General features: G+C 40.0%; 3 protein-coding genes across 20 annotated transcripts in view; 2 read left to right on the top strand and 1 right to left on the bottom strand.

Moving 5' to 3' along the window:
* Positions 1 to 50,280: 50,280 nt before the first annotated feature.
* Positions 50,281 to 111,077, top strand: PPM1B (protein phosphatase, Mg2+/Mn2+ dependent 1B). 3 transcript variants are annotated; one of them, XM_032102838.1, is made up of 7 exons: positions 50,281 to 50,381; positions 75,354 to 75,497; positions 89,336 to 90,199; positions 92,089 to 92,206; positions 98,027 to 98,138; positions 101,332 to 101,389; positions 107,389 to 108,429. In XM_032102838.1, exons 3-7 carry the CDS (start codon positions 89,354 to 89,356, stop codon positions 107,647 to 107,649), a joined length of 1,395 nt encoding a protein of 464 aa, XP_031958729.1. In that variant the 5' UTR covers positions 50,281 to 50,381; positions 75,354 to 75,497; positions 89,336 to 89,353; the 3' UTR covers positions 107,650 to 108,429. The 3 variants fall into 3 exon arrangements, with proteins under 3 accessions (XP_031958729.1, XP_031958731.1, XP_031958730.1); XM_032102840.1 differs by lacking the exon at positions 107,389 to 108,429 and adding an exon at positions 109,230 to 111,077 and having other exon boundaries at positions 50,283 to 50,381; XM_032102839.1 differs by lacking the exon at positions 50,281 to 50,381 and adding an exon at positions 64,977 to 65,090.
* An 8,261-nt stretch (positions 111,078 to 119,338) lies between these two features.
* SLC3A1 (solute carrier family 3 member 1) lies at positions 119,339 to 134,556 on the top strand. Of its 9 annotated transcripts, none has more exons than XM_032102833.1 (13): positions 119,340 to 119,711; positions 120,643 to 120,684; positions 121,013 to 121,090; positions 121,628 to 122,098; positions 122,837 to 123,016; positions 124,009 to 124,163; positions 125,167 to 125,292; positions 127,495 to 127,614; positions 128,335 to 128,459; positions 129,654 to 129,852; positions 130,587 to 130,733; positions 132,766 to 132,882; positions 133,701 to 134,556. In XM_032102833.1, the coding sequence occupies exons 3-13, from the start codon at positions 121,063 to 121,065 to the stop codon at positions 134,139 to 134,141; spliced, it is 2,109 nt and encodes a 702-aa protein (XP_031958724.1). In that variant the 5' UTR covers positions 119,340 to 119,711; positions 120,643 to 120,684; positions 121,013 to 121,062; the 3' UTR covers positions 134,142 to 134,556. The 9 variants fall into 9 exon arrangements, with proteins under 9 accessions (XP_031958721.1, XP_031958720.1, XP_031958724.1 ...); XM_032102832.1 differs by having other exon boundaries at positions 119,340 to 119,857; XM_032102830.1 differs by having other exon boundaries at positions 119,339 to 119,711; positions 120,643 to 121,090.
* The window catches only part of PREPL (prolyl endopeptidase like), an 18,621-nt gene continuing 8,837 nt past the window's right edge, over positions 134,396 to 144,179 (bottom strand). For 5 of the 8 annotated variants that reach the window (XM_032102823.1, XM_032102826.1, XM_032102821.1 and 2 more), the window contains 9 exons: positions 144,172 to 144,179; positions 143,417 to 143,602; positions 141,776 to 141,979; positions 140,864 to 141,039; positions 139,269 to 139,485; positions 138,930 to 139,079; positions 137,583 to 137,709; positions 136,599 to 136,705; positions 134,455 to 135,760 (listed from right to left, as the gene is read on the bottom strand). The exon at positions 144,172 to 144,179 is cut by the window's right edge and continues 209 nt beyond it. In XM_032102823.1, coding sequence (XP_031958714.1) covers positions 135,680 to 135,760; positions 136,599 to 136,705; positions 137,583 to 137,709; positions 138,930 to 139,079; positions 139,269 to 139,485; positions 140,864 to 141,039; positions 141,776 to 141,979; positions 143,417 to 143,602; positions 144,172 to 144,179 — 1,256 coding nt within the window. In that variant the 3' untranslated portion in view covers positions 134,455 to 135,679. Of the gene's footprint in view, positions 135,761 to 136,598; positions 136,706 to 137,582; positions 137,710 to 138,929; positions 139,080 to 139,268; positions 139,486 to 140,863; positions 141,040 to 141,775; positions 141,980 to 143,416; positions 143,603 to 144,171 lie in introns of all 8 variants that reach the window. The other 3 variants (XM_032102827.1, XM_032102828.1, XM_032102825.1) reach the window with 2 other exon arrangements.

The following is a 144,179-nucleotide window of genomic DNA, read 5'->3' as shown; positions in this document are numbered from 1 at the left end:
AACATATACTGCCTTTTCCATGTATAGTTCTTAGAAGTTCTTAAGAATGAAAATACTGCTTTTGATGCCATCAGCACAGTGTGCAGGCACCTGAGTTTCTCTGTACTTCTCTCCATCACTGAGCTGTGGAAAAAGCATTTCACTTAGCTACTGGGAATAGAAACTTTCCTGAAGTCCTTGTCTCACTGAAGTATTTTTAGCTGTTCTTTACCTTAGTTTTATGTGAAAATGCATGCATGTCTATGGTATTTCTGCCTTATCCTTTTCCACTGTAGGTGGTCTGGACACAGTCCTGATGCTGCATAGCTGGTATCCAAGTAAGACCTCTGCTCTTCTGTTATGGATCTTCTCTACTCAGCTGGGATTATTATCGGAGTATGATCTCCCCAGTGAGATCCTGGGTTCAGATGTTTCTTTTTGCTGAAGGGCTGGAAACAGGGCACAAAGCATGGCTGTCTGTCAGAAGATGGGAGTCCTGACCTGGCAAATGCAGGCATTGATCAGAGTGCAGAAATATTTTTTGCACTCTGGTACCTCTTGGTACCAAGGTTTGCTCTAAATGTTTTAAAATAATTAGGCATCAATTACATCTAAATTTCTGCTTTTCCACCTCTGTAATTTAAATAATTTTAGCTGCATTATTAATGGTTTACATCAACCAAAGTGAGAAGGAAATCAAAGCATAGAAATCTTAGGATGTGAAAAAAAACCTTCTTTTACATGAGTAACAAATGCATTGATTTTAGTAGTTCAGCATCCTAATTTTTAGAAGCACTGAAATATCTCCCAGCTGGATAAAAAAATGCAGGAAAGCCAGCCCTGTCTAGCTGACACAATGCCAAAAACCTAATAAAGCGACTGCAGCATTGGAAAGTACAAAAGTCAACATGTCAACATAAATCAACTTTGTCAGAATGAAACAGATGTGTCCATTTGTTGGTAGATCAGATTAACGTAAATCAAGGCAGTATAAAGGTTACACATTATAGGGATTTGTGACTGGTAAACTTTCATAGTGGGATCAGAGATAGTAATCATCTGGCAGTGGGAATAAAAAGTCGAAGTGAAGCTTAAATGCTGAATCAAAAATCAGTCCTGTTAATGTCTAACACACTCGGGTCAAAAATTCATAAGAGTCCAGCTGTGAAAATAAGATGGGAGCTGTATTCGTTTTCTCCAGTCTGTATCTCACATTTAAGTGTTGTCAGTTGATGAGGGTTTGTCCCTTTGGAATTGTCGTGGGGTACTTTAGTCCATGTAAAGTGAAAATTTTGCATCACATAGAGGATCTTGTGAAATTCTGTAAAGCATGAGGACAACATGCTGAGATTCATAATGGCGAGGAAGGAACAGTAGAAACAGTAATCTGCCACATGCCCTTATCTAAAAGTGGTTCTTGACAAAGAAGGCAGCATGTTTGTAGTGCAGAAGCCAACAGCATCTGTGACACATTTTAACAGTCAGTGGTTATTAATGGATAAAAACTGGTAACTTTAGATGGATGTTGACATAGAGAACTGTTTAAAATAAATAGAAATCCCAATGGACCCATTCTTTTCACGCCTTTCAATACTATTTCTGTTTGTGGCACTGTGTGAAGTTTCATTACTGGGTCGAAAGTTTGATGTAAACAAGCAATAAGCTCTCTAGCGGGATTTATATACTGAGAAAATGTGAAATATAAAAACAAATCACAGGCAGCTTCTTTAAGGCACATGGTGCATAGTGTCAATGCAAAAATTTTACAAAGCTTTTTGTACTTTGTCCATTTCCCCCCTTTGTTTTCAAATTATAGGTTCATAATTCATTGTTTATAACTCCATAAATTTCTATATTTATGTAACATTTTAATATCATGGTTGTACTGCTTACTCAAGAGAAATCAAACAAAGAATAAACTTTAAAAGAAATTGATGCAGTCCGGCTTTTTTCCTAAAAATTATTTGCAATCCATGGCAAATTGTTTAACCCCTGTGATCCAAATTCAGGCCTACTTCAGAAGCACTTTGCTCTGTATTTGGCTCCACTCTCTTACTTTTAGTCAGTGATGCGTTCCAAAGAGCAAGATGCTAATGAGCACATGAATACATCACATCTATCTGTGAGGGATGTATCATGTCTTTACACAGAATTGTTTATTTAAGGTATAACGCACTGTATGTTGTATGCAAAGAATTTTCCAGTGTGTATTTGTCTAGTATATTTAGCCTCATTTTCTAGATGGGGCACCGAGTGACATAAAAGCTGTGGGCAGATGATGCCACTACCTAACTTTTCTTGTGATGGTCTAAATGTAACCAAAGAAAGGTTGTGAAGATGCTGGCTGACGCTGATGTGCCCCTGAGTCTGTTTGTTTCCCCAACTTTATGACTACCCATTTGTGAGTAATTGAAGCTCTAAAACAGGGAAGTCACAGTCTTAAATGATGATTTGTTCAAGATGACAGTGACAACTGTGGCAAAATCATGATCATATTACCCAAATAACCCAATTCTCATTTTACCACCCTGGTTATGAGATCATGTTACTTCCTGGCCTATAACTATAGTGAAAACAACATTTCAACAATAAAAATAAACTTCTCATGCATCTATTTATCCTCTGAAAATACAGGCTGAGAATAATGTCTGTAACTGGTGTAAGGTCATGGTATCAGAAGCACAGGTTCTATGACTCTTATTTAAATATATTTAAATATATTTTATTCAATATTCCCATGACTCCATGTAGAAGACAGTAATACCTTTTGTGAATAAAGCTGGTATATGTTTTCCAAAATATCAACAATGGCTTTAAGTTTTAAGTAAAGGCCAACTGACTTGTCCACTACATTACAGGGAACACACTGAGTAGCACAAGTTTCCTTAACAAGTCATGAGTTTGACTTACTGTTCCTGTCTTACACTTCTCATTTGGGGGAAAATAACTAAAATCTTACAAGATAATAAGACAAACTCATTAGTGATGACGAGGTGGAAAGGTCATAACCAGGATCACAAAATGCAGAGATTAATATACAGAATGGTACAGAAAGACAATGAGTGACATAAAGACAGATGACATCACTTTATATGTTCTTATCTTGTGGTGACTTTACTGACCGTAGATTGTGTTGGGACAGTGCCCTTATCTAATAAAACATGAAGCTGGTTAAACAACTACTAACAATAAGAAGATCTATAGTTAAACTAATAGCTAAAGTAATTTACTTCCATTCAGAAGGGTCCTAATTTAATTTAACAACTACTTATGTCGAAATTATTTTATTTCCCACATAAATCTACCCAAAGTAGAAATGGACAGAAAGCTTTTAGCTGTTCAGAGCAACAGAACACAGAGTAACAGAAGTTAATGGCATAAAATGAGAAATAAAGTATGCTACTGTAATAAGGGTGTGTATAGTAAACGCAGTGAAATGCCAATCTCCTGTGAGGGAGGCAGTCATCGATAATTGGAACCTGATCCTGTGGCATTACTGTGGTAGACCTAGAGAAGAAGGAAGTCTGAGCTAGGAGCTCTCAGTGACCCTTATCCATGAAGGGAAAAATACAGTTTTGGCAGAAAGATCTGCAGACAGGCAGTGAAGGCAACCATATACTTGTAGGGCAGCTGAAAAATGGAAGATCCCACTGAAGTAATTGTTGTTGTTTTAGAGTGCACTCAAGCTGAGTTTCACTTCAGACATGAAGTCTGTCAACACTGAAGATAAATCACCAGTGTTGGTTCAGTGATGTCAGGTACTGACTGAGACTGAAAAATACAGCATGGGTGGAAAAGTACTCCTTCCTGCAAACATTTGAGTTTTCTTGGATGTTTCCTGTCTGAACTGACCTGGCCTGACCCTATTTAGTTTGTGAGATCTGATGAGATCAGAGCCTGAGGTTATGGCACTAAACTAAGAAAAGTGATAACAAAACAAAAATGGCATGATTGACAGGGTAGTAGGCTGAACACAATAAACCTAAGGAGAACTATGTGTATGTATTCCACTTCTTAATATCCTCTTTGTAGATAAGAAAAATAAGCCTCACCCTGGAGCTAAAATAGTAATGGGATGAGGGCTGCCTGCCTTACTTGAGGCCATAAACAATAAGTATATTATACAAAGATGGATTACTGAAATGGAAAGTGGGTACTCATGAGATGCTACCTTGAGGCAGGACTGAACCAGGAGCTACCCTGGCCCCCTGCACTGTCTACTGTTATCTCCTTTTGGTGGCCCCACGTTTCCCAGTAAGCTGTGATACGACCCCGTGTAGTCCAGCTTTAGTGCTTTTCACTGTCAGGTTCATTGAGGCTATAGAAGACTATTTTGCTTGCAGAAAAAAACCAGATATGTGAACTAGTGACTGAAAGCATTTACGGATAAAAGAAGAAGCCAGCAGAAAGCTGTCTAAAGAGGTTTCTTTTGTAGTGCACCAAGGAAAAGAAGCTCCTTACAACAATAGAAAAAATGGCAATAGAAGAGTTACATAAGAAAGCTCAGGTTTATTTTTTGTGCCCGTATTTTTCACTAATCTTGAAAATTATTGAGACACATGCTATTAAGGTTGTGATGTAATGATATTGAACTCATTTAACAGAACTCTAATGACCGATTTTTCCCTCTGTAATGAGTACTGGAAGTAACTTCAGAAATTAGGCCAAGTTCTGATGTTACTTTGTAGTGTAATAAATAGAATCTCGATTAATATCAAAGGAATTCTTTTAGATTGTTACCAAATACTGATATCTGGTCAATGCTCAGAGCCTCTGTATTACAGTTTCTCAGAAAACTAGCATGTTTTCTAAACATCTTTAATTTCTACAGACTCTTTTATATGCAAGCTGAAGGCTCATATAGATCTTCTCTTTGCTTGGAACAAGCTAGGACAGATCAAATGTCCCCAAGGCTTTCTCCTCTCATATTCCAGTTCAAGATAGAAATGCAAATACATTTAATGACAAATTACTCAGAAGGCTTCCTATTTTAGAGACTCAGAACTGGTTTGTGATTTCTGGATGTGAATTAGAGCTGGTGGGAATTTCTCTGCTGAAATAATGAATGGAGAATTGGATTTCTGAAGAAGCACAAAATTCCACAGAAGAAAGAATTAATAGTTTTAAAATTATAAATAAGTAGAAATTACAGATTTAATGGATTTTAGACTACTTCTGGTAAGAATCTCATAGATCTTCTGGACCTGTTAAATTGAATATAAAGGCCACAAATGTTTGGGTTATAATTTTTAGTGAAACCTGGAATTTACCTCTTTACTAAAAAATCTAAAGTTATTGGGTTTTGTGCTTTCAGAGGATATGAATTAGCTTGGAGAGCAAGAGATCATTTTCATGGTGACTCTTCCAAGCACAATTTTTATTTTCTTGTGAGGCATACTTGTGAGTGTTATTGTTTTACATTCTGTGTAAAAGTCAAATGCAATAAAATATATAAAATTATTTCAGTACTGTCATTTCAGTTACTGCAAAGAGCAGTCTTCAGACAAATTTGTAGGCATAGTTTTGCAAGTACGCCGAAGTTACTTGCTCCCTGAGAATAAAATCACTAGGTCAGGGACACCTAAAATCTAGAATACAAATGATTTTATAAAGGTGAAGTGATCCAACCTGAAGTCTTTGTTACTAAACTCATGCATATGTTTTTTAGGTATCTGAGGCTACTTCTTGGGAAAGACAGTATTCGACAAATCCATGGTTAGAGCTTTTGTAATGTTAACCATCCCTACTGCCTGGAATTGTTTACAGACATTTGGTGAAAGTCAATTTGAATGGTAAGTCACTAAGTCATATTCTCGTTTTCACACACCATTCAGATTCCTACTGTCCTTCTGCTCATTCTTTTCTCTTTTCTCACAGCAGTATGCACAGCATGTCCCCACCATTGTTCTGCACAGTTTAAGATGGCATTTAGATAGAAAGATTGATGTAAACACAAGGAGGAAGTTGCCAGTGAAATGTCTAGGCTTCTCCAATGCACACAGAGCAGCAGCTTCCTAATGTCCCCTGAAGAAAATGGAGAAATTAGCACTATTTTACTAATGAGGCAAACTAATTGTTGTAGGAGGTTGAAGCACAGTTCTGCAAGTCACTGGGCATTCTTATTATACCAGTGAGGTTAAGGGAACAGAGTATATTCAGCAGCTGTATCTCTTAAATTTGACCACTTAACCAAAGAAACTCAGTTTCCTGCTGTGTAGAATACTTGGGGTTGAAAACCAACCTGAAGATTAGAATCGAGCCAAAACAGTACCTAGACCTCAACTCTAAAGCTACATCAAATTTATCTTTCTAACAATTTCCATGTATGAACATGGTGAAGCATGAACTTTGCCAAATTGTGATATGTCTTGATATGCTTTTTACCAAGAGAAGCATCATAGGAAGGCGCAAATCTAAACTGATCTTCATCCACTACTTCAAATTCAATGGTTTTCTCTTTCTTTTGGGGCTCTTACTGCCATACAACATCACAACTGGCTTCTCATACTGATGTTTATGTCACTCAGATGCCCAACACTGGGGTTATTTGATTTTGTTTGAAATGATTGGCTGAACTGCATGACAGCACTTAAACATAGCTACCCATAGCCACAGTTCTAACAGCTTTGAGGTCTTTTTGTGACAGTAAAGCTGTGTGCTGAGAGCTGGGAAAAACACCGGTAGTTGACAGTGCAGAACTAATCAGAGGTATCTAGCCAGAGTCTGAAACTGCAAAGTGTATTTCTCAGTACTTGTGAGGAACATCAGTATGGCACAATGCAGCTCTGAGACAAGTATGAGCTGCTAAAATGGCAGTATGATAGCACAGAGCTTTTCTCTGACTTAAGGGCCCATGTTTCTTGTAGAATCAGTGTTTGGCCATGTAAGCTACCTGCCACAGTTTAAAAAACACCAGTACAGGCACAAAAATACAAGGTGGTAGGATGCAGCAAGACACGGGGCAAGGCAGGAACATGGAAGTTTCATCTCAGAACACCTTGGGCTAATTAATATGAAACTGCTCTCAGGCCAACAGCTGCTTTTCGGAGCTGAAAACCTCATTGACAACTTCACTGTGCAGGCATGATAATCCCATAGGTCTGCTCATGCTCTCACCGCATCCACCATTAGTATTTCGGCTGAATTAAGGCTGGGCAGTTCTATCACAAAGTCTGGGAGCAGAGGCATTGTGAGAATCTCCAAAACACCTCAGAGAAGTGATATCTTCAGAAACTGTATCTCTGCAAGAGGTGAAAATGCAGAGATTTTACAAACTGCATGTCAGTGATCTATACAGATAAGGTGGAAGGACCCTCTGGTTTGTGTTCTTATACAACACCGAAGAGAATTTCCCCAGTTATCTGGGGTTTATTGCATACATCAAACAGTCAATGCGTAGAATGAGAGGAAGACTTACACATAATCTACTTCCTATGTGATGCCCAGCAAAGGCCAGATTTTCCCAGTAAGTGGGACTCTGTATTTGCTGTCTTTTACAAGCATATTCAAAAGGTCTGAACAATCACTTCCATCAAATGAACCTACCTTTTACAAATGTATTCCAGTCTTGGAAAGGTTTTTACATCTGCTTTGTGGTCTGGAGGGTGCACATCATAATTTCTTCACTGCTTCTGTGTCAGGCAGTGTTCTCTAGCATTCCTTTTTTACAGTAAATAATTCTGTGCATAAATAAAATGCTAAAAATCATTTGCCTTTGATAAATATTTTAGTGAATATTCCTGCTTGCACAGGGCTCTCTTCAGTTCCCCTGAAGCCAGATCTGGCCCACATACAGTGAAAATGAGGCTGTCTGCTCAACATGCAAAACTCCTTATGTTCTAGCTAACAGTGAGCATCAAGTAAAAGGAAAAGGGACTTTTTCTTCCTTTGTCTTCCAGCAATGTTATCTTAGACAGCCACCAGCACATGATCATTTACATAAGGAGGGAACCGCAGAGCCGCTGCCAACTGCCCATAGTGCCTGCCAAAAACAGATGTTAGATGTTACTGTTAGAATAATGTCTTCTTCAGCTTGACATGTGAGTGCTGCAATCTTTATTTAAAAGGAAGAGGAAAAAATATGGTTGAATTAATGAAATGGAGCACACAACATACGGTCTGAAAAAATTATATCTAAGGGAAAGTGCTAGTTGTCCAATTGCCTAAGACTGCTAAACTCAGCTGGGTGAATTTGTCACAGAGAACTGTTTTGGTCTGGCACATAGATGGATTTGGTGACCTAACAGATATGTTGTATTTTTATATTTTTATTCCCATGCCTTCACATGAATTTTTATATAGCTTCCAAGAGGCAGCAAGTAAAATTTACTGTAAAACTCAATATAATTGCATAGCTTATATTGACTAGCATGGTGCTAAATCCAGCATTCTTTTTTCCCAAAAATCCTCATGTTAAGTAGGAGGTAGCATTACCACAAAAGCTGTGATTTACACATGGATTTTGCTATAATTTTGCATGAATCCTGGGGTCTCTATAAAAACACAATTGAGAGAAAGCCTTTGTATTTTATCTGTGAGGCATTTTATTCATACATCTTTTGACCAAGAAAGAACATGTCTGCAAAGATGCAAAATATAATTTTTTACTTTGCTGTCCTGTTTTCCTTTAAGCAGGCAACTAAACTGCTTGGTCTATAGAGCTGAAAAGCTGACTTACATTGCAGTTAGCCTTATATAGTCAGCCTCTATCAAGTCTTATACTCATTATGGTTCTGTGGGGTCAGTAGAACCAATAAATCCTTGATTTTACACTTGTATGTTGAGGTTGAGCTTTCATGTGGCCTCACCCAGAAAATTAGTTCTCTCCAGCCCTTCCTTTAGTAAATAGCCACACTGTCTCTTCCTGCTAGCCAGAGGAACTTAAGATCCCTGAGACCTCTGCCCCTTGTCCACATGTCATTGGAAGTGATTAAAAAACTACTAAGAAATACAGATAGATGTACAGGCACACAAACTGCGTGATGTCACCAGCATTGTTCTGCCAGAACAGGCTAAAACAGGTTTGGATTCCCTGCTTTTATGTGCTGGCTTCATTGCTGGTCCTGTAGTTAAATTAATCTGCACCTGCAAGGTGTCTGTCCTCAGATGAGTAGGAGACAAGGCAAAGTATATTTCTCTCCCACTGCAAGAGAGTTTCAATACACACTTCCTCACAGGGTATGTTCCTGAAGCTTTTAGGACTCCAACTTCAAGCTGTTGTGTGGAAAAAGCAGCTGCCTAATTACACAGCTGCCTGCTCTGTGAGGGTGTGCAAAGTGCTGCCATCTGCTTCTGAAGATAGATGGGACAAGAAAGCATGTGAGTGCTTTTTGTCCTCCCTGCCCTCCTTTTCTTTCTCTTTTGCTGAGAAATGAGGTTGTCTGTGGGTGTTAGACTCTGCTGGAAAGGTCTGGAGGAGGTGAGCTCTGTGGACAGGCCATGGCTGGCAGTAGGGGAAACCCTTGTCCCCTTCTCCTCACACTGGCCATGTCTGTGGCAAACTTTGGTGCTCCTTTGCTCCTGTAGTAGGCTGTTTTAACTGATTGTTATGGGTTTTAGGTGGGTTTTGAAAATTTTATGGTTTTGGTGGATGGAGTTCTGAGTCAGCTCAGTAAGTAGCTTCCTCCAAAGAAGAGAAAGAGGGAACAGGATTGCACACTTTGGTAGCACTGCTGTACTGTATATAGGGTTGGCTCAGCCATCTTGCTTAAAAACACCAAAAGACTGTGTTGAGATGTTATCACCACAGGAGGGTTACGCAGATGTTACACTTTGTGATATGCTTTCAAAACTGCAATAATCTTGGCTTTTGGTCCTTCTGGTTCTTTCAGCATTGTCAATCCCTTTCCTCTTTCAAATTACAGACTCTTTCTCCAGCCATTTGCAAAGGGACTGGGGGAGGACACAATAGAGGAACGTGTGTTGTTGCAGCTCCCTGTGTTTGGCAGTTAAGCCCTTTTTCTTTGCATCCTCCTATCCAAAGAAGTATTTACATGAAATGTCAGTCACCCTGGGGAATTATATGAGAATTAATTATCTGTGGAGAATGATTTTGTCCTATTAATTATGGGTCTCACGTAAGAAAAAGAATGGGCTTAATGTGTCATACGGTTTTTTCAGCCTGTGAACTAGGAACTCATTGGCATCAAATATCAATAATGGTTTTGTTGAATACAGATTGATGACCTCTGACAGAAATTATAGGACAAACTTGTATCATTTTGTCTTATTATAGCTTACTAAGACCTTAGTCAAGATCGGGGTCTTATTTTCTTAGGCTGTCATGCAAGGGGTTAAAGCTGATGTTTATCAGATTATTGTTTGCAACCAGTCATGAATGAATAAGGCTTTAATGTACGTAGAGTCAGAAATAACTGATGTTAAAATGCAATCGCAAATCAAATACAGTATTTCATGGAGACAGTTAAAACATTATGTCTAATTAAGTCTTCATTTAAACATGCGTGTAATTTTGTTGTTCAGAATTATGTACAGCCATATAGACTGTTCCCTGCAGTGAACCATAGTGCCTGTTTGTATCTTGCTATTTGGTAAAAGAAATCTTGAATTTTAAGTGTTGCAGATATAGTCAGATATAAACAAAATTCTAGGGATTTTTCTGAATTATTCAAAATCTTTGTATTTCACTAAGAAAAACTGAGTTTTTTATCATACTGTATTTTTAAAATACACTCTCAGTATTTTATTGCTCATAAGTTTTCTCCCTTCCTTCTCCCATTGTTCAGCAACTTTTCTGAACTGGCACAGTAAATTTGCTGGAATAGGATCCTTTCTAGGGGAAATAGCTTCTTCACTGAAAGTCATACTTAAACAAGAACAAAATAACTATCACCACCACATATATATAGCATAAATATATGAGTAAGATGAAATGATAATCTGTTGCGGGTTGGGGTTTTTTCAGGGACTTGGAGAGTCCTGCTAGTTAAAATAAAATTTGAAAGAAGGCTGGGATTTGTTCTTCTCATGGGCCATGCCTCAAGTTCTACAGGAAACCTGTAGAAGAGTGCAAACCTTCACATTCAGTAGGATAGATCCATCAAGAAAAGTTTTTCCTACATTTACTCACTACTGCAGAACAATTTTCCCAGGAATACAGTGCAAGCTTAATTTTTGTTCAGCTGTTTTACTGATGCAATAATACAATTCCTGTGCTTGAAACAGTAAACCTGTGAACAGAATTTGCTTTTGGGAAACAGTGCTCTAATACGAGCAACTAACACGGTGAAGCAGATGGTTCTCAGTTTTCAGGCAGAGATGTTGGACTGTAGGTCAGGGAAACACATTGGCACTTTCATCCTTCACCCCACTCCTTTGAGGGTAAACATTTAAAATTAAAAATAAATGGCAAGAGAAGCATCAAGGGAACTGCCGGCAACTGGGACTTTGTGTTCTATACTTTGGAAAAATCATTTCATTTACTAACTTGGATGGTGAGGTTAAGAAATATAGTTAAATGAAACTGCCAAATGGAAAATCAGTTATTTGGAAGCAGAACAGAAAGAAAATTCTAAAGAAAACTAAGATGACATAAATACTTTGTAGGTATCAATGCTGTAGCAGTCTGTTTGGATAGCATATAATGGGAAGTGTGGTGAGGAATACCCATAAAAACACTTAAGGGAAGAAAAGCTCCTTCTTTTTTCTGTGTATTTTTCTTAAAAGAATTTTTGTTGCATTCAGTGCAATCTCCACTGTCCAAGCTTTTTTTTTTTTTTTTTTTGGTGGTAATTTGTATGGAAAGGTTAAGTAAAAAATGTAAATTTTCACATATTTTCAAGACAGCCTTCCCTTAAGTTTCCTCCTTTCATGTGTATGTGAGTATGTATATACTTAAACCTTCTTCACCAGGGCAGGATTAGGTAGAGTTTTTAGTTATGATGAGGACCAGGTGAAAAAGTAACATTACATCATAACTTGAGTAATTGTTTATCTGCATCCTGTATTGATGGAAATGATTTTTAATTCCACAGGAAAAAAAAAAGAGTCAAGCATTACTTCAAACCTAGCAAAAATGTTATTACCTATTCATTCCATAATGATTGGATACATCTATGCAATCATCACATACCAAGGTATTTTTCACTGTCCTTTTCACAGTGAGGAAAATTAGATTTATTAATAAATTCAGAAAATAGGGAAAATATTTCTCAATGAATAATTTACTTATTTCTAATAAGCACTAGCATTTTTATTTCTTTCATTAAATTTCAGTTTCACACTGTTTTAGTAATATTGATTTGAAAATTTCAGACACTAGAATGACTAACAATAAGGTATAAAAGACAATGAAGCCAGAAGACAGGCCCTCACCTTCGTAATTGGCTGTAGTTCAGAGGCTACCAATTTGATTTCATTCCTAAGAATCTGACTCAGGGTGAAGAGCACAAAGGATGAAAGACATGAGAAAGAAGCAAAAGAAAAAAAAAAAGAAGGAAGGCATGTACTGATACCCTGGGCCTGCAAAGTCAATCTATAGTTCCCATTTAAGCAAAAATACATATTTTCTGCATATCTTTCAAGCAAATGTATTCTTCTTCAGCACTTTTTCAGGAATTGAATCAAGGAGATTTATGAAAAATTGTTTTCTCTGTCTTTGTTATTTTTCAGCTGATTAACAGTTTGCTTGCAGAATCACAGAATCATTTCAATTGGAAAAGACCTCTAAGATCACTGAATCCAACCTTTGACCAATCACCACCATGTCAACTAGACCATAGCACTAAGTACCATGTCCAGTCATTTCTTGAGCACCTCCAGGGATGGTGACTCCACCACTGCCCGCCTTGGGCAGTCCATTACAATGCTTAATGACCCTTTCCGTGAAAAAATTCCTCCTGATGTCCAACCTATCCTCCTCTGGCACAGCTTAAGACTGTGTCCTCTTGTCCTTCACTAATTGCCTGGCAGAAAAGGATGGCTCCCACAACCTCCTTTCAGGAGAGAGTGACAAGGTCACCCCTGAGCTTCCTTTTCTCCAGGCTAAACAACTCCAGTTTCTTCAGCCACTCTTCACAGGACTTGTGCTCCAGACCCTTCTCTGGTATTGCTCCAGCACCTCCATGTACTGGGGAGGCCCAAAACTGAACACAGGATTCGAGGTGTGGCCTCACCAGTGCCGAGTACAGAGGGACAATCACTGCTCTGGTCTGGCTGGCCATGCTATTCAACGTCAGTATTTTACATGCTTAACATGAGAATGTGGATAAAGCATCATTGCATTTGGTATCATACAGGGACTGAGTACTCTGCCAACTCTGAAGAATTACTAGATACCAAAAAGTCACACCATGGTGTCTTAGCAGAACAATATGATGACATTTACCACAATTGTTATTCTTTATTGAAAGAGCCTCTTTTGTGAAATGAGTATCACACTAGTATACCAGGAAATCAGATTGCTCTGAAGTCATCTACACTTACATTCAAGGGGACGTTCACTTCTCCTTTTAATTTTCCTTGAAGAGAAGCTTGTCTTCTTTCCCTCTGCCTTCCTGCATCTTCCAACAACAGTCTTGGACTTGTCAGAGCTTCCTAAAGTCATCAAATGCCTGTAATACTCAGCAATAAATTAATGTGCTTGGGTCTTGTGAAGAGGTGACTTGAATTTCTGTGTTTAATTCCACCCGGAGGTCCCAGAGGAATTGTGTGTGGCTGTAAGATCACATACTGCATGCATTCACACTGGAGTGATGGTGATATTTACAGGAGCATCAAACTTCACAGCTGTCCATCCTTTCATAGATAATCAATAAATCATACATCATCTCTGGTCCTTGTGCATGTCAAGTAACAAGTCATCAGCATCTAAGCAGATTTTTGTGGTGGAAATCTGCTCTCGCTAAAAGAAGGAAATAGGACTGGGGGGGGAGAAGTTGCATCATTTGCTGCCATTTCTGACTCTGGTCAGGAAATGCAAAAATGTTTATGCATAAGAACAGAGCCCTCACAAGTAAAAGCAAAAGAAAAATCTGCATGATCTCTAAACTGCCCTACTTGTCACCATCTGACAGATATGAAAAGTGAAAACCACTTTTGACATTTACTGATTTTATGCTACCAGATGGTGCATGGCACTTCCAGACCAATGTGACGGGGAAGATAGGAATGGATGGAAAACAAAGCAGATCGTAATTGTAAGCATCCTCTTTTATAATTCTGACCATTTGCCACTTCATAAATTAAACAATCTGATTTCCGATGTATGGTTATAATTCTACTGAAAGTCAGACTAGAATAAACAGATTGTGATCTGCATCCCACATGAAAATAAAAACTAAAAAAAATAAACAGAATGCTGTGAGACTCTGGCATCAACTCTTTCCTTGCACTAGTTACCTTCTGACACAAAGGTATTTATGGTCTAAATTAGTGTTAGAGTTTTGCAGGGCTTTATTCATATTACTAAGTGGGGTTTTCTGGTTTTGGTTTGGTTTGGTTTGGTTTGGTTTTTTTATTACTACTTTGCAATAAACAGCTAAAAGTGGAAAACATTACAATTCTATTTCCCAGACTGTAATTTTCTGCAGCAATAGAAATGCATTAGTCCTGGCTTTGACTTCTCTTCTGCTGACAAGGGCATGTTTTAATGCATGCCTGAATCTACTGTACGTCATCCTTCTGGGGTGGTTCATTGACTTATTTCCAACTAATAAAACACAGGCAAATGCTGATGATCTGTGATCTGGAATTATACATAACATCGAGGAGCTTCCCTCAAGATGGCACTACTGAACTGCTTCACACACCTCTGAACCCTTATGTAATCTTGTTTATACAGCATCGGGGTCATTTTAAAGCTAAGATCACACTATGCTGATTTGGCCAATGATTTTCATTTTCATTTTGGCAAAATGCCTTCTTTATGTCTAAGCACAGATATTTAAAGGCAGTATTTTTTGCATGCTCTGTCAATAGACTTGTAGTCAGGAAATACTTGTTAAAAAATAGCCAGAATTATACTTTTTGATCTGCCTTAGAAACCATGGACCACTCTGAAATCTGCTACACAAGTTTGTGTACATGAAATTTACAGGCCTCTTTTCCTGTTGGTGGAGGCTCTGGATCTTTGCCTTAACACGTGAATTGAGAAGGTTGGTACAAAGTAAGGGTGAAATTGGGAAGGATTTCTTTTTCCAGAAGTTACAGATAGAGGGAGTCTGCACACAGTTATCCATCTCCACCCTTAAGGAGGAAAACTTGCCTTTCCATCACCCTACTAGAGTCTCTTGAAAGTGTAGAAGTCAGAGGTCATACAGCATCTAGAGGTGAAAGGCATGGACCAATGTCATTGCTTCTCCTCTGATCATAAACTTTGCAAGAAATACACCCCAAACCTTCACCATGCTGTCCTGACCCTTGCATATGCACATAAACTTCCAGACTGGAAACTTCCTTTCAAACAAATTCTGGACTACAATCAGCAGAGGCAGTTCACAGAAAACAGATGCCTTTCTTGGTGTTTCCTCATCTGGCTTTCCACAGTTGTCCTCAAAATCCTTCTCTCTGAGAGGACAGCTTTTCTTGATAATGTTGTATAGAAATACTTTTCTGTAGGGAGTTCTCCAGAGAATTTCTTCATGGTTTGGGAGAAGACATCAAGGAACACTTCCCTGATATATATCAATGAACCATAGAAAGAAACTGAGAATATCAATGAACTGTAGGAAGAAACTGAGATAATACTATTAGCATTAACAATCACTTTATAAACCACAGGAAAGAATCTGGTTATACTTCATTCAAGTGTTGTAGGAGATTAAATGAAATTATCCTCATTGCAGGACCAAAGAACCTTGCTATGCTATGCCAAAACTGTGCTCTGCCTTGAGTAATTGATTCATCATAGCTAAACCTCATCTATGTACCTATGAATAATGTGAAACAACCTGAGTAACACAGAACTAAGAAAAAGGTTCTACGCTGTGAAAGATGGGTAGCATCATAAACACATACTCAGTTCAAAATACCTTGTGTTTTGTAACTCGTAAATGTCTCCTCCATGTAGATGAAATCTAGATTTTTATGCTTAAAAAGATTATTAGTTTTTTTTTTTAAGCTGTAGCAATCTGCAAGAAATCTACAGATTTGTGTGTGCCCTCCCTGTTATGTGGCACTGACATAGCTTAGTCCATGCTTAGCACAAAATTTATTCTATCCATGTGAGACTGGAATCAGACCCTGTGGGACCACAACCTGGTCTGCTTGATTTGATAAGATATATTACCTCTCCCTCAAAAATGTTGCCTTCCTGTAGGTGCAATTGCAGAGACCTCAAATTACTGTGAAAGGAGCTTCATGTCTGCATGTGACGTTGCAGCAAGAGATGGCCAAAACTCTTCACTGCACATGAACAAGGGCCAATTTTGCCTAGCATACCCTGAGCAGAAAAGACCAATTTAAATAAATGTTCCTTAGACAACCCTGGATATTTTTGCAAATGGTGTCATGCTGTTAAATAATAATTTAGCATGAGCTGTGACGGAACAGTTGAAGGACGTAATACAAGACAGCATGTGGGACCTCTGCCTTGAACAATGATCCCTGAGGGAATCCATGAGAAGGGATTGCCACCCAGGATGCTGGTGGGTTAAGTTCTGTACTCACTGAGAACCACTGAGCATTACTACAAATCCCCAAATTAATACCATGGGTTTCACTCTCCACGTAATAGAAAATGGTATTTTCAGAACCTGATTTGTGAACAAGTGGGTATTATCCATTGTATGTTTAATGGAAAGTTTGATTGATTGGTACACATACCCAGCTTTTGGAAGATGGAGGAAGAAATGCATATTGAACTGCACTTGCTTTGTAACAAAAGCCCAGACTCCAATCACAATGTTAAAAATATACATTATAATTCCTGGGGGTTTTTTGTAAAGGAAATTGCCTGAATAAATCCTTTTGTCTTCCTCCTTCTGTGAAAAATTTCCGTTGCTTACTGGGCCTTAATCCCAAAAGCCCATATACATGTGCTGCACTTCACAACTTGGACCTTCTGACTGATTTATGTAAGACAACTTTGTGGAAATGCTTTCAGAATTAAGATTCTACATCTACTGTGGATGAGCTGCCGGATATACTTTGCTGCTCAGTAGTAGAATTATTATTGATTACTTATGTTACTGGTGTGCTTACAGTGTCCTAAATGCTGTTCTTAGAAGGCACAGCACCTCCTACAAAGTGTAATGGTTGGAAAAAGTATGAAACAAGGGATGAAGGGTAGGGGAGGAAGGGGGATAAAATGAGAAATTAAAGCCTAACACACTTCCAGTCTTCCAATACCTGCTGTCCCTTTTGCTTTGGCAAACAGGGAAAGAACTGCAGAATGTTACTGACTGTATGAAAGAATAACACTTTCTAGGTATGCAAAAAGAAACTCAGAACATCATCTTAAAAAATTACTTTCTGAAGGCATCATTACTATATTAGAATGGCAAAATTTTCACGCCCACTGATCTGTACCTATTTTACTTGTCTCCATTTCTTTCAGGTTTTCTACACTTTCTCTTCCCACTCCTCAGACTTCATTGCATGACTATGATTTAATAGCTTACTGAAGGGTTCCTCTACTATCCATACATTTGGTAAATATTACTTAAAATTATTCCCAGGTTTAAGGATAACAAAAAGTAAAAAAGCAGAGGGGAAAAAAGTAAAAAAGCAGAGAAAAAAAAAGGTCTAAGTAAATCTTTGCATCTCAGCCAACTCAGCCTCTAAAAATGACACACACAATATATTGAACAGTTCCCTTTGCTTAGAATATAATAGATGCCAGTGAAAGGTGCAAGAAAGTAAACTTCTAACTGCTAAATCTGTCATATCCAGTCATGTATGGAATGCCTTGACTTTCATACTCTGCAGCAGTGCAACGTGAAGTAACATGGTAGGAATTTCTGGTGAATGAATGGACTTGCAAGAATGGATGTGGGCAACTAGTAGATGTACGGTATGTCAGTTTGATTCCGATGAGAAAGCAATATTCTCATGTCCAAGCAGAAGTAAGAAAGGCACTACTAAGCTAGGCTTTCTCAGAGAAGCAGCTCCACTACTAGATGGAATCTAATCATTGCAAGCCTGCTTACAGGGAGGTTGGCATCAAAACACAACAGCTGAAGTGTAGCAGATGGCTAGATCTGAAGGAGATGTAAACAGAGGCTGAATAACTAGGCATTGCATTCTGCAGATGTCAAAGTTTCCAGGCTGTAAAAAGTTTAGTCTAAGTGCTCTCCTGAAAGCTCTTTTTGGTTTTGGCTACCTAAGTCCTGAACTCTACCCACGCTCTCTCCATGTGATATCTTAGAGGCATCTGAATTGTCTGGTTTTCCAGCATGTGGTTGATGAGAAGTTGTCCCTGGAAGGCTATAAAATGCAGAGATTATCATTCCCTGCTTCTTGTACATGGTTCCAGCCAGCTCTGGGTGCTCTGGGGACTTCATTCTCAGTAGCAAAGAAATATTGTAAGGGTGAGGAGAACACTGATATCGATATGGATATCTTGACTGCAAGGATAGAGAAGTACAAAGATGGAGTGGTTAATTCCAATTTCCTGCAGATTAGGGAAGTAACAAAATACCATTTTCCTTCCCCTCACATTCCCAGCTTGTTCTATAGGGCTTGTGTATGAGGAAGGAGGTTTATGCCTACAGAATGGCAGAAAACCAAAAAGGAAGGCTGTGTGTAGCAATTGTCCGTGAGGCAAGTAGATTTCTAGTAGTCCTCCAAAGAAATACACAGACTTGAAAGCTGTATGAGTCAGTCCTGATCTGTTCCATGCATTTTCTGCTGCCTACTTCTTTTGTCATCTTCTCCCACTTGTGACTTGCACTTCTTTTCATATCACACTTCTCCTGAGAACAGGCTGCTACTTTGCAGATTATAAGGACCGTTCATCTCTTTCAATCTTCCCTTAAAACACTCTGCCATTGAGAAGAAAAATTGTGAGATCTCTTCACCAACAATAACTGGCCTGTGCATCATATTCTGCAAGTGAGATAGTGAGTTGTTCATGCTCAATGTGCTCTCCAAATGGTGTACTTGATGCTGTATACACAGCAGTATCTTCCAAAGTCGGGTAATTCAAACTGCTAGGGCAGGTGTTTTGACTAATCTTCAAGGAAAGGACAGCAAATGGCAGTGCTGAGGGGAATAACAGCTCACAGGCCCAGCCACTACCTGGAAGCGGATACTAAGAAAGGTCTGTGAAAACATTGTTTTCTGGCTTATGAGCAGTGGAGAATGAAGTTCAATAGAAAAAAAAAAAAAACCTGTGAGAAAATTTACTAAAATTTAAAAGAATAAAGAATTAAAAAGAGTATCTCTAGTCTCTTGCTCTCATCTTTGGTTAATTGCAATTGTTCTTAAAGGGTAAGTATATCATAAAGGATTTTTTGTCTCATTTCTACCTTGCTTTTTGGGAATTCCAACTTTATGCCCTCTTAACTTTGGGCTGCTGCCAGCAATGCAGCTTAATTAGTGTAATATGCCTGTGTCCAATCATCAGCAATGCAATTCTATGCCTTCTACTGCTGACTTTGTGAAAGGTCACCAAACAACACTGTACAGTTGTCCCTCCAGTTCCTGCTCAGCAGGAATCCTTCTCACCTCTGAAAAAAGGATTTTTAGGTCATTCTTTAGACTCTTTTGGCTGTCTCTGTGGCATAAAGACAAAGGGTATTAAAATTAGAATTGGATGCCCCCTGACACTGACTGAATAAAGGCTAATTTCAATAGTGACTTCAGCTGATTCAGATAATCTCAAACCATGCAAAGGATATTTATGGTACTGAAAGAGATGGACTTTACAGGAAGGACAAAAAATGACTGCTTCAGCAAGCATTCAGCTTGCAGTATTACCTAAGAGTGGGGCTTTTTTGCTTTGTCAACAAAGCTAGAGGTAATAAACTTCAATCTGAGAGAGAATGTCATGGTAGAAAGTAACCATGAATGACATTGGTCAGTGTGATGATTTTGGTGGTGAAATTACTGTTAAAGCTGGCAATTCAGTTCTGGCATGTGGAAAACATTTTGCTGTAGTCTGGGCCACAGGCCACGTGGGGAAATGAAAGTCTACATCTCTCTGGAAGTGTAATTACATGGTGTATACATAGACTATGGGTTCATGTCAGCTTTGGCGTTAAATTCAGGTGCATGGGAACATTCCCAACTGTAAAAGACTTTCTTCCAGATAAGTATTTTTAAATGCTAAAGTGATCAGATGTAAAATTCACATCCAAACTGAAATGAACACTTTTCAGTAAAATATATCTTCAAAATTAGGTGCAAGTTCACATTCACCTGTAGCTAAATGCCTTCTTTTCCCGAAAGGAGGAAGATAGTGAATTATATAATTAAAGAATTAATAGAGTTAAACAGAGACAGCCAATGACTGTGATTATCTTTGAAGTTCTGTCTGTTTTCACACAAGGTGCCTGAATGCTCTGGTCACTGTCAAACCCAGTGCTTTATCCTGAGCAACCCATTTCACCTCCCTTTCCCCAAACATACCATGTCACAGAGACCTTGTCAGTACCCAGAAGGCCCAGGCGCTGCACTGATGGACATCAGCAGATTTGAGAGATCAGTTTCTCAGACAACTCCAGGCTTAGTTTTGTCCTTTTGGACTCAACAATTCCTTGCTTCTCTCGCTGCATCTTCCACTGGATGCCTTTCATTGCAGACTTTCTGTGTCTTTTGGCTATGAATGAACACTTCAGTCTTCTGGTGCAAATTCAGTCCTTCTCAACTCCAAGGCACTTACTTAGGAGTGATGCTCTCTGGAGTGCTGTGCACTCTCAGCTGAGACCTGACGCAGGGGAGATGCTGTGCATGGGAGCTACCAATGGGAACCCTGTTTCTGTAGGAGTTTGTCAAAATTCCCCTTCCTTCTGCTGCTATGGGAGGAATTCAGCATCAGTCAATTGCTGTTTTTCCTTAGGAATCTCGTGCACTATTGCAGACAATGCTTTCTGTAGATATATATTTATGTACATATTGATATATATATATATTTATATATGTAGTTATATATTTATGTGCATACACATCTGTATGTGTATGTAGAATTATATGTTCCAGCTTGTTCAGATTCTTTTGGAGTAAATGCTGCTAGCATACTGTTTTCTAAGCTTCAAATGTGGCTATTTGCCATATGCAAGGCAAATGTTATGACTTTGTTTAATAAAACAAGGAAGAATTTCCAAGCTGGTCCAAAATAATCTAGGATCTGATCCTGGCCAATATCAGATGCTTCAGAGAAAAATTTAAAGGATGCTGCAGTATGTATTTCTGGAACAAACTTGTTAATTATATAGAATAAACCAAACTCAGCTGCCACAGTTACTCAGTGAATATTAACCATCCATTGTAGGAAGACAAAACATTTTTGTCTTGAGTGGAGTCAGCTGTTACCACCCCAAGTGATGTATGGAGTGTGAGGAGGTCAACACAGTCTCCAGCTCACTCCAGACTTTCTACTTCTCACACAAACATCGTTTGCCTCAGTATGGCAGCAGGGACTGCACATCCTTGTCACTAATTAAACTGTGGGGTTGTTTGTCTCAGATGTTTACAACTGAAGCATTCATATATATTCTCATAAATCTTGTTCGACTGGTTGCTTACCCAATTCTTCTCTGTGGTGTTTCTCAAACACACCAGTTATAGCCTTTGCTTTCAGTTTCTGACGCTCTGCAGCAGGGGAGTTTCTATACACTGACAGTCAGATACCAGTATGTACAGTGTATAAAGAACTCCAAAACATCGGTGAACTTAGCCTCTGCTTGACAGCTTTCTTTGAATATCCTTTAAAGGAAAATTACTTGTGTGGGGTTCAGCTCAGAAAATGGGATTTCTTTCCCAGAGGATCAGAAATACCTTGGAGTCATATCCTTTCCCTGGTGTTTCATGCGAGTCTTTGGGACTTTCTGTGAGCCTACAGTTTCCCAACAGTGAGTCGGTTGTGCGAATCAAGCTTCAGTCTCTGCTTGTCAGATGTGCCACTGGACCTGACTGCCACCTAAAAGTGAATTGGCACAGTTCTGTCAGGGATCCACTCATCATGGCTGCTGACTTGTCCACAGTTATATCTCATTGTAACACAACTATATCATCAACTACTCAGAAAGGCAGCTCAAACACCAAGTGTGGGGTCACTGAAAAGGGTGGTGAGACTTGACTGCAAACATGCTTTGCTGGACCGTTCCCACTTCCCACACCTCCTGCACTATCAGGGAGGGAAGGATAGAGAGAAGATAACACAGATGTGTGCCTTTGATTTCCCTCTGGCCTGAAGTCACTTTCCTGATGAGTAGCTCCCGACACATGCCCTGAAGAGACAATACCTCCACGGCCATTGTGTTTGGGGTTGTATAATGCTGAGTTGCACAGCTTTTGCTGTGCGTGTTTCTGCTGGGGGCTGCCAGAACCAATGGCTCTGCATGTTGCTCCTCAAACATCTATGTTGCTAAACACACACCATGCTAGAAGAGCATTCTTTAGAATTAATATTTTGAATGAGTAACTGTGAATATTAATTTAATTTTGCTGAAGAAATTAAAAAAGCCAAATTAAAAGCGTGTGCCTCATTTAGAAAACAAAACCCGACAAAACCTCAAAAGCATCTTTGTGAGGTCTATTTAAATGTTTGGAGGCAATTCTGAGACAAGCATCTAAATATAGTCGAGTGATTCAAGAGTTACATTAGCCTACAAGATACCGGCACTAACTTCTGGCAGACAGCCAAAGCTGCAGAGCCAGATTGAGAGCTGCTGGAAGGAAGACTTACTTGTCTTAAGGAAAGCAATGCCTGTTGCTTTTATTCTTTTACATGTATATTATATGACTAAAATATGTAGAGAAAGAACATAGGATGTAACTAACACCAAATGGTCTTAGTTTCTGACTCACTGACATTCAAGTATTTTAAATGTTCTGCAAAAACCAATGTGTTTAGTAAAAAACTTCGCATAGTGCAAGTAGGATGCTTGCACAAATAAGTACTTGTCATAGGTTAGCAAGCATAGTCCCGGAAGGGACGTCCTTGCTAAGGGGTGCTTACAGTTTCCTCTGGGAACTGATAGAACCTATCAGCTGGCCAGTTTGAATATGGACAATTCTCTAAGCCACTTAAAGTTGTGATCACCTCTGTGATCCACATTTAAGAATAGGCAAACTCCCCCTCCAAGCTCTCTCTCGTTTCCGGCGCTGGGACAGGTGGCTGCAGGCCCCGTGTGGGGGCCAGCGGGCCCGGCCAGGCCCTGCTTGGGCCAGGCCGGGCCGGGCCACGGCCATCCTGAAGCCATGGACCTGTTCCAGCCGTGGAACCCCCCCCACTGCCTTGCCGTGGGCAGCCGGAGCGGCTCGGCTCTCCCCCCTCTCCACTGCGATAAGAAAAATTCAACATTCCAGCTGTAAAGCTGCAAGGCCGAGGTGAGACTAACCCTTTTATTGCTGTGAAGAGCTGAAAACCTGAGGGAAGAGAGAGAGGAGATGCTTAAAGCTGAAAGTCTGTTGTGAAGCTATGATATATCAGAGTATCCTGTTGTAATTTCATGAAGATATGGGGGGTGGAGTGTTCAACTCGTAAGCAAAAGCACCTGCGCTGAGATAGGCAGATGCTGACGCAGCTGTAATTTCATGAGAAGTTTGGACAGGGAGAGATGAACCAGATGAGGACTTTTGCTCCAAACGGGAAAGGAGAAAACCTCAGTCCGTAGAGATGAACCAGATGAGGACTTTTGCTCCAAACGGGAAAGGAGAAAACCTCAGTTCCTAGAGATGCTCTCAGAGATAGTCCTAAAGATGAAGATGATGAAGACCCTTTGCTCCCAGGGAAGGAGAAGGGCCTCTGTTTTTGTTTCTGAACGGCTCAACCTTAAAATTGTACCCCAAAAAACTTCAAGAGTGGACCCTCGAAAGCAGCTGCGGAAAAAGCTGCAAGTCGGGGGGAAAGGACTCACACGCAGGCAGAGAGACTCCTCTTCCTAAATGGACTGAACAATATTTGGAAGTGGGCGGCTGTCTCGTTGTGATAATGTTTTCATAGCATGAGCAAGAAGAGACTTCTCTTTCTAAATGGACTGAACAAGGTTATTATGGAAGTGGTAAACAGACTGAACATCTTAAGGGTTGTCTTTGAACATTGTCAGTGGGAGAAGGGAGGAAGGTGGGGGGAGGAGGAGAGTTCTGAAGGTGGTATAATTTTTTTTTTCTTCTTTTAGGTCTGTTAATAAACTTCTTTATATTCTTTCAAGTTTGGTGCCTGTTTTGCATTTCTCCTAATTCTTATCTCACAGCAGATAAACAGTAATGAGTATTTTGGACCAAACCACTACAGTACTCTAGAGCACAGCAAAATTTCTCAGTACTGCAGGACCTCTCCTATGAAGACAGGCTGAGAGAGCTGGAGCTGTTCAGCCTGGAGAAGGCTCCAGGAAGACATTATAGCACCTTCCAGTACCTAAAGGGGGCTACAAGAGATGTGGAGAGGGCCTTTTTACATGGGCAGGTAGTGATAGGACAAGAGACAATGGCTCTAAACTGACAGAGGCAAGGTTGAGATTTGATATTTGGAAGAAATTCTTTACTGTGAGGATGGTAAGGCACTGGAACACCCTGCATAGAGAAGCTGTGGATGCCCCATTCCTGGAAGTGTTTAAGGTTGGATGGGACCTTGAGCAGCCTGGTCTAATATGTGTCCCTGCCCATGGCAGGGGGATTAGAAAAAGGTGATCTTTAAGGTCCCTTCCAACCCAAACTGTTGTATGCTTCTGTGATGCTATGAATAAGTGAATGTATTTTTTATGAAATAGTGGAAGGGTATTCTGAGATCTTCAGTTTATTAGAAGCAAAGATCTCTCCAGAAATGTTTACTCACAACAGAAACTTCCTAAGTGACAATTCATTTAGGCCTTCCTTCTGACTTATTCTTCCTCCTTATAAGTTACTATCCTCTATGGAATTGTGGATGGCTGAAATAGATCTTTCTGATCAACAAAACATTCCTCACAACTGCAAGGCGTTTTGAAATCTTTCTCCATTTCATCTCAGCTGTAATCAGATTTTTCAGCCTTTCTGAGACACTGGGAGTCTCAGCTCAAATGTTAGGTCTAGTCTTGAATCACTAAATCCTGCCAACAGCAAAAGATTTCCCTTATCTCAACCTTACTCTTTTTGGTAAGATACATCACTGGGAAATGGCTGCAGCAGTCCTACTTCTGGCACGTCTGTAAAAGTGTTGGCAGTGCTGGGAAGACCTGGGCATGAGGTAGAGCTGGCTCCCAGGCTCTGAAGTGACTCAAGTGCAGGGTAGGCTCTGTGGCAGGCCACTGCGCCCAGTGTTACACCCAGCCAGTTATCTGTGAGACAAGCCCTTAACACTTCTAATCCTGGGACACTTTATCTGAATGCTAGGCACCTTGCCTTACTACATTCTTAATTCCTGTCCCAGCTTTGGACACTTTCACATACCAGACTACACTGTTTTGTAATTGCTTTAATAAAAGTGCAGATGAAAATCAGTCAGAGCTGCACTACTGGCAGCAAATGAATTTCACTTAGAAGCTATTACAGCTACCAACCCCAAATTACCCTCATCCCAGCTGGAGTGGTGCCTCAGTCAGCAATTCACCTTTTTAAATGTTCTTTGTGTGAATAAGAGAAAAAAAGAACCTAATTGTCCTTTATTGTAATTTTTATTGGTGCATTTCCAGTGGATCTTTTTGCTTAACGTTACAACAGAGTAACTCGGCAGCTTTGTGTGAATCAAAGTAACCATTTGGATTAACATCACTACCATGGAAAATGGAGGCAAATCCTCAGGGTGGAGATTCAGCTCTTGGCTCATGCAGAATCTGACACAAGCACCAAGAAAAGGTGGTGTCTTTCCTAAAATTTTGACGGGTTTTCAGCTTAAACTAGGTCAGTTATGGCCACATCTCTGGTGTGGGATTCTGGATGCTGTGGTCCAGAAAAGCACCGGCAAGTGCTGTGAGACACCCTGAGCATGTGAACAGCAGTCCCAGAAGCACGTCATCCTCCTCACTCTGACAGAATGTTTTCCTCATTGCTGCACAATCCCTGTTCTGAGCTGGTCATGGAGGCTTTTGGTACAGGGAAAGCAATTTGGGTCTGAGGAAGCGCAGCAATGCCTTCCCCAGCCACCAGCAGTGTGGAAGGCAGTTCCATTCCTCCCTCTTCCCCATGGGTACAGTGAGGCATGGATCTCAGTTCCCTATGGTGCTCACTGGTGCTGGCTGTAGAAATGCAGAGGGGCTTCAATTTCCAGTGAGTGCTCAGGATGTTCAGCACTTTAGGAGTTGTTAGAAACTTGAAGGTTTGGTTGCTAATACAGGACTTTTCAGTCCTTCTTTCGCTTGTAGAGGTGAGAATCACTTAAAGAGCAAGAAGAGGGAGAAGGCTGAGACTCAGGGACACCAACATCAGACTGAAAGGCTTCAGAGGTGCTTGGGGGTTGCAGGGTCTGTGTCACACTGAGATAGGGAATAGGAACAGGAAACAGGACATCACATTTTGTTGACTGCATGACTTCAGTGCAAGATACCTCATTCACAGAACAGGAGAGTTTTTTGAAGATGGGCAAAAATAGTAGCAAAAAGGCCCACTAGGTTGCACTTAACTAAGGAACCAACTAGTAAGCTTGCTTCTTTGGAAGGAACTGTGTATTCCTGCAAGACTTTCCACACGCAGGGTGAATGAAGCAGGTCATCAGTACCTCTGCTCTGTGCAGCAGTGACAGAAGAGGGGCTGGCAATGTAGAAGTTCAACTATCTTAAATGTCCAGGAAAAATCAGGGAGATTTAGCTTATTAGAGTCTGAACAAAGAGAGTTTGGGAGCAGATTCTAATTTCCCTGGAATGTAGTCATTTCACTGTAATTTTACTTCTTAAAGCTGTTATGTTCTTTTCAGCAGCTCCTTGTGTTTTTCAGTTTAGATCAGCTCTTACAGTGGGGTTATTCTCAAAATGATGGTGTTACAGGACCCATGGCTACTAATTTCCATATCTAATTATTCAGTTTGCAACTAAATAAATAGGCTTGCTTTCTGCATAGTCTTATAAATTTAATTATAATCAGCATTCTTGGCCTGTCTAATCTTTGGAACCCTTTGAGCTACAACAGTTAAAATGTATCAACTTCTGTCACACCAGAGAGCCACGTGGCTAACATCTAATTTATCTGCTTTTAACTCTTCAGCCCAACAGCATGCTTACAGTTTTGAGAGGAGACACTCTTTTGGAACAATCTCAGTCATCCTTGTAACATACTAGCAACCCATTCTAACCACTCCACTACTGTACTCCTATGTTTTCCTGTTATCACTTAGCTTAATGTGGCATTTTAAAACCATACCCTTCTTATATACCAACACCTTCTTTGTGAAATATTATTTTGGAAAATGTCCCATTGTTGGCAAGAGCTTGAAACTGAGATGCTTGTTTAGGATCTCAGCCTAAGGTATTGGCATTTGTCGTAGTACACAAAACTTTTGATGCTCTGTTTTACAGCTATTACCTGCATTTTTCTGTCACCTGTGACAGGACTGCATGTTACCCTGCCTAAATATGGGTATCAGGAGAAAGACTTTAGGAAGTGCATCTTCTTAGGTGCACTGACTCAGTCACTGGTGGCTAACCCTATGCAGACTTGAGGGTTACTGCTTACCCTTCTGATCAACTCAAACATTTGCCTACATCCAGGTGAGATGAATCGAGACCTAGGATATTATTCAGTTATGAAACATCCAAACTTAGCCCAGATTTCAAACTCAACACCTTTTCCACTCTTGTCCTGACAACAAAGTGGCAACAGAGACTGTCAAATCAGTCTTCAGCTGTGCCTGTCCACGGGTGGTTTTGGTCTTTGGTGAGACTCCACTGAGTCTACTGGCTAAATAAGGCTTCAGAAGCATAACTCTATCTATCTATCTATCTATCTATCTATCTGTCTGTCTGTCTGTCTTGGGGTGACTTTATGATGTGTATCCCACATCGCTGCCCTATGCCCAGAAATTAATTCTTGTGCCTTTCTATGCCTTTAAACTGAGCCTGAGAGGAGGAAGGAAAAACTGAGCAAAACTTTTTCAAAGCAGTTTGCAGCCTGTTCAAGGTCACACAGAGATAGTCCTAGAGATAAAGATGAGAAGGACCCTTTGCTCCCAGGGAAGGAGGAGGGCATCTGCACCCAGAGATGGGTGCAGAGAACTTTTGTTTCTGAACGGCTCAACCTTAAAATTGTACCCCAGTAATTCAAGAGTGGACCTTCAAAAGCAGTTGTGGGAAAAGCTGCCAAGTCGTGGGAGGGACTCACATGCAAGCAGAGAACTAACCCGGGCGGCTGTCTCGTTGTGATAATGTTTTCATAGCATGGGCAAGAGAGACTCCTCTTCCTAAATGGACTGAACAAGGTTATTATGGAAGTGGTAAACAGACTGAACATCTCAAGGGTTGTCTTTTTACATTGTCAGTGGGAGAAGGGAGAAAGGTGGGAGGAGGGAGGAGAAGAGTTCTGAAGGTGTGGTATGATTTTTTTTTCTTTTTCCCTCTTTTAGGTCTGTTAATAAACTTCTTTATATTCTTTCAAGTTTGGTGCCTGCTTTGCATTTCTCCTAGTTCTTATCTCTCAGAAGGTAAACACTAATGAGTATTTTGGACCAAACCAAAACACTAAATTGGTGTTTCTGCCCGGTTACAAACCGAACCCGCTACACTATCTATCTATCATATATATACATATATATTAGTTATGCCCAGTATAAGTAATAGATACATAATAATAATCCCCTTGGTGATACATGAGACGAAGCAGAACCCAATTAATTTCTCTTCTATTCTTGGCAGTTTTGCAGAGGTGCTTAAAAAGTAACAGGTGGTAACTTCTGTAATGAAGTTACATGTTTGTGATATAGAAGACACAAATGAACAGGTCTGTTCCCAAAAGTGGTCACAGTCTTACAAAACAGTTTCGTGACAGGGTTACCCTTTGTTAGTCCAGTAGAAAATATTTTTTTTCAACACACTCTTCCTCTTAGGTTTCTGAAGCCAGCTGAGTTGCTTTGTCCTTGCCATTATCTCAAAGAGGATGAACACAGTTAAATGTCATGGAATGAGAATAAAATTTGTTGTGTTTCCTTCTGATGTGCTAGTATTTGTATGAAAGTCTCCTAGTTCAGTGTTCAGTATAGTTCCACAATCTCTACATCTGTATTTGAAAGAATAACCAGAATGATGACATCCTGTTGTACTAAAATAGACCGGACTACCAAGGGGAGGTGCCATGAAACGACATTTGATAAAAATTACTCACTCTTCCACAATCCTGCTCCGTGCCGTGTTCATGTCCGTTATTGATCAGATCTTCACTGGATGCAGAAAGTCTCTCTTGAAGCCCATACTTTAACTGCAATAATAAAGTAGGTCATTGATTAACTGGAAGTATGACAGGCAGCTCCTCCAGTCAGGTCGTGACGTACTCTAAGTCTTGAGGGAGGAGAGCAAGCGATGAATCAGTAATGTGAAAAGAAATAAAGCCCACAGGTTTTAGTCTTTTGGGAGGACTTCTCTCAGCAGCATAGTTAGTAGCATTACCCTCAGCAACTTGACGGCTATGCAAATTTAGCAGAGAGGCTTTTCAGGTTTCCAAAAAAAGAAAAGAAGAAACAAACATCTAAGATGAAATTCTCTTACCCAACTGCAGTACCTAGGGAATTTTTTACTTTGCTGGCAACCAACTCATATGGGCTACTCCTACTCATTGTTCTCTACATTTAGATATAATATATATAATTAAGCACTGTATAATTAAGCAGTTTTACATGCATTGGTTTCCACTGCACTGTCTTCTGGCAGCAATTCCTTTAGAGTCCTTGTCCCCAGCTCTGCTCCATGGCTGCCCACCCTCTCCTGGCTTTCAAGCTCTCAGTGGGAGATCCTTTGCATTGCCATATTCAGGGGAAGGCTCAGGGTTGCTCAGCTCCAGCAGCGCAGTGCAGGACAGTCCTGCAAGCAGTTCTGCCACCCTGTGCACCTCATTGTGCCAATCTGACCATTGCCACAAACCCCACAGATATCCTCCCACTGTTTCCCATGCCCTTGCACTTTCCAAGCAAAAACTGCAGCACATGCTGCTCCTTCATTAGCTGGCTTGCACCATTAGTAAGGTGCAAGTAAGGAAAGGATGGTGCTTACACGATAGAGCAATTCCCTATCAGACTCTCAGTGGGAGAAGAACAGAGATATGCCTTTGACTGAGCCAGAGCCTTAACCTGACCATGCTGAGTAGCCAGTATTCCCTCTTCCCCTGCTCCTACTGGATTTTTTTTTTGCTCCAAAATTGCTCACCATGTTCCATGACTGACATTGCTAGATGTCAAATCTGCTCATCAGTCAGTTCAGAAATGAGAACAATATTGCCTCAGCACTATGCACTGTGTCACCCAGCAGCTTTTACACACACATTTGATGTGATGTTTTTCCAAAGCATGGAAAATCCACAATTTCTACTGCTGCCTCCTCACTGCCTCCCACTTTCCTGCCCAATAAAAGCTAGCTCAGCCACTTGCAAACATTTCTTTCAGATAGTAGCACTGCCCACAGTCAGTCTATATATTGCAGAAAGAGAAAATGAAACAACTGGCATTTATTTGGCTATTTTTGACTTGCAGACCTGCAGGCCTCATCATCTCCCACGCACTTCTGTCTCATGTCCAAATCTCCGGTGCCCTGACAACTCCAGCCCTCCACACTCTCTGCCTGTAGATGCAATAGCCTGAGCTAAGCAGTAGCTACTTCCATAGGTTTAAGGGGGAAAGTTATACATACAAATGAAGTCAAGTAGCATTGACTGGTTTTAATTCAAATCAATGGTCCTTATTTTAATCACAATTACATAAATACATAATATATCGATAGAAATAAATATTACATAAATATGCATATAGTCAACAAATTATTTAGAGAGCTATAAGAGAGTCAGATTCTCAATATATTTGTGCAAAAAACTTGAAGTAGCATTAAGCATTGCTAGACTATGTGGGTCACTGTCAATGAACAAACATAATTTGATTCTGTCATACTTCAGTTTTATTTTTAGATATTTTATTTTTTTTAAATCAACAAAGTGGGAAAATTAAAGAATACTTAAATGATAAATAAGAGAAAGAATAAAGAATAAAGAAACATAATAAAGAATGATAAATAATGTAACATATTTCTGTGTTTGTTAAAAGTCATTATACGTAACAAATTAATTAAATGAAAAACTTTGGTCCAGTCATTTTCTCTGGAGCTTACTTGCTTCTTTCCTTTCTTTTCTTCTTCCATTCATTCTCTCTTTCTTTCTTTTTTATTTGGAATATCAGCATTTGTGCCTGATCTTGACATTCAATTTATCAAAGGTAGCAGTAGGTCTGCATGGCACAGCTTACTGTTTGATGCTATCAGCAACTCTTAGCTAATGATTACCTAAATGCTACAGCCATGAAAAAGATGCCCTAAACTATAATAAATGAAGCAGCATATACTGGAAAATGACCAAGATTACTCAGCAGTTTCATTTTAGGAAATCTGCCTGTTGCTAGAATAGGGAAAGCCTCTGCTAGTCCCTTTCCAGCAAGAAAACAGAATACAAGGATACACAACAACCACGTATTTCCTTAGCTGAATTAATCCACTGTCTATTTAGACAGAGAGTGACATCAGAAGCGCATTCATGAGTTACTTAATATGAAAAACATTACACAGGCTATAAAGAATTTTAAGAAAAAGCATCCCAACCCTTTGGAGTAGGCCCTCTTGAACACTTCCACTGTCATCCTGCTACTCAGTCACGGCAGCTGGAATTTCCCTGTTCAGAGTCCTGTGTGTGGTCTTGAGGGGACTGAGGTACTGAGATGCTTTTTCAGGTCAGGTACATTCAGTGGCTATGGAGCTGAAGTGAGGAGCAGCCCTTACCCCAAGATATACCAAAAACCAGGACAGGAAGCCATCCCAGCCTTCCGGGCAGCCTAAATGGGAGTGAGCAGAGACTGCCAGAGCACTTGGGAGTTTCCACTGCCCAGGCAGGTGAGATGCTGAGCTGGGACAGTGGCTCTTCCATGTGCATCAAGGATTTGCTCTTAAATGCACTAAAAAGTGTTTAAGGGCCGAAAGGAGATAAATAAACCTGTGGTTTTCCCTCTTGTAGGCCTCCTCACTGGATTACTCACTCACAAGGTCTCTATCTCTGGAGGTCGGACTGGAATTTTTTTTGGTGCGAGTCTGAACTCGAGTTTTGATGTTCCTCCTGGAAGAGCTTGTGGTGAAAGAAAAAGAAATTCCATGTACCTCCTCTAGGTTCTGGTGGCCTGTGCTGGCAGAGAGATCCTTTTTCAAAGGTGACTCAAGAACTATTGTTTGTTATGTCATCTGCTGCAGTCAAGTATTAAATAATCTTTGAAAAATCCTTTGTTCTGAACCAGTTGTATGGTTACCAAAGTGGATTTCTCCTACTCATAGCAAGTTTGGAAATAAACTCCCCCAAAAGTACAGAAAATTTCAATAGCTGATAGAAAGCATAAGGAAATGAGGATTTTGCCTCGTTTTTGATAATTTAATCTAGTGTTCATCAACCCACTTTAACTGTAAGGAAAACTGAAGAAAGAGCAATCTATCAGAAGACTGAGTGTTGCTTCCAGCAACATTTGATAATGAGTTTACTAAAATAGACACTACTTTACGTTTTTGTATAAAATACAGAATAAAATATACGAAGCATATTGAATATTGACTCTCTGTGGAAAGAGTACATGCTGAGAATATATTCTAAAAAGATACGTATATGCACGTGCATAAGGTTATATTGCATATACATATATATGCACTACATATATATACGTGTACAATAATGAGTTTTATGGGAGAAAATGTTTTCCACTCTCCTGTGTTTACAGTTAAAAAGCAGGAATGTCTTGCACAATTTGATTTTGAGTAAAATGTGTGCAGTAAAGCTATTGCTGAATAGTATTTTTGAATGACCATGCTTGAAGAAAAATATTTCTGATTTTCTTTGTGTGCTTTTTTGCGACATGCTAAACATTATTAACAGATATGTTACTAAATGATCTCATTTACAGCCTGGGTTAAGTGCTGAAATCTTTGGGCTGTGTGTGGGTACTTGGCAACCCTGCCTGCCCAGTGAGTAAACAGCACTGATGTTTGGTAAATGTGACTTTGAGTTTGTCCTTGTGATTGTACTTAAAGCCTGGAAGGCCAAGTCCAGCCTTATGGTGTCTTTGACACTCAAAAACCACTCTGCCCTCAGAGCTCCTTGCAAAATCTTCAAGGGGCCTGCATTCTTTCATGTGAGAAATGAGACAACTCTTAGTTAAATAAAAAATTAAAATAATTTATTGAAAACAGAAAAATTGAAAAATTACAGAAATTAGAAAAATATAAAAATTTGGGATCCTATGGCTCGATAGATGGTATGCCCCAGGAGCGCAGGGATCTGAGATGTTCTGGCTGAGACAGCACTGGACCTCAGGTAGAGAAAAAGGACTTGCAGTGCTGAGCTGGCTTTCGGCTGGTCCAAAAGTAAAAAAAGTTACTTAAGGCTCCTTAATAGGAGTAAGGCTTTTAATGCCCAGCACTGACGTCCACCACAGCCAACCTGCAGGGGACACGCCACCCACCCACCCACCGACCGACCGACCGTCTCTCAACTTTTTGAGACCTGTCTCATTGTTTTATAGTGCCTTTGCTCCGCCCACAGCCCGCCCACAGCCCGCCCCTTCAGTTTAAAGTGATTGGTGCTTTCCCTTTGACAGATCATCTCCGTCCACCAATAGCTCGTCGTTGTCAGAGGGGTGGTATCAGTTGAGATAAGGGTGCTAAAATGCCTTCATTAAAATTCAGGTTGCCACGGAGCTTGCCTGCAGGGTAACGGCGATGGGGCTAAAAATAGCTGCTGGCTGTTAGAACTGGGGTTTTGGAGTTAATCCTTGGACTAAAGTGCAAGTAAAAACACCTAAAAAAATATTAAAATACATCTAACACATCTTAAAACACTTGTAAAAGTATACAGTAAGCACAGGAAAGATAACTCTTATGGTGTACAGGTGGTTTGAAGTTTGAAAAGAGAGCATAAGTTGGGGTTTTTTAACTGGGGAATTTTTAACTGGGAAGGGTGCAACTCTCTTAATAAACTACTTTGAACAATTGAAAACACTGATAATGGAACTTGATTTTTGTACCTGGGCTGATGGGTTAATTTTAACATTTAAAATATTTAACTCAGAATTAATTAATTAAAGCACTTAATATGCAAAGACCAAGCACAATTAGGGATTTCATGTATGACATTTTGCAAGGTGGGCCTAAAGGTTACCTGTTCTAATGACACTCACGTTCACTCCTCCATTCAGCATGGCCCAAGCCAGTAGAGAAGTTCCAGCTATGGCTAAAGCCTTATAAAAACAGGCAGAGTCAGCAGCACTGCCAAGGGAACCCTCCTTTGTGCAGTGTATAGGAATTAATACATAATTCACAGAATTAAAAAAACCCCAAGTTTTTACTAGGCCTACAAGGACATAGCAATAGCAAATGAAGAGCAGCACTAATTGCCTGAAATACTAAGTACACGATACAGAGATGACTATAACCTTGGAAAGGAGTTAGTTAGTGAACCAAAACATAACAGGAATAAATCCAGGAAACATCCTTCACTTAAGAATAATGAAAGAACAAATTCAGAATGCATTTACCATGCTGTTGGGAGAGCGGGAAACAAGAGTCTGCAGCCTAAACTAAGAGGTTAAGCCATTTCTATTTACACAGATTTTAACATATCTGATAGAACCAGAGTCTCTGTTTTGTAACGAGATTAGCTGATGTGAATCTGGCTGCATCTGTGTGGCATCACTGCAATAAGTGGGATCCAAGTGGATGACTAATCGTGGCAGTGGATTGGATTTCCAGACTGGGCCATGAGGTGGTCAGGCAGCCAAATAGCTGTGTATAGATATGCCCATGAGCAATTCTAGTCCATTCACTACATCCTAAGTGCAGACGTATGACTGGTGAAATTTCCCTAATCTTTTGCAAAATTAATGAAAATCTATATATTAAAGCTCCAAAAATTAATACGACAAGGAGTGAAATGTGCTTTTCCTGTATTGCTGTACAAGTTGGGGTATTTTGGGTAATTATATATCCTATACAAAATGACAGGCTGGAAGAAAATGAAATCTGTTTCAGAGGAAAATGAAATACAGAGTATACAATTTAACTTTTCCCTGGAAATTAAGAAAAGTAGAAGGGAAGAAAACAGCGATAGTTTCAGCATTACAAATGCTCATCTGGTTTGCATTTAGAGTCTTTCAGTAAGATGCCACAATTAAAAACTCCTTTGGAACAAAATTGACACGATTTTCCTTATTACACAGATGGTGATGTCAGCTACATAACTTCATTTGTCATAGCATCTTATTACCCACTTGAAATTTTGAGTGATGGAAACAATTAAAATTGGAAGAGTGAAAAAAACCTCCTCATGTTTCAATCAAGTAATGAGAAATCCACTGATAAGCAGATGTTGCTTGGTTGTTTGTCAGTGTAATGCAACTACCTAAATGATTTTATTTACAACCTGAGGCTTTCCTACTAGCTTATCATATTTGTGTTAGCTTTGCTTAATGAAAATAGCAAAACAGAGGGATTTTTTTTCTAACCCCACATGTTGAGCTGAGAACTCCTACAATATTTTAGGAAAGTCGGGGCTGTCATTGTTGTCATCTAGACAAAAAGCAGGAGGATGGCATTATTTTGTTACTGTGACATGTTTCTAAATGTACCTTGTGGATTCATATAACCATAGGATGGTATGTCTGCTGATGACTCATGCTGACTCATCCACTGAGCCAGAATTTACTGAGCCTTCTTCTGTGCCCACACACAGTGATATGATTTCCAGTCTGAGTGAATTCTTTAAAATTTAATTTAGTAGGCTTTAACTACAGAGACAGATACGCTTCTTCAGTAGTTGCCTTAATTTGTTTTTATGTCTTATTAAATGTGTGTTCAGATTATGTTTTGCAGAATCCTTTGAAATCAATTTTGAAAATAATGTGGATAAGTGCAACTGTGCTTTCCAAAGATGAAGGTCTGTCTGAAAGCACTGGAGGTAGAAGCATTGATAATCTACTGATGCCACGGACCCAAGGGCCTAATACATAATCACTGCCTCTCTGCTATGGCTTTAGCAGCAGTGCTTGTGGGCCTCAGCTATGGTAAGTCCCTAGGCTAAGGCAATGAATAATGAATAAAAAAAAGACAAATTGACCTGATTCTGTTTTTATTTTTAAGACTTAAAACCATATATTTCCCCACTGCAGTCAAAAGTATTAAATGGTATAAAACTAGGTGTGAAAGCAATTCTTTAAATGCAGATATCTTCAGAGTGATTTTACTTTTTCTGAAATAAATAGAAATTACGTGGAAAATTTTAATGGAAACATGATCAGTCCAATTATTTGTCTTTCTCCAAGTTCTGGTCAAAATCTGGTATGGTATAGCAGCCTGAAAAGTAATTCCTGTTGTTACAGTATGAGCTGTAGTGACTGAGGAGAAAACTGCCCTACTGAGATTCTCTCTTAGAACCAAATAAAAGCTTCTCTTCAATCTTGTACTCTTTGATGAAGACTCATATGTTTTGTTAAATCAGGATTTACTATAGTCTCATCCTGACTCCAGGATTCTTTACCCACCACACAGGCTAAGGGAGAGAAAAAAATATTTTGCTTGGGCTGCTTCTGCATGATTTGCTTTTTAAACTCTTCTGACAAATGACTAATGAATGTTCAAACAACAGAAAATGAGATGTATGTATCTTTCCCCCCGCAAAAAAAGAGATCAAATTCTTCAGTAAGCTGATTGAGGTCTCTAGACTTTTCTCCACCTTTCCAATATTCTGAAAGAACAGTTGATGCCCCCAAGCCACATACCCTTCCCTCTTTCTGTGGGATTTTATGTCACTTCTCAAAAGTATGTCAGCTTTGACAGTGTTTTGGGGCTGTGTGTTTTACTTCTCTTGCTCCTGCAGTCAGTCAGGCATGATTCCTAATCTGCAAGAATTCGTCCATGATTCTGTCTTCTCATCTCTGGGATTTACTAAATTGCCCTGTCCTCTAAATCTGGAAGTGCTGGATGCGTGGACACTTCATCCCCAGTGGTTTCTGCTTCGTTGACTTCCTTGTACTTTGAGTATACAGTCCTTTGTTTCGCTTTTCGAGAACAAAACCGCCAGACTTTAAGTCTTTAGTCACACCTTCCTGCCCACATCATTGTTCACACAGGGCTTTCTTGTAATTCTGTCACTAGAATTCAGAAGTTGTTGGGTTTGTCCTTTGAGTTAAATGTGTTTGAAAACAGAATATAACTACTTCTTTTTGTTACTTCAACCCTCAGTGATCATTAAGATTCTGTATGTAATGGAGCATGATACAAGGAGAACCACACAGCTGTATGACAAGGTTTGAATAGAAGTTGAAATATGTGTTTCTCCCTGAGTCCCCACATGTTCTGCTCATTAACATTCCTTCTCTCGCTGTTGCACTGCCACTCACAGCCTCATTTGGTCTGAGACCATCTATGATTTCTATCAAACAAGCACAAAGTTCAGCTCTGCTGAACTCCTATGAGAGGGATGCTCTGTAGCAGAGCTGCCCACTTTTGACATGCTACAATTTTCTCTAAAGAAAGGAGAGGCCCATATACTGTACTCCATCCTTTCCTGCAGGACACAGCAATTTCCTGAAAGTGCCATAATTACTGAATATATCCAACAGGTTGCTTGCAGCAAGTTTCCCACACTGAAGAGATGAGTGCCCAAGAAATACAGCAGATGAAAGTAGATTAGTATCACCAAGTAATTCAGACAGCTCACTGTTGGTCTTCTGCTTTCCAAGCATTGCTACAGACCTGTGAGGAGAAAAGAGTGATTATTGGATTAATTGTTCTGACAGTAGCTCATTTCTAAAATCCCTCTTTCTCAAGGGGCTCTGGTCCTTCCTGTGTTTTATTGCTGAGAGGGAAAGGGCCTCTAGAAAGAATGGTGTAAGAAATAGGCTATTGCTAGTACCAGAGCAAGTCATCTTGCCTACAGCCTATTCCAGAGAGCCTCAGACTAAATAAATAAACCTAGAGGTCATAGCCACTGGATGCCCCAGCTCTATTTGATGTCTCTGCAAACACTGTATCTTCCTTTCTTCTACTCCTGATTTGCAAAAAATATAATGACAATGTGAAAGTGATGTGCTGGTAATTGAAAGAAAGCAACACTTTTTCCAAGGAGTGAAAATTCCCAAGCCCCCTCTAGCAATGCAAAAAAGCAGTTTATGGTGTTTAAGCTAATACTGGCCTATCTTAGGTAAACATACATGATCGCAAAGCCTGTATCCAAAGGTCCCTCTCTAGCTGAATAAACTGGCACTGAGGTTTTCTGTACCTCTGTAGCTTATTCATTGCTAGCATCCAATTTTAAGTACCATACTGTGATATGTCAGTGCCAGCAGTGTGTTTGGCAGTGTCCACTATGTACTTACCTCTGTGCTTATTGCGTTTCAGCTGTGGAACCTCTCTTAATTATTTTTATTTCGAACACTTTATGAAAAAATTGACCTTATTACCATGTCAGTTTTGTGCAGTAGTGGTCTCCAGTTATTATATTGTTATTCTTTCTTTTCCACCTTTCAGAATTTTGCTGTTCTTACACCCTTTTGAAATGGACTGTAATATTTACATTTCTTGAATCTTTTTAGAGATGTAAGATACTCACTTAAGTTCTCCTGACAGTCATACACTCTGCAGTTCCCTGTGGCACTCTCACTTGACTGTCTTGGAGTTCCACCTGTTCTTCTGCCTCGCCCCTCCTTCCCTGTGATTTGTTGCATCCACAGCAGAGCTAAAGCACTGTGTAACCTCTAAAAGATTTAATCTCAGTTGGGCACCTGCAATTGTGCAATCTCATGTGTTCAATAAACACCCCACTGGAAAGACTTCTCCCATAGTGTAACGCTGACTCTTGCTATTTGTTAAGAAATGCCTTGATTTTTCAAATTTCTCCAAGGTTATGGGTATCCTAAAGGTTTGTGTGCCAAGTCATTTATTTGGACATGATGCTTCTTTAGAAATAACATTCCTTTTGCTTGCCTCTGTTACTTGAAATCACTGTTATAAAAAAGTAAAGCTAAAAAAGGGGAAAAAAATTATCCTAGTAAAGCAAAGGATTAAAACATGGAAACAAACACACAAACAAAAAGCATAGAAACAAGAAAATCCAATTTCAAAACATAAATTGTTCTGGCAGTTGCTCACAGCTTGCCTCCAGGAATCAAGGAGCCAGTACAACAACACTTCAGGATCTATTTCTCAGCTGGGTTTTTGCCTGCCTCCGCCCAAAGCATGAGGGACTTCCCAACTGCAAGAGAGGCTAAACCTCAAAACATTTCTTTGGACCATCTCCCTTCCCTTCCTTCCTCCAATTTAGAGGCAATTCTAATGTATGGTATGGTAGTTTTGACCAATCAGAGCTGTTTAGGTGAATGCAAATGAAATCTTGTTTTCTCTTGCCTCAAATGGAATAATCTCTGATATCCTTTGACACACTGATTTCCAAACTTAGATTTACCTTCCTGCTTAGAAAGTCAGTTGAATTATAACTTGATTTGGATCTCCATTTCCCAGACAGTGTAACTTCTTTTATGAACTTTTTTTTCATGCCTTTTTAAGATCTCATAAATTACATATAATAAAACTATCAGCTGTGCCTCAGACCCTAACCTCACAGCTTGTGAATAATGGATTGCTTTATTCATAAGGTTCAGACATGAGATGCCACTAATAATGATGCTCAGTTTAGAGTCTGAAGCATTTTCTCAAATAATTTCATTCCTCTTACTTCCCTACTTTATCATATCAGAACTATCACAGTAATTTCTAACTCTAATTCCCTTAGCCATTGTTAATTATAGATATCCCGGCAGTTGCAGAGTTATTTAGTCCAGAGTTTCTTGATCATGAGTGGGCTAATCAGAGGTTTTCTGGGGGCCCTTTCACTTTCAGAAATACTGCTTTTAAAATGTCAAGTCCTATCATCAAGGCTTTTTTGTTTTTTTAAATTTTTGTAGTGCAGAGTATGAAATTCATGAAACGGCTCATTTCTGCAAAGTGGAACATTCACATTTAAAATCCAATGTCCCCTTGTCACTAGCTTTCTATTATCTTTGAAATTAGAAAATATTGTCTAATAATTTGAAATACACTTATTGAGTCGGGTGATAGTTAGCCTGTCAAAAAGGTGTGCTTCACACATTTTGCTGACTTAGTAGTTCTGTAGTTGGCAAAAAAGATGTTCCCAACATGCATATTTTAACTGACAGTCCTTTGGTGGAGTGTGGAAACAGAGTTTGTAACATTCATTATGCAGAGAGATAACAAGGTTGTTCTTATTTGATATTTTCTCTCAGATAACTGTGACTACTGATTTATTTTTGTGTTTCAAAAACACCATGACATTTTATTTTTCCTTTGAGGGGAATCAATCCTCTCCTTCTTACCTGGCTTGTATTCCTACCAAGACTGGTGGCCCTCTGCTCAGCTTGAGCAGAGCTGACCCCAAAGACTGTGATCATGATGCTGGTTTGTCTTTGCTGTAACAGGAGGGAGTCGGAGAGCTCAGTACCTCAAAGGAAATATACAGCACACTTCATGTTGACACTGTTATTATGGCTGGCATATTTTGATCATCTCATTTTCTCTTTGATACTGATGTACAGTAAAGTGTAAGCATTATCTTTAAGCTGCAATCTGATCTTAGTGAGCTTTAAATGCAGTGAAGGGCAGTGGATTTTCTCTTCAGAAGCAACAGGAACAGCAGGAGCTCTGGAAATTGTAGTGGCAACAGCAGCTTCTGTTGTGACAGTTCTTTCGTAGGTCACCATGGTGAGAATGCATCTGAGTGTTGGGTTTTTTTCCTGTCCAGACACTAATATAATTTCTAGAATCCAGAATAGCTTGTATAAATTATTATCCTTGTCATGAATTATCTTCATGCACATATGCTAGCAAGAAATACACACATTTTCTTTTTTAGAAGGGATTTAATAACTAGACAAAGGATTTGACAATACTTTTAAAATCTCAAAACAGTTGTTTTGTTGGTATATAGTTGGAAAAAACCTCCAATCACCATTAATTGAAAAAAAACCCCATTAATAAGCAACAACATGGAACTTGGCCTACATTGTTTTGCTTTTCTTTGTGAAGATTCATTATATGCTTATATGTTTTAAAATTAAAATTGTCAATTTTTGAACTGTGGATACTGCAAGACAACACAGGGAATGTACCTGGATTTTGCATGCAGAAGGCAAAGCTCTTTGCTCAGAGCTTAAAACTGAAATAGCTGTAATGTGACAGTCCGACATGGGCAGCTTTGATGGTCAGGGACAGCACCCATCACACTACCCTACAAAAATACAGAAAAAGAATAATTAACTCTTTTTTCTTGCATGAGGGGCTCTATTTGGAGTCACTGTTATCCTTCCAGTCAATCATGCTCATTATCTTTACCTCCCAAATTGGTGCGCAGCCTGTCAATCTTACTGGAAGGGTTGGCTGTTGGCAACTCTTTGACTGAGTCACCACCAAGTGTTTCCAGTAGCAAGTTCACAACAGTCCCATCTGCAGCTCTGGCCTGCTGGGCCACTTCTGGGGTTGTGTACCCCTGGCATGGATACCAACAGCACTGCTTAGACATTATGAGATTTAAGAGAAAAAGGCCCTTCCCTTGCCATGAGCTTAATTTTTGTAGTTTGATTGATTTCTTGCCACTACTCCTTTCTACTTAAACTGGTATTCATCAGTTGCATGCATGTACAAATTACTCAACAGCCCCTGCTGCAGTTCAGCTCTTTAGGAAAGGGTTCAGTGACCTACTGGACGTGCATGAAGTTTCTGTCAGAAGACATTTTTCCCCCCTTAGTCTTAAAAAAAAAAAAAAAAAAGGCTTCTCAGGACCTGCTTTGTTCATTGTAAAAGTTTCAAATGTATATTAGGGCTCCCCTTCACACTGCACACTTTGGTTGCTGGTGTTTTTCCCCTCAGAAGGATGGTGAGTCACATCTATTCCAGTTTAACAGCTCCTCTGATCTTAACAGAATGCCCTCACCAGAAACATCCTTGAATAATACAGACCACTCACATAGATCAGATTGCTTCTGCCTGATGTGTTGCCCCATTCCAAGCAGCTTCACTTACCCATGAGAACAGTGTGTGCTACAAGCCCCTGCTCTCACAGGGGTTCTCAAGCTGTTACTCTTCCTCAGCAATGGGGATAAAGAGAGATGACAGTGAATGGAAATGTGGGAAGGTATTTTTAAAGTGCCACTGATTTTATGTGGGAAGGTATTTTTAAAATGTCAGTGATTTTATGAAGCAACTTTTGCCACTCTCCCAGGTAATTACTTCTCATAGTTATGGCAAGGAAGGGTAAAATAATGAATTAACAGTAATAATAATTCCAAATGAATTAAGAAAATACTACAAAGATTAAATAGGAAGCTGTTAACTTATCATTAGATTACTATTAGAGACTATGGTTAGGAAAGAAGTATAAGTGGCCAGCAAAAAGTAGCAATAGAATTGCATTGACAGTAAGAGATCTCAGTTAATAGCTGCAAATTTCAATGATAAACTCTTCAGGCTTATTTTTATTTTTACTCTCATGCCTACTTTTAAATTTTCATTCGAATGGTCTCAGCTATAAAACATTGTGTCTATGTAGCATTTGAAAGATGTTTGAAAATTGAGAGGATATTGTTACCAGAAGTCATCTATTTTATGGAGCTTAAAAGCAAGCTTGTTAGGCAAACTTGATTGACTTCTTCAATAAAATAAGCTTAAAAGATGATAAGAACATAAATATTTTACAGTTGACATGCATAAGCTTTTGGACTATCTTACAACACACTAAGCTCTCTTAAAATACTTCAGTCAAAGGTAGAAAAGACAATCTAAAGTCTGGATAGTGAGTGAAGAACAAACCAGGGCAGTAATAAAGATGAAGACACATTAGGGATGGTGGACAAGAGTAGTCTAAGCAAAAAGTGATATTCTAACATCAAAGCAAAATGTTTAGCAATATTTTAGACTGGAACAGGAGACATCTCAGCAAGAAGTTAACGAAACTAACACTTCTGATCTGTGTCCTGTGGTACCTACAATACTGCACTGAGTTCTGAGCTTCCCAGTGGCAGAGAGGAAAAGTGTGAGCACATGCTCACAAGTTACTGGGTTACCCAGGCAAATTGTTCCTTATCAGCAAGGATGCTAGGGCAGCCTATCATAGCTTAAATGAACATGTTTTCCTCCGGCAGCTGGGTGAGCTGGGAGCACACACACAGGCAGCTATTACAGCTTGTCTGTGGAGTAGTAACTTATTAAGCCATGCAAAGTCATGGCTTAATTACAAACTGGCTTGACAGCTTGTGGCTGTCTGTCCCTACCCAATTTAACAACATGAACAAAGCTGAAATGAAGGCAACAGATATAATCATGGCACATCAACCCCTTCAGTTTGTTACATCTCAAAGCCAGCTCATGGCTGCCTGTGTGCATCTCCGAATAAGTACTTCCACACTGCCAATTAAGTGCCTGTGTGAAGGCACTTAACCTGTTGCCCAGCCACGCTTAAGACTGCATTTGTCATTCTAATGCTGAAGCTGAATGACATTTCATATCATGCTGTGATAAACTACAATATTCTGTCCTTCTTTGTCATCTTTTTGAAGTGATGAGCTCCCAGCAGCTAGAGGAAATTTCTGATAATAAGGTCTTGCTTTTATACTCTCAAGGTTAGCTGCATTTCTATTTCTCCATCAGTTTAAATGTATGTGGTTTCCGAGTTTTCCTTACTGTTAGTACCCCTAAGCACTGGTTCATTTACAAATTTATTCCCCACCACTTTCTTGTATCAGTGTCATTAAGGACAATATCTAATAGGTTTAAGCCAAATATTTATCCTGGGCACTGGGGGAGTGTGGGGGGTTGTGATGGTAGGAAGAAAAGCCAACAACCTTTACCCAGACACCTCATTTCTGATCATGAGATTTTGCTTTATCCTCTGTGGATAATCCATCACCTCCATTAGTCTCTGGTATTGCTCTGTTAATTCCTGTCATCTCCTCCTTTATCTAGAATTTGAATGATATTATCAAAGGAAGATCTTAGGTTAATCTGGTAAGGCCCACCTTCAGTAAACAAACATTACACTTTCTCATTTCCTGATATACTTACTTTAAAAAGGTTGCTACCAGACAAGTGATTTCATTTGACATGATTTTCTGACTTCTGGAATGGGCATTATCTGTTCTTTCTGCTCAGAAGCTGTAGACTGTGTTTTACTTTCATCTTATATGTAATACTAGCAATTTCCTTTCTCTCCTAGCTATTAGCCATCCTGCCCTCTAACCCTGTCTTTGAGATCACTATCTTTACTGAAAATTGAGGCAGAAATATACATGTAGTTTTAGAATCAGATGTAGACTGTTTCTAAACCCCACTTCTTCCTTAACGGAAAGCAACATCACTTCCTTCTTACAATATAATGTCACAGCTGGATAACGTCTTGCTGTTTTTTCAGATGCCATATACCATAAATCAACCTGATTTTCCACATAAATTCTGCCTTCATTCTCACACTTATTGATGTTTGAGATCCTTCCTGAACCAGACTTTTTTTTCTGTTTCATGCTCTGTGCTTATAATTCTTACCCCTCTCTTGATGCCACTTCTTTTCCTCTTATGGCTTGAAGTCTCTACCTCAAAACCATTTTGTCTTCTGTGAGATACAGGATCCCATCATTTGGTTTCAAGGTACCTAAGGCTACTTCCAAGTTCAAGTTTTCATTATACAAGATGACTTTGTTGCCAGATCCCTTCACTTATCACAGTTTCCCTTTCTGAAGTTGTCAATGTTCTATTTTCTTTCACCCCTACGTTTCATCACACAAGTTATGATCACCTGCTCCAGGGTTATTATTTACCATCAGGCCTTGGAAGGCATATTCCTGAACCATCCAAAAGTGCTACTTTTTAGAGGCTTGGTGACAGTTTGGAGGAGGATTTAATTTACTACCACAGTCCAGAATGTCTGGCTCCAACTGTGAGTAGCATGTATTTCCCAAATTGTTAAAGGAGAATTTGAAATCTCACTGTTTTTTGAACCAAGCAGTACAATCTCTTTAACAATATGCAGTTTTCTAACTACCTCCAAACCTTCCACTTAGGGTCTGTAATGATCTCAGGGCCCTCTTCTCTCAGTAAAATTTGCAACCATCTTTTCCAAAAATGTATTGGAACTAAATTTTGAGTTGTTTTTTTACTTGCCTTTTATTTCCAGAACACTGCTTCTTTAACATAGAATATTACTACACACATTTATTTTTAATTCTGTGTTTGCTCAGCCACAAAGTCCTCCTAATCCACGTGGTCTGGTTAGGAACTGAGTTTTCTTTTAGTATAAGGAGGGTGCTCTGAACTGTTTTCTAAAATTCCTCCTTTTTCCCAAAATGCTGGAAATAGTATATACACTTTTCAGTTATTTCATTTTGACACGGTAACATTACTTTTTTGCCTTTGTATCTGTCCTTTTTTCTTTGCTACCCATCCTACATTCTTCCTATTCCCCATTGCTGTAGTAATATTTAATCTTCCTCTTTGTTGAGCAAAACCAGGCGAAATAGTACATGAATCTTTCAAAATTTTCTCCGTTCATTTCTTAATGTGAAGATGACCTTATTATCTGTGGTGATTTCCTTCCTTTCTTCACAGATGGTGTAATCTAGAAGGGGTACACAGGGAAGTGGTGAAGAACTAACTACTGTTGTTTAGTGAATTAGTTTCCATGGGAAGTTACTCAGCTGAAAATGAAAGAGTTTGTTTGCTTTGCAGATAAAAAAGTATCCATGTACCATGAATATTGTCAGTGTCTGAGAATGCCTTCTTGTGAAACCAGAACAGTCACCATTTGTCAAACCAGTATGAAGGCCAGTTAAAATACTAGATGTACGCATGCTTCAGACTAAGAGCTAACTTTTTAAAAAGAGGTAAAAGTTGAGAAAATTACATGAATACACTGTCAGATCAAGTAGCTTCCCAAAGGTACTTGTTTTTTGGCAGGACCTGGTTTAAAGCTCATTAATTTGAACTTTAAACAAATTTAATTATTGAGATTTGCTGACAGGTACTGCTAAAAGGATGAATCTCCTCACCAGCAACAATAGAACAGTAAAAATTGGGAATTTTAAAAACTGTGCATGAGAACTCACCTTCATTCCTCTTTAGTGCACCATCAAAGCTGTTTGCAAATTACCTTTATCCCATACTATCTATTTCCCATTTATTATCATTTCTGTAGTTCATAGTTATTTTCATCACCACTAAGAATAAAATGGGCATTGCATGTATTAAAAAATGCCGACTCTTTCAGGCATGCACACATCACCGTCGATCCAACACACATGTATTCCCACAAATATCCTGCCTTGGTAATTTTAAACGAAGCTTAACTGGGGCCAGCCATGAAATGGCACAAAATCCCTGGATTAGCCATTAACTCCACATTGCCACATACAAACCATTATTTCACCTACTAGTTACTTCACCGCCCACCCCTGCTGCCTGTCACCGCTGCTTGCTTCTTGCCACACATACATCTTGAGCAATGCCAGTATTGAGTTTTAGCCCACAGAAACCAGCCAGATATGCACATTTTCTACTGATTAGGAATGTGCTGTTTACGCTGGGTTACGGACTCGTGCACAGTGTAGGTTTTCAGTTAATCTCTAACATTTAAGCAGGTCATGTTTGAAAAGCAGTAGGGGATATCACTTATTACTTTAGAGAAAATGTAGGGTAATATTTATTATTTTAGGAAGTCCATTCTGTAAAGGTTGTACAGCTAGTGAGATTGTATGGAAAGGAATTATTTTATTTTTCCTAAGTTTGTTATAAAATTATATATGCAGTTAGAGCTAAAGGTAAAATGAAGGGGATCAGAACCCCTGTAAAACCGAGAAGCAAGGAGAAAGGCAGGGTCAGAAGGCTTGAATGACAACTGAAAGACTAATTTACTATTTCTTGCGGTATTTCTGTACATTTTTGTTTTAGTTGTCACTGGGGGAAGAGTGGCTGCTACAGTAAATTAGATGGAAGAGTCAGTAGTAGCTGAGTATACAATGTTCATACTGAGCAAAATTACCTATTGCTACCTAGGGTATTTCCCTGGCAGGTGGCCAAGAAGCAAAGTAGGGGGTGCAAACAGGGACCTGATAAAATTACAGCCCAGTTCCATACCTGCTGAAATCCGTGCAGGGTATACCATTAAAGAGTGTCAAGCTCTCAAAAAATTCCTGGTGAATCTCTTGAAATAAAAACAGCTTCAAAAATCCAAGAAATATCTAGGCTAAATAAATTTTGCATTCATCAACCCAAAGATACAGCAATTTTTAGCCAGATTTGTCATTGCTTTAATAATACATGAATTATATTTAAATGACTATGAGATATAAGCCTGAGGAAAAAAAAAAAGATCCCTAGCTATATAAAAGTATCTTGAGTCCCAGATCATGTGGACACTGCAAAGTTAACTAGGTTGATTGGCAGCTGGGCCTGGGCACTCAAATTAGCTTATCTGTGAACAAGTTTTCTATGACAGAAGGGTAACCGCAGTCTCAGCATTCTGGCTCTTTCTGAACTGGCTCACGAGTGCCTGTGCTGAGGCAATCTAGGTTTCATTCTCATTCAGCTCCATCAGCTGGTAGGGAGCTGTGGGAAGCAGCACTGTCACACAGGAGTGAACTATCCCATCTTCTCGGTGTGGTGTGGATGCATTTGAAACTACAGAAAGCAAAGCTTCAGCTCTTAGAGCTGCAGTTGCATCAGTCACCTGGGCAAAAAAGCGCCCTCAGAGCTCTGTGCAAGGATTTTCTGATGTGAGTGGTGGTGCTGATGACCTTAAAGGTAAAAGCTGCACAGTATTTGCTGTACTGTGGATGTAACTCCGGAGGCCCTGGAAAAATAATCCCATCATGTGCCTATGTGGAAGACTGGGAGAGAATTTCAACTCTTTTTCAGGGTCAGTTCCTTTTGAAAACACTCCAGAAAATGAACAGATGAATAAATAAAAAATGCTATACAAACTGTATAGCCGTGATTTCAAGTCCTACATGTAGCGGGTGTTCATTCATGCTGATGTATCCAGGCTGTGCCCAGGAAACACCTCAGAGTAAGGAAAGGCACAAGGGCATCAGCGGACCTTGGTGTGGGAATTGGTATACCATTTCTACAGACAGCACATTAAAGTTTGGGTTCTTGGGAGTGTAAGGCAAGGATATCTCTTCCAGCTTTCAAGGAAAGCTTAGAGGGTATGACTGCAGCATTTGAACCGCCATACAGAGCTGTAGGGGCAGGAACGGGTCCCTCTCCTGCGAAGTGAACCGCAGCTGGCTTCAGCCAGCCATTGAGTGAGAAAGGTGGGAATAACACAGGATTACGTGGGCTCAGACAGATTTTCATGTTCTTTCCTGAATAAACAGTTTTGGTTTGGGGTACGAAAGAAGCTGAAGGGCAGGCAAGCCCACACAGGGTGTTCATTACGGCCTCCCGCAGCGAGGCTGTCGCTGTAGCCGGAGTGGCCGGCGGTGGGAGCAGCTGCCCATTCCTGCACTTTCCACCTGCCGTGACTCAGGGCCAAGAGGAGATTTTGGGGTGACCTTATCACCCTCTACAAGCACGGAAAGGACTTTATCACCCTCTACAAGCTGTGGGGCTTGGCCTCTTCTCCCAGGCAAGTAGTGACAGGACGAGAGGAGATAACCCTAAGCTGTGCCAGGGGAAGTTTAGGCTGGGCATCAGGAAGAATTTCTTCACAGAAAGGGAGATTACACATTGGAACGGGCTGCCCAGGAAGGTGGTGGAGTCACTGTTCTTGGAAGTACTTAAGGAAAGCCTGGATGTGGCACTCAGTGCCATGGTCTAGTTACATGGTGGTGCTCGGTCACGGGTTGGACTCGATAAACTCAGGCGTCTTTTCCAACCTAATCGATTCTGTTGACTCAGTGATTCTACTCTTCCGGCGGCCTCGGTGTCAGCAGGGCTCGGTGGGGTACCAAGGGCGGCCCAAGACACCTCCATCGGGCACCCGAGCGGGGCCGCAGCCCCTCCGTTCCCTGAGCCAGGACACGGCGCTCGAGCCCCGCGGGCAGACGGGAACGCAGAGGACCGAGACACCTCCAGCCTCGCTCTTTGGTGCGGTAACACCAGCAGCCGCAGCACATCGGACCGACGACAGCGGTAACCCCAGCTCCCGCCGCCCGCTTCCTGCCTCCTGCCTCCCGGGGCGTGCGAAGCGCAACAGCTCCCGCCGGGGTCGCGAGGCCCCGCCCCCCGCGGGCGGGACACCGGCCCCCGCGCGGCCTGATTGGCTGGCGGTGATGTAATCGCGCGCACATACGGGTACTCCCCACTGCCCCCCGTGGGGCATGGGGGAGGTCGCGCGCCTCTCGCCCGCCCCGCGACCAATCGCCGTGCGGAGCGGCTCGGCGCGCGGGCCCGGCCGCGCTCTGCTGCCCCGCCGGCCGCGCTTGATTGGCAGAGGCGGCAACCAATCAGAAGAAGGCAGCCGCGGGTCGATTCACGCCCCCTTGGCGAAGCGGAGGCCGGGGCGAGCGAGGCTGCGGGAGTGGCGGTGGTGGGAGCCAATGGCCTGCAGGCAAACCGTGCCGCCGGGAGGGAGGGGATGTGGCGGCGGGAGGGAGGCTGGGAGGGGCGAGGGCGCTCGTTGACAGCCGCTTCCGTCAGTCCTGCCCGAGGCTGTGAGGCCGGAAAAAAAAGTGCGGAGAAAGACGGAGTCCGTGCGCTGTAGCCTTGATTGACGAGAGCCGCAGCCAATAGTTACCAAAGCAGGGGGGGGAGGCCCAATCAGAGGAAAGCCTTTAGGCGGGGCCTGCGCGTGAGCGGCGAACGGATCGGCCAGTGACAGTGAGGAAGGGCAGTGCCGACGGGCCCACTGCCAATGGCCGGCGGGAGAGGGTGGGCCGGGGTGAGCCTGGCCCCGCCCGCCCCTCCCGAGCGCGGTGACGCGGGCGGGGGGACGGCGGCTCCAACATGTCCGCGCTGCTGGCTGCGCTCCGAGTGCGCGACCGGGCGGCGGCGGCGGCCGGCGGCGGCCAGCGCGGGGCGGCGCGCGCCTGAGCCCGAGCCAGCACCGCCCGCACCCGCGCCGGACCCCGCAGCGCCGCCGGGCGCCGGGGCACGCGGGGCACACAGGTAGAGAGAGCGGCCGGGGCAGAGCGGGGGAAGGAGCTGAGCGGGCGGGCCGGGGCCGGGGCCGGGGCTGCGGCGCCGGGGGCGCGGCGAACCCGGCGTGCGGTGGGTGCGCCCCTGGGGAGCGAGCGGGCGCCGCGAGGCCCGGCCGCCGCCTTCCTCCCGCCATGGGAGAAGAGAGGGCCGGGGCCGCGCTGACACGGCCCAGGCCCCGCACGGCCGTGGGGCTGGGGAGCCGGCAGGTAGGGCCCCGCGTGGGTGGCGCCGGGGAATGCGCTGGAGGTGTCCGGCACACCCGGAGGTGTCCGGCGTGTGCCGGCGGCTGCGGCTGGAGCCGGGCCGGGGGACGGCCGGCGGGCCGGGCCCGCGCACGTGCATTGGCCTGGCTCTGGGGAGCGTCGGGCCGGGGCCCGTGTTACAGACGGGCTGTGGGGGTGGTGGAAGGTGACGGGCGGCGGGCACGGCCCCGGTGTCGGGGGGAGAAGCTGCCGTGAGGCCTGGGTGCTTGTGACGAGCAGGGAATGAAGTCACAGGCAGATCGGCTGTGCCTGGGAGTCTTTAGGAGAAAAGTGTTGAAGGTAGTTCTTGCTCGTAGTTTGGAGCTTGCTGGCTCTGGGAACCCAATGGATGTACTTTTACCATAATTTACAATACTATCTCCCTCGGAAGAGGGGAGTCATTTTGATGAGTTGGAGGCAGCTAGAAAAATCAGTACCTGTCTTGTTTTGTGTGCTGCGGTAGGTTGAGGGATGTGTTTATACCGTGGGGATGCAGGTAGTGGGTGAAACCACATGTATTTGGGAGTAGTGGTATAGGAAGGCCTGTGAATTTAAGAGTGATAAGTAAACAGGCTTCTCTGTGTTGTGAGAAGTAACGTGGGAAGTTGGCAGGCATCTAAAGGCTGTGGAGGAGGGAAGCTTTGGGTGGCAGGGAAGCCTGTGTACAAGTTACAGGCACAGCGGTAACAGGTTGCTACAAGGTTCTGAACTTGTTTTGTTTGGTGGCCACTGTGGTTAGACTTAATGTGCGAGACCTTCGTGTGTAATATGAGCCGGTATGTGGACAGCAAGTCATGCGTGTTCCTACTGCTGTGCTTTGGTTTGTCTGCTGCTCACACTGGGAGCTGAGAGAGATGCTTGGCTGTCACCAGCTCAGTGAGCTCTCTGTCTGGTGTGTGGAGATGGGCTAGAGCAGCAAGCAATGTGGTCTGTGTCCTGGGAACTTGAGAGGAACTGTGAGTTGGTGTTTCACCTGTAATGAGATAGAAAGGCTGGATATTTGTTGTTTGGTCTATGGAATACAAATGGGAAAACATGTAGCAAATGCCACGTGTTGGGATCATGATGCTGTTTGGAGAAAAGTCTGTGCATATCCTGGGGAGCTGTAGAACTGTAGTTATATATGTTTTTGACAAGTATCAGGCAGTTTAAATTTCTGTGTATTAGGTCGTCAAATGCTCTCTTCTTGTAGGTAAATGTCAAGGATGACTGTGGACTATAAGAAAGTGAGGGGGCTTGGGTGGATATTTGGGTGTGGTTGAAAATGGGGGGAAAGATGAATTTGTATACAGGGTGAAGATTATGTTAGGCTATGTATACACGTGTGTATCAGGGGAATGGTATTTGTGCAAAAGGGAAACTGGAGTTTTCGTATTGCTGAGTTAGTTAGTCTGTGTATAGAGAGAGGAGGCAGGCGTTTTTGGCTGAGGCTATGAAAAGTTGAAATGGCATGGGGGAGGGATGATGAACTGGCTTCAGGGTCCTGTACAGGTTGGAGGCTGTGGGGATTCTTTGCTGCTCATAGTTTGGAGAGAAGTATTTTATAGTTATGGCACCTAATGAAAATTTAAAAAGTGAATAAAGATGAGGCATTTTATTACTGTTATGAATATTACTGGATTAAAGGAGGTTACAGGACAGTCAAGGGGTTTCTGGTAAAGTGCTTTTTTTTTGTTTGTTTATTTTGTTCTGTTTGTTTCACTAGATAAATTGACCATTAACTTTAAGAGTAAACTTTTGCTGAAACTAGCGCTCATAATGGTGTTGACAGGGCAGCAGCTAACAAAAAGCACTTAATGTGGTGTAGAAAAGCTCATGTGTGTGTGGGCTCAGGGGCTCCAGTATTATATGTATTTATTATGTGCATTTTCTATACCTTAACGCTTAACTGAGTGCACATATCCAGAGGACATGAAACCTTCTATACCGGACATATATTTGTGTTTGAGAGAGGGTTAGTGCATCAACATTTGAGGGTCAGTGATTTGTGAAGAGATGATCGGTTTAGAATGGAAACCTGCTTGGATCAGTTGGAAATGAGCAGTAATTACATGTGTGTATCCCATGTTCTGTAAGTTTGGGATAGTTTGTTCTATTTATTTGCATAGCCCCTCATCTGTTGTTCTGCACATATTTAGAGGAGGCTGTTACACAGGCTAGTGATTTAATTAAGGCACACAACATTGGGATGAGGGATATGTAATTAATGTAGTATGGAGAGGGCTGCATAGAGGGTGCTGAGAACCCTTTTTTCTTTCATAGTGGTAGCCATGAGGCGATCAGTTAGTCAGGTAAGGAACAAGAGAAGGAAATGAGTAGTCTTGTAGTTACCCTGAACAATTCAGTTCCCTTCTTGTCTCTGGTGTGCATTGCTCTTTTAAACTTTTCTAGTGATAATCACTAATTCTGTCTTAGTAAACTTGTCTCAAGAAATAAAAGCCTATCACAATTAAAATTAAAGCTTGTGAAATCTGTGTGTTGAACAATCGTTTCACGTGCTTACTGTCAAAAACTACTGCTCTCAGGGGTCCGGTGGAGAGTAGTGAGCATTTCTTACATGAACGTGTTGCCTCCATATTACAAAAGGGAAAGGCACTAAAATCTACTCTCAGTAGTGGATGTAAAAATCTATGTATATGAAGTATTTGTATTAGTCTTTGGAGCAGGGCTTATTTAGACTGCAGCAGGGGATGGGGATGTGCATAGAACAATGTTCAGTGAGTGTTGAATGTCCTTCTTAGATGGAGCAAACTGCAGCACACCTTGCTGAGTGCTGCCATAGTGTTCAGTGGGGCAGGGATGGGCTTGGCTTGTCAGTGTGGTTTCTGTTGTTTGGTTTGGTCTTGGTTTTTTTTGGGTTTCTTTTCAAAAAACCACTAAAAATCAAAATGTATCATTTGGTAGTGCCTTGCATCATCAGTCCAGCAGGAATGCTTAAATCTGCCATATAGGTCTACTGCTGTAGTTTAGGAAGTGGGAAATGGCTGTTCTTTTCCAGTCAGCACTGGAAGATAAATAGCTAACCATTGGTTTTTACAAGCACAGTCTCTTCCAAGAGAATGGGAAGGCCTTGGTGAAAGAATCCAATCCCTAACTCCATGTTTGGATTGTGGAGAGTGATTACTGTAACAGGCCATGCATATCTTTGTGTCTATAGTTGGGGGTTTTTTTTCCTAGTATTGATTCTTTCTGCCATCTACCTTAATCAAATATGCTCTATGTTGTTTGGTTTTTGTTTTTTTAGTTCTTGTCACTTGTCCACTGATCTCTCTGAATTCAGTGCTGCACTTTACTCCCATGTGAAAAAAAAGCATTCTTCAGATCTTGGGCCTTTTAGCAATTCAAGTGATTCAGTCTGAATATTGGTTTTCTCAGTAAATTGGAGGAGAGCAGTGGGGATTTCTTTGGAAAACTGTTGAAATCAAAATTTTTGCTGTCTCGGTTCCTTCCCTATGTATTACTTTGTTAATTCTGTGCTTCAGTTTATGCTTGATGGTCTTCAAGATTTGGCTTACAGCTGTACAGGGTGTGAATTGTGACTTCTTCCTTCTCACTGTCTGCTAGCAGTGTGAATGCAGCATAAAAGTTTTATGCAACTTAGAGGAGTCTGGTTTATCCCTGACCTACAGCATATCAGGTATACATAAAATGTTCAGGGACTTCAATGTCAAAATCTGGACCAGTAATTGCAGCTTCTCATTAAAAAAAAAAAAAAAAAAGCCACCCAAATAAGATGACATCTGACTAGAGAAGCCCAGAAAGGAGAAATTGAAAGATGATCCCTAATGTCAGAACAAGGATGCAGAGTTTCCAAAAAGATTATCGGTACTGTTTTTACTTAACAGACAGCTTTACAAACCCCTTAGCTGTTTGGATGATTTCTTTCAGCCTTAGACAGATGTCTAGTATGGGAAACTTCATTCAAACTGCTTGTAATTTGCTTAAGCCTAGTACAGATTTATATTTGTATCTTGTGAAAAAGTCAAATAAAAATTCTGAAGAATTAAAGAGTGTCACTCCAGAAGTAAACTGGTCTGAAAATCTTCATGAGATGGTAAGAAATTACTGAGCTGGGGTAGCTCATCTCTAGTTTCTTGAGATGAGCAGTTCAGCTCATCTCAGTTTCTTGAGACATCATTGGCATGTTGAAACATAAGGGTTGCCAATAAGTGTAGGTTAAATTAGTCTTCTGGCTCTTGGAAAACCCTGTGTTGGGAGAGAAAGCACGAAGATCTTTTAATGTAGAGAATGATGACAGAAGGGAAAACTCCATATCTCAGCAGACAGCAGCCTTGCTAGTAATTTTGAAGGAAATAACTCAGCCCAGGTATTTTCGTTCAGCTATGAAAAATGTTATTCATAGCTCTTTTTTTCCCTGTGCACCATTAGTTTCTCATTAACATTACTTCAGTGTGTCATTTAATGATGTCACTACATTACTATCTCCTGGCATAGGTTCTCGTCATCTTTGATGGGAAATAACTTTTTTCATTGAGTTTTCTTTTAAACAAATAGTACAACTGGGTGCTTAAGTTTATTTTCACAGGAGTTAACATGAAACAGATCAGAAAAACATTGCTTAAGGATGTTTCAGACTGGGCTACTGGAGAGTTTAAGATGGCTCTTTAGTGAGTATGGTAATGACATGTCAATAACCAGAAACTTCCAGTTAGATCACAAAGGAAAGTGTCATTTGTTCTTTGCTGTTTTCATGGGATTAGTGTGTTAACAGAAAATGTCATCTTCAATAATCCTACTTTTGTGTCTGCCCCCCAGTATAGGAACTTGACCTTTACTGAATGTAGAGCAAACATGGCTCTGCATTGTTAGCAGTTAATTGTTTTTATCGAGGAGGTAATGAAGTAAGATGATGATGATTTGTTGAGCAGAGGAGGTAGCACTTTATTGTAAGTTATTAATGCAGTACTGCTTTGATCTGTTCTCACCAGTTTGTTGGTCCTGCTAAAGGCAGGTATATGTTTGAAACTCATGATCTTCCATTTAAAATTTTTTATAGAAAAAGAAAAATTGATAATGGGAGAGAACTTCTCAATGACGGAACTATTTGTAAAGAACTGATGTTTTGATTCAAGTGAAACAATGAATATTATGTTGGTCAGCTTATACAGAAAAAAAAACCCCTCTGTTCTGGGTGGCTTTGTTGGTTAAGCTGATGTGCAAGTAATAAAAAGCATTATTGAGCACATGCTGCTCTTCCTTTCCAATCACCACATCCAGTGGAGCCATTGATTGAGTTGTGTTTTCAATGTTATTTGAAAAGTTTTATAAAACAGTAAGTGTAGGTGATGCATGAAGTATATTGGGTGGGTTATTTTTTATTTTATTCTGAAAACTTTTCTAGAAGTATCTCACTAGCTTTTGAAACTCCTAACCTGTAAAGAGGTGGGGACAGAAGTGAATGAGTGGTGATACACTGCTGCTATCATTACTCCAGAAGAGGGAACACCCTGCGCAGCCCTCCTTTCTAGGGCTTTTGAGGTGCGTGTTGGCAGCTTAAGTCTGTGGGTTTACTTCCTACTGCTTGAGGCTCTCATAAATGAACGGACAGTATCTGCCACATTGATTGTATTTACGTTAGCAAGCAGTATGCTGCAACTGAAGAAGGTTGTAGAGAGAAGCTGTAAGTTAGGTAGACTCAGTGTCCCCAGTGTGTGTACTTCATGGGGTTATTTTAGACTAATTGTGTCTGGTTCTGTGGACTGAGTATGTTCCAAACCTTCCCAGAGTTTTGATGTAGGTTAATCTTGGAGATGTTCAGATCATGTGTTCAGAAACTTCTGAGAGATGTGAACTAAAATACAGGAAGTGGGTGACAGATTTACTTCAAAAGCGTGGTCTTAATTCAAACTGAAGTGCCAATGCAGCTGTACCCACTGCATCTCTAAAAGGCACGTTAGAGCACTGCAGAGCGTGCTGAGCTATGCAGGGGGAGTGGATTCTATCCTCTGCTGCCTCCTAAGTGTTGCCAGGCCTGCAGAAATTGTCCTGCTGCTCTCTGACCAAGGATTGCTTGTTTATCTTGACTGGTAACTGAGTATCTATTCCCAAATTATTGTCCCTAGTTTTGAAATTTTGTGTGAAAATGACAGTGTTAAAACGACAATAAATTCTGAAAAGTAGTTCTTTCATGGTTTTACTTCAGTTAATCAAGAATGAAACTAGCTGTGTGAGCAGCAAGTTACGAAGCCTGACTTCCTGCGGCTTTATGCCTTGTGGTTGGATTTTTCTGGGTACGTGGTATTGTGACTTCTGTAAGTATTCTCATGTGTTTGGGGCGCTATCTGTCCTGATATCCTGTATGGGATGATGGTTTTGGTAACACAGTTGAGCTTCTACTGCACTAGTTTGGATGTGTGTCTTTGATGTGACTGTTTATTTCCACAAAACTCATAGGACCTGATTATTTGTGAAATATTTACCCTTGTGTAAACTTTTGAGTTGTGTTTCAGTGAGACTCTGGGGACACAGAGAATACACGCTATAGCTTGGCTTGCTGGGGTTTTATTTTATTTTCCACTGATATTATTTTTGTTTTACTGTTTGTGTGTTTGTTTGTTTTTAAAAAATAATTACCACTGTTTAAAGTTTCTTCCAGAAGAGTTAAAAGTATATCCCCCATAACATTTCAGGCAACTTGTCTAGAAATAGGAAATTGTGTTCCTCATGGCAGCTTCTTAAGAGATGCTAAAAATCTCTTCTTTATAAGATAGATAAAATTCTTCAGAGTATTAAACATGCTTGTTAAATATCGACAGGTGTAAAGTTGCCTTTGTATATTGCAGATGTATATATGGTGCCACATATAGTAGTTTTGGACCATGATTCTAGGAGAGAAGCGAATGAGGGTTTTGACATTGTGTAAATCTCTGGGGTACGGCTAGACTGGACTTAGAGGGTGGTGGATTAGCAAGTGGAGGGGGCAGGGACACAAACTCACTGTTTGTGATTGCCCTTGTGACCTTGAAAAACTGCTGAAACTGTAATGTGCTTTGAAACTTTTCAGATGAGAAGTACTGTACTGAAACTATGTGGTACCATGGGCTGTTTTGAGAGTTCTGTCTTCCGTGTATAAAGCTAAAGAAATTGTTCCTTTTGCTTCTGTTTGAAGTGAATCTATACTCTAAGCACTGCCTTCAGAGAGCTTCTGTAAAGGTATGAAAGGTGAATGTAGCACATACTTTGGGTTTTTTCTGTGTCCTTTCTTCTCCTGCTCTCTTTCCCTAGTATAATAATAAAATGTCCATACTATTTGTTCTAGTTCCCGAGAGGAAAATCTTACCCTGGTCAGAAGGTGCTCTCCATACCAGCTTGTGCACAAGACCTCACTTTAGATACGGTACTAGTTGCAGGCACTGGCTTCTGGTGTCTGAGATTAAGCTTGGTTCTCTGTGGAACATTTGATAAAATTGGTCATAGCTGACTTTTCACTAAAAAGTGTTTTTTAGTGTGCATGTTCAAAGGAAACATGAAGTTCTTTTTTATTTCAGCTGTTGTAAAATTCGAATCCAGTCTTAGCAGAGGTAGTCCACTTACTCCCTCAGGTAGTGTTCAGTCCTTCATCTTGGAAAGTAAAGCAGCTCCATCTAGCTCAAGAGAGCCCCAGTGCACAGTACAGGCTGTTAAGGCTCACAAATGCCTCACTTTGGGTGTTGTCAGTAAGAACTGAAGTGGCGCCTCTAAGGAGGTTATTAACAATGTCTAATTACAGGTGGGATTTACACTCAATGAGTGTTATTCAGTAATTGTGGGACTACTGCCTGTACTTGTATCAAATGGACTCCTCAGGTGGGGTGTTTATCCATTTACTAGGCTGTCATGTTTTCTGTGCCGTTATCACTTTTCCAGGAGACACATTACAGCAAGAGGTTTTTTTGTTTCACTTTTCCTTTTCTCTGAGATAATGTGTTTCCTGCTCTTTTCTTTGCTGATTGCTTACGCTGGTGGATGAATTTATTGGACTCCTCCGTAAGTCTAGGTTGTGTCTGATTATGTTACTCTAAGGAGTACTTATCTAAACAAGTAGAAGGTTGTGCACAATACTTCAAATAATAGAGGTTTTATACGTAAGATGAAAACAATGTTGTGAAAACAATAGCTAGAGCTGGGAGGAAGAGGATAGTGTGAAACCTGTTCTGTAAATGCTCTGTAAGTGCACCGCAATTCAAACTGCTGTTCAAAAGATAACCTCCAGTTCATAAGCATTCAGTCATTTAAAAAAATGCATTAATAATAGGAATTGTTTGCTTTGTGTGAGTTTTCCGACTAGCCCTCTTTTAGATTCTGTGCATCTCTTGCAGTGTAAAGAAACTGGAAGCAGTTCAGTGTGTCTGTCTCTTACAAGTAATTTGTGGGATCAAGGAAAAGACAAGCATTCCACTTTTGTGGATGATTACATTGGAAAGAGATGTTTCACAGTGTTTGCTAGAGTCAAATAGCTGTGCAGTCTCCTCTGCAGGCAGGCCTTGAGAGCTCATCTGTTTTTCCATAAGTGGTAGAAGTTGATAGTTTGACATTTTCCTGTGTTTTAAAATTGAAATAATAATTAGGCTTGTGTGTGGTGGGGAAGGAAAAGATAGGACTGTGCTATAGTGACAATGGTGTTTTGTATCTTAATTTTATATCATAGTAAACAATAACTTTATTTTACTTTTGTTTGGCCTTTGGTTTCTTATGCTAAACCATGCCTATACTATTGTGTCTTCTTACAGTATTTGAGTGTGAAAGTAATGGCAGTTAAGAGCTGTTGAAGATCGATACCTAGTTCGTAACATTAAATCCAATTGGATGACATCTCAATTTCTTAACTAGAATGCACCAAACACAAGTAATTGTAGGCCAGAGAACTTCTCTAAAATATTTGATAAACTCAATATAGTAGCTGTTGTTAACCAAAACAGCTTATTTTGTGCTTTTGACTATTGTTACAGTATTATCTTAATTTAAAGAAAAAAAGGAATGCTGTCAACTTAGCATATCTTACTTTTGGAGGGAAGTGGATAAGACTACAAACGGTTGAAACAGTTTCTCATGATTTTTTAACATGAGGTGAAAATGGTGCTTTAGTTCTGGAGTTAAGAGGAGAAGAAACAAAATTCTGGTATAATTCAGAATTCTTGAAATTAGCTTGTGTGCAGTGCCAATGACAGGAAACAGAATTTAACATGGTTAGAAAAATGTCACTCTGGAAGGTACTCTGCAATTGTACTTTATTAATTCATATTTGAAAAAAAAAAATTCCTTGAAAAATACCATATATTCACAGATGTATTTAACAACCAGACTATTCTCAGTCTGAAGTTTTCTGTATTTCTGAATCTGTACAGAGGGAGTGTAGGGTTCAGTTACTGCTGGAAGTGATCTTTTTTCACTGTTTTGATTTGTTCAGGCTTAGGAGATTCAGATGTGTTTTGTATAAAGAAAAACTTGGGGTAGCAATGCCATAGCTGAAGTAACTAATTTTCTGGAAAAGTGTCTTAAGATTTCTCCGGACTCGAAACCTGATTATATTGTCAGGTTTCACAAAGAATAGGAAGCTAATGTGGAAAACTTGTTAATAGGTCTCTCCCCATTGTCCCTTCCTCCAAAGGTCTTGTTTGTTTATTGAAGCACTGATTAAAACAAACTCCTGCATACAAAGCACATGTGGCAGCTTAGGTCTGTAATGAGTTGTCAGATTTGTGCTTAAAGCCTTTCTAAAGCCAGGTAATGGTCCTAGAACGCTGTATTGAAAACTCCATCACCCTTTTCTGCTATTTCTCTTCTTTTTAGTAGTCGGCATCTTAAGCTACTGCTAGTACAATAAGAAGTGGTAAACTAGGCCTGTGAGCAAACTTTCTTCTGCACAGAAGGAAGTTCTTCGTTTTGTTCCAATGGCAGAAGTTGTTTTTTTTCCAGTTAGTGTTTATCCTCTCCTTTCCTTGAGTCAAAGTCTGATACTGTTACTGCAAGACAGAAACTGAAGTTTAAGTCAGGAGAGGACATGAAAAGTGGTGCTCTTAGTAAGGAGGAAAACTACAATGCTTTCTAAAGAACTTACTACATAAATTAACTGAAAACTTCAGCTAATCCAGAGAATACTTGAGTAGGCAGAGCACAGTATTCATCGAGGAGTATTCCTTCTTGCTCTCATCGTGGGGATCTGTTTTTTGTTCATTCGTCTGTTCATCATGTTAAAGATTTTTATCAGTACATACACTGCACTGCCTTTTATTACCAAGTTCTGCTGCCTGCCACTACCTCTGCTTGCCTTTCAGAGGTATCCTGACTCTTCTTGGTACTGGCATGAGTAAAACCCCAAAAGTAAAAATTGACCACTGACATTGCTGGGTGACATGGGGAAGAGCTTCTTGCTGTTAGTCGTCATTTTTGACCTTATTTTTGTTTGTATTTGGTTTCTTCGGGCTCATTTTCTCCTGTTGAATCCACTCTTGAGAAGGACGGGGGGAATGAGAGAAGATTTAGTCTATAGTGCTTTTTCCTGAACTGTGCAAGTTGTTGGGTTTTTTCACCCTGAATTGTGTAAAAAGTCCTGCAGATAGTGGAAAACTTAGTGCATTATGGATTTAAGGTGTCATGGCACTGATAGACTTGGATCACTGTTGCTGAAGAAGCGAAGATTCCTGAAAAGTCCTTGGATGACTGAAAGGATGTACTTTGACTGAACTGCCTTGTTCAGAGAAGGAAAGTTAAGAGTGAGCTGATGTGACCCAGATTAATTTTTACATTAAGAGGGAAAATAGCAATAAAGCTTATTATGCTCAACTGTCAAAGGGTAGTGCCTTCAAAATTCTATAGATGGCAGAGTTCATGTAACTAGCGTGTAATTCAGTTGAAGCTTAGTTTCTCTGCGTTGGTTTCTAGTCATTAAATCTTATGCTACCTTGGTGAGGGTGCTGGGCACTACATCAGCTTCCTTGTCAGCCAGGCACTGCTGTTACTTTTTGCAGCTGTTTAAAAACAATGGGTATAGCATCTTCTTGGAAGCTGAGTCATTGACCGTACATGGTATAGCTTTGGTTTGTCTCTCATTATGAGGAGTTCATCCCCTCTACCCAAACAGATTTCTGCTGCGTGCTGCCTAGTTGGTATCTGGTATTCCTCTCTTTAGTTAAAGGTCCGTAGAATAGTTTGGTTTTTCACCGCCTTTCAGTGTTGACACAGTATAGAAAAGAGAGGTTTTGCTAGGCCTCTGCATGCACTCAGACATTTGCTTCTGGAACCCACTCATAGTCCTGACTTTCATTAAGGAAGAGGTTCTTGTATAATTACCTAAGTATATTAGTGCTGTTGTATTTTTGCAGTTTTCTGCTTCTGACCATGTGCAGGTTCCTCTTCTCATGCTGATAACTTGGCTTTGTCTCATCTCGTGGTAAGAGTTGGGTCATGTGCGTATGTTGGGTACATATTGCTGAGATTAATTTTCTCTTAGTTTAGCTTCTTGAATCAGCTTGCTGCATGAGGATATGAGAGCAACTACTGATGCCAAAGTTGGGGTAGAAGCTACCCATGATAGGGGGTGGGCTTACAGCTGTTATCAGTTCAGCTTAGCCTAACTTACTGTAAGACTGCATGCTGAGGTGTTTCAAAGGAGGTTCTTGTGTAGTTATTAATGTTGGTTCTTGACACTGGTGGTTTGGATATCTGATGACCTATCTTGTGAATGGAAGTTCTGTATATACTTGGAATGTTACTGCTGATGAAGAGAAGACCATAGAGAAGTCACATAGCTGTGACAGTGTTCGCAGTGTCACCAGCCATGTTTCAGTCCTAAAGTAAAAGAGCATGCAACTGAGTGTTGACATTAAAGCATCTATTATAACTAAATTAAAAAGGTCCATCCCCTCTTTTGGATTTTCTCCAAATGCACAGCCTGCTACAGATGTTTATATGACTCCCTTCATAGTAGTCATTCCAGTTTAATTAAATACCAGCGCTTGCTGACAAGAATATCTGTAGGTACACGGGAATACAACAGAAACCAAAACTTTGCATAGCAAAGGTCATGATAAGGAGTTCGTCAGAAAGTTTCTGAGCAAGTCAAGCTGTTTCTCTGTGCATTTTGTCACATCTGCAAATTTCCTTAGGGGATAGGAGGACTGCTTCAGCTCATCCACGTGGTGTTGGTCACCACTTAATGTGCCATTAGAGTATCCTACCCACTGCCTGTTTCTGGCCTAAGTTTTGATGAACTGCAAAGGGACTGAACTATTTTGGGTGAAACATGAGTAATGTCATCACTAGTAAAGAATAGAGTTTGCAGTTGTTTGTCAGGCACTGGCTGATTCTGTGTCCAGGAGTTTTCGTATTCACTCAGTTTTGGAGGTTTCTTGAAATACGGTTGGGGAGAAATTCAAGCTGTCTGAAAAGATGGAAGCAATCTGAATTCTAGAAATGCTTTATAATGTCCATTGTGAAACATGTTTTGAGTTTTCTTTGTCATTTGCTGTTCTTTTCCACTTCTTTGTCTTCTCTTTCTCAGCCACCTGTTTCTGTAATAAATTTTAGATACAGTAACAAAGACCAAGTTTTCCCTTTTATAACCTCTGCTATTGACTGTCTTGTAGCCAGATACCTTGAAAATTATCCAGAAACTCAGTTGTTTGATGGCTGTGTTTCACATGTTGAGACCTGCTTTTTTTTTATGCACAGAGTTCTTGTGTTTAGGCTCTGGAACATTTGAATTCTGCAAATTGTTGAAGCATAGAAATGGTTCCTGTTCTCTGTTTCAGGCATCCTTGCTGTTATATAATAAAGAAAGCTTTCTGTTACACTTAATAAAAACACTAAATGCTGCTTTATTTGGATAGCACTATCAGTAAATAGTTCATATAAATCTGTAGAAAAACAAGGAAAACATTTTTGAAAAAGGTGACTGTTTTCAGTCTGCCGAGCTTTACCAGGGGTCAGTCGTGCTTGACTGACCTGACTGCCTTCTGTCTAGGTCTTCAGCTGAGGATAGGGCAGTGATTTTTTTTTATTTTGACTGTGGCAAGATGTTTTGGTGTCCCACAGCATACTCCTATCTACAGTCTCAGTTGGGAGGATGACAAGACAAATCAAAACTGGTTGAGGAGTTATTTTAAAGGGTAGGTGGCCAATGGTTCATACTCTGTCTGGACAGCAGTTACAACCAGAGCTCTTCAAAGGTCTACTGTCTACTAAGTAAAATAGTTTTAATATAGTGACTTACTCTTGTTGACTGTTTTTGATATTAAGCAGTAGTTACTTGGAATCTGCCTATTGAGTAGGCTTGGAATAAGCAAGGTACGTTCATTGAATAAACATTTAATCTAAGAATGGAAAAATACTCTTTTTCAGTGTCAAAGATGATGTTTTAGAACATTGTAGTTATCAATATGTCTTGTCTTATTTGCCTTTGGTATTCTGAACCTTGTGGTAAAACAAGGTGATTTGTAGAGCATTAGAAATTGCTACGGAGGGAGGGGTAAGCAAGATGCTGGATAATGAAACTAAATCTCAGTTTTTCTGTGATTAGTTTGTTTTCACAAACCTGGACAAAGAGGGAAGTGAACTGTCATCTTAGATGCTACATGTAGACAGTCTCCAGAACAGACAATGCTTTAGTCAGATTCTTGGTGGAGAAATAATATTCTGAAGGTCTATGAAGGTGTGGTGGGTTTAACTGTGGTAGCCCTTCTCATCGGTTTGAGGAGATGCAGCCTTGTTTCTTTCTTGTAACCAAGAAAGCTTAGGGTGTTTCTGGTTGTATATTTTCAAAAATCTAGAGCAGCCAGTAACAGGCTACCTTGTCAGGGTTTCTGTGCTTTAAAGTAAGTTAGAATCTCAGCTTTTCGTCTTTCTTTTCCTTTGCATCCAGGATGTGGGTATATTATTGTAAACAATTGCATTGGTATGCCAGACTTCCTCATTATCTCTGCACTTAAACATGCATACGTACACATGAATGTATGCAGGGTCTCTCTGCCATGTGGTTTACGTATCCCTGGTTTGGAAATGGATGTGCTTACATGACATCTGTAAAGGTGGTACGTATTGAAAGTGGGAGTTTTTTGGCAAGTAGTTGCCATGGAATAGTTGGTATCTTAGATCACTTCATACTTTCATCTTTAACGAGTGAGAAGCAGTCATGCGGTGTTCGGCTGCATTGCCATAGACAAATAGGAACTTCTTGACTAACTTGGCCTCTTCCAGTGGTTCATGGAGTTTATTAATTTCAGTTTAGCTGTTACTATTAAACAGTTGAATTAGAGATTTTATTGAGTATTGTGTTGAACTAGGAGAGAAGTTGGTCAATTCTTCCATCTTACTGCTTTCAGACTCACAGGCTCTTCTGCTTTATTCACCCCTAATATGCAAGGAAGAGTCTCTAAAGTGAATCTTTATCAGAAAGACAAAGATCTGGAAGAAATTTTACTTTTGTACTGCGTTCAAGGTAAGACTTTCAAAATTGTCCGTGATCAGATGACACAAAGCATGAATACTGAGACTTGGCAAAATGGTACTGTTTATGAGTTCTTGGCTTGTGTATTATACTATTCCTGCAGAATGTTATGACTCTTTATTAAATATTAAATACTTCTGCATATTTCTGTTGAAATGCACTAATGATCAGAGGTATATAAGCTAGTTGTGGCTGTGTTCCTTAACTAAAATAGTCAAGTAGGTTGCTACTTGTGGCTAATGTTTACTGCAGAGCTGTCTTTTGGGTAGTATAGGTGTTGCTAATTATAAAACTGATACACTAAGTTGCATGATATGGAATGTCTTATTAAATTGGCAGTGTCTTAGTAACTCTTCTTTGTTTACTTTGTGGTCCCTGTGCTGAGCTTATTGTAATTCTCTGTGAATGTAGAGAGTGAACACACTCTTTAGTAATGTTTTGGTCACTTTCAAAATATCAGGAAATAATTGGACTTCAGAGGGCAAGTTTGCTGCGTTTTGGAGAAAATGGTAGATGCATTTCTTTTAATAAAACCATAGCTTCAAGCACCTGCACAGTTGTCACCTTTCTGCAAGTTAGAGCATGATCAGATGGTAAGAGCCATTAGCATCGTTCAGCAGAGATGCGTTGCCTTCAGCTTCCATGCACAGTTTAACAAAATGTTAATAACGTTTGTTGTGTCATTCCCACACCACTCCCAGGGAATAGCGGAGGATATATGCGCACACGCATGCACACTTGCGTGCACACACGCACACACATACATGTGTGGGGCCGTGAAGCTGATTAGAGGGCTGTAGCACTTCTCCTATGCAGAAAGGCTGATAGAGTTGAGGTTGTTCAGGCTGGGGAAGTGAAGGCTCTGGGGAGACCTTACAGCAGCCTTCCAGTGCCTAAAGGAGGCCTACAAGAAAACTTGACAAGGGTGTGCTATGATGGGACAAAGGGTAATGGCTTTAAACTGCAAGAGAGTAGGTTTAGATTGGATATTAGGCAGAAATTCTTACTGTGAGGGTGGTGAGGCATTGGAGTCAGTTGCCGAGAGAAATCGTGCATGTCCTATCCCTTGCAGTGTCCAAGGCCAGGTTAGATGGGGCTTTGAGCAACCTGGTCTAGTAAGAGGTGTCCTTGCCTGCAGCAGGTGGGTTGGAACTAGGTGATCTTTAAGGTCATTTCCAACTCAAACCACTCTGTGAAGAATGGAGACGCACATAGCTATCCCTTTACAGAGATGGTATTTGCACAGAAAAGAGAGTACACGGCCATGGTCTCCAGTCATAGAAGAGATCTTGGAGACATTCAGAAGAGTGTGGGAGATGTTTTGGGGATTAATGTATAAGTAGCCCTGCATTAGGCAGCTGGTTGCCTAATGCTAGCTCTTCAGTTTTTGGGGGGGTGGAAACCCACTGAAATCGGCGTTCATTGTGCTGCGTTCAGCATCCGTTTGAAAGCTCAGATCAGCAGTCTTCTATTCACGTACCTGTTTCTGAGTTTTTGTGGCTGAGGATCTGTTTTTTATGTAGTAGGTTTTACTGAATTATTTGTGTAATCCCCAAGCTAATTGTCTGCTTTTCTTTTAAACCGCTAAATTCATCTGATTTTTTCAGTTGTCATTCTGCAAATGCCTGAATACTTAAGAGTATTCCTTAGTGTGCCATGATTATTTTATGGTTTCCTAGTTTGATCTAGATGGTTTGTTACGCTGGTATAGAATACATGCTGGTTAAGCTTTGTGGTAATAAAGTGATAAATGTGAGCTTTGGAATATAGAAATAATTTTAAAATGTCTTGACAAGTTGTCTCATAAATGGGATGGCAGAGTAGGGTGTTTGCCCCTTGCTACAGTTAATATGTTTTTTTAATGTGTCTTTGTGCTAAGATGTTCCCATCACTATTCAGTCCAGCAAGGGTGTGTCTCGGAGCCAGCAGTGTACAGGAGCAGTAGTAACCTTTGGTGGAGCTGGAGATGGTGTCTTAATCTGTGTTATCCAAATTTGCCTGCAGCTGATGTCTGAAATGATGAGTAGCATAAAGCGAATGTTGAATTATTAACATGCTAACTTTCCCGAAATCCTTTTGGCTGTCAAGTCTATCATTACTGCATTGACTGCCTGTAATGCCCTTAAGCACCTTCTCTAATATTGATTTCTTGAAAACTGGCATGATCTTCTTTCTTGTATGTTAGTTTTAGCATTCTTGCTGATAAAATTGCCGTTTGAATTTTTGCAGGTATAGTTCAACATGTTTTGTGATACTTGTATAGTGGCAAAATTAAAACAGTTTTTACTCAGTAGAGAGACCTGAAACTTCAGCATTGCAATATATATTGCAAATTGAGAGTTTAAACTATTGATTAAAAGTGAATCCAAGTGACTTATTATGTGTTGCAGTATGAATTGGACAAAACTTTGAGTTTTTAAGCTTGTAAATTGCCAAGTGGCTGCTTCTTGCCAAGTACTCCTCTGTTTAGATGACAAGTGAAGCAGTTCAGATAGCCTCAATGCAGACACCTGAAAAAGATTCCATGTGTCCAGGCAATGATACTGGAGGCTGCTGCCAGAAAAAAAGGTAATGGAAATTTGCTTCACTCTGCAGTTCCTAGAGATAGTAATTTTTTAAATTAGACTTCTTAAAAAGTTTCTCTAGCCTGATGGAAAAGTAGAGCATCCTGTAAAAGAGCAGGGGGAGGGGAGTAGTGTGTTTTCTGAACTAGTATTGACAAGTCATCTCTGATCTGAAACATGACTTTCTATACCATACTATCAATTGAATATCATGTGACTACAGGTATATTGATTCTGTTGCAGCGTTAGAGTACATAGTCATATATTGGGTACGATCAGCTGCTTCTCTTCAGTGTTTGTTTATAACTGCCTTAAAAATACTTGGAGATATGCCTTATTTGAAATTAATCAAATCAGGTTGATTTGGGAAGGTGATAAATGTGTGTTAGCAGTAAGGAAATTACTTTCTAAACAAATGGACCCTGTTAAATTTTAATTGCCTTTACATTTCTAAGTGCTGTTTGTCTTAGTAGTAATACAGTGCTGTTACTGAAGTAACTTTGCTAGTAATTAGAAGCAGCATCTTAACATGGAAGAGACAAAGGGAAAAAATGTTCTAAAACTGTAATGGAGATATAATAATAACTATGTATTGTAACAATTCCTATTTGGAGCCTTCAGTTCCTGTATTACTTAAATTACTTCTTTTGAAAGATTGTGTGTGTAGGCTGTGAGTTGACATAACAGATGCTTGAATTCTCTCTTTCCAAGCTGTGTGCTTTGCAGTAAACATTAAAATGCCTATAGCATCATAACTCTTAATATTTGGCAGCTTGTACTGCTGGTTTCGTTATGTTACCAATTTGAACATGCTGGTGATTTTGTGGTGTTGAATGACCTTTTTTGCATTTAATTTAACTCCTGATGTATATAAATTTAGCAAGTGGTAACATGGCTAAAAAAAAGCCACAAATAGATCCAAGTGTCTAAGTAGTGTGGCAGAGAATTTATGCCTTCTGTAACTGTCTGCACATCAGCAGTGGCCAAGTTTTTTTTTTTTAAATCTGCTGTGATGATTCAGTTCTAGTGCATTTATACCTGAAGACTTACTGTTAGAAGATGAGGAAGAACCTTAGAGAGAGGAGGTCCTTTCTCTGATCGCTGGTATCATATATAAAGAAATAAAAACCCATTCTTATTATTCTTTCTAAATTTGATACAGCTTGATTTCGGTCACTGTCAAGCATACCAGCACTAGTGAATTCTTGCTGTATTTTTTGTACCTGGTGCTAACTGAAGTACTGTTATTTTGATATTTTTTTCTTATTTTTCACCCCACTTTGTGGAGTTTAAATTCCTTCTAAATTTTGGATATACTCATGATCACATGTAGGGTTGTGTGTATCATTTGTAAGAGAGGGAAAAATGGGATTAGTTGGCATGCATGTATTTTAATGGCTTAATTCCCCTAATAGACAAAATGTGATGCTGTTGTGCCTTTGAGAATCCTTTGTGGGATATTTGTTTTAAATACAGGATCTGTCCAAAAAGACATGTATAAACCAGGTTTAAGCTTTTTTTTGCATCAGAAACAGCAGAAATTTAAGATGTGGTGTTGAGGATAAAAAATTCCTAATTGGCTTCAATGATAGCAAGACTTGGTGCAAAAGCTGATCTGTTCTAAATGCATTGGTAGCCAGTAGGAGGTAGGGTGAGGTTCTCTACCCAGATAAATATTAATTTTTGAGGACTCTGGCTTAAAAATCACTGAATACTGTTCAGAGAGGAATTAGTCAAGGTAGCCAGATAATCTGTTCTTTCCTCTTGTGACTGTTTCATACGAGACACTCCGAAGGATATTAATCTTTTGAAAACTATCAGACTTTGACTGTAACCTACAGCTAAAGCATCTTAAAATTTTGTAGCTCAGTCACTTTGCTATCTTAGTAATGAAATTATACAATTATGTCAGGTTTCTTACCTCTCTGTCCTACAGTGCAATGAAGTTTGTAACAATGGAGTTTCTTTGTTATCCAAAAGCACGTACTTGCTACTGAATTAACTGATCTGAACCATGTTGATTACTCTGATTTTGCTAACAAGTGATTCTGTAGGAGTTTTCTATGGTTTTGTGCTTAAGCTGCCATCTTTGAAAGGCTTAACTAGAAAGGGCTAAGCCTTTTCTATTGCATAATCAACAGAGAAAGTTTTTATTGTCAAGATTTCTTCTGAATTCGAAAACTACTCTAGTTTGCTAACACCTTGCTCTTCTAGGGAAAGGAGTGACAGACTCTAGATGCTCTTTAATAGTGCTATAGTAGGTAGAGTGGATGAGACTGTGAAGTGAGGTGTGGTTTAGGGACATGCTGATTTGGCCCAGAGGACTTCAGAAGAGATGTGCCTTGTAATATTATCAGGTGACAGGTGTGGTGGATTCTATCTCTGAACATCTGACCGGTGCTCAGGCTGGTTTTGTGCACATGGGCATTTACAAATTCTAAGTAGTCTACCCATTGTGGTTGTATTTTTTTAAAACATCAGTTTGAAAGCTAGATGTTAACAAAGATGACAAATGGACAGATATTTTCAAACTGACTCATTAGGTATTGCTACCCAGGTATTCTAGCTAGTAATGTGATATTAAATTTGCCTCATGGAGAAACACTGTAACAATGTGCTCAAATGATAGGCACTGCAGTAATAGTAAACATGATCTTAGGTTTCCCATGCATATCACTTTGGTGTGTCTGAACTGAAGTTTGAATCCCCATCAGGAAGATGAATGATTGTAGACCCTGCTCTTTGCATCAAGGGAAAACACAAGCCCATATAGAATACAAACACATCTCTTTCTCAATCTGTGACTCCTGGACTGCTGTGGAAGGCATAGTGTCTATCTAGAACTTTACTGCGATTATGTAAGGTAAGATAAAAGCTAGTTAGAAACTGTTGCCAGCTTTTCTCTAGAAAGTCCTAGCAGCCCCAATAAACATGTTTGTTCAGAGTAAAAGTCCTCTGTTTGCAGTGCTTTGTTGTTTCAGTTGAGGGTTTTTTTTAAAGAAAACTAACATATAAATGGAATACATTTTAACTCTTGAGGGTACTTCCTTCTCCTTAGTTCAGCTAAAGGTCAGATAGCTGAAAATGAAAGTGTTTTGTACTTGGGTGTTTTTGCTGAAGCGTGTTAGATGGCTGTGCTCTTTAGCCTCCTCTCTTCCTAAAGCTGTCTGTTTGCAAAGCTGCCCAGCATAACTGATGGAGATGATTCCACATTTCTCTGCTTGAGTTGTGCTAAGCATTACTGTGATCTGTTACAGAGGAACAGAGGAGTAAGTGCTTGCCAGTGATCTCCCAGTAGGGAAATGCAGATTGTGTACGTGCATTCTGAATTCCAGTAAGGCTGGCTTTTGTTCCTTCATCTTCTGCTTGTATAATTCAACAAAGTTTGATTTCCTCATCAGCCAGATGCACAGTCTCTGCTTCAGGCATTCACTTGTACCAGCGTAGCTCTCTGTGTGTCTACTCAGCCACAGGGCATGGAGCGAGAACAGGCTGCTGAGAGCAAATATCACTTAAGCTACCATTGCTGTGAAGATATCCACACAGCCGTAATGTGAATTTACTGATCTAAAGCTAACCTGAAAGTGAGTCACAGAGAATTTCAGAATTACAGAAGTGCAAATATGTATTAAAGACAGGTCTGCAGGAAGAAGGTTTAGAATATCGTTTGTAAGATGTATCAAAAAGGAGCTTTCTGATGCTGTTGATTATTTGTGAGGTGAAGTTTAGAAGTATGGACCTAATTAGAATGCTAAGTCCATGATATTATCAAGCTTTCAGGTGAGTGTGAAATACGGGTCTACCAGCGTACTCCTGTTGGGAATTCATCATTTAATAGTTTAAATTACTAACTGGCTGTAGAAGTTTGAACTGCAAACTTCAACTTGCTGAACTAAACTTTGGGACCCCAAGTAAATTTATTTCAAGGCATTTAGCTTTTCAAGGAGTTCTGGGTTTTACTTCTAAAACACAGTGGAAGGATACTTTTGCAGATTTTTTTCAAAACCATAATATTAACTGCTTCAAAAAGGATAAATTGCTTCACAGAGTTTTTAGTTTTGAACTTTAGTTAGTTCTCCTTACTTTAACTGTTTAATGTGAATGTTTCAGTGCAGCTTCCATGTTTGAAAAGGGGGGAAAAAAATCACCAAAAAACCTCACACCCACAAACCCACAAATCAAGACTTTTTTCAGTCTTGGTTGATTCACAACAGAATCACAAATCAAGACATTGTTCAGTCTTAGTTCTGTATGGAATGAAGAACCACTTGGCAAACGTAGACAGAATTCATTATCCTTTTATTACAATGGATTAACAACTCTCTCTTTAGGGTGGAAGTTGTACATTGTATCAAGTAAGCAAGCAGAAAATAACTCCTGGTTTAGTTTTGGCTTTGTCATATTGGTACAATAATATATATAGGTACTACATGAATGTGCATTCCCCTGGTATGTGCTCTCACCTTCCCCAAAAAGTCAGGTAGCCCAGTGAATGCCTCTTTCAAGAAAGGGATGTTATTTTAGGTTTACTCTATGTTGGAAACATGCACTTGGTAGGTTGCAGTTTCCTAGCTAACCTTTGGCATACACTGCTGCTCTTTTCTTTCTCCCTTCTTCTGTCTTTTACTTCTGCAAAATCTTTTTGTGTGTGTGACCCAGTTTACAGTTCTGGGGGACAATATTGGCGGTGGTGGTATTGTGCTGTCATAGGGTGGATCAGGGCACATCAGATTATAGCGCTTTCTGTTGATGTTCAGTCAGTGAGTTGGTTTGTTTGTTTGCTTGTTTTAAAGCAGCAATGATTTGGTTATCCATGAAAGGTCAGTGTTCAGGTCTAGCTGGTTGTGAGGCAGAATAAACACATTGTTTTTCTGGTACTTCTCTGACCAGAGTCTGGAAACTTGCAAAGAACTGGATGTTGTAGTGGTTTTGTTTGTTTTGAACATTAGGATTCAGCCTGAGGATCATTAGTGCTTTGCTACCAGCTTTATTAAGTGTGTATTTGATCATCAGGAAAACCAGCATTTGATGCCTGCACTCCGTAATATAACAAGATGGGGTTCTTCAAGTCTCTCTGGACTGTGTCTTTTTTAATGTGCTTCTTTTGGAATATTGAGTTTAGTTCTTTAGCAGTGAATTACTTATGATGGCTTTTGGTCTTACCTTCTGAAGAAAGTACTGTAAACGTGGTTAAATTAAAATGTTTTATTAGCCCAGGAATATTTAAGTTTTTCTCAGTTAAAAGCTATCCTACTGTACAGTGCTGGTGACTTAGTAGCAAAAAAGTTTACTGAACTAACTCAGTCCTACTAAAATATTATACATAACACAAAAGTAGCCCAAATAAAATGCTTAATACATCTTGTAACTTTGTTAAGCCTTTAGTAGGACACATTCAGCTTTATTCTTGTGATGTAATTTATGATGAGCAATCTGGACAAGATGTTTACATTTGTGTATTGTGAGCATTTCTGGCACTCAAATTATTAGGAGCCAGATATAATGGTTTGTTACCCCAAAGCTCTATAATGAATCTAAATGTCTTTTCATACTGAGGGGAAAAAAACCCATGCAGCTGATTTGGAGAGGTAAGGGTTGCTACTGTGCAGATTAAGTAGAAGTAGTGTCCCTTCTTCATGCCATGTTCAGTGGTGGAGTCTATATCTTACGGTGCTTTTGTGTTTTGAGACACTGAATACTGCTTTCCTCACTTCCGAGAAGTGAGATAGAGTACATAGAATTTGTGTAAATACGATGATATTCTGAGGTAAATGCTCTTAGCCCAAAGTACCTGTTTTTGAATCTGCCCTACTGTAAGCAACCTTCTGGCTAAAAGTCATCCCTGTCTAAGGAGTGTTCTCACATCCTCTGTAGAATCTGGGAGGTCTCAAGGTTCTTGCCTTGAAAAGCATAATGCTCATCTTCCAAGGGCTGCTTTTGTGAGTTTGCCGCTTTTAAAGGCCTCTGGATGAACATCAGAAGCACTGAGGCTCCTGAGCGCTTCCAGGTGCAAACACCTTGTACCCCTCCTCGCTGGGCGGGGTCGTCTGAAGGTGGGAGACAGTGCGTGGAGGGAGCTGTGTCCTGGCCCCGTGTTCTGTGTCTGTGCCCTAAACCCCCGTGTGTTTTAGAAGAGGCAGTTAAGCTGTTTCACAGAACTCTCTGATCTGCCCTGGGTGTGTTTCATTTTATTCCCTGAAGTTCCTTGATGTGGAAACAACTTTTTTACTGAAACTTTGTTACCTTTTGGGGAGAGCTTTTGCCTTGTAGTCCAATACAATGTTTTAGAATACTTTTTCAGAGTTCATTAATGATTTAGTGGGTGCTGCTTAAGGTGTAGTTACACAATACTTGAAACAAATATGAATTGGCAGCATCTCTCAGTTCTGCATTTTTGTCGTTGACACTTGGCTGATCTGGCATTTCCTAAGCTGTTTTGGAGACCTCAAGTGACAGGAAATAATTGACTTTTTCTGGATTAGTTTGGTTCCTTGAACAATCCATCCTGTTGTGGTGCATAAGAAGAGAGGATGCTGGGGAAAATACAGGGCTTGCAGCAGTGCAGAGCTACAGGCATAAAACTTACTGAACTCCTGCAATTCTTCAAAAGGTGGCAAAGTAGTCCTTTTGAGCAATTTTGTGCTTATGACACTTTTTAGTAGTTGAAAAGCACTGTTGAGTGTCTGGAAGAGGCAAGCCATAATGAAATGTTGTAGCTCCATTCTTCCATCAGTGGGCTTAAAGTCAAGGTAGGTCTCCTCTCACTCAGCTCATCAGAGTGCTTTTATCAGTTTAAAATTTTCAGTGTCACAATAAGGCTTGTACTTCCCTCCTGCCCCAGACAAAGCTGGCTGTTATCCAGAGTTTTTCCTTCAGTAGTTCCTTCTACCGGTGTACTCTTAAGACAACTTCTGTTGTCTTAACAGAAGACTTAAATTCTGTAGTCTTAACTACATATTCAATCTTATAAACCACTGTCTAGTGGTTTATAAGATTGAATATGTAGACCCTGATCCATGAAGGATTTGGGGCATTTGTATGCTGTTCAAAACAATGGGTAGATGCTGTTGTTGATCCACATATCTGATTTGTTAGTTATTTGCTACTTCTACATTTTAAGCTGAATTTCTGGTTAATTTTATAGGAACTATTTTTAAAGAAATGTAATGATTCCTATTTCAGAGGATCTGAAATACTTTTGCAATTGAAGCTTATTGCTTTTGTTTTAAACTCTTGTGCATTTTTACATCTAAGGAAGCTGAATAAAGAGCTCACAAATTACACGTGCTGCACATGGTGGGTTTAAGTCTTGTCAAACACTCAAGGAGTGTACTCTGTCATCTGAGTAGGTGAATAAAATTAAGACAGCACAGTGATGCTAGCAGGCATGCAAAAGCTATTCCTTCTGTTACTAATTTAGGGACTTGAATGGCAGGTAATAGGCTGATGACTTTTTAAGTGCTTGTCAGTGTTGGTGAGGGAAACAGAGAAAAATATTAATCTGATTCTTTGTTATCATAAATCTTGAACATGATGTTTAGAGTGTTTACGGAAAGGTCTTTGCACGTCCAGGCACAGCTTTAGTTCAAACGCTTCTATTTAGGAAAAAGTTGTATTCATGAAAGAATTCATGTACAAATCTGTTGTATACCATCTGGAGTAGCTAACTACTTCCTTTGTTTCTTTCTAGGAAATACCAAAATAAAGCAGATGTTGTGTCCTGTACTGTTATCTCAAGATTTTGCAAGTCATTCTGTTACGTGCTTCTTGGCAGCAGGAATGTAAACTAATTCTTCAGCACTGAACAAGAACCTTGACAAGGTTAAAATTACAGGTAAGAACGAATTCTGCCACTTCGAAATTTGTGGGAATATGTCATTGCTTTTACTTTGACTGTGTTTTTAATTTGTAATTGACTATGGATTTAATGGAAGTTTCTGAACAGGTTGGATAAAATGATGTTTTTTCTTCTTTAAATGTGTTTGAATTTTGCTTACTGTTATTTTTTTAACAGGGAGGAAATAAAATTTCAAGTATAGGTTCTTTCTGTTGCAATACAAAGCACTGCTAATAAATGAGGGGCAGGGAAATGTAATTTTTCACCACCTAAAATGTCTGCTGAGCCAGATTTTGGAGAAGTTTATGTTCTCACACTGTACAGTGTCAGTAAAAGTCATTAAGTGTTTTGCCCACTGTGATTGAGATCAGTTTACTGTCTGCCTGTGGCTTTTTTCCCTACAAGGTCTGTATTTCCTTAAATGCACTAACAGCAGCAGTACTACTTAAATTACCTGTTTTAATCAGTTACAGAAAATCTCTAAATTTCCTGTACAAGGTTCCCTGTAGCTTCAGCTTTTGAATCACCTTTTCAAGGATAAAGGTTGATGTCTTTTTTTCCAGGTCAGTGAAAATGTTTTGGCTGCTGGTTTTCTGTCATTAACTTTATCTGATGACAATGGAGAACTCTTGTCACACTCTGTCACCTTCTTCTGAACTCGTGTATAGGGAACTAAGAGTCAATGTTCTTTGAATCCTTTTTTAAAAAAGGATAATTACAATGCTATAAGACCACAGTAATGGAAAAAAAACCCACATCACCACAAATACCTGTCATAGAGATTGCATGTTTTGGGTTGTCTGTTTCTGAAAGGTTTAGTTCTGTTTTTAAACCGGGACTATGTGTTTTGAAGACTGTCTTTGAAATAGCTTTATTGCATGTGTCTGTTTTCAGAACTATGATCAAGTTAAGGTTTTTCAGTTTTGATTCACATTTTGGTGTCTTTGACAGGAAGAGTTGCTTGCCACATTTCTGTAGTGACAGGCAGGAGTCTGGACAGTGGGTCTGAAGCAGTCCTATCTGTCTTACTCTGAAGTTAATAATGCATAGGTTGTAAGTCAGTGACAGGTTTGTGCCAAGGAGGTGGTGTTGGTTGTTCTGCTGCTAAAATAAAAGAAGGGTTCAAATGTGGTTTGTTTTGAGGTTTTTTGTTAGTGTTGTGTTGATTTAATGTCTGTGCTTATTTTGCAGTGATGTAACATGTTGTAAAAAGGCACAACCCTTCTTACATTGTGCAAGTCACACTTAATTTGAGTGGACCTTTAGCACTCATCCAGCCCAACCCTTGTGTCTGGCTTCCTCAGATTTTTGTGTGAATCAAGAAATCACCCCTCAATTATGTAAATAAAGGTTTATTGGTTTACTGTGGTTTTGCAGACCTGCTGCAGAACACTTATTCTGGTGTTTCAGACCTGTTTAAGAGCAAGTCATTGATGATATGAATAGGTGATTCATTGCTGTCCTATTCTCACAAAAGCATGTCTGAAGCTTTTTGTAAACAGACTTTGGAAAAGGTAAGAAAAGTTGTCTTAAATGCCTAAATTTAGAGCCAGGGAGAACTCACTCCTAGTGACATAATGTGTCATGCTAATGAGTAAAATTCTTCAGTTTTATACCAGTAGTGTAGTGGATAAACTTCGGTTCTTTTTCTTCAAAATCTGAGGTGCTATTTCTGTAGTAAAAACCTGGCTGCTGTTTGTTAGATTGATGATTGAAAAGGAGCAAACTAAATTTAACTCAAAATACTTGGTGTTTTAGTGAATTTAGAAAACCAAATCAGCAGTTCTACATAGAAATAATTATAAACTTTATTTGCGAAGGATCACTTTTATGCTAAGTTAATGCTTTGTCGTATCCAAGTGCCACACGTGCATCTGTTTTGAACAGCCCAGTAAAGAAATGAGAACGTGCTTATCGGCTACAGGAAACACGAGCAGATACGGACAAGGAATTTCAGAAAATATCATAGGATATAAATTTTGTCATAGCATGGTCAGTAGGGATAGGCAGCAGGACAGTGCAGGCTTCCAGGTGATATAATAAAGGCACGCTGAGTTGCAGGGTTTGAGTTAAGGACAAAATGTAACTTCAAGGATAATATGCCTGGACAGGTAATACCTGAATTGACCAGCTAGGCCCATTTCACTGAAGTGCCACTGCACCAAATTTCTACTCCTAGAAAATGGTACAAGAGCATGAATGGTGACTTAGGCAGAGCTATATTTACTTTAAAGACTTTAGCTTTCATTCTTTTCAGCCTGGGCAGGTGCTGGCAGCAATAATGTGCTTTGCATTGTCTGGGCCCAGTGTTGTTGTATTTGGTGAACCAGCCTGGGTATTTGCCTATGTTATGTATTATTTTTTGTGTAGTTACTCTGTAACTCTGATAAACTGTTTGCAGGTAACAAACAGGATTGAATTTCCCAGTCTTTGTAGTGTTTGGAGGAAGCCTTGGTAAAGAACAGCTGAATATGTTACCTGAAAACCTAAAATGTGTGACATTAAAGATGACATTGACTACAGTAGTCTCTTTCTTACTGAGAATGACACTGCATACTCCTTCAGTTAAGTCCCTAGCAGCAGTGCTAATCCAAGATAAGGGCTGCTGATAATCAGAAGTCACACAGGCAAGCACAGGGTTCTGTGTAGCTAAGAAAAGCACTGGATTTTTTTAAAGTTTTCATTTGGCCGCAGAAATTATGTGAAATTGACTTTTGTGACTTAAATAAGAAGGAAACTGCATGCTAAAAGTTCTGTGGCTAAAAAATACATCAACCTGGGCACTGATGACTTTGTGGTGAGTGCTGTGATTAGAAAGCTAGATTCGGAGTCCACTTTCAAGGTTTTTGTGAAGTTCATCTTGAATGTCTGAGGTATGGTCTCTAACTTTGTACCTATTGAGCTGCATTCCAGAAAAATAAGAGGCCGCAGCATAAAGTATGCAATTTGTCCATGGGAGACAGATGGTTGCCACATAAGCTGAGCTGGAAGATCTGTAGTTAAGTAGCATCATCCATGTTTTAGTAAGGTGTGAGAAAGCAGACTATAAAATTAATCTCTGAAAGGATCACAAGCTTGTTTTTCTGGTGTTAACAACATAGCTAGAAAGGTTATAGCCCTTAACCTAGCTCCTGGTGCTCCTTTGTATTTTTTTGTCTTTTCTGTTGAAGGTTACAGCCCCCTTGGATCTGGTGTCTAAGCTGCTGGCTTCCAAACCCACTGCAGTCAAAGTCACAAAGTTTCGAAATACTAAAGCTAACTTTGCACTTCTTCAGTGAAACAGTTCAAAGAGTAAGGGCAAAAACATCTCAGCCAGCAGTTCTGAAAGAAAAGAAAATGCTGGCACAATGTAGTGGTGAGTAGCTGAGGCAGAGCAGAAGTGGTAATGTTTTCAGGTAGTGCTACTGACATTGAAAATAGATGTGAATCTACAGCATTAAATTACGCCTGTGATTGTTTTGTGCCTCTAGACCAATTCAAAATAGCTGAAGTTCATTCTCAAATCTTCATCTCCTTTGTAACTTGCTGGTTTAAAAGTAGTGTGGTGGGGGAAAGGTGTGTTTTGTTTATCTTTGTTATTGGGTTTTTTCCCCCTAACTGTTATAACAATAGAGATGCTGAAGTTAATTTAAAAATTACAGCTGTAGCTCCTAGGCATGTATGCTACCTGGTAATGGGGATGACTTGCAAAGTTTTTTGAAATTCCTGGTTTAGAAGCCTATTTGGCTTCTTTCACAACATCCTGGCAGGAAAAGTTTTTGGTAGGAGGCTCTACATTGAAGTTTTATGTTGATACTTAATTTCTTTCTGTCAGTATTGTTGGTCAGCTAACATCCTTCCTAAAGGCAACACCCACGGCCACAGATTACCTTAAAACAAACCAAAATCCTCCAAACAAATAAACCCTAGGAATGGTAATAACTCTTCTTCTATGTAGTTCATTTTTCAGTGAAAGTAAAATATTCAGATCTTATTCTTAGGTTCAGTCATTTGTTTGACTCTGACAGTATTTGTGGCTACATAGTTAGAGTAGCTGTTACAGCCAAGCTTCAATAGCTACTGGCTTAATGTAAATTCATGTAGTGCCAGTATTTTTAAGGTCAGTAAGTCAGAAGTAAGACCAAGTTTTCTGGGATCAAAAATCAAAACTATCTGCAGTGTGTGTAGACACATGTATTGCATAAAGTCTGTATGTGCACATAACACATACTAGAGAGACACTGCAAGATGGAGACAGAGGAGCTTTCTACCAAGTCTAAAGTTCTATTTTTTTTTGCTTAAACCAGAGAAGTTATTTCTTCCTGCACTTACCGTAAGTTTTGAAATTGTTTGTCATAGATACTTTGATTATTTATTTGTCATTTACATCTTTAATATCTAGTGCAGCATTTTTTCTTTTGAAATGTCATTCTTTTTTTATAGCTGGAGCACATGTGCTTTGTAACAGGAAACTCTGGCACTGTTTCTTTTCCACAGCACTGACTTATTAGAAATGACTAGCCTGTTGAGTGAATCCTTCTGAGGAAGAGACATTTTACAGTACGCTTTTATGACCTAAGCCCAAAAGATTTATGTTGGACCATTCTCACATTATGAAAAGATACATTATTGCCTTTGGGACTATTGGCCATCAAGGTGGTATTAGTTTAGTTCTGATGTTTTTTATGAAGCTGACATGTGATGTGAAAATTATTTTATAGTATCTACAAAAATTTTGATTATGGCTTTTAGACCTTTGTAATCTAATTATGTGCTGGTTGCTGTCATGGTTTAACCCTAGCCAGCAATTAAGCACCGCACAGCTGCTTGCTCATTCCACCTCCTCCCTCCCCAGAGGGATGGGAAAGAGAACCATAAAAATGAGAAAATTCATGGGTTGAGACACAGACTTTTTAATGGGATAGGGAAGGAAAAAAAAAGAGTTAAAATACGCAAAACAAGTGATGCACAATGTAATTGTTCACCACTTGCCAACCAGTGTGAGCAGTAGCCCCTGGCCAGCTTTCTCTCCAGTTTATACATTGAGCATGGTGTCACATATTTTGGAGTATCTCTATGGCCAGTTTGGGCCAGCTGTTATGGCTGTGTCTCCTCCCAGCTTCTTGTGTCACTCCAGCCTTCTCCATTGGCAGGATACAAGAAGCAGAAAAGTCCTTGACTTAGTATAAACACTACATAGCACGCTGACATTTTTAGTTGTTGCTATCAACATTTTTCTCGTACTGTATCCAGCCCACAACTCTATACCAGCTTTTAGGAAGAAAATTAATAAACTCTATCCCACCTGAAAGCAGGACTATATCCACCCCTTAGTCTATACCATTTGCATCCTACCCAGGTCCCACACTTTACAGCACATCCCAAGTAATCACTATGACCTTTCCTGTATTTTGATATGTACACAGAGATATCATTCCCATAGTATACGGGCCATCCCTCCAAAATGTTTGTTGAGTTTTAGTCCATGACTTTGGGCTTCATCTGTCATAGTAGTCCTTCAGGGCAGGAGAGAATGTGTGTAGTGTTGGATTGTTTTATGCTGAAGCCAGCACTAGTTCCACCACTGCTGTGCTTGTCTGGTTCTATCATCAAAATTCATTCATTAATCTGGGTAATTCTATTACAATACCCTTGATATAGCATTTAACAACTGTAGCAGTGATGACCTACAATATTTTATAGCAAATAACATAATACAGTTCAAATCATTCAATGTTCTTACCCAGAATCAAATCCGCTTGAGGTACGCATCGGACTCCCTCATCCTTCTGCATTACCCACCAAGTGCACCCAGATCCCTGAGCAAATGCAATCCTGTGGATGATCTCTGGATCCTCTGTTCAGGTCCTTTGACCTTCCTTTATTTTGTGGCAAAACCAGTTTTCAGAAGGATTTGAACTATTTTTTCCCTCTCCCAAAATCTTCTGTTGCTGTATTGCCTCACACAATATTGTTATGAATGTATTAGGTGTTCTAGAGCTTTGCCTTGTTTCAGTACTGTTTAGATCAGTCCGTGGCTAATAGTAGGTCTGTGTTTCCACCCCTGGAATAGTCGATTCCAGGTGTACTGCATGGGCCTGCACTCTATTGCCAGTGGCTTGAGAAAACTCCATTAGCAGTATCAGTTGTGGCATACTGCTTGGCTGCCTCTGACTCCAGTTTGTATTGAAGTTCCAGCAGGTCTGGCACAGCTGGTCTTGGAGGTGGCGTGGCTTCATTCAGGCCATGACAGTCTCCTGTTAGTCTGCACTGGCCATATGGGTCTGTAGGAGAGTGAGTGAATTCTTCTGATCCCTCCTTGGCTCTCCATTTGATAAATCAACTTGTGGATGTTTTGGTTGGTGTGGTAATGCTGCCAGTGCACTGTTGTGATGGCACCTGTTGTTCTTTGATCCTCAGCAGCCCCACACCAGAAGTGCCCTCCAGAAGATGGGGCAAGGTAGACAGCTGTTTAATTTCTACTGTCTCCAAGACAGCTATACCAAAAGCCCAGCAGTACCTTTTGGGTCCTTGAAGTACACCCTCCTGAGACAGTCTAGTCAAAGGATGCACTGGAGTCTCAGGGCCAGTCACAATGGAGTGCTTTTGCCACTTACTCCCAGTCAGGCTCTTTGGCCTCCATCAGAGTTAGCTGTTGGGATTACCCTGTCACTCCAGAAACACAGATGGTGCCTGCCCCAGTGCAGCAGTGTTTGCTAGAGCCTTCGACTCCTGTGGGTCTGCTCTGCAAGGTCATCCAATCCACACAGTCCATTAATCCAGTTGTTTCTTTCCTCCACCTGCCTGGAGGCAGTGCCCCTCTAGTCCTTGCTGTAGTATTCATGATTCACTTCTTATAAACGTGAATCAGAAGCCCCTTGAAGATCAGGAGTAAGAGCAGCCCCTCTACTCTGTCTGGGGAACTGCCCACTGTAGTCCGGAGCAGCAATGTCCTGCAATAATCCCTTCTTCTGATTGTTTTTCCTTGCAATTTTCCTACTTACGCCTCTAGGGTCAAGCTAGATTTTTCCATCCCACTTCCTTATGTTCTCTCTGTGGTCACACAGGTAAAACCACCGGGTGACCTGTGCTGTTAATGCTTACTCTTCCAGTAGTTGGGACACTGGTCCATACAGGGGGGAATAGGGTGCGTCTGCCTTCCTTATCCACAGCCAAGATACAGGCCTGTAGTGAGGAAGAGGCATTTTGTTTATATTATTGGAGTTGATCAATTTGTCCACCATTTGTCCCTCTCCGTCTTTCCAGGTCATTACTGCCAATGAGTTGGCGTGTAACAGTGTTGCATCCCGTAGTCTTCCACCACATGGGTCATGTACACTTGGCTTTGTCTGGGTCTTTGGATAACTGCTCGTTGTCCAAATCATCATAAATCTCCTCCAGCATGGCTAATCGCCTCAGATACTGGATGCCTCTATCCATGATGGTCCACTTGCCTGGGTGGCATAACATCTTCCTTGAAGGAATACCTTTCCTTTATACCTGACAGGAGTCACTTCCAGAGGCTGAGGGCTTGTGCCCCTTTTCCAGTTGCTTTGTTAATGCCCTCTTCTGTAGAGTGGAATCCCAGCTGCTTACTTTCTCTACCCTCTAATTCTAGGGTACTGGCCCTGTTGCTCCAGCATTGGAGCAGCCAGGTGATACCCTTGCCTGGATGGTGGCTGAAATCTTTTTGCATATGTCGCAGCTCACTCAGGGATAGGGGTCAGATGGTTAACTATGTCTTTTATGCTTTCTGCCTCTCCCCCCACTTCTTCTCATGATAGCCCTGCTGCTTTGTCCCTCACTAAATGAGCTCACCTCCGTATATCTCTCTCCTTTTGTGTAGCAGGGGCTGATTACAGGCACAAGTTGGTGCTTTGGTTCAACCACAGTGCTTGTCACTGGGGTTGTAGTAGCCCCTGTGCCATCATTTTACCATCGCATACAGAGGCCTTTTTTGCCCTCAAGGGCACTGTATAGTATTGAACATGGCTCAGTAGGCCTGGGCCAGGCCGCAGCACGTTGCTGTGGGTTTTGTCTCTCTGGAATTGTCAGGGTGGTAACATAGTTTTTCCAAATATTTAACTAGTCTTTCCAGATTTTGCACTTGTTCAGGGCTGAAGTTCCAAAGCACTGGAGGTGCCCACTGTTCTAGGCACTTGCCCGTAGTATCCCATACGCCCTGCCACTGTCCAGCCTCAGGGCAAATCCCTGGGTAGCATTCTGAAATAGTTGTAGATCCTTAAACAAGACCTCGAACACATTCAGAAGACATAGCAATAGGAATGCTGGTTTGAACATCCCAAGGATATTAAAAATTCCCAAGTGCTGTTTTAATTAGCCTGGAGGAGAAAGGGAAGATGAAGGGAGGTACCAGTCTCCCCCATGGATTAGGTCTCTGAGGAGAAGAGGTAAAAGTTGTAATTATTAGTAGTTTCCTATAGATGGCTCCCAAAGTATGGAGATGTCAGCAGTGCTGAGTACAAATACCAGATCAGTTTCATGACCAGCAATTCTGTCATATTGTAAGCCAGTGTTACAGAGTGCAGCAACATAACCTTAGCTCAGGTCCTACGGGTGACAAACAGCACGGAGGGCAAAATATACAAGTGAAGTATTATGTAACGCAGCTTCAGGAACAACGACACCAACCTTGAGAGCAAATACATCACCATGGTGACCAGTGACTAAACTAATATGAGTACTTATAACAAATTTCTTCTGATACGTTCTAGTCAGATTCGTCATTATCTTAACCCATTATGCCCTATGTTGGGCACCAAAAACGGCTGTCATGGTTCAACCCCATCCAGCAACTATGTACCACACAGCTGCTCACTCACTACCCTGACCCAGTCAGATGGAAGAGACAGTCAGAAGAATAAAAGTGAGAAAACTCATATGTTGTGATAAAGACAGTTTAATGGGACAGAAGAGAAAGAAAATTGTAATAATAAAATAATTAAAATATACAAAACAAGTGAGGAACGATGTGGGTGCTCATCACTCACCGACCAATGCCCAGCCAGTTCCCAAGCAGTAGCCCTGGCTGGCTTTCCTCACTGTTTATATATTAAGCATGATGTCATATAGTATGGAATATCCCTTTGGCCAGTCTGGGCCAGCTGTCCTGGCTGTGTCCCTCACAACTTGTGCCCCTCCCACCGTCTCCCTGGCAGGGTATGAGAGCTGTCAAGTCCTTGACTTAGTATAGCTAACAGTACTTAGCAACAACTAAAAACCTCAGTGTGTTACCAACATTATTCTCATACTGTATCAAAACCACAGCTCTATACCAGCTACTAGGAAGACAATTAGCTCTATCCCAGCTCAAGTCAGGACAGCTCTGGCCTTTATGACAGCCATCAAGTAAAATATTTCTGCCTGTTAAATATAAATATAAATAGAAAGGAGCATGCTTTTCCCTTAAAGTAGCTGCCTATTTCCCCTTTATGATATAGTAGAAAATCATTAATGTCTATACCTGAGCAAGAACCATGTGTCAGTTTTTAAGTAGATCTTTGGAGAAAATCAGCAGGTGTGGTTGTTTGTCTTTTAAATGCAGACGCAAGCTTGTGCACGGACCTGATTTTAAAGTGCTTTACTGTGTGGCTGATCTAATACCAAAGAGTCTTCACTGTATAGCTGGGGCAGAAAGGATATTGATCACAAATTTTTCTTGCATGTCAGAGGACATGACTTTTGCTTTCATGCCTCTATACCTCAAAAGGCTAGATGTCTTTGGTTTCCCGAGCCTGAATTGTTGCCTATATTGCCTGTATATGAGATAAGTACCTCATGTAGGAATTGACTCAGGTAGAAAGCATTAGAGAAAAATTTAGGTTGGAGCTTCAGAGAAGGAAGGCTTGGGTTAGATTTTTGCTCTGGGAAAGGAATGTCAGCTTTTGTTAGAGACTTGTTGCCCTAAACTCTCTTGGAAATGACTCAGGTAATCATGTAAGGCTAGAGATGAACAGTGTGCCCTAGAGAGGTGGCTGGAGCCTGTGCTTTAGCAGTGTCCTGCTCAGATTCAGCTTCTCCGTTGCCAGAGAGGGGCAAAGACCAGTAATTTTTTCCTATAAAGTAATTCCTTCTCTGTAAAGGCATTCCAAATGCCTTTGAGCCTTGGTGATTACTGGTCCTTGCAAGGCAATAGATTTTTTTTAAAATTTGATTATTATTGTTTTATTCTTCCAGGTGTTGGAAAGACTACCAGGAGAAGAGAATCCTAGGGTTTCATTTTTGATCTGAGTAATATATAGTGTCTTAAAGAATAGTCTGTGGAGCATGGACAAGAACTACGGCCTTCTCCATTTCCAAGAAAATTTTGGGAATTACAGTAGACATGGTCTACCTGATTTTCAAAGTTTCAACTAATAATCTTACGTGGGGTAAATGTTTTCACCACAAGGAAATTAATATGTTTTCTCAAACCAATCTGTTATGCAATTAAATTTCATACAAAAATGGGATCTTTGGAAAGTAAATCTCAAGACTGAAGGATGTACTGAATTTTTGAGTTTATGCTGATACAAGCCATAACTAAATTACTGGTTTGCAGGTGGGTGCTTCATCTGCTCCTCTGCTGACTGTGTTTTATCTTGAGACTAAATCTTGCTCTACAAAGCATGTTTGGGGCTTAATGCCTTAAAGTCCTCAAGAAATGTTGAGATGGTTTGACTAATAGGAAGTATGATGAAGTGTTCATTAAAATCTTGAGCAGTGGATGGGTGTTCATGCTTAAAATACGTGATATGAGGGCATGGTCAGTTAGCTCGAGGGTAGGCCTTAACAGTAGACAGATCTTGGTAGGCTGGACCTACCAAGGTCTGATGGTAACCTCAGGAGGTATAATTAAGTCATGTACCTGGAGTAAAGTAACCTTGTCCCTCTATACAGCCCGGGTGATGATGGTCTAGGAATGACCTTTGCCAAGAAGAACCATGGAACGGGTCCTGGTGGAGAACCAGGGCAAATGAGTTGAACATTTGAGAGCAGTGTGTCTGTAGTGAGGAAAGTTTTGCACATATTGGAAAAGGTGTGTCCAGCATCTAGGGACAAGTGATGGTTTTCCTCTGTTTGGAACTCGTGAGGCTGCATCTGGAATACAGTGTGGACTGCTCACCTCCCAGTACAGGAAAGGCACAGACATGGAGGAGCAAGCCGAGCAGAGAACCATTCTGTTACTGAGGGGCTGGAGCATGTGGTGTGTGAGGAGAGGTGAGATATGAGTTTCTCCAGTGTGGAGGAGAAAAGGCCAAGCTGTCTTCCAATACTGTCATGGGAGGGATAGAGAAGGTAGAGCTGTGTTCTTCCTGGAGATGTGTGATGAAAGCTGAAGAGGCAAAGGATGCAAGTTGATTCCTAGACTTACTGACTGCAAGTCAATCTCTACATCCTTTATTTGCAGTATTAAATGGGATATTTAGAATATTAAGAATATAATCTCGAATAGTGTGATTTTCTCTTTTTTCTGGTCCCGAGTTGTAAAAAAATGAAGCTACTTAAGAAGTAGGTAAAACTAAGGTGTGACACATGCATTTGGTGTGTTTTTTTTGAAGTGTGTTTTATTTTACATATATAAACGTGTTACATACATAAACACAACACTGAGCTCGCAGGCCTTTGCAGTTACATAGGTTTTGATCTCTTTCCTCACTCAGTCACATGATTTCTTCCACATCTGTGATTTTAAGCATGTAGGGACATACTTAAAGGAATCTCATAGAAGGTCTGAAGTATTGGAGGATATCTGTTACTTTGGCAGCATTTCAGTCCTGTACAACAGTTTTACTGGTAAGAAAACTGCTTACTGTTTTGTGTGCTTTTAAATAGTTTTATATTGTGTGTAATTTGTGAATAAGTGATCATAAGCTGTTAGAATCCTTTCACAAGTCTCCTTTACTGATGTTAGTTGCACTATTAAACTATGTGGAACTTGTTCAACTCTTAACTGAGAACATTGGTCGCTGAGAACTCCGGTTTGTGATGGTATGTTGCACTGCCTTGCTTGGCTTTTGTGATACCCTCTGACACACATTAATTAATTAATTAATTTTGTTTGTTTTCAAAGCAAAATCAGATGTTTCGAGAGAAAGGGTTGGGAAAAGTTTTGATTACGTGTCTCAGTGATGGATACACATTGTGTGTCCTTCCCACCCATTTACAGTGTTGCAAAAACCTGCTGAGCAAGCTGTTGGGGCCTCTATAATACTGGGGATCCTCAGCACTGCATGGAGATCATTGTAGCAGAGAAGGTAGTGTGAAGTTTGGTTTATCTGTGTGTAGTCTTGTGTATCCTTCATATGTGTTTAGATGAGGGAAATGGCAGAAGTAAGGATTAATTAACCTCTTCCTGGCCTGGTAACAAGTTCTTAAACTAGAACTAGGTTATCATGACTCCGTAGACTTGGTAGGTACTACTGTATCAGAGACTAGTGACTGCTTGGGATCAGTCATGGCAAAATTCTTGCCAGTTCTTTTTGGATGAAATTTGCTGTAATTCAAGGATTTCATAGGGTGATGGCTTCTAGCATGGACTGAGTTTCTGAGGTTTGTGGATTAAAGAATGCGTTCTCTGCTGACTTTGTAAAGGGCAAGGTAGCTTTTCAGGTCTATGTGAGACACCTGAGTCTAGTACAGGAGAGGAATTCAGAAGTCCTCTAAAGCTTCAGTGTAGATTATTCACATTTTACCTGTGAGCTTGCTCTCTGGAGATGGTCTCCAAATACTGAAGAACTTCTAGCTTTCTGTGGACTATTTACTTCCCTTAGCTCATATCTCTTGTAATTGAATAAATTTTAACATCAAGATCTTTGAACTTAAAATGCCAGGTAAGCACATGAAAGTCTTCTAGGGATGGCTGACAGTTGAGGTTGAGAAGCCTGGGGAGATCTTTTAGAGGCCTTTAAGTGTCTAAAGTTGGCATACAAGAAGGCTAGAGAGGGACTATTGGCCCAGTGTAGTGATAGGACAAGGGTAATGGCTTCAAACTGTAAGAGGGTAGGTTTGGATTAGAGATAAGAAAGAAATTCTTTACTGTGAGGGTGAGGCACTGGAACAGGTTGCCCAGTGAGGCTGTGGATGCCCCATCCCTGGAAGTGTTCCAGGCCAGGTTGGATGGGCCTTTGTGCAGTCTGGTCTAGTGGAAGGTGTCCTTGCCCATGGCAAGGGGGGTTGGAAGCAGATGATCTTCAAAGTTTTTTCCAGTTCAAACCATTCTGTGATTCCATAGTAAATATTGAAATGTTGGTTTATGAAGGACTAAGTACAATTTGTTAAGAGATTCCTGTGAGAGGTTTTCTTGTATTTAATTGGGAATTACTGCCTTGGTTCCTTTGGCAGATGGTGTGTATTCCCCTATGGTCACAATTTTGCCATGCCTTACAAGAATACAGAAGTAGCATGGTACATGCAAAGCTAGTGGGACCAGTCCGTTCTTATTTATGAATTGATTTTTCTCCATGCCACAGTAAGACTGGAAAAAGAGTAGGAGTGATATAGTTGTTGTTTTTCCATCACAAATTAGTCTCTGCAGAGGATGACAAAATCAGCAGGGCTGCAAAGGTATGTGATCTACTCTGCCTTCATATGGAGATCATTTAATTTTTATGAAGTAGCTCTTCAAAAAAGACAGCACCCCACCAAAAAACCACTAAAAATGCAAACAGAGATTTGTAAATTCACACTTCATTTGTGTTATGTATTAATTATTTTTTCCTCCAATATAGTTGTTGACTTTTGCATGTGTGCATGCTTTATCACTTGTTTTATGAAGAAGAAACACAGGAAGCGGACAACAAAGCTTGTATGGAACGGTGGCTTTATAAATAAGACTTCTTTTCTCTTTTTTCCAGATTCAATATTGCATAAACATGGGTGCATTTTTGGATAAACCAAAAACTGAAAAACATAATGCTCATGGTGCAGGGAATGGCTTGCGTTACGGCCTCAGCAGTATGCAGGGATGGAGAGTGGAAATGGAAGATGCTCACACAGCTGTTGTAGGTATTCCCCATGGCTTAGAGGACTGGTCCTTTTTTGCAGTCTATGATGGTCACGCGGGATCTCGTGTTGCAAATTACTGCTCCACGCACTTATTAGAACACATCACTAACAATGAAGACTTTAGGGCGACAGAAAAACCTGGATCTGCTCTTGAACCTTCAGTGGAAAATGTCAAGAGTGGAATCAGAACTGGCTTTTTGAAAATTGATGAGTATATGCGCAATTTCTCAGACCTCAGAAATGGCATGGACAGAAGTGGCTCAACAGCAGTGGGAGTTATGATTTCACCTGAGCATGTGTACTTTATCAACTGTGGTGATTCGCGTGCTGTTCTCTATAGGAATGGACAAGTCTGTTTTTCAACGCAGGATCACAAACCTTGCAACCCAAGGGAGAAAGAGCGAATCCAGAATGCAGGAGGCAGTGTAATGATTCAGCGTGTTAATGGTTCATTGGCAGTTTCTCGAGCTCTGGGGGACTATGACTACAAATGTGTGGATGGTAAAGGCCCTACAGAACAACTTGTTTCTCCAGAGCCTGAGGTGTGTGAAATTTTAAGGGCAGAAGAAGACGAGTTTATCATCCTGGCTTGTGATGGAATCTGGGATGTAATGAGCAATGAAGAGCTCTGTGAATTTGTAAAGTCTAGACTTGAAGTATCAGATGACCTGGAAACAGTGTGCAATTGGGTAGTGGACACTTGTTTACATAAGGTATGTAACTGTTTTCTCTAAACAGCTGTTCTAAAATTATCTTCTGGTTAGATGGGTACAGTGTTAACAGTTGTTCCTGGCCTACTGTTCCTTTTCTTCAGCTTCTTTTCCTTAAAGTTCTGTACCCATTTGACTGTATATCCTTGCTGAAGAATATACAGCCTCAACCTATATGCTTGGAACGGTAATAGCAATTGCAAAAATAAACGCTGTTTTTTTTTTTCCCCAAGTAATGCTTGCATGTGGTTCCAGCTCTAAACTTTTTACAAAATTGTAAAATTAATCTATTTTGAGCCAGGGACTCTGTGGATTTTTTTGTTCCTTGAAGTTGGGTAGCGTTTGTATCCTTTGTGTAAAACCAGTGTTGGCACCATCTCCTCTTCAAGGTGTTGTTTGTCTGTCATCTGAAGTGGTGCCCTCAGCTCATTGTAGCTTAGATGGGGTAACACTACCGTTGCATCTGAGCTTGCTTCCACTCCTCAAATTTAGTTTGTTTGGAGCAACTACTGATTGGTCTACATATGTTAAATAGGTATTCTAGTTCCAACATTCCCTGAAAAGTGCAACTCCTGCTAGTACAAACAGAGTTCCTTTGTTAGGCCACAGACTAAACATGCCATTTTGAGGAAAATACTAAAATTCACAATTGTAACTCTAAAGGGTGAGTTGTGTGTTTTTTCCAGAAACAGGGTTGTATTCCAGCATGTACCATATAGTGTATGATTGGTTTAAATGCCATGGCTTTTCTGACCAAGAGCTCAACCAGCCTTGTTAAAGGATGATCACTCTGAGATACTTCCAGGAAAACTGAGCGCTGACCGCGTGTTTGTTTTCCAAAGTCAGATCCTGGATCCCTGTAACAATACTGGAATGTTGTCTTATGTCTTCAGGCTGTGAATTGTACCACATAATACTAAGTGATGTCATCATATGCTTGGTACAAAAGGGAACGTAGGCTAACTCCTAAGTAGTATTTCTGAAGGAATTCATTCTAATGTCAAATTCTTAATTGCTTTAGGAGAAAAATTTGTTGTGATAGATGATTAGAACTATCCAGTAGCTTGGGTTTACACAGCAACAATATGCAGTGACTAATGGCACTTAATATTCTACACAAAAAGTAAAGTTGATTTCATTTTCAAACCAGTAGTTTAAATTATGGTTCTGCTGTATCCCCTTGTAAGAGACTCAGAATTGTGTTTTTGAATTTGGCTGTGAACTATAATTTTGAAAATGAAACATGAGCAAGAAAATGGTTATCAGAGTATGCTAGTAAAGAACTGCCATTAAAATTAGTATCTAAAAAAGCCATTGGGCGATATTTCTGGGCACATGATAGTCTGTAAGGTTAGCTTGGCCATACGAAGCATTTATGTTTTATACTTGCTTCAAGGTGCTTTGTGACACAGGTGCATTCTGATAAACAGACTTGTAATGTGTGTAATGGCTTACATGAATGCCCTGCAACTAAAACAAATTAGTTGCTTGAGCTAAGTTATTCTAATAGTATTGGAGAGTGTTCTGCATGTCATTTTGCAACAGGAGTTGTTTTACAATTTGGCTTAAGGTAACATTACACAGCTATCTAATTTCTGACCTGTTTTATTGATACTGTTTTTAAATGGTTGACATGTAGATTAGTCCATCAATTATTTAAACTTCAATACTAAGAGTCTATACAGTCAAAATTAGTGGAATTACTCCAGTGAGCAGTGTAGTTGGGGCACTTAGGGGTTCTTACTGATCTAAATACAGGGGTTTTTCAGGGTTTCTTTTTGTCCCAGGTTTATCTGTAGTACTGTATTTGGAAAAAGTACGGATGTGATTAGAGTAGAAAAATGAAGAATAAGACTAAAGATACTAACTTCTCTTCTTTTTTTGTCACATAGGGGAGTCGTGATAACATGAGTATTGTATTAGTTTGTTTTTCAAATGCTCCTAAGGTCTCAGATGAGGCAGTGAAAAAAGATGCTGAGTTGGATAAGTACTTGGAATCACGGGTTGAAGGTAAGAAATCCATGTAGTTCACTAGACAGTGAACAAATCACAGTTGGATTGTGATAGTGAACGCAGTAGTGTCATAATTACCTTGAGCATGAAAACAAAAGCCATGAAAGAGATTATGCCACATTATGTTGGGTTAAATTCAGGCCTGGTTATAACTCTGAACTGTTGTATGTCAGGAAGAATGTTTTAGGCCATGTGCTTAGTTTATCCTGGTATTCTGCAAACATTTTCTTCATGTGAGCTTTAAATTTTTACTGCTGTCTTCATAGGTTAAAATGCAACTACTGACCTTGCAGAGCGTTATATCAGATCAGTAAATTGTGATCTTGCTAATGTCCTGCTTATGAAATACTAGAAGTGATATCTGTACTATTTCTTCTCTTTTTCTGTGCAAGTTTTTGACAAAAAGTAAAAGCTGTATTGGGTTTTTGTGTCCATGTCCCAGTAAGTAGTTGATGTAGCCACCTGAATTTTAATCTGTATGCATGATGGTTTTTCGGGTACGAGTTATCTCTGAGCACGCAGCTGTTGTGTGTGGTGTCTTTTCCTTGTGTTTAAATGGATCTAAATTGAAATGGGTTGTATATTTGTAATTTCTGGTGAGGTTAGAGAGTGCTAGTGGTCACTTCAAATACTAACTCTAGGCCTGTTTCTTGGAATTTGGCTTACATCCCAGGCTTCCTAGATGACACTAGTTAAGATAAATACCTGTTATCTTCTGTGTCAGAGTAGCGTACATGAGCTGTTAATAGGCTCTGGGAGAGAGCCAGGAGCAGTTGCCTTCACTGGCAGCAGTCAGGTGTGCACAGTGGTTACAGGTTAGTATTCCCAGCTTCTTGGTGGCTTCTCTCTGTTAGCAAATAGGTGAAAAATACGTGGAACTGCAGCAGATTTTATTGCTTTTGTAAGTGAATGTTAATAAGTGAATGTTAGGATTAATAGAAAAGCTGTCAACTTGTGATCAGAGTGACTGGATTAACTAATCTGTTAAATGATTAATTTTAGCTCTGTTATCACAGGTAACTAAATAATAAACATACCAAAAAAAAAGTTAAGAGTTTGGAGTCTAAACTGATGTGGAGTCATTCCAAATGTAACTTAAAATGATTGTTTAGCTTAAGTACTTCAGAGAAATTAATTGCTCCAAAGCTTGAAGTTCTGTTTCTTCAGCTCTTGATTTTTTTTTTTTCCCCTGCCTGAGTTCCCTGTCTTCTGCTAATCAGGCAGAGTTCAAGGCCTGTAAATGGCAAGTATTTAGCAAGAAATGACAGTTAGCATATTTGAGGTAATTCTGACAAGACATGGAGAAAGAAAATTAAACAGACCGCAGAAGAACTTGAAATATTTATCTGATTTTTAACAAATCTTTGCATTCATAAATTCTGTGAAATTTTAATTTTGACACAGTCTCCTTAATTAATGGAAAAAAGAAGTTGTGGAACTGCAATATACCTTACACATGTGCCTTGACTATTATTAGTTCAGAAATGGTAAAAGCCGTAGCAAAATGTTTCAAACCACTAAGCAGCATGAGGAAAATTGTTTAGAAATATGTTGGAATTTTTAAGAACAGTATCTGATTTAAAGGTTTAAGTAGGAAGCAGGAATACTTTTGATTTAAAAACAAAAAAACCCCATGGGGGCAAGAGTATCATCTAAAATGTTGGAGTTGGGAAAAGGTTTGGAAGGTGGGAGTTTCTTTTTGGTTAGAAGACAGCTGCCTTAATCAGTTTTGCATTCATCTTTTGACTTAGTGTAGAAAACAGTGCCTAAAAGAGTTGTGCCTGAAAGGTTTAGACTGTTTTTATTTCTAAAAACGTAAAGCCTGATAGATGTGCTGTGACACTGATAGTATGGATTTGTTTAAAATACCTTTCTAGAGGATGACTGTTCCTTTCCAAAAGCAAATAATGGTGTTTGAACACAATTAAGTTAACAAGAACAACATTTTTTAAAAATTGTTAATGGGTTAACAGCTCACAAGTTATATGCAGTTGGCTGATAGCCAGTAACAACTTTATTTATACCTGTCGTAAAAACATTCTGAAAAAAATAAGCTTGTCTGTGAACTACCAAGCTGCAAAGATATATGTCAAGAATGTAAACTATGAGTTCTCTTGGATACTCTCCTCTTTCATTAAGTGACTAATATAAATCAGGGCAACATTAGAACTTAGTATGAAATCCTTTGAGACTTCCTGAAGCAATTTTAGTGTGATCACTGGTGTTTGTTCTTAGTGAATATACGCTGTTCTGTTTCTCTTCTCTTCTGGATCTTAAATTTCAAGCTGACTGTACTAACCCATCAAGCCTTTTAGACAACAGGGTTTTTTTCCACTGCTATACTTGGGCATTTTAAGCTCTGGCTCAGGGAGAAATGCAGTGTTTAAGGCATGATTTTGTTTGATTTAAAAAAAGTAAAATAAAAAAAATTTAAAAAAAAATGAAAAGCAGTTTTTACATTTGCACGTGTAACGTTTTTACTCTATCATTGTACATCCTAAGTGGAATGCTGAGATTTTGTGTATTTGTATAATGTGTTGAGTTAGTAGTTCCATAAGATCTTTCCAGAGTTCTTAAAAGAGAATTGCTGTCTTAATAGAGAGATTTTATTTTTTTTTTTAACACATTTATTAAAAAGCAAACTCAGCAAGTCATAGTTTACAGGGATTTCTAGTGGAAGAACTATATACCAATGCTCTTTAGCTAGTTTGGGTTTTGAGGTTGACAGAATGTGGGTAACTGCATTCCAAAGCTGCCACTTGTAGAGTATACTGAAATACTTAATGAAGTTAAGCTTGTGCTTGAGTCATTTCTGACTCTGAGCACAGCCCTGCTTCTGGTTTGAGTCGTTTAATTGGTCCATCTCCGAAGTACAATCATAGAGCCATTAGAATGGTTTGGGTTGGAGGGGACCTTAAAGATCATCTAGTTCCAACACCACTGCCATGGGCACCTTCTACAGGTGTTTTGGACAGCAGTGAGGTTATGCTAGGTCACTCTTTTCTTACTGCTCCTTGCAAATACTACTTTCTGCTCTCTGCCTTTCAGAGACCCAAAGTTTGGTCCCACAAAGAGAAAACTAGGCACAGAAGTCAATTCAGTTCTCTGATGTTTCAGTTTATTTGAAAGGGTGTATCAGAATTGCAGTTAATAACAGACAAACCACAGAACCCCATAAAACCCAAAAAACACCCTACAAATCATAAATAGGGGCACATGATCTGTGTAGGCTTAAACAGTCTTACTGGTTAATCCACTGAGTTGGATGATACATTTTACATATGTGGAATATATACTGTATATAAAACTGATTTGTCATAGTGGATAGCTGGGCATCAAAGGAGGCGCTGGAACATGGAGAACTTGTAATGCCGTCTGGATGAGGACTTGCATTATATAAAACTGAAGTAAAATGTTACCTGAATTTTCAAAATGCCTATCGGTGAGTTAAGTGTTAGGCTGTTAGTGAGAAGTGTTTTAGGAGTAAAGTACTAGACCTTGTAGTGGACTTCCATGAATATACATATATAATAATATCAGGAATTATTCTTTAAGTGTCTGAGTTATGTTAGCAATGCAAAGTTAACTGTAGCGGTTATTCTTAACATCATAGAGATGACGGTGAGAACTTTGTAAGTGCCCATAAATCTTGTTCCTGAAAATATTTGGTTTCTTTCTCTGGTGGCCTTTGTCAAGCACATCCACAGCATGTATCTGCCAACTGATGTGTAATGGAAACAGGTCATGCTTGCTCACTTGCTTTATTCTCGATTTTCTATTAGGAAGCTTTGTTTTTTTTTAAAGAGAGGGAACAGGTTCTAGATGAAATTATTCACTCTAATACCAGGAAAAGAAAAAGATAATGATTAGTTCAGCCAGAATTCTTGTTTTGCCACCTTCTAGAAATGAAGAGAAGATGCTTATGGTTCAGTTCAGCACTCCCTGGGAAGTTATTATACAGTGTAACATAAATATTTCTAGTACCAAGAAACATAGAGCAATCTTTAGCTGTAATTGCTTTCATTCCTTTTTAAGAAGATATAAAACCCTTATGCTTGCAATTAATATTTGGAAATTGCTTGCTTTTGTAGTCTTTCTTCTTATTCTTGCTATTTGTCTACTTTTCCTATGTATAGAACCAGATGCGCTCTTGGTATAAAAAGTGTATATTCATAAGATACATTTCCTGTCAAATATATCAGCAAAATTATATTGTAGCAGTACGATTACTTCTAACTAAGTAGAACTGTACAAAAGGATGCAATGTATAAGAGGAGCTGTAGCTAATTTATGTATGTGTGGAAAAAGTGATCAAAATCCTAAGATTAAGGCATACTTACTCAGCTGTCATTTCCTTTGCTAGCCATGATCCATCCTTGATGGATGGATGGATGATCATACACATCAAGTTTCATGGAACAGTCTTTAATCACTTCTAGTAGTAGAGCACCTATCTTAATCTTTGCAAAGATTGTATATTGCTGGCTTAAAATTGAGACTTAGAAGCATAACAGTGCTTTATTTGTTACAAGGTACTATAATTATTCTACAAGTGATTGCTTCGTGGGGGCATTACTACTGATCTGCCTCATGCAAAGTGAGCGAGTACCTTGCCAAGCACTTTGTTGATCTTGGTAGTCCTAAGAGAAGCCTGAATATCACTTGCTTCCTACGTAAGTGATAGACAGCAAGAAAGGTTTAAATACCAGGAAACTTGGGATGAGGGGTTTAAAGTACCGGTGGTATGCTTTTCTACTAACTTAAGAAACTTGTAAATGCAGGCTCCAAGTCACTTATCCAGAATATAATCAATTGTAGGAAAATTAAAGTATTTGTTTATCTATCTTTGGATAGTAGCAAAGGTACAGAATGACTGAAGTTTTTTAGGATGGTACTTGAGAGGATTTATTCTTAATTCTTCTAGTTTGTGGCTCAAAGGTGTTTTTATCTGGAACAGTATCTACAGAAATGGCACTCTGCTCCTTAATTTAGTTGATTTTCAGAAAAAAACTCCTCTCAAGCCTTTTTGTGCCGTGGTAGTGGTTGATGAGTAGAGACTGATGAGTGGAAGCTGGTAGCATTACACCTGTGTGAGTGTATACACAGATACTACATGTGCATCTTAACAGCAACTCTGGTGAAAGAGAGCATGTGAAGATTTACTTGAGTTTAGGCAGTTCTTTTCCAAGGTAGAAGAACTTAGTAGTGCTGGGCTTGACTTGTGTTATATGTCAGCTTTGAAAATGGAATACCGTATTTTTAATTATTATTAAAATAAGTATATTTAATTATTTCTCATCAGTCCCGTATTCTCTTTTGGCCACTTGAGTGCTAATATTATCTATCCATTATATATCCTCCTGCTTGCATGATGGTCAGAGTGTTTATGCACTGGAGATTCAGGCCTTTGAGGATACAAGGTGTTACTCACAAGGATGCGTGACAGAATCCCGGGGAAGCACTGGCTTTATGGCATGTAATGTGTTGCACTGCAACAGGAAGCTGACTGAAACAGACTCCCAGCTGCTGTCTTTTTCAGAGAGAACAGGCTGCTATCTCTGGGGTATTTCATTCAGTTCACAGTCTGCTTCTGGTTTTCTCTTAAAGAGTAAGGCTTGACTCATACTGGAAAGACAGACCATGAATTTAAGCTCTGTTCCACCATGCAAAGGCTGCTAACCTAAAATGTAAAGAATGTTTTCCTGTTTACATGTAACTTTTTCATAATGCTTCTGTTAAAAAGTGATAGTATCTTATATTTCAGTGTCTTAGCCAATGGGTGGTATTAACTCAGGACTTCTTCTGTTTTTAAATTAGAAATTATGGAAAAATCGGGTGAAGAAGGAATGCCTGATCTTGCTCATGTTATTCGTATTTTAACTGCAGAGAATATCCCTAATTTACCACCAGGAGGTGGTTTAGCTGGCAAGTGAGTACAGTACTGGAATTTATTGAACTGTTAAATTCACTGAAACTCTTTCATTTTAATGTTTTAAAGTTTTCTTACTGTAATAGCTATAATCAAATCAAGTTTTTGTATTTGAAGCTAGTTTACCTTTTGCAGTATATAAACATTTGTGTCGCTGTCCCCATTCCAGAATGGTAAAGAGGAAATACATTAATTATATTCTGGTACATAACATACTAATTTATTATTTCCATATGGCCATTTCAGAAAATTAAAATATATGTATTCTTGACTTTCTACTGCTTTACACTTATAAAGAGCTGTCAAACAACATGAATATCAAAATGCCAGGAGATCACTTTTCCTCATGTCATGTTTTCCCAACCACTTAATGTCTGTTATAAGTTCGGGACAGTAGCTACTTGCTCAGAAAACATTGTCATAAGAAAATTGTTTTTATTTGTTTAGTCTGAAACTGAATGGTAGATAAACAAGAATATTGTTTATTATTATTATTAACGGGAATAAACCTTCAGAAATTACATTGGTTTTCTGATGAACCCAGTGGTGATGTTCTAGCAACCTAACTTAAGGATTTTAATGAAAAGAATTTAGAATTGCATAAACAATTGTTAATCTGGAATTCCCCAGACAGCAGTACTCATTATTGTTCCCTGGCATAAAGCATGTTGTTTCTGAATATTTGTATTTTACAAAATATGAAGTCCTGTCCTCTGAGCACTGGTGTGTGTCTGTACATCTATTTTCATTGCATGTACTTGTTAATGAGCACTGTTTGCCATGATTATATCTTTCTAGCCTTGGAAGTATCTGTACATTCTGGGCCTTCTTTTCCACTTGTGCACATTCCAGGCATTCAGAGAAGTTTTGGTGTGCCTGTTCTTCTTGGTGACTCCCAACTGCTGTGTTTTGTTGTTTTGCTCATTAGTAACTGCATCATGTACTGCTGCACTATTCTGGACCCTTGACATATAAATTCTATTTAAATTTGTTGTGATTCAGGTTACATTTTTCATGGACTTGGTTCAGAATTTGCATTTTGGTGCCTTTCTCTTCATCTTGACTTTTAAAGTCCCTTGACTTCAGGGGTGTGCCTGCAGTTTCTTTCGAGAGAATATTATACGGTATTAAGTAACTTGTTCTTGGTCTCCAAACTTGGGACAAAGGCAGTGACATAAGTAAGTTTGTTTTACTTGCAGGAAATTAATGGAAGTCTTGGAAAAAGTACTACTGCACAACCCAAACCCACATACTGTGTAACTTAAAACTTTTGTCCTAACAAGAGAATATTCTTTTTCTTGAGGTCATTATCCTGGGATGTTACCAGGTCAAGAAGAAGTTACACTTTGTCCTTGTGTTTGAACTCCCAAGACCTGCCTCAAAGGGGCTGTGAAAAGATCTTGTCTGTGGCTGACATCCATGGTTTTAGCATCAGTTAAAGTTGCTCCAAATTTTTAGTATGTCTGAGCTGGAAAATGCAATACAATGTTACTGTGACTAGAGTGTGTTTGTGAACCTTAGGAGCCCCTGAAGTAGCTCCACTTACATTGGCACTGCATACTTCCTTCCTTCAAGCTTCTCACTTGTGTAGAAGCCCCTGCTGGCCCATTCTTTGAGACAGGAGATGTACAGGTGTCAACTCTGCTGTGGTCAGTTGATGATGCTGCTTTATCCTTTAAAATCTTACTCTCCAAAGACTCTTTTCTGGCTTGACTCCAATCCCCTTGTGATTTCAATTGCTGCCTCAAAATTGGTTGTTTGTTGCTGCAGTAAACAAAAGTCCTGAGCTACCCTGGTACTTGGGCCTTTAGTAGTTCCACTCAAGATCTTGCTCCTGAGTTTTCCCATCAAAGAAAACCACAGAGAAGTACACTGTTGAAAGAAAGAAAGAAAAGTGAAAAAGGAAGACTGGATAATTCCTAAGGACCTGACTTTCATGTCTATTTAAACCCACTGTAGTGGCTACCTCTTGCTTCTGTGGCTGTCTTGCTTGGACTGTTTAGGCATTTTCTGTTACATTGCAAATGCCTTTGCTTTATGTAGTACAGACATTTAGTCAGAACTGTGCCATTGGTCTATCACTAAGTGTGGAACTAAATGGAGAGAACCCCTTCGTGTATCATCGGCAAAAACATTCAGTTTCTTTTGTCTAGAAAGATATTCCATCAATGCCAGTGGATCCTATACTACTTCAGATACGCAGTCTTTCCAGATTTCTTAAATGTGAACAGAAGGAGCCTCATCGAACTTGTAGCATCCTCAGTATTCTGGGGCAGAAAGTTCTGTTGCATCGAGAACCATGGCTGTTTATTGGAGACATTTGCAGCTGTCTTCAGCTGATGCCTTTGTGCTCTTTAGAAGACTCAGCAGTTGGTGTCCCTCATTCTGACATAATTTTTAGAGATCTTGGTCACTTCCAGACTTAAGGAGTCTTAGTCCATGTAGGAGTTCTTTTTTGTTGAAGCTGCCAGTAACTTTGATCATATTTATTATAGCTGTCTGAATGTTTCCCAGTTTTAACTTTGATTTGAAGATGTGAGTACATAACCTTTTTTGAATCAGAAGTCTGTTTATATGATGGGTTTTATTTTTTGTGAAGTTCTTTGTGCCTATTTTGCCTGCCTGTGGAAGCGTGGCCTTAAATGGCACTGCCATAAAAAAAGTCTACCTAGTGGCTTCTGTGTTTTAATTTCTACAGTGTGAATAGACAATAGAAAACACATCTAAGGGGTTGTATACTCTGCATACCACACTTCAAAATTTTGTAGGCAAGTTGTAACCTGTGTATATGTAATAAAAATAGGGAAAAATGGAACTGTCTTCAAGTTCCACATCCAGAAATAAGGCAAGAAAACCAGCAAACTTGAAGAATTCTTTATAACAAGCAAAATATAGATTTAAATGTTACTTTTGACAAAATCTGACTATGCAGCTCTAAAAAGAGGTGGACCATGGAGACGGTAAGGTAAGAAAATTGCTTTACTTTGCTCAGTTTTTACAAATCCTAACCAGATTGCTAGACCCCCAAATATCTTACTGAAAGTGACTAAAGACAGGGTGGGTTTCATCTTTTTAAAAGGCAAATTAAAAGAAAAACACCTTAATCACTTTGAAATGCCTACTCTGATCACACTTTTCTCAATGTTTTGAAATCCTTTGTTGTGCTTAATTTTTTTTTAACTTCTCTTTTTAGGCGTAATATTATCGAAGCTGTGTATACTAGGCTGAATCCACACAGAGACAATGAGGGGGTAAGTTCCCATTTTGATTGCTACACCTCTTTGCTAATGTGAATGTCAGAGTTGTGTCACACATTAAGCAAAAGTGTTCATCACTAGGAATAAAGTATTAGAAATACATTGTATATATTGTAACATACTGCTAATTTTTACCTTGCTTTGGATGTATTTGATATAGAAGTTCATCCTCAAAAAGACACAAAACTGACACCCAATTCTGAAAGACTTTTTAAACATCCAAATGACTACCACTTTCTCAGTCAAACCTGTGAGGCAACAGTGCAGGGTTTTTCTAAATTACGGTTTATTATTGTAAAAAATTAATAGTCAGAAAATTTGTTACTTAACTAGCTGTTATTCTGCTGTCCAGAAGTGTAGTACAAGAGGGGGCAAACACACTTCCTGTTGCCTTCTGTAAGGAGGCCTTCGTACACTCGATATAAAAGACAAGACTAATATTGACTATTTTCATAGCATTTGCACTGTCTTTTCATATCCCATCTCTACTGGTCTAAGGAAAAGTGTAAAGTGATTTTAGATTACTTCAGTTATGGTTTCTAAAATAGCTTACATTCCTCTTCCCATTTCCTATGAAATTGAATTTTAAATACTACACTGAAATATGGTTTATTGTACCTCTAAGCCTGATTATTAGGTGGCTCTTAATATTAGTGTAACCAATAACTGGTGCTTCTATCAATTGTGGTTCAATTTGTTTAAAAACTGTGAAAAACTGAAGAACTCATAAAAACCATCAGTGCTTGTACACGTCATTTCCTGTACAGTTTATGTGCACTGTTTTGTGGAAGTACCATTCTTATTCTATAAATCCTTTGTAATATTTTTTTCTTCTGACATGCTACAAGGCCCTCAGTCAGGTAGTTATTACAGTGAATGGTGTTGCACTTGAAATACCTTGAAAGTACCAATTGTGCACCTTGAGATAGTAAATATGCAGTCTCACTACAATTATTACTGTGTCTTTTCTATTGTCCTCTTCTCTTAACTGCCTATATTTGATTTATTATCTTCAATTGGAAAGCTGGTGTGGGTGGAAGGGGCCACTATTCTGTTAAGAATACAAATAGGGAAGAAATCTCTAACTTCTTAATTTTTTAGGATTTGTTCCTTTTTCTAGATGAAAGTGATAGGATATGCTTTTTTCATTTCACGTTCAAGAAATTGTGCAACAGTGCCCCAAACCAAGATACATAAAATTTTCCTCTTTCCAGCTTCTTTAGTCCTTCAGGAAAATCTGCACCTCTATCAGCCTGCTACTACTTTTTGTATTTAGCCAGAAGTTTCCCTACTTTTTGGGGAAAAGTTACTGGTATATGTGGCTTATTTAAGAATTAAATAAAAATTAAAGCAGCATCGGTTTTACAAATTAATTGGTATTTTAAGAAAAAAACCTAGAAGTTTGTCTAATGGCTAATTTTTAGAAATGTTGTATGCCATAGTTGCATTTATGATGCACATATTCTAAGTCTAGATTTACTTCTCAATAGCCCTGCACATTTGCTGAAAGTCCTAATACGCAGTAGAGCATCCTTTTGTCTATTGGCTTCTTTCAGGAAATGTTTATGCATCATCCATTTTAATTTAATAAAATGAGGTAGCTAACCTAAATGTGCATTTTGTTCATAAAATAATATACCATTAACAGCTTTGACCTTTTTTGCCGTTAAAATCCTTGAGTAGTTGGTTTGGCTTTTAATTTGGTTTCTTAAAAAGAGATGTGAACAGTAGACTGCAGTCTGCTTACTAGATTTTTCTTATGTTGATATAGAAGTGCAAATCTCAAAAATGATGTGTTTTTAATAGAGTGGACTAAATTCTAGTTTGATCTTGTGACAGGATGTCATTTCCCAGTCAGCACCTTTATTCTTTTCACCCTAAGTGATACTGGCCCAGAGTAGTTTGAGAGGATGTGCTCGCCCTTGGTGAAGGATACAATTCCTGTTTGCATTTTCCCAGCAAGTTATCTTACTGTCCTTGAAGTGGATGAATCCTAGTGGGCCTTGTCTCTGAGGTGATGAAAACATGACTTCCTTGCTGGTCTTACTCAGTTTCAGGTGTGTATGTGGTGATCTTGTAGCCTTCTGAACTGGATACTGAAGTGTCCAGAGAGGTTAAAAGGGAAGGAAGCTGTTCAGTTACCCAACATCAGACTCTTCAGAATGTGTACACAAAGTGATAATGTTGCTACACATCTCACATTTAAACAGGAAGCAAAGGTAGGAAAGAAACATACAGTATATCCCAATGATGACATTGCCAAGTGAGATTGAAATCTAGCTAATGATGCCCCTGTTTAAACTAGTATGAGGCAAAAGCAGATGTTAATATGAAAAATTGAGCTAGACACATGGATGCTGAGTCTGCAGAGCACAAAGGTGCACTTGACTTGCACTTGAGCGTCCTTCCCTGTGTGCAATTAACAGTGCGTATGTGTCTGCTGAGAGTGGGTGTTGTACAGAATATTTCCATTACTGACTGGAAATCTGCCTGTGGCAGTCATCTTCCATCTTATGGTTGTATATAAAGCTAGAGCAGTTTTTATCTTGGCAAAATAATAACATAATTAGTTGCTAAAATATTAATACGAATGAGTAAAAAGCCCCCTCTAAACCACAAAAACAACAACCCAAACAATCAGATTAACTTTTGCAATTGAGAATATGACTTCCTTCTAAAGACTATGCTTTTTAGCATCTAACAATTTTGAAGTAGTTACCCTGAGTTCCTGTGAACTGGATCATAATAGGCTTGCAAGTTACTTCTTAGAAAGTATATAAATTAAAAACTTGGTTGTATCTCTCTCTAGGCTAGCTTTGTTTTACTCAGCACTGTAAACATTTCAGGTAGTGTTGCACTTAGATTTTTTTTTTTTTTTGGTTATCCAAACTAGTGATAGTAGATTTTTGTCCTTCACATGTGCATTTTCTGAGAAACATTAACATAGAGCCTAAATATGAGATGTCATGCAGAGCAAGAGTCTGAGAAATGAAAGAATCCTTACTAAAGCAGTATTCAGAGATCACTTGTCTGGCTTGAGGGTATAGCAGTCTTAAGTTTTTTGCACTAGGAATCTCAGCAGATTTACGAGTATTTTATAAATCCAGGGCTGGAGAGAGCCCTGCACTGGGGTCACAACGAAGAACTTTACCAGTGTTTGAGCAGAGACTTCTGCTGTAAATGTGGTGGCTTGTGCCTTTACAAATACGAGTGAGAGTACAGGAATCTGTTATGTATTGGGGCCTGATGTTTTCAGATCTTTAAAGGGAATTTAAAAGAATGTATTCATAGCTAAGTAATTGTTAGCACTGTGATGTTACAGTACCACTGAAGAGTTGTTCTACTTACTATGTTAAAGTATTGCTCTTTTTCTGTGACTCTACTTCTCTGACCATTTTAGTTTTTTGATGTGTTCCTAAGCAGACTACTACCCAATTAAACTACTTCACTATATGTATATATACACCCAAACCCAAGGAACAATGTTAAAATGACAGTGGCTGTGTTAATAGTTCCAGTGGCATTTGCTTAAAGCTGCCTTTGAGCATCTTATTTGAAAGCAATCATGTTTCTCTTTGTTTTTACTAATAAAACACTGGCATTTGGCTGAACCAAATCATGTGTCGTTAAGGGCTGCTACACGTAATTTTAAAAATTTAAATGGATGCAACTCTTTACACCATTCTCAAAACATCGTAAATCCAGTCTTTAATACATAGCAACCCTTTTCATGCACGTAATTTAATAGCACAAAACTTGTGTAAAAACTGTGAATACTCATGTTCAATATGGCTAGCACAAATTTATTCTTGTTTTTATGGTCAGTAGCACTTAGTCGAATTGAAATGTGAGGGAAGACAAATGCTACCTTGCACAATAACCATAGTTTTCAGGGACCTGTTCTAACCACACATCATTAGAGAGAAATCTCTGTCTATATCATGCATAATATATAAAAGAGGCAGTTTCGGTCCTACTGTCTGTGGGGTTTCTTGTCTGGTAGCACTGAGGGACACAAGGGAAGCACAAAATAGCCTGCTGTAAAATAGGGTGCAACGCAAAGCAGGATGTGAGCTTGAATACCAAACACTAACAGCACTGCTAATTCAACTCCTACCAGCATTTGAATTGCTTAGGAGTCTCAGGGCTGCTATTACATTGCTTATTGCTTTTACTCTTCAGTGTTGCATGGAGCGAAATCATTCACTTCAGTCTGCCAAAGGAATTTTTTAAGATCTCGGTATTTTGAAATGTGGAAACTTCAGGGTGTATGTGTGCTAATGTCAACCTCACAGCATAACTGATGGAGTAGACGAAATACGGAATTTAAACGTTCTCCGAATTTTAAAAAACTGGAAGGAAGTCTCCAGCTATGCTGCCATGTTTAATATTAGCTAGGTATATACATAACTCAGTTTTTTTTCTTTGTCAAACCAAGAAACAGGATGCATCTGTAGCCTCTTCTTGATGCCCTGGGTTTTCACTGACATTGTGCTCGTAAGGCATTAAACCAATTCCATTTCAAGCATTAGAACTACCTCCTTTATCTTGCTTTTTCTCACTGGGCTCTTGAAGAGAAGAGAGTATTGAATTCTTGAATATTCTCTTGAATATTTTCATATTAGAATATGAAAATGCTAGTACATGTGAATCAAAACATCTCAAACTAAGACCAGCAAACCACTGTGAAAATGTCTCTTACTTCCTGAACAAATTAAACTTAAGAGGGATGCCAATATATGCAGTAATACTCATTTTTGTGGTAAAATTGTCCCCCATTTTAGCTTGGACTGTGCTAATCAGTCTCGGGGCTTTTATTCCAGCAACATTACATAGAGCATGCAAAATCTTACTGATCCCAAAATATTTTCTCGATACTGCTGTTAAGCTTGTAAAATGAGCAGCGGCAGTACTTGTAATTAGGAAGCTTTTGGACTACATGACAATAAAATGAGGTCATCATGAAAACAAGGCAGTCTGGATTGCGCCTCTAATGTCTTGCAAAATCAGCCAGCTTACAGAGATACAGTTTCATTTGTCTAGATTGATAAATTGCTATATATTAATAATTTAAAATGTACTGTTCCCTTAAAGCAGCAGTACTGCTTTAGCACTTGGAAGTGAAAATACCTAGTATCAGTGTCAAAGCACTGTAGCAGATGTGCATGTCTATCACCAAAAAACACATTTTTCTTCAACTGAAGGCTTGTAACCAAGCAGTTCATTTGCTGAGGAGACTTCCATTCCTTAACTAGCACTTGATACTCAGATTTTGTGCTGTAGGTTCTTAGGTTTGACATTAAATAACTGTTCTACCTGCTAATTTTTCTAGGCAATACACAGTCTGCCCAAAGGTGTGTCTTATGTCATTCAAATACCAGCATTCCTTGTGCTTATGGGTAGCTGCTTGCTTCTTTTCTGGCAGCATCATGCATACAAAAATCAAGAGTGCTTACTGAAACACTGAGCATTTATTTTGATGTGATGCTTCAACTAAACTGCTATCAGTAGAGTTATCTGTTCTCTGAGTTTTTCACAGAACTGTGCTGCTACTGACTGTGCAGAAATTCACAATTAAATATATTGACCTGTGGCTAAAGAAGCTTAAATGTTCAAAAATTTCCACTGACAAATAATCAAAGTTGAGGGGGGTATAATCTATTTATCAAAGATATTTGAAATAAAGGTGGAATTAATGGGGAGAAGGTACTTTGATGACTTGCTCAAAATGAATTGAAATTATTAAAAATGCTGGTTTAATAATGACCATTTCTTAAACTATGTTGTTTAAAAGGATGAACATGAAATATATTGTTCCAAGTTGTATGTTGCTAATAGGGTGTTTTACATTCAAATAGAGCAAAGCTGATGTTTTCTCAGTTTGAAAAAAAAAAATGTTTTTTCGGTTTGATTTTTTTTTTTTTTTTTAATGTGGTTAGAGAATGTTTTAGTTTAACTACTGATTTTTTTGGGGTGTTGAATCTCAACCGAAGGAGCCTGGCGCGGCCGAGGAAGGCGGAACGCAGGGGAGGTTGGCGGAGGCGCTGAGGCAGATGCGGATTAATCATAGGGGGAACTACCGCCACCTGCTGGAGGAGATGCTGGCCGGGTACCGCCTGGCGCAGCTGCAGGCCCGGGGCCCGCCCGACGACAGCGCGGCCGCCGAGGCGCCGCAGCCCCGCGCCGGCCCCGCAGCGGCAGCGGCAGCGCGCCGGGGCGCGGGCAGCGAGCAGAGCGGCGAGCAGCAGGCCTGACACTCCGCAGCGAGCTAGCGCTGCGCTTCACCCGCCGGGCCTTCCTTGCTTAGATCGCAGCCTGTGCCACTGCTAGCCTAGAAGACTCTTTGGCTTTCCTTCAGTTATTTGTACAGATTGTTTCTACAGAGCTCTTACTTCCTTCGAAGTTCAGCTAATGTGGGATAGTACAGTAATTGCATCTTATGTTGTGTAGCAAGATTTAACTTCCATTCGAGATTCTGATTTTCTTTTTTTAAATCCTGTGTCACCAACAACAGGATCTAACATGATTATGCAAAAAGACATTATAAAACTTTTTCTTTTTAGAGCATTTATTAAATAATAGTTTTGATGGTGTATGTTTACTGTTTACTCAGTGTAAAATAATTTACATCTTAGTTGTATTTTTTGTGAATTATACAAATTCTTCAGGTTTTTTTTCCCCAGCGTCGTCTACTGCATGCTTGTGTTTTGTTTGTGTATAGTTTCTATTACAGCTAAATTACAAAAGCTGTTACATTTTAGGTTGTCACTTATGAAATGTTCGATTTTTTTCTTTTTTTCAGTTTAGATTGTATCCACTGTTCATTATAAATACTGATTTTCTAGACAATGGTATTATTACTTCCCAGGCTGTAGCATAGCATATATCCAGAAATGAAAATGTACTTCAATATAGTACCTAGTGTCAAGTTATAGTAATTTGTGATCAAATGAAAATAAAGGATATGCTGTGGAATAATATCTGTATGCATATTGACTCTTTTAAGCAAGTAATAAACTTTCTTTGAAGCGTTACCATTTTGACATGACTTGGAACTTTTCATAGCTTCTGATGTGAACTCATGGTGATCATTAGTTTCTACAAAGCTTTGAGTGATTTGGGGTTTGGAGCATTCATCGTAATCCTGTATTTGGGCAACATTTCTCAGGTTCAAGCTAAACATCAGCCATATAAATGAATAAACTATTCTTTTAAAGTTTGCCTTCTGCCACATCTTTTCCATGTCTCTTGGGGTACAACACGTACACATACGTGGGTTTTTTTGGGTAGGTCGGTGATAATAGTGGGACTTTGCAGTAGCGGTAGCTCATCTGCTAATAAGGGAAATCTGGAATTCTTGTGTCAGTTGTCAGTTCATACCATATAACACTTGCACGAAAATAGAATTGTTCAAAACGGGTACAAATTTCACTGCCTTAATGAAAATGAGCCTGCAGGAATTTCTTGTGGACCCCGAATACCTGAAAAGCTGAGTTCCGTAGTATTTTGTAGAGCTTTTATTTTTGTTTTGTAGTCCACAGATGTAGCATGTATTGGTAGTTGTGATTTAGTACAGTTTTAGGTAAATCTTGGTTTTAAGTCATTCTGCTATAATAGCTTTACTGGATTCATGTTTTATAAAAGTAAATTCCATCGTGACATTGACAAACAGCAACTATTTGTGTGTGGAAGTGGGCAGGTATGGAAAACAAGGAAAATGTTTTCTGTCTTATGCTAGCATTCTTCTTAATTATGCCTCTGAATTCCAAAGTACAACAAAATGTTTTCATTTGTATTGGTGAGTAGTAATATTTCTCCTCTTCTTTTCCTGTAGGGTGCTGGAGAGCTAGAAGATCCGTGGTAGCCTTACAAATCTACTAAAATGCTTTTCATTCTGAAAGGGGGAAAAAAACTTTTAAATCTGATTTCTTCAATACAAGGGAAAATTTCTGGTGGATTTCCAACATTTTGTGAAATGGGCAGAAAGATATTAGAATTTTGCATCATTTGTTCATTTTTGTGTTTTCTGATATTGCCACTCTTAGCATTGCCTGTACTACAGTATTTTTACCAGCCTCAGGCATACTGATTACATCTGTCATGAACTTGGCCCTAAAAAACAAGGAAGGAAGGAAGGAATATTCTCTCAGCAGATCGGTGTATGTACCTGAGGTGCACGAGATTGTAGGTGTACTCTGAAGATACACTGTGGCTAAATGAAACATGCAACACACAAGCATGAGAGAGTACAAGTAATTGTTTGAGACGTTTCTTATTTCACTTTACTGAGTTGGAAGGCTTTGCAGCTCTGTGGCTTGGAAGTAATTTCAATTGGGCAGTACGCTATCAGATGTGTATTTTATTTTCTTTTTTAATTTTCCAGTTTTACCTGTATTACCAGACCGTTAGGTTTCCCTGCGGTGTCCAAATTGTGATACGTTGCCTACTGCTTGCTTGAAGATAAGTGTATTTGGCAATAATATATGAAGATTCTAGGCATCTAAAACCAGTAAGAATTTTACGCATGTGTACAACACACCCTTCAACTCTTGCTAGAGAAGATCTTTTTAAAAAACCAAACTGGTGAATTTATAGTTAGTAGTGACTTGCTTTGACATCTCTCACAGCTGCAGGTTTTTTAAAAAATGCTGAAAATTTGCCTTTATTATAATGTAAATTGTGATTATTTTTTTGTTCTATATGTGGTTTTCTATAGGTTTTTGATTTTTTTCAGCTTAAGATACAGACGGAAGTCTTGTGTAATATGGGTATGATTTTTAATTGTTTGCATTATTTTCAAAGTTCAAATTATCACTTTGAGATTACTATAAATACACTTAAAATTATCTATTTTAAATTAAGAAAATATTAGAGATATTTTCATGGGTTCAATGACCTTTCATTTTATAAGCAATGGGCATGGTACAGAGTGGCTGTCATGTAAGGTACTTGAAGATTCTTAGTTTAATTCTATTTTTGCAATAACCTTGACTTTTTTTCTGACTTCTTTGAGTTGTGCATGTAATGAGTCCAGTAAATGCTGAAAATGGGGAAGAGTAAAGTATTTATCTAAAATAAAAGCTATTGGGGAGGGGAAACAATGAATGTATCCATCTGTACATGATTTACATGCTGTGGATGCCTTGTAAACATTTTCCTATTTGTTTAAACTGTGTTTCAGCGAGGATGTAATTGCCCTTGTGTGTAGTTTTAAGCTAATGACAGTCATCAACTGGTTTTGTGTGAAATTAAATTCATGGTATTTTTCTGTAACTTTATCCCCATGGTGAGTCTGTACAAACCACACGCTCTTTCATACTGATGCCGAAGGCCAGCTTTTCCAGTCATTTTGATTCACTGTGTATCTGATTTTTTTTTTTTTTTTTTTGGTCTAGAGAGGATTATTGCCACAGTATATTTTATTTATTCATTAGATTTTAGCCTTGTAAGTTAAAGTGTTTTAAATGATGATGTTAACAGGTATTTGTCCCTTTACTGGTTTTTTTGGGGTTGTTAAAAGACAGGGAATGAAGAATGCAAAATGGTTTATTGTTCAGACTGTCCGCTCTGGTCCAACCCTGTACTGATAGTACCTTCCCAGTATGATATTGTGATGTTTCATACAATACAGTGAACATAACCAACTTGTTATCTTCAATAAAGGATTGCTAAAACAGTGTGACATGCTCTCTATTTTCTTGAGAAGAACTTACTAAGATGCAAGTGTTCCATATAAAAAGATAACCCAGCAGGATCTGTGAGGTCTCTTAGTTGATGGATTTCTGTTTGTTCTGTAGCAGATGTGCCCCTTCATCTCAGAAAGGCACAAGTCTCCAAGTGGGCTTCTCTGTGGGAGACAGGAAAGGGCAAACAACATTTAGTGCTCCTAGGGCAAATCCATCCCAAGTGCAGCTGGAGTCCTAGTCCAGCTATGGGAGGGCATTCATTTATAGACTAAAAATTCAGATTAAACTTGACTTTTTGATCTACTAATTTCTTGGAGTTTCTTAAAGATCTGAGCTTAGTCTTATGAAATTTCACTGTTGCACAGAGTTTTGAATAGAAATTTCTCTGATGTTAATGCTTTCATGTTAGAACTTTTACAAATTTTTTAACTTTTACAGATCTTTTTCTCCAACTTACTATTGTACTTGTTTAGCTGAGTGGGAAAGGAGACCAGAATCCTCCGTGATGTTGATATTGCAGGATAATAACCTGCCTGAATAGTTAGTGTTACTGTAGAATGGACATCTTCACAAACAACCTGAAGATTTTTGAGTTTAAAAATCTGTAACTTCTTTGAACTTTTTTGTTGGATTTGCTTGTACAGCATAACCCCTGCATGCCTTCCTCATGAGCTACAATTTTAATGCCTTGTTCCACTGTTGAGACTGCTGGTACTCCATAGGCTCCAGTCCTATGAACACTTTCTTGTGTAGATTTTTTACATTAAGTGGCTAGTCTCCCTCAAGTAAAAGGGTTTATGCTTCTTTGTATTGAAGTGAAGTACACACAGAGGTTTTTCAAAGAGAAGGATCACAGCTACATCAAAATGTAATTCAAGACAGCTTTTTTCCTCTAAATTAGCACTACTTGCCATTCATGCATCCACTTGGTTATGAATTCTAGTCATGGTTTTAGTTTAGTCAAAATACTGTGTGGATTTCAGCAGCCTGGGAAAAACTTTGCTTGTTGACTTTGTATTCTTAGTGTGAGAAATCTGAATGAATGACAAAATTTGTTCCTGTATTTGCCATAACTTGCCAACGTTTTAAAATTACATTGTCTTAATTATGTTGCCACCTGGTAACTAACGTAAAGATACTTACGTAGAACATTGAGAATGGGGCGTATCTCTTCCACCTTGGGTCTTTCTGTTGTGTCAAATTCAGCTTGATTTCATTCTTATGACTTCTTCTGTAACAGAGGCAAAGTAGTCCATGTAAGTTCTCAAGTCTGGTGTCTGAGCAAAATAAAGATCTGTTTTAACTGCTCCTCATTAACATGTTAAATGGAATAGGGAGTAACGAAGTAGATGCAAATATAAGTCATGTCATTCTGACCTCAGAAGTCTCATATTAGGGGTTAAGTGCTAGGATCATCTCCTCTTAATAGGCTGGATCTTCATATGGTTATTGCATGCAAACCTTTGCAAGACTTGGCCAAAATATCCGTATTTTTCATGGCCTTAAATGTGAATCTGATGCTGATGTTGCTATTTGAGTGGTTAAAAAAAAACCCAAACCAAAACACAAAAGCAACAACAAAAAAACCCCAAAACCACAAAGCCAAACAAACTTTTAAGTTGTTGATTCTTTTAGCACATCTGAGGCCAGCTATTAGTGGCTAGGTAGTTTCTTGGTATCATGTATAAAGTGGAGTTCAGTCAGCCACTTCATCTCTGAGCTTTTGTACACTGTCAGCCACAATCATTGGCTTAAATCTTAAAAAGCAAAATTAGCCCTAGAAAACCAGTCCTTTTTCTTTGGCACTTTGAGTGGAAATCAGAAGCAATAGGAACTCGAGATTAGTTACAGCATTGAACCAAGCTGTAGTAGGCAACTTTTACCTCTGGAAGATGAAGCAAAAAGCAATGCTGCCTATCATTAGGTACAGGTCTATACTGGGGCAAAAAAAAAAGGCCAGAATGCTAAGCAGTTTTTAATATCAGCTAACTTGCTGTTTGTTGGCTAAAAAGCAAATTTTGGATTTAAGGATTGTCTGAAGGCTTGTTGCTTTTGGCTCTTTATAGTTCTTTTTTAGCTCTAAACTGAAGTTGGAAGTAGCTGCGCTGGTGCAGGTAAGCAACTGCATGAGATGCTCCCAGAATGAAGGCAATTTGACAAAACTACAAGAAAGTACCCAAAGTCCATGAATTTATGCAGTCTAATCCAGGTAAGTGTGCAATTTATGCAGCTGAGGCTCCGTAAATGTCTTTGTAACCTGTTTTCTCTGTGTGCCAATCTGAGCTAGTCCTGCTTGTGTTCATTCAGGCTGTTGCTGTACAGACCTGACTTAGCTCTGCTTGGTTTGTACTGTCTCGTGCTTGTACTGGCTGCTTCCCTGTTGATCAAAACATGAGCAACTTTTGCATTTTAGCATGACTGTGCCTCCTGTTTGTGTTCAGCTCCCTGTTTGTGCTTATCTCTCGTTTCTATCATTCTCTCTGTCACTTCACCAGTGCTGCTGTGCTTAGCTCTTTGTGCATCTGAAAGGTCACATTTGCCCAAAGACTTTACATTTCCTTCAGAAATCTTAGACCTCTCATTTTCTGTGATGCCTGGATAAAGACTAACTGAGATTATTGAGATCCTTCTCCTGCTTCTATCCTTGGCTGTCCTTATTTGTCTATGTGCAGCTTGACTGGGATTTTTCAGAGAAAAAGTCCTTGCTGTGCTGATATTGTGATTAGTGACTGAATTAACATCAACTAATGATTGCATCAGCACCTGCTTTTAAACCTAACAGAGACTGATAAGGGTTTAGGTCGTGGGGTGGGCTGATAGGAGAAAAAAATGGATGTTCTCCATCAGTTGGGTAATCCTTCTCTGAAAGCAGTTGTCCTTCCCAGTAAAGGATGAAAAACACTATAGTAGGAATGAATACACATTCTAAAGACTTGTGGCAACTAATTCAAACAGTCTTGTTGGAAATAATTTTTCCTGTTATGTCAAGTCTACTTTAGAAATAACTTTGACCCTGGTCTGCTTTCTCAGACTTTTGGAATCTAAGGTGAGTTGTAGGGAAGTTGAGTCTATGGTGCAATAGTGTTTAGTGTTGTAAGGACCCTGCCCTTGACCTTTAAAAAGCTGGAATCAAATTTATGAGATCCCTGATGGCGATGTTGGAAGTTCATCTGATCTTTAAATATAGAAATACTGATTTTTCTGGCCTTTTTCAGGTGGCTTTTGGAATACGTTGGGTAGAGATGGGATATTTTCGAACAAATACTGTTCAGAGAACTTATATGCAAGGTTCTGTCAGAAAATGACCAAATGTGTTCTGCCTTTATCATTTTAAAAGAGCTGCAAAGCTTAAGTGAGAGAAACTGGACAGAAATTCATAGAAGGAAAATTCTGTCTTGTGAGATAAAACACTACTCTTGGAAGTTAGTGTCCAGGACTTAAAAAGAGAACCCAGAAATGTTTGTGTGTGTTATATTCCTTTCAAGACTGTTACATTTTCTCAAAAAAACCCAGAATTGTCTTTTTTAAAAATGTGTGAAAAGAGAAGCTCTGGTGAAAATGCACCATTCTCTACTGATGTATTTTAGCTACTTCTTTGGGGGGTGAGCATGTAGATTAGTAAATACCCTACATTTAGAAGTTAGTTGGAAAATTTGAAGTAACTGCGCTTTAACTTTGAAGTAAAATGCAGATTTAAATTGCATTAATGAAGAGATATTTCCCATTATTTTTGTAAGGAAGCTTCTTGACACCATTCCCATTAAATGAATTCTGTGAATATTGTTTTTATTTTCTTTAGCAGGTTACTCAGATGCAAAATGATGGATGTCTGCTTAATCTTAAATTTACAGTATTTAATTTGTTGTTATTAGGGGAAACTGGATAATGTGAGGGGTTTTTTTAAAATCCTTTATCCAATAGTTATCTTCATAAATGCATCTGAGTTTAATGATACAATAAGTATTTTGGCCTGGGTATGTAAAGCAGATGTGTTTTCCTAGTGTGTTTTAAATAAATATTTCACCTTTGGGAGCAGAGAATGTATGAAATGAAACCAAAATACTTTTTCCAGCTCCAATAAATCTGCATTTACTTTGGAAGGAGATAGTTTTTGTAAATAACTCTGCTAACACAAGCAGTGTCAAGGTGTTTGGAAGTATGGTGCTTTACAAGGACTTCTCAGTCTCTGCTCTTAGTACTTTTTACGTTATGCTGGCTGTGAAATTTTAAAATGGTGAAATATATTTTACATTCATTTCTTCATTCCTACTTTTCCTTACTTAAAAAACATGTAGGAAGTTCCATGCTGCTGCTTCAGAGATTATAGTTGTTGCATTTAACTTCACACTCAATTTATTAAAAAACCCCAGAGGTCCAAGCATATGAGTAATTGCAGCAACTTCTTTACATGCTGTTACCATATTTCAAGTGCTGTTTCTGTGAACTGAATTTAAAAAACCAACAGAAGCCAACAAACTTACATCTTTAAGATGTGACTTGTCATATGATCTTAGTAGCCCCTATGCTTTGAACTGCATTAGAGAAAAAAATTTACCAAATGGGTATTTGTGTTATCACTGACTTGAAGATGTTGTACACCCATCTTCCAGCTCAGCCTTTAGTATTCAAATAGTTGAAACATCTGTCTTTGAAATGCGAACAGGACAGACACCCACTCAGAATAAAACCAGTTTGCACTGCCCCCCCTGTACGTGGTTCAACAGGCTCCCAGAGAGCATAGCAGAGCTAGCAGCATGAGAGCTCTGAGAGACTGCCTCATATATATATGTATGGCATGAAGAGCAGAAATGTGCTTTAATTATCCTTGGAGCAGGGAATGGGTATGTGGGATACTTAAGCGCTTCTCTACTTGAGTGGAGGGAATGGAGAGGGGCCTTTCAATGCACTATGTGAGTCCTTGCAGAATGTGGGGTTGTTTTTCTCTGGTTCACTAGTATAAACAAGCGAGGTGCCAGAACTATTTTATGCAGATACACAGTGTGAGATCTGGCACTGAAGAGCCCACACACTTCTGTGGATTCACAAAGTTCAAAATGGAAAGGCTAGTATTGGCTGCAGGTGATGCTTTCTTCACCTTTCTCCAAGCGGTGCTTTCATCCACATGGCTGGATCCTTGAATGCCAGACAGCTCCAAAACAAAACTTGTTTTAGGCAGTGTTGAGAGTAGTATTTAGAGTTTTAGCAGTTCTTCTAACTTACAGGGTGTAAGGATTGTCTTCAGTTTCAGTTGTTGTACCTTCAGGTGAACATGAAATTAAGGTGAAGTTCTGCTACGTGTGTCCACATTGAATGGTGTTTGTGTATCTGGAAAATACTTCTTGTAGTTGTGGAATGTTTTCTTGATGCAGAGGTCTACTTTGTGCTGGTCAGAGAGCCCCTTCCCCTTGTATGTGCCAGCTGTTGCTGTACAGCATGCTAGGTCCTGAATTGAAGAATAGGATTTTTGTTGATTTGGGGCTTTTTTTTACAAAATGTCTGCTTTCAGTTCTTTGGTTTTGCTTCCAGTGCTCCCACTGATTTTTACACACATTACTGCTGGACTGTACAGTCTGATGTGGAATCCATGAACTGCTGGTCAGAAGCAGCCATTGTAAAGCCTTAGGGTGCAATTCAGTACTAGAGAGTGAAGTTTTCTGTACAGACTGGAGATTTCCAGCAGGAAATTATTTCACAGGAGCACACCTGCCACTAATTTGATACATGTGAAAAAGCAAATTATTTGCAGGAAGGCCTATTTTGATGCACTGAGAGATGCAGGGAAAAGGAGTAAATGCATATGGAGTACCATATATATCTGTGATACTGTGTGTGTAATTCCTGCAGGTGGGGAAGCTGAGGCACTGTGAAACGCTGTACAACTTGTATAGTATGGCAATAGGTGTGCTCATGCAGTGACAGCTGTTGCCTGATAGCCCTTTCCTATAAATCCTTCATCCTTCCACAAGAGGAAATGCTTTGTGCTCAACAGAACAAAGCTTGCTCCTTAGATTCCTATTCAGTGAATGTAAATTGTTGTCAGAGAGAAGCCTTGGCAAAGGCAGGTGTAGCTTGTGGGGTGCTGTCTTTTTGGGTAGCCCAAAGGATGGATGTGATGGTGATGTAGTGCCATGCCATTTTCTTTTTTTGAGCTTCTCCTTGGCTTCGTGTTGGGCTGCCTGGCTGCACTGTCTCTATTGCAGATCTCCCACTTCAGGGATGTTTCAGTAACACAAGGTCACTCTTGAGTTCATAGCCATCCAAACTTCAACAGTCTGCTACGATTTGATACTATGCTGAACCTCTCCAGCTTGTACAAGAGTAAGATCAGAGTCTGAGTCTCTTGCTGGGAAAGGTTTTGAGCAGCATGCTGGAAAAGAAAATCCCTTGGAAGTTGTCATCCTCTAGGAGAGAAATGGGATTGATGAATGCCATAAAGGGAAGAGTGTAAATTGAAAAGAGCACAGTTAAATGTGAGTGAGCTTCCTCCTGGAGAGGCAAGAAACCTGGAGTTTGTTTTTCTGTGGATTGTGTGTAGTGTTTGACCCTCTGGGGGGGAAGCATCCGGAAGGAGTCAGCACTGTGTGCTCTTGTTCTTGCCGCTATGATAGCAGCAGGAATTGGTGGATAATTGTTTTATTAAAAATAGAGGGAGAAGCCAGCCTTGCTGATCAGCAACGGGGGGCAGGGGCCGGGTGCCTCCTTCCCCTGAAACCTACCCCTGAAATGTCACGTGAGCCAAGCAGTAGCTAATTACAGCATTTATAATGACATTAACCTTTAATCACATAGTCCATTAGTGGACTAAGAGCATTAAAAAATAACACCACCCCCACCAAACCCTGTCACAGTGTCCTCTGCAATTACATTTTGCCACCCCCAGGACTTCAGGCTGATGGCAGAAACTTCAGACACGCTCATGGTAAAAGATACTGTGTCAGAAACTTGTTCCCTTAGACCTTCTCTCTCTTGACAGCTGCCCTCCAGGTCAAGGGAGGATTTTCTTAGTGCTGAGTGAAAGGTAGTTTTAAAGGTCAGATTATCCATCAGTCTTGTGGGAGCCGCTGAGGTAAAGCTGACAACCGTTGTGTCTGCCTTCGTTACATACCTGTAAATCTGGCCCTGATTCTGTAAATAATGAGGTTATATTTAAAGTGCATTATGTCAGACCAGTCCCAGTGGCAGCAAACCTTTTAGTGAAAAAGCATAAAGCAAAAGAACTTTTTAACAATAAACGTCTTCCTACACTTAGCACATTAGGGTGCATAATCACCCCTCTGCATGGTTTTCAGCGTAATATGTGTGGTATTGAGGAACTGGCAAGCTACTTGGCATTTGTAGAGCATCAAACAGTAGATGACTTAGTCAGTCAGTGCATCTAAATAATTATATATAAGAAATACTTGTGAAAATTAACCCCTCCATCTTACAGAAATAACCATGGCAATCTGTGTGGAGATAGCAGCTATTACTGCCCACATACAGATTGGTTTTGTTTCCCTACCTAACCCTGAGGTAAACAGAGTAACTGGCACAGAATATGAAGTGTTTTCTTTACTACTTAATGCCTTTCAGTGGATTCTGCTAACACAGTTGCACTGGCTAGTTACTCCTGCTAAACTGTAAAATAGCTCAGGAGGGAACCATTTCAGAATTGCTTGAGAGCAAGCCAGATGCATAATGCCTGCATACATAAAGTATATTTTAAAAGGAAAAAGTTAAAGCTCAGTGGGAATTGTTGGTGATCTGCCTCTCTAAGATGAAGTTTACGTTATTCCTTTATCAAATAATATTAAGGCAAGCAACTCCTCAGGATGAGAGGAGGAAAAAAAATAGGTCTGTAATAACAACAAAATACCTGTGTGGTTTTATTTTTAGTCTGTGAGGAAAATCATACAGGAGACAATACCAGATTCTTGGGCTTGTTCTCCTGGCTCTGTGGTAGTTGATCATCCAGACCTATTTTAAGCTCCTTGGCTTGTGTATTACCTCCAGGCTTTCTAGAGGAATTTTTAGGATTTAGGTGTCTACCCTAAGTGTACCTGTGTTCCGCTGGTACCTGCTTGCGCTTCAGCTCTTCTCATGGAGCAACGCGGAGCTGATGTGAAACACGACTGCAGTGTGGCTGGGAGCCCGCTCAGTCCGACCCTACAAACTCTGTGTGTTCACCAGCACCGCCACTTGGTAGTTTCCAGCATGGCTTATGTTCTGTTTTAACCTCTCAGTGAGTGTGTCGCTGAGCTTTGCATGCCCTGCAGCCAGCGGAGATGGCACACATGGATTCATCTGGATTCATCTATCCACGGCCTGCGCCTCCTGCGTGCTGCATTTATCTACCAGAGCACTATAATCCTCCTCTTTTCAGCCAGACGCTTGGCAATTAAGACACGATCTGCCCTACTTAAGGTATAAATAAGCCTTTAATGTTACTTGGGGATTACATTAGGACACGAGGGGCTCTTTTGAAGGCACAGCTTTCGCACAGCGGGATTCACAGAGCAGGCTGCTCCTGCAAGATGCTCCAATAAGGGGAAAGGAATGGTTTCCCAACCACGTGTAGAGAGCAGCGGCAGCTTCTGACTAGTGAGATACTAAATTGGCCTTTATCAGTTGTACAAGTATGTGTGCCAAGGGTAAGCTGCCTATGTCCTTAGATCAAGCAAGTTTGTCCATGCAGGCAATAATCATCAGAAAGTTTACTGGCTTAAAGAAAAGAGATGGGAGGGAGCTGAAATACTCGCTTGTAACTAGTTTCCCATCTTCGATTCCAGCAGTATTGGTGGGTGTAATACTCTGCACCTGACTGTCCTGAGTCTCCTTGGCTTGTGTGACCCATGTATCTGTGGCAGATTGCTGTGTTTTGGCCATCGCTTGCTCTTGCCTCTGACTTGCTTTGTTGGGCTTGGGTGATTGAGGGAGCTTTTGTATGTGCAGGAAGCTATGGGCACTTTTAAACCTCTGAGTTTGGGGGGGAAAAAGCAAGCTGGGGAGTACCAGGTCTTGCAGTGTATTTGATGCAGTCTAAAAAAAATCCTCTATTTACACCTTTTCTCCTTTAATTGAAAGTTAAATCATTGAAATGAAACAACTGAAATGGGGTGAGGAGTCACTGGCATTGTGCTGAATACAAGTGTACACCCTGAGTGTGCAGTACATGCCTAGAAACTTTTACAGCTTACTGATATGATGATGTTAAGATTGTAGAGTCATTAAATGGGAGTGAAATTATCAAATAATTTCCCCTTCTGGGTTTCCTGGTAATACTGAATTACAGGTACTGACACCACTGCTGTTATCTCAGATGCTCCCGCAGCTGCCTGACACTGCATGAGCTGAGGTCGCTGCCAGGCACTGCTGTTAGGAAGAGGAAGAAAAAGATTAAATCTGTCATCATCAATTACCTGCTCTTAGCTCAGCTACTGAAGAAATAACACATTTTTGAGTAATTTGAATATTGCATGCTGGACTTTTTACAATCCGTAGTTTATCAACTTCTTGCATAGCTTGAGGCAAACATAACAAACACTTCTTTTGAGTCACAAGCCAACCTTGTCTCCACTGCAGCTGTCCATGAGTTTCCCTAGGACCCTGACCCTGTGGTCACAGGTAGGAGTTAACTTTTACAAGTGATAGGGCAAATCTGTATTGCTTTCTTTATTCTTTCGTATGCTGGGAGGAGATGTCTTGATGGATTCGGGCTCGCTGCCTTCAGGCACTTGGGGCTTGAGGCACACAGATGTGCATGTTTGTGTAGACTTTGGGCAATGTTCTTCCTGCTTAGAGTAGTACAAAGGGGGGAAGAGGGAGAAGGGAAAGGTTCCTTTAAACATTTTTTTTTCTTTTTTCTTTTTTTTTTTTTTTCTTTTAAATGGGGGGATGGATTTTAGTAGTGGGCAGTGGGTTTTTCTCTTGAGTCTTGCTTGTGCCTGTGCAGACCTATCCTGTCCTGCCCCGGGGCTGGCTCTGGGCGTAGCAATCCTCCGCATGTACCCCGGTGTGAGTCTCGGGATCGGTATGTACCGTAGCAGTTGTTAGTGCTTAGGAGGTGGGGGTGGGCTGGGGCGGGTTACTTACACTGCGAAAAGGACGCACCACCAGCCTTTGAATCTTTTCTCCTTACTTTGTGTTGTTGTGTTTGGGCCAGTGGTTGCCAACACTTCATTCTCCTGCTGTCCGTATTTAAATTAATTACCCATATTCAGACTCCTTCAGGCAGGGGAGACTATGACCAGTCTGGAAAGCTGCATATTTACTAGATCTGATAGTGGTAAAACCTGAATTTCCCCCTGCTGTCAAAAGGATGAGAAGGGTGGTGTACTGGAGAGAGCAAGAGTAAACATAACTGCTCAGCTGGTACCAACAATAGGCTTTACTTCCTGGGAGGACTGTCCTTTCTTGCAGCATTTTGTTATCTTGCTGAAGATGCCGAATGTGCAGAAAATCGGGAGCACTTTGCCCTTTTTGTCCATTTTTTGAACTTTGAGCAGTTGGTCAGGATTGATTATCAACCTAGGTAGCTAATTGCACTGCTTCTCATTTCACTGAACAGAGGTGCTGTGGCCAGAGTCTCCAGGACAAGACCTGTCAAGTAAAACAGTTGAGGTGGAAGCTAGGAGTTTACCTATGGAGCTGAGTGAGAAGGGAGGTGTGGAGAACAATGGATTTGTTCAAAATGAGGCTTTTGAGGACAAGGAGACGGACACCAGTAGTGAAGAAGAAATGCCAAAACCGTGCAGTATTGATGTGGACCCTGTGGCTGTGGAGGAGACACTATTGAAGCCTTATGCTGGGATGCCAAAGGAAGTCTTGCTGCAGTTCTCCAGCCAAGCCTGCTACAGAGTCACCAGGGAGATCCTCTTCTGGCTCATAATTGCTGGTTCCATTGCGCTTGTGTGTGCTACCATTGCGATCATCGCTCTCTCTCCAAGGTGCCTTGACTGGTGGCAGGCTAGTCCTATTTATCAGATCTATCCTCGTTCCTTCAAGGACAGCAACATGGATGGGAATGGGGATCTGAAAGGTGGGTCAGTTTTCATTCTTGCTGTGTGCAGAGCTGTGTAACAGTTGTCTGTGTATGAGTGTATATAAAAAGCAAAGCCAATAAGAGAGTACAGTCCAATAGACAAAGCCACCCTAATGGAGAGAAGTAAGTAAAGTTGTCTGACAACGTTAATGGCAACTCACATTGTCGTGAATAAATCCAGGAGTTGCTTGCTCAAGTTAAGTCTAAGCCTGGAGTTAGAAGAGAGGTTAGAAATGGTGCTGAGAGCAAGCAGCAGCACAGCTGCCATTGGAGTCAGATACCTCCACGAAACTGAGGTCAGTCAGGAGCACTTGGTCATGTTTGATTGGCTGCTTTTCCTAAGGAAAACTAAAACTGACAAAGAGGGGAGAAAGATGTGTTACTTCTTGTTTTCTTCATGGTCTAGGTGTTATCAGCTCATAAGAATGAGTGGAGATGGGGCACCCAGTAGCAAGGAGGCAATGCCTCTTATCAGTAGCTGAGCTGAGACTGCCCTGCAGAAAGGGAAGGCACAACACCAAAATGGACGATGCATTTCTAAACAAGAAGTGATAGCCACACTGTACAGTACTGGCAAGTGAAGGGCAGAAACTGTTTCTGTGGTTGCACACCAGTGGTAACATGTCAGGAGGATAAAGGAACCTGTGTGCCATCTTTGAGAGCCCATGGCCAACTCAATTAAACAAAAATCTTTTGTCTTTTCTGAACAGATGATGTCCTTTTGTTTTTAAACAGGTATCCAAGAAAAACTGGACCATATTACATATTTGAATATAAAAACCGTCTGGATCACCTCTTTCTTTAAGTCCCCTTTAAAAGATCTTGGATATGGAGCTGAAGACTTCTATGACATTGATCCCATTTTTGGATCAATGAGAGATTTTGAGAATCTGATTGCAGCCATACATGACAGAGGTAAGCTGCATCTCCAAGCAAAGTAACTCTATTCAAAAGAGGGACCTTCTAGTGCAAGGTTGTAATGTGAGACTTGAGTTTGTGCACCTGGCAATCCCCCCGTGGTGGCATTGAGCAGGAGCAGATGGAGGTGGCAGCGAAGGGTACAAGGCAGCTCCACAGCTCCGTGAGCTCCGTGGTTGCTGTTTCCTGCCCTTCAGCTCTGGGGCAGTGCTGGGAGCAGGACAGAGGGCACAGGGAGCTACAGCAGCAGCACAGGGCGGCTGCATGTCCTCTGCAAGGAGGATGTTTGTGGGTGGTGGGCTGGCACCTCTCCATGCTCCCTCAGGCACGTCTTACGGGCATTGAAAGGCTGGGATCAAGCAGAGGTGCAGTTCTGTCTGACTGAACACGAGGGAACACACGCTTCCTTCCTGCCCTTGCACCCTTGCTTTGGTGCGTTCATGCCTCAGGCCAAATGTTTGCTCAGGTGTTTCTCCTTACAGCTGTTGAGCTGAGTGGAAAATGATTTGCCAGTCTGAAATGTTTGAGGTTTCAGTAAAATGTCTGGTCTTCAGGAAGGGTGATGAAGAATGTGTGTTCACTGATGCTAGACCGGTGAAGTACCTTTCCCACCTGTGAGGTGTGAGACAGATGTTGAAGTCAGAGTTAGTGGAAGTGGCTCATAACAGCAGAAATCTGTTCTGATTTTTTTCTTCACCCTTCTTTCCCTCCCAAGCTGTGTTCCGGCTACTTGCAAACTCCAGTTAGTCTAATTGTTTTGGTAGTCTGGTACTTTTTGGGGGGTTTTTTTTGTTTGTTTGTTTGTTTTTTGCCTCTCTCCTTCACCAGACCTCTGGCATGGAAGATGGCCAAATACCTCTGATACTGCATTCAGAAAAATTATTAACGTTGTTTTAAAAGGCTAAATGTAATGTTGTAGTTTGGGGTTTTATTAATGTGGGGTTTTGTTGGTTGGTTGGATTTTTTATGTTTTTGATTTTATTTTTAAGGGCTAAAGGTGATAATGGATTTAATACCAAACCACACAAGTGACAAACACCGGTGGTTTCAGCTGAGCCGCAATCGGACTGGGAAGTACACAGACTACTACATCTGGCAGGACTGCACGCAGGCTGCTGGCTCAGTCATTCCTCCCAACAACTGGGTAAACATGGGAAGGGACACATGCACATCCCGAGCTGGATGCCACAGAGCAAAAGCAGCTGTAACATGATTGTCCCAGTGTACATGGGGTTTTAAATGCCTGGTGAGAGGTACAAACTGATGTTACTACGTGAGCTAGTGCAGATTAAGATTTAAACGAGGTTGGGGGGTCAGGGGAAAAGTTCCTACTTCAAGTGGAATTTTAAAAATTAATTTTGTTTCTTCACCTTCACCTTCTTCATTCATGAAACAAACACACACAAAAAAAGGCTGTGCACAAGTTGTTCACACATGCCCCCGTCTGTGTATGGGTATTTTGCTCTACAAACTGTGTGTCAGCTCCTCTGAAATCACGGTGGGGAAGGAAACAAAGCAATGTGATCTTGGCTTTTTTCCTTTTTCCTGTAAAGTGATCAGGCCAGAAGATGTGTTGCCTATTTCAAATAGGTTTATTTTAGATTTGAACTGGTGGGAGCATGATTAGGAACTTGCATATTCTAAAAACTCAAGGTGGAATCAGTACTTTGTATGAGTTAGTGTAATTTCTCTTTAGAGTCTTAAGAGCTATCTTAGCTTTTGGAAATTTTTATTACAGAGATGGTGATAAAGTTTAACATTTTTAAGATGTTGACTGTTGTTTGCACTTCAAAGGGATAATATTGGACTGCAGAAAGCTCTAAGTTAACTAAAGCTATTTTTAATAAGCTTTAGGAGAAGCAATTCCAAAATAAATGCTCCTACCCATGTTTTCCCCTCTATTCCAGATAATTCCCCACAATGCTGAACAAGAAATACATGTGGCAAAGCACAACTAAAGGGAGAGCAACTAGTGGGGAAAAAGAAATTAAAATCATAAGTACCAAAATCTGCTCAAAATGTAGTCCATTGATTAGGCACTTTGTCCTTTATTTTATGCTTGTAGTGCCCCACATTTTAATGTCTGCACAGGAGGAAATGTTTGTTAAATTAGTAGTTCTGATTATCTCCCTCCCTTGGATGAGCAGGTGAGTGTCTTTGGGAATTCCAGCTGGCAGTTTGACGACATGAGAAAGCAATGTTATTTCCATCAGTTTGGGAAGGAACAGCCTGACCTAAATTTTCGCAACCTTGCTGTCCAACAAGAAATCCAGGTGAGTATGAAGTATGAAACCCACTGCTGCTGAGCCAACAGCAAAGCAGCTCTTGCACTGAAGCCTGTGCAGACTGACTTACCCAAGTGCAGAGAAGTTTTTATCTCTGTTGATACAGAGCGCTGTTAATTAGCCCAGCAAATGGGGGGATGGCACCTTGTTTTAGCAGAGAGATGTTTGCATTTCCAGGAAAGCAGAGGCAATGCAGATTTGAATTACAAGGAATGCCTGGGATTGTGGATAAGGGGGAGATAGTGAGTTTCGATCTGTCTGCATGTCTGATGACTTTCCAGGGGGAAAATGAGTGTTTTCACAGTGAGAGTGGTGGTGGTGGTGTCCCAGCAGAAAATGTGGAATTCATTAAGATATAGGGATGTGAGCCTGAACATGGGGAGCCTGACAACTGCTGCTTCTTTTCCCCCCTTCCTTTAAGTTATCCCTCAGCAGGTAGCACAGCTACTTCAAGTGTTTAAGTGACTCCTTAAGCATTTGCTACTTTGTACTGTTGAATTGTGGTGCATTTCTTTGGCGCTGGTCTTCACAGCTGCCCAGTCCTCCTGGGATGGTCTCTGTGGGGCCTCTCCCCTCACCAAGTGGGTACTACATGAGCTCGAGGAAAGAAAACACTTCTGGCCATACTTTTTAACTCAAATATGAAATGAGACTGCTTTTAAGACTGGTCCTTGAAGAACTCTGTGAGAAACCTCTCTGTGTCTTGATACTTCCCTTAATCCCACATCTTGCCATTTGCACTTTTTTTTTCTCATAGCATTGCACATGCTTTTTATTAGTCCTAATTAATTTTTCAAAATGGTACTTGGATTATTGAAACTCCAATAGCAAAGAGATGCTGCATTTCCTATGCAAAAAAAAAAAAAAAAAAAAGGAGAATACATAAAAGCTGGAAGTTTGGGTTGGTAACACCAACCTTTGGTAAATGTGTATGAACATCACGTTAAAGAATAATCTTTGTCTAGTATTTTAATTCAAAATCCTGTTCCAGAAGGTTGGGAGGACTGAGCAGGAAGCAAATGGACTTTTGCAGAGAAGCTCAAGTCTTTGGGCACCCAAGAACAGCCGAACTCAGCCACCAGCATGTTGTGGCTTTCACGTGTGCATACACGTAGGTTGGTGCCAGTGAGAACCACGTCAGTGCTTGATGTTTGCAGTGCTGATACGGGGGGTTGCCTTTGTGCTGAGCACAGGTATAAGCATGAACATTTTTGGGTAGGTTCAGTATTGGACAGGCACTGTATTGAGAGCTGATGCTTTCACAGTGGTGCTACCAGAAAGTGCAGCTCAGTGAGGCTGAGTCTTTATTTGCCAAACAAAACTCTGTACAGCTTGAGTGTGGACTAATTCTACTCCAGCCTGTTCAGACAAGTGTTCTTCATACATTTAAAAAAAGGCAATTCAATAGACATCTTTAAAAATATATAAAAAATGGATTTTTCCTCAGATGAAGACGAATATCACATCTAAAAGGACATTTGCTGAAACCACTCAAGAGGGACTGAACTTTGGAGGTTTTTGTTAAAACAATTAAAGCTGTAGTAATATGATAGTTACTGAGGTAGGAGATAATTTTACTGATAGTGACGAATGTTGGAATTTGATAATGAAATTTCAAATAAGTAGCATTTGTAATTGTTGGATAATAATTTTTCGTGTTCCTGCAAATCAACAATTAAGTCAGAAAACAAAGCTAAAAAAATTACACCAGTCAAATAGGAGAGAACAAATGTTTCAAGAGCTCTATTGTGTAAAAGAAAATTGGTGGCACAAGGTTTGTGCAGAACAACATATTCCTGTATATTTGAATCAATGTGTTCTAATTGTGTGCAGCCATGACGAGTGTTTATCAACAGCAGCACTTAGCATGAGCCCAATTGTGTTGATGAATGAGATTAGAAACTGATTTTAGCGAGTCATGCCCTGGCTTTGGTCTTCTGAATTATGGGAGAAGTTACAGACCAGTCTGTTTCTTTTTTGTACTGAGTGAAATAATAAGACATACTTTATTTAACTATTAATTTGACCTTAGATCAATGTGATTCACTTTAGCTTCTAGAAAAATTTGAAGTACAAATTAAAAAATTGTTATGTATTAACACCTCCTTACAAGTTAATTTTCTTTTTAAGGGTATACTATTTTAAATGGGGTGGGCTCACTCGGACTTTTCAATTTTTACCTTTGTCTAGGATATCATAGAATTTTGGCTCGGCAAAGGAGTTGATGGATTTAGTTTGGGCGCTGTTAAATTTCTCTTAGAAGCAACACATCTCCGAGATGAGCCTCCAGTGAACAAGTCTCAGAATGGAGTAATGTATATGTTCTGTCTTTGCTTTCTTTCCTGCATTTCCTACAGAGAAAAGAGTGTCTGGTTTGACTCTTTTGGGGCTTAATTGTGGCTGTAGGAAAATCAGGTCAGCCACGTCCCTTGGAAGGCAGGTGGGTCTTGAGCACTCTGCAGAGAGAGCACTCACCAGAAAGAAGCCCCAGTAAGAACTGGAACAAAACTAAAAACCACTGGTATAGGTAGCTTGTCACAGTGAGAGGTGACCAGGCACATTCACTGTTGTTTATGCTATTTGCTTTTGCTCTGATAACAAACTTGGTGATATTCCCAGATAGTGCCAGCACTAAGACATTGTTCTCCTGTGGAGCTGGGGATCACAGACAGCTGGTCAGCTCCAACATGGTGGTGGTGTTGGGCTACCTTACCAAGGTATTGTCCATCTTTCCAGCCTTCTGTGAGGCCACAGCACCTGCTGTGCTCACTGCTCCAGATGGGCTCTGTTGGCTAGTGCTGTGGGTGGGCTTTCCCTGCTGAAGGATGGGATCCAAAATTACCAGTCCTCTGCTACTCTAGAGTTCCTTGAGTGCAGTTCAGCTCTGTCCTGTTAGTGTTAGCATGCTGAACTCATGTCCATAAAAATTTGTGGGCTGGTGCACTCTCAGGAAAGGATGGGAAGAATTTGGAGAATTCTGAAACCTAAAATATTGGTCAACTAATGTGAAATACTATACCCTGCTTTAAGGAGAGTATCACAGCCTATTCCCAGCTCTACCATGACTACACGACCACGCAAGTTGGTTTGCATGACATCATCCGTGGCTTCCGTCACACCATGAATCAGTTCAGCAGAGAGCCTGGCAGATACAGGTAACCAGCACAGCTGGCCAGTTTTTCTCTAATATTCCTCACCTTCTTGCTAGCAATAAAATGTTTTTTTAATAGCATAATATGCCATAGAAATGCAAATCCTCCAATGCAGATAGCAGTGCATAGGCTGTATTGTCTCTTCCCCAGTGTGTGCAGAAAGGAAAGGAGATGGCCCTGTTAGGTCTGCTCCATCTATGGACTCTACAAAGCTGAGCAGAAAAGGGAACCTTTCTAACACAGAGATGCTGCAATTCATCAGCTCCGTACCTGATTTATTGTATAGTTTTAATAGTGTAGTTCAAGTGAGACACACAGAGAGTGTTAGAATCACAGAATGGTGGAATTTGGAAGGGACCTCCTGAAGTTCTCTGGTCCAAACCCCCTGCTCATTAGGGCCACCTGGAGCCAATTGCCCAGGAATTTGTCCAGATGGCTTTGGAACATTTCCAATAATGGGGACTCTACAACCTCTCTGGGAAACCAGTGCCAGGGCTCAGTCGCCCTCACAGTGGAAAAGTTTTCTGATGTTCATAGGGAAACACATTTCCTGTGTTTCAGTTTGTACCTATTGCGTCTGGCCCTGGCACTGGGCACCACTGAAAAGAGCCTGGCTCTGCCACCTTTGCACCCTCCCTTCATGTATTTACATACATGGATGAGATCCCCCTGAGGCTCCCCTTCCCCAGGCTGAGCATCCCCACCTCTCAGCCTTTCCTCCTGGGAGAGATGTTTCAGTCCCTAATGGCCCTAGTGGCAGGGAAAAGGGGAAGGATTACCTCCCTCACTTCTGGCAGCACTCCTCCTAATGCAGCCCAGGATGCCATGAGCCACCTGCAAGGGCACATGGATGGCTCGTGGTCAACTTGGGGGACCCCCAGGTCCTCTTCTGTGAAGGAAAGCATGGAAATTGCTGGAATGGACTGTGTGGCTGTGGATTCAGAAAGATATGACCTCAGTCAGATACTTTAGCCTTGTGTTGACTCTTGTAGATTTTTCTCCAGAAATTTCCAAGAAGTATTTCTCCTTGATTCCTTGTATGCTTTCCAAAATATTGTTTCTCTATATTAATCTTTTTTGATGGGGAGGGGGAAGTTAACGTAATTCTTAATGCTCTGTGTCCAACCATTTCTAGCTTTATTCTGTTCTGTGTAACGAAAAATGAGCCAAAAAAGCTATTTGTGTACTACTTTGTAGATTTATGGGTACTGATGATGATGAAAAGGAAGACATTGAAGCAACAATGATGTATTATGGAACGACTTTTATCCAAGAAGCAGATTTTCCCCTCAATTTCAACCTAATTAACATGAAAAATCTATCGGGCAACAGCATTTTTGAAGCTGTCGACTTGTGGATGAAAAACATGCCTGCAGGAAAATGGCCAAACTGGGCAGTAAGAGTTCTAGACCAACTCTCATAGGAAGGGCTTGTTCCTGTAGGTGACAGAAACCATACACACACTGATTTCAGTGGGATCAGCAGCATCCTGAGCTCGTGGCTGAGCTACAGTCCCTGTCCTTGTGAAAACTTCCAGCTGCTGTAGTTGGAGTCCTTGGCACTGTCTGGCTCTCCTGCCCATCAATAATAGTACCACTCCCCATGCAAGGATGACAGAAGGGAATTTATGATCATGCCTCTCCCTCAGTGTCTCCAATGGCTGAAACACCAGTGAGAATGGAATTGGGATAATTATCTTTGACCATAAACTGACTCACTGCAATAGATTGTTGAACCGACCCAGGGCCAGGGCAGAGAAGGCAGTGGAGGGCAGTTAACATAAAACATTGCTCCTCTTTCCTAGGAAGCATGTTTGGAATGTCCAAGGGATTTTTTCAAAGCAAGCAGAGCGGTCCTCACACAGCAGAAAAAATAGCAGGGACCTGTAAGCAGGGAGAGTTGTTATTTGTCATCTCTTCCTCACTTCTGCCTCATGTGCTGCTGGCAGGACTTCTGTGTATTAAATTTTTTGTGACAGAAGTTTGTAGTGGCACCAAGATAAACATAATGGACCTCACAGCCCTGGAAGGGAAAGAAAACCCCCAAAATATTTACTACCTTTGTTAAATTAGTTAATTTCACATAGACATGAAATCTTATAACATGTGTTTAACAGAATGTTTTCGTCAGGTTGGAAGCCCTAACGCTGCGCGGATTTCAACTCGGATTGGGAAGGAGTACGTCAATGTCATGAACATGCTGCTCTTAACCCTCCCTGGTACTCCTGTAACTTACTATGGTGAAGAAATAGGCATGGAGAACATTGTGTCAGAAAATGTAAGTGAAGAACGTGTAAACTCTGGTCCTGTTGTTGTTTAGTTCCAAGTAACAGAACATTCAAAAATACAAGAACTTTTGTTAACCAAACCCAGTCTTCCTCACTGCTTAAATGGTTTTCCATGTTCCTCATGGCAAACCACTGTACAGCATGTAGAAATGGCCAGGCCAGAGACCAGAACCAAGGCCTTGATGTGTGTCTGAACTGGTAGACTTCAGCTATGGATCCTGATTTCTGTCCTTCTCCAGATCAGTCTTGCATGGTTTGCAGCAGCGTTGCTTCAGCAGAAAGGACAGCAAGTGGTTAGGAGAGGTGTGCTGCAGTCATATGAGGGAAGAGGAACTGAGTCATCTCCTTCCTCCCATGGAAGTGCCCTCATCATTACGTCAGAGTCCATTATTTCCTGGCTGTGATTTAAAGGAAGTCACGGTTCTGATTCTGTCCAAGCCACGGCTGTCATGAGTGTGCCCAAGCTCAGAAGAAGGGATCTGCACAAAGGGGAGGCTGCCTGGCGGCAGGCAGAAGTGGCTTTTGGTTGTCATGCATACTCTGTCCCAAAAGGGAACAGCTCATCTCTGCCTCTCCTGACCGTATTTGAGCACCATGAGAACATGGTTCTATGGCAGATGCCGGTTTCCCTGTGGAAAGCCTCTGTTAAGGAATGAGGCAGCCTCTGACAGAGTTAGGAAATGGCATGGGCTAGCTTTGTATCAAAGGGAAAGAGGTACTTGAAGCACAGGATCATCTCCAGGGTTGTCTGATTCAGATGTGAGGAAATGATTCTCTGATTTAAAAGGAAATCTCATTTCCTCTGAGAAACCCCTAGGTCAAAGTATCCCCTGCATTTTCTTGCTGCTGCCGATTACTGCTGACAGAGTGATTCTCTTAAGAAAAGTGGCTCACCCTGAGCTCCTCAGGGTTCACTCTCTTTTAGTGGCTACCCTGTGGCTCACGGCTTTGGAACAATGCAAACCCACCCTTCACTCAGTCTGGAGAGGAAGGTTCCCTGATTAATGGGTGTCTTAGGAAGATGGGAGAGTATTTGCTCAGGATGATATAGTCTATAGCCCCAGCATTTAAAACACTGCAGGAGATGCTGAAAGAGGTAAAGATGAGAGGCAGTGTTACCAGTGTTGAAAACTTAAGATTTTTTTCCCCCTGCTTTTCAGAATATGCTAAAAAGGAGAAACCCATTATTTATAATGTCACAAAGCAAAGTGACAATTTCTTTTGTTAGGCTGCTGTTCTGACAGATTGTATTGAAAAGTGTCCTTTATATGAAAAACAGTTTTCATGGAAAACAAACATTCAAAGCATGTGCAAAATATTTTATGCCCTCTTATATCATTAAATTTAAGTGTCAGATCTTTTGGCAGCTCTTCAATAACAATGAGGAAGCTTTTTCAGAATTTTTTCTGATTTCTTCAAAATGAGAACTTCAGACTTTTTTTTACATCGACACTTTTTAATCAGCTAAAAGCCAGTTTTCAATAGTTTTGCACTTGGAAATAATAATTTTACCTTTCTAACACAAACAGTCCTGTCAAAATTGTACCCCTTGCAAATGCAAGCTTGAAAAGTTCTGGGGTGAAAAGTGCAATAGTTACAAAAGAACAGACCCCAAACAGCACTTACTTGTTGTTCACTGTTATTTTAACAACACCTCTTCTAAGGACTCATTACCTCACATATTCACTCACTGCATGTCTAGATATTTATCAGAATATCCTGGCTGTCATCAGTAAACTTTTATCCAACCATCTGTTGCAAAGGATGACAACTCCAGCAAGAGTCATTTGGGAATTCCATGTTTTACCCAGTGATGCTGTATCTGAGATGATCCACTCCTCTCCATTTCAGGAACTGTCTTGGTTCTCATTTTCTCCTTAGATTTGGACCACAATTACATCCTCATGAAATTTTAACGTAAACCACAGGAAGCAATACTGAAATGGTGTTAATTTGGGAGATGTGAGAACGTGCTATTCAAAGAATAATTTTTAATATGCTAATCACCACTTTATTTTCTAGGTGACCCTCCCAGAGAAATCCCCCATGCAGTGGGATGGAGAAGTTAATGCTGGTTTTACTGAAGGCAACAGCAGCTGGTTACCTGTTAACTCTGACTACCAAAGTGTAAATGTGGAAGTAGGTATCTACAGATGTGACAAACTAATGGTCTACAGATATTTTAATTTATCTGTTTTGCTCTGGTTTCCTTTTAGTAGTGGGCACTGGCAATAAGAACAAACTTAAGGGAAAAAAAAAAGCACTGAATCCTCACAAGTTTTATTAGAAAAGGAAATCCTTGCACAACAAGGAGCCTACTTTATCTATATTAATTTAAGCAGAGCAACTACAATTATGATGTTGATGTGGCAATTTGGCTCTTTAACATCCTTTTAATCCTTTTGATATTAAATTGAAAACTGGTCTCTTTTTCCCCCCATTTCTATTGCTAAAGAACGCACTGGCTTTGTAACGAGAACTTAACCTAGACCAACTCTAACATAAGCAGAGCAGTGAGTCAAACAGATTTTGCAGAGCTACAGTGCTGACCAAAATTAAAGGCAGAAAAAAAAATCTAAGATAGCAGAAATATAAAACATGAAATAAACTGCAGTGACTGCAGTAGACTGGACTCAACGAAAAAGATTCAGTGTCAAGTTTTCAATGGCTGTGGTTTTCTCCTGAATCAACAGTACGAAAAGGAAGCTGTGGGAGGAAGCAATCACATTAGTGCTGGGGAACTGTTATGCCTAATAACCTCTGTCTCCACACAGGCCAAGAGAGTGCATGAGAAAAAGCAGTTTTTCAGTGAAATTTGCAGACAGATTTGAAGAGGGATAATTGTCAGCATGGAATTCTGATAGGCACGTTCTCAGCAGACTGAGTGGATGTGAGGAGGGAGTCGTATTCCCCCCTGCAGTGCCAAGGACTGACCCTGTTGGTGCTGACTATTGCAGGTCCAGAGCACCTTGCCCAACTCAACCCTGAGTCTGTACAGAGCGCTGACCTCGCTGCGGAACAATGAGCTCCCCATGAACCGAGGGTGGATGTGCCACATCTGGAATGACAGTGATGTGTTTGCCTATGTGAGGGAGATAGATGGGTTAGACAGAGTCTTCATGATGGTGCTCAACTTCGGCCAGGAGTCGACAGTAGACCTGAAGGCCATAGTTCCTAACCTTCCCTCTGAAGCTGTTATAAGACTCAGTACTCATTTCAGCAATGCTGGTGAAGTGGTCAATACCAAAGTAATTAAAACTGAAATGGGAGAAGGCCTGGTCCTTGAATATAAAACAGCAAAGCCTGTTCATACTATGGAAGCTTTTCAAGGGAAGTGTTTTGTGGCAGAAAAAGCTTGTTATTCCAAGGCCTTTGATTTACTCTACAAGAACTGTTAAGTACAGGAGTAGAATACCTATGCTTTCATGTTAATTTAGAAGATATTAGTTTCAGGGAAATGCTAAAACCACTCATTTTCTTTGGCTTTTAAAACTTTATTTGTGTACAGGATAAATGTCCTGAAAAATCAGATACGTAATTGTCTTGTATCTGTATTCGTGATGAAAAGGAAAAAGTACGATATAAACTGCTCCTTAGGGTCTGTGCAGAAGAAAAGTAAACCTGTTCTAAAAAACTGTCCTGTTTAAGCATGTGTTTTTGGGAGGAGAGGGAACAGTTGCTTTCTGTGTGCTGACCCTGGCGTTGCTGGTCTGTAAGTGCTCCTGTGGAATCCCAAGCCTGTGGCAGTTCACTTGAACTTTTTAGAAGTCTGCAGATTTGTAAAACTTATTCCAAAGGGGTGGCCCTATATTTGCTAAAAGAGGTAAACACAAGCAAGGCTAGTGTATATCACTGTGATGTTTTACCTCTTCTCTCACATCTAACAGCTCTGATTATCCTCAGTTAGTAAGAAGAACAACAAAATGTAGCTAATATATCTAATTCCACACTCAGAACTGCATTTCCAGTTGATTGTCCCCCTCCCTGCTGAGTCAGAATACATTTGCATTCTCTTATTTCTTTTCCTGCCCTAAGGCTGAGGTGAGGGGTGTGTACTTTAGTTCAAAGGAAGCAGCTGACCCAACTCTACCGAATGTCACACTTATACACCTGCATTTGCTGCACCTGCAGTGGTTGATGTAGGTGTGCACCCCACATCTCTTTCAAGAAGCAGTGCACAGCAGGCACATCTGTGCCTTGCTCAGAGGGCAGCTAAGCTATGAATCGGGCTGCTTTAGTGGGGGCGTTCCCTTTGTTTTATCCTCCGGCATCTTCTGAGACACTGATCCTGTCCTCCTGAGGGACTTTGGCACCTCCTTCTTAAGATTACCATGCTAGGTGAGGTAACTGCAAGATTTTTGATGTACTTGGATCAAGGAGTTCTGCTAAAATTCCAGTTCTGGAGAGTGCATTTCTTTGCAGTTTGGTCAATCCCACCACGTGTACACCATGGCTCCTGTGTAGATAGAGAGGGCAGCAGTCATCATCACCTGTGTATGGGAATTAGTTCTAGAAGTACTGAGACTTCTACATCAGATGCTTCAGAGGAGTTTTACTGCCTTGTGTAAGATGTGGCCTTGCAAGAGATGCCTTAGACAGGAAGGCTGCCTATGCCAGGTGCCTGTGGCCCTCCTGTGAGGCTCTGCATGCCCACTGCTGTGCTCCAGCTCCGCTCGTGTAGCATTGCTCTGCTGGCTCACGTGAACAGAGCTGCTGAACAAACTCATTTCTGCTGGCAGCTGCTTCTGCACAGCCCGGCAAGGCAGAAATCCAGTTCTTGGTCTGTATTTTTTTAAGGCAATGCCACACCCAGCTTTGTGTGCTTATGCCCAGAAAGCAGGGACCCAAGAGGAGAGATCCTCTGGAGAAGGTGTTTGCTTTCCATACAAATCCAAATCTGACCCGAAGTTTTCCAGGTGGTCAGTGTGTTTAGCAGCTATTTGCAGGGTTTGCTGTGATGTTGGGGATGGCACACTTCCTCAAGTTCTCTGCTCAGAAAAGCAAGGTGTCTTGCAACCTAAAATAATGAAAATATTTTATTACAAAGTAAAGTTCTTTGCACTATAGACTTTCAGGCTCTTGTGCAGCTATTCCAATCATCTTTCTTTCCTATACTAATGCTAAGAAATACCTTGCCTTAAGACAGCATGTTGCTTTTCCTGAAAGAATTCATCTTGGGAATAACTGCCACAACCACCAAATTAACATTTTCTAGCATTTGTTAAAATTAAGAGTAATAAAATTTGTATCCAACTGTGACAGTCTGAGACATCAGTAAAAATATGTCAGGTCTTGGCAGTATTTTGCTTTTAACATGCATGCTTGTATGAAGTGCAAAATCTTGAAAGCTAATTGTAATAGCTTTGATAGCACAGATCATGCATTTCAAAATGTAAAGATCTAACCCATCACGTATGTTTTACACATGAGGAAGATGGGAGTAAATAGTATGACAGTTTTAAGCACTTAATACTCCACAGAACAAGACTCTTCCTGCTGGAACGATGTTTTGCACAACTTGGAACCTTTCATTCAAAGCTCTTAGCACATTATAGTGGGAATTGAACACTATTTTGAGGCTATTTCAATAATCTGGCTCTGTCACTGTGTCTTTTATATCTGTGCAAGTATATATATAAAAATATATATAATTATATATAAAGATTGCTGGGGTTTTACATTATATATATATATTTTTATATATTTTTATATAGATATATGTAAAATCAGCAGTTGCTCTAGCAGTTTGTCTTTATACTTTAAACATACATTCAATAACTACTGATGCTGAAGTATCCCATGAGGGGACACATCCCTGCAACACATTATGGACCTGTGCAGTAAAAGGACCATACCTCATTCAGTGAGTGCTCCCAGGATGAATCACAATGACTGCCATTTGCCTGGACATCTAAGATAATATTAGGAATCCAATTTCCTGGAACAATGAAGCTGGTGATCACTTTACATTGAATGAACAAGGGAAAAATTAAGTGGGTATGTGAATTGTATAAGGATAGGTAATTCTGCCTTCTTGTCCTGACAGAATTTCTATTATTCCTTAAGAAAGAGAGCATCATAGAGGGGCTTTCTGAATGAATTATTTGTATTTCTAATAACTCCATATTTGGAAAGTGGTCATCTACTTAGTGTGTTTGTTCTCCCTGAGGCTTTTTGGAAAGACATGCTTTTTTCTTCCTGAACTAAGAGCACAACAACAACTGCAGCACCTGCTTCAATTTCTCAAGCAGGGCAGTTGTGCTGCTCACAGAGACAGGGCATCATGAAATATAGAAAAGGTTATTCAAGACCTCTTTTGGTAATGATGGTAAAAGCCTCTCCCCAGATTAGATGGTACTAAAAATAGTCAGGCTTGAATGTACCTTTTGCTGGAAACTCCCAAAGCTAGGGTTAAGTTTCAGGTATAAAAGCACCTCTGCCTTGGCCTTGTTGTCACTCTAACTTGGACTAAGGACCTGCAGCTGTAGCAAAGTGAGAAAAGTAGGTTTCTGTATAGCAGTAGAAATAAGATTTTTCTCCAAGAGTTGCTGAGAATTGCAGCCTGGCCCTGTCAGCAGCTGGATTCACAGTGTGGGCTCACATCACACTGTCCAATAATTGCCCTATGTGCAGTCCTAGGGAAGAATGAGCCCCACTCACAGGCTCCCAGTCTTTGTTTTTGCATCTCAGAGAGTGTCCTGAGCCTGCTGTGGAGCTGATGATACGGGATTGTGTTTGAATTCATTTAAGGAGGAGTCAATCTCTATGGTGTCTAATTACATGACTGTTAAGATTTTGGTTCAGTTAACTCTATTTATCTGTGACATTCTTATCCTTACCTTTCTTACTCTTTCGGCTGGCATGATCTAGTACAGCCTTCCTGAGTTTCTGAACATACTGTAAGATTCCCATTAGTGGTGTCCGTTCATCGTTTTCATACGCCGTGATAAAAACTGACGGATAACACTGAGATTAAAAACCAAAACCAGTTAAACACTTGACACCCGCTCTTTCTCACAAAGGAACACATTTTTCTCCTACTATACAACTTGTGGGTACAAAAATGCTGTTAGTGAGGATCTTCTTGTTATTTTCTAAGTCCGTGAGAGATTTTTCTCTCTCACAGAAGAGGTAGCAGGGAATGTAAACAACCAAGCCACCTGCAACCTTGGAAAGTCTTGTTTATGGTACAGTAGAAAAATATTCTGACAATGGATGTTTTAGGATTTTAGCCAATCACCCCCAAGGGGTGGCTGGTCCTTTGTCCAATTAGACTATGAAGAAAAAAGTCTATAAAAGAGTTTGTAAAATAATTAAATAAATCAATCTTGCTGCACAATTCCTGCCTGTTGGATCTTCTCCTCCTCCTCCCTATGGCTGTGGGACACGGTGGTATACCTTAGGAACCAGGCCTGTGGTAATACAACTTGTTAGGGTTTATTTTAAAACTCATCTATTACATAATTACTTAGTGTTTTGTAAGAGTTTTATCACTCTAACTGCAAAAAGTATTTTGGTCTGAAAAATGACTTCATAGTAGGGGGATAATCTACTTGCAATGGTAAAGGTTTGATACCTGTCTGCTTGCTGGTAATTGCAAAAAAATGAAAAAATGGAGTAATAATCATGGAATGGTTTACCTTAGAACAATAGTTGAGGTTTATTTTAGCAATCTTTCTGCACAGAAGAAAGTTGATACTTAAAGAGTAAGAATTTTACTTAATGAAGCTGTGCAGCTTCATTAAATGAATGTGCAGCTAACACATTGTCAAATAAAGAGAGATTTCCCTTGAGATGAAAATGTCAATGCTATAGCTCCTCTTCCCTTTCCCTGTTTGTTTTAATACCTCTGGAAAGGTAACTCCTTCCTCCCGTACCAAAGCCTGCAAAACAGTAGAATGACAGAACCACCCCCCCAAAAGAAGGCATTTTGCATGTTGAGATTAGCTATACAATAATCTATTCCTGAAAGTCCTAAAACAAATGCAAGTTTAGAAATCGATGCCATTTAGGAGAAGGCATTAGGTTAATTTCAGTAGTCGCTTGTGACTTCAACTATTGCTAAGATTATTACTGACATAATTTATATTGGAGGTTTTTTTCAGTTTCAGTTATCTACTTTTTGTTTTCTTACAAACCACTACACGTTATGCCTGTGGTATTCTGCACAGAAAGCATAGTTTTACCTGTGGCTTAATATTCTGGTATGGGCAATAGCTTTTGATATACTTCATACATATTTCATCTTCTAATGGATTTCCCCATTCTTCTTGTTCCTCAATTGTCAGTGGGAGATGAGTTTTCATCATTGTATTTAGAACATCTACGAAAGGAGCCTTGGAAATCATTAAAAAGAAAAAAGTTGGCAAATAGGACAAAGGACCTTGAATATCTGAGTCAAGGTGTTCTCAAACAAATGAGGAGAGTGAGCTTAGAACTGGAATGTTTCCAATTCTGAAAGTGGTAGAATGAGGCAGAAAATACAGGTTAATGTTATAATCTGTAGAAGGTCTGCAGCAGCTCACCTGTAAAACCACGGCTCTGATCAGTGCTGGATCAGTGTTGCACAGGGCTCCTGCAAGAACTCCCCCAGCACTGGCAGCTGCCAGTGCTGTGTGTTTGGGCTGAGAAATTCCCAGTTCGTGCAGCAGCATGATGCAAGCCCTGAGGTCATGGAGACCTTTGAGTTTATTACGCTGACATCCATCTCTGTGCCAGCTAAGGCCCTGCTCTCCTCCACCCCTGAAATTTAAAACAATTCAAGTTGGAGTCTCCTCAGAAAACATTACATGGCATAGCTTCAGATAATGAAAGAACAGCAGCCATGGAGTTGCAAATCATAGTTTGCTTTCCCAATTAACTCTTCTCTGTTTTTGCCTTTACCCTTTTTTATGGCTAAAAGAGACAACATGAAGACAAAATAAATCCATTCATGATGATTGGTGAAAATACTAACGGTATAAGGGCACTCTGTACCCTCGTGTGCTTGTGTCCTGGAACCCACGGGAAAAGTAACACTTTAGGAAATGACATTTTCATTGTAGGCAATACAAAATCAGATAATATTATTATCTTTTTCTACAGGAAACTATGAAAATATTGAAAACACTTCCAATACTTCCATTACTAACACTATTACTTATTAAAAACAGTAGAGTAGTATTTCTGAGCTCCACACCAGACTCTCAGGATTTGTCTTCTGCTTAGCTTAAATTCTGAGACTGTTAGAAAGTTGGATTTGGGTTTTTTCCCCCCTAACTTGTGAAATTCAAATGTTACTTGAAATGTTCCATTTTGTAATACAGAATTATAAAAATGGTTTATACTTCTTTCTATGCAACCACAATTCCAAGCCACCTGAAGCTTCCTTTTCTGGTTCCAAGTCTAAAATGGATTATTTGATTAGCCTGCCATCTTTGGATGAAAAATCCATCTTCATGTAGGACCAACTTGCATCTTAAGATACTTAGTGGGGTGTGAGGAAGAACAGCACAATGCTTGCCACCAAGTACAGCAGACTGAATATATTTGCTGAATTTGTTTTGGGACTGGTATTTCCAACAATTACTTATTCCTCCCCTTCCTTTCCCTCCCTGAAGTGATTCTTTTGTTGTCTTCCTTAGCTACTGAGAAAAATTTGAAGTCTATTGTACATTGCAGATGTAGATTTGTAGCTGAACTGCAGACAGAGGATTTAGCCAATAAAAGAACAAGGGTTGCAGGTTAAATGCTTAGCTGTTGCTCTGGAATGTAAGAAGACACAGACTGAGCATTAGCACACAATGCTCTCAGAAGGAGAGGGAGGTAGCATGTCACTGCAATTTGAGCATGTAACTGAAATTTTTCTTGAGCAAAGATGAGACAAGAAGTAACGAGGCTTGAAAAGATTCTAAGTTACATACACCCATCATGTAGATTTAGGAAACCTAAAATGCAGTGTGCTCCTGTGGTTTTCTTCCCTGAGGTAAATTTAAAAACTACTTAAATAAAAGATCTAAGAAGAGATGAATAATTAGGTATAGGCACACAAAATTATTTTGGTACATCTTCAGTTGTACCTGAACAAATACCTGTATATCCTGCAAAATAAAATCTTATTTCCATTTTATATTTGACTTACCTAACATGGCAATATGCTAATATCCAACCCTCTTCAATTAACATCAGCTTCTCTTCTTTAAAGCTCATGTTCAAATCTATGCCATAAGCTCCATATACATGAACTAGAAGTGGTCTCCTGTGTAGTTCTTTAGAATTCTTATTATGAAAAACTGTAATTGGCACCAAAGTTTCATCCTGGAAAAGAAGGAGTAGTTTTACAATAAGGGACATTGCAGAAATCTCAATGACACATGGCAATGAAAACTTCAATTATTTATTTTAAAATGTTTTTTTTTGATTACAGTAATTTTTTTTCACTTAGAATGTACAAAGCACTCTCAAAAAATAAAGCATGAGACTGAACCTCTGCTGTGTGGGTTTACGGATGCAGAGTATAAATTCATTTAAGTGCAACACCTGAGGAGTTTTTAAACTACCAAGGCACCCAAGTCTTCCTCCCCCCTTTAACACCAAGAATGTATGTTATTAACAATACAGTTTACCACTTACCACAATACAAACTCTTTATTAACATCTCCAAATTTTTAAACTCAGGCTGTTAAAACTTTCCTTTCTTGATCTGCACTGTGCAGCTAGTTGTGGGGTGTTCTTTTCAACAACTGGCATCTTTTTCATTTATCATGTGGAGCACAATACCATACATCAACAAGCAATTCTCACTTATGCTAAGACTTTTGACTCATCATGTGCTGTTATCTCCTCTGGAATACCCAGGTTAATGGAAAAAAAAATCACGACTCTTTCTTGTTCTTCTCTATAGCACTGAAGAAAACACCCACTGTTTAGTAACTATAGCACCAACTGCTCTTTACATTTTTTAATCTCTGTTCCCTGCCAAATGCACTTTCTTTAAATGGGTGGGGAGGAAGGAAAGAATAAAAGGAATGGGAAAAAGACTGAAAAATCTTACCTTGCTTTTAGCTAGTAAACGTGTAGTGTGACAATTCGTAATAATTGGTACCTCTTGCACAGCTTGTTCAATGAGACTATTTTCTTTAAATGAATATGCAAAACGCTTAGGGGGGTGTACTGGGGAGGAGAGCTGAAAATAGCAAGTGCTGGTGGTATGTTCAAGATGAGATTCCAATTCAAATTCACAGGCCCACGTAGGTAGCTGAGAAAACATGGCATTTCAAGTGAGACCCTTACACTGCTGCTGTAAATTTTGCTTAGTATGTCCTTCAGAGTAAAAGACTTTGGATATTAACTAATTATTTTCAGTTTGTATGTGGCACAATCTGTATTTCATTTAAATCCAGTAATGAAATAGTCAAAAAAGTAAAAGACTGGTGAATTTTTTCCCTGAGGCCATTGGATGAAGTTGGACAATGAAATAAAAACGAAAAATAAATTCAAATTCGGTTTAAAATGGACATTAGTGCAGATTTTTTAAGAGAAAACATTTGAAATGATTCTGCATTAGTTTTATTTTTTAGATCCTAATTTTCCTTGCATTTCCAGTTCTACTTCAACACGTTATACAGCCAAGTCCATGTCAGCTATTATGCTTTTACTGTGAGTTAGCTCAGTAATGCTAAGCCACTGAAAACCCCTGCCTCTTAACTTTGTTCCTAGTGCCAGCCATTGTGAAGAACAAAACCTTTTCCTGGCACATTCACCCTCAGACACTTACTGTTATTATATTTAAGGTTTTTAACTCTGCTAAGAATGAAAGAAATCAAGATTCATTCTTTGAGAGCAGCAGGGACATAGCCAAACCCTCTGTCAGACCATTACTTACTTGGGTTAGGTTGCTAGAGGCTTCTGAAAGGGCAGCAAAAGTCCAAGTTCTCCTGAGTAACTGCAGGCCCTTTCTGAATAAATAAACTACGACCATTTCAAAAAATGAAGATTTTGGAGACCATACAGTGTACTTTGTTGAAAACCTTTTTCTGTAGCGGTTTCATAAAATGCAGCATTGGCAGCTTGTTGCGATAAACTTGTGAGTTGTTCAGACTGTATTTTTCAGGAAAACAGATCAATTAAATATTTCATCTGAATGGTCTTCAGAAATAATGGATTTGGATTGAGTCACTTTGTTTTTAATCCACAAGTATTTAACAACTAGAGAAGGGAAGCAAATACTTTGCACCAATTGTACTGCAGTATCAACTCTTCCCATTTGTTATGGGACAGTGTTCATACCTGTTTTCTGAACATTAATCTTTTTCCTGTGGGAGGAAATGCCACTGAGTGTAACCAAAACCAGGCCCAGTAAAACTAAGTAGAGTGTTTAGGGAATTCAGTTCTATTTTACATTAGAAATCAGCTGTATTTTGAAGAGCTTGACTATAATCCATTGAAGAAAGGACTGACTCACAGGATAGCTGCTCTTTAACTTTCTAAATGCTGCAATAAGCCACCACATGGAATCCCGAAGAACAGCCACAGGTAATACAATTAGTCATAATGATGAACTTGGCAGTATTAATAGTTTCCAAACCGCTTTTACTTTTGGAATTTATCTTTGCTTTCATTATAATGTTATGTTAAAACCAAATGAAATAATGCTGGAAAAATATTATGCCGCTTAAGCCCAGCTAAAACGTACCTGTATTGACTGAACTAAGTGTGAAACAAAAGAAATCACATTTAAGTAAAGATGACCAGCGTTCTTCAGGAACATAATACAGTCATCACTGAACATCTCAAAGTCTACTAGCTTGGTTTTCTTTTCCAGTGCATAAACTAACTGCCAGTTGTCCTTGCCACTGCAAGCTACTGGTGCCTTCATCAACTGTAAAAAAAATGAACAACTTTGTATTACTAAAATGTAGTAAGAGTTACAAATGAGAGGTACAGACAGGTGATCTCATACAACATGTTTCTTGCAAAAAAATGCTTATCTGTATTTGGGGTGTTTGCCTGTCTAAAACTGGAGATTTTTAAACTCCCTTTACTTAGGCAAAATGGAAGAACAATTCAGTAACATTTGGAGAAGGCCAAGTCTCAAAGATTACTCTAGAGAAGACTGTAATGCAGTAAGTGCTTTCAGCATGGCCAGCACAACTATAGGTGGGATTGATTACATAGACTGAGATCATCAACTTAAATTTTGATATAGGGGAAATGACTGCTAAAGCATAGTAATTTCTTGATGCTGTCAAAGGAGTTAGGATCAAACTGGCATTCTCCAGGTGAGACTCCATGCAGCACTATCAGTCCTTTTAATCCATGCAGCTCTCTCTCTTAAATTATTTCAGTAAGCTGTGAAAAACAGAATTAAAAGCCAACCTTACTATTTCTATATGACCTGCAATAGGTATCTAAATTAATCCTATGAATGTAATTATCAGTCAAAATTGCCTTATATT

This window comes from Corvus moneduloides, chromosome 3 (genome assembly GCF_009650955.1).
Source record: "Corvus moneduloides isolate bCorMon1 chromosome 3, bCorMon1.pri, whole genome shotgun sequence".
In the NCBI taxonomy this organism is placed as follows: domain Eukaryota; kingdom Metazoa; phylum Chordata; class Aves; order Passeriformes; family Corvidae; genus Corvus; species Corvus moneduloides.
The sequence above is the reverse complement of the archived record's forward strand: the minus strand, read 5'-3'. Positions and strand labels throughout refer to the sequence as shown.

What these genes read in the sequence shown, in the direction of transcription:
- PPM1B (XM_032102838.1), top strand. Translation starts at nt 89,354, where the DNA reads ATGGGTGCATTTTTGGATAAACCAAAAACTGAAAAACATAATGCTCAT. An exon ending in TGGACACTTGTTTACATAAG is followed by an intron (nt 90,200 to 92,088) that starts GTATGTAACTGT and finishes TTTGTCACATAG; the next exon opens with GGGAGTCGTGATAACATGAG. An exon ending in CACACAGAGACAATGAGGGG is followed by an intron (nt 101,390 to 107,388) that starts GTAAGTTCCCAT and finishes TCTCAACCGAAG; the next exon opens with GAGCCTGGCGCGGCCGAGGA.
- SLC3A1 (XM_032102830.1), top strand. Translation starts at nt 120,955, where the DNA reads ATGGATTTTAGTAGTGGGCAGTGGGTTTTTCTCTTGAGTCTTGCTTGT. An exon ending in TGCAGCCATACATGACAGAG is followed by an intron (nt 123,017 to 124,008) that starts GTAAGCTGCATC and finishes TTTATTTTTAAG; the next exon opens with GGCTAAAGGTGATAATGGAT. An exon ending in AGAACATTGTGTCAGAAAAT is followed by an intron (nt 130,734 to 132,765) that starts GTAAGTGAAGAA and finishes TTTATTTTCTAG; the next exon opens with GTGACCCTCCCAGAGAAATC.